This window comes from Hippoglossus hippoglossus, chromosome 22 (genome assembly GCF_009819705.1).
Source record: "Hippoglossus hippoglossus isolate fHipHip1 chromosome 22, fHipHip1.pri, whole genome shotgun sequence".
NCBI lineage: Eukaryota > Metazoa > Chordata > Actinopteri > Pleuronectiformes > Pleuronectidae > Hippoglossus > Hippoglossus hippoglossus.
Genome location: NC_047172.1, coordinates 1265284 through 1409462, shown reverse-complemented (window position 1 = coordinate 1409462; position 144179 = coordinate 1265284). Strand labels below are relative to the sequence as shown.

The window sequence follows — 144179 nt, the reverse complement described above, 5'->3', positions numbered from 1 at the left end:
TGTAATTGAACTAATGTATACAGTGTAAAGACAGTAAAGATATGTGCAGTGTGAGAATATGTACAGTGAATGTATTGCACATGAACCGTTGATATTGCACAGGCAGATGAATCAGGCACAGTTAAGAGTTAAAGTGTTAGAGTGCAGTCCATAAGGGGGGGGGGGGGGCATAGTTGTTACTGGCAGCAGAGCTGCTTGTATATTTGTTTCAGGTTTTACAAGTTTTATCATCCAGCATCTCAAGCTCCACCCTCTCCTGACTCACCTGAGAAACCAGGAAACATCTGTTCCTCCCTGAAGAGACGCAGGCTGAAAACCAGACGATCACATTCACCTTCCAAACCAAACTAAACCAAACTAAACCAAACTAAACCAGACGTCCTGAGTGAGTCCAGCTACAGGAGAGAAGAGTCAAACTACAACCTGCCGACGCTCCACACACTGACCGTGAGTTTAACAAACACCTCGACTCAGACAGGAAGTAAACCTCAGTGAAGTTCGTGGAGCTGTGACTGACTGACTGTCTGTTTTCAGCTTCACCTGGAGACTCAATGGCTTCCAGATTAGAAGAGGATCTCTGCTGTCCCATCTGCCATGATGTCTTCAGAGATCCTGTCCTTCTGTCATGTAGCCACAGCTTCTGTAAAGACTGTGTGAAGAGCTGGTGGAAAGACAAAGAAGTAAAAGAGTGTCCAGTTTGTAAGAGAAGATCTTCAAAGTCAGAATCACCTTGTAACCTGGCGTTAAAGAACCTGTGTGAGACCTTCTTACAGGAGAGAGATCAGAGCTCTTCACATGCTCTCTGCAGTCTGCACTCAAAGAAACTCAGACTCTTCTGTCTGGACCATCAGCAGCCAGTGTGTCTCGTCTGCAGAGATTCAGAAAAACACAGAGACCACAGATTCAGCCCCATCGATGAAGCTGCACCACAACACAAGAAGCAGCTTCAGGAAACTCTGGAGCCCTTGAAGAAGAAGTTACAGTGTTTTGAACGTGTTAAAGTAAAGTGTGAACAAACAGCAGAACACATTAAGGTCCAGGCCGGACTCACAGAGACGCAGATCAAGGAGCAGTTTAAAAAGCTTCATCAGTTTCTGGAGGAGGAAGAGGAGGCCAGGATGGCTGCACTGAGGGAGGAAGAGGAGCAGAAGAGTCGGATGATGAAGGAGAAGATTGAGTCTCTGAGCAGAGACATAACGGCTCTTTCAGACACAATCAGAACCACAGAGGACGAGCTGAGAGCTGAAGACGTCTCGTTCCTGCTCAACTACAAGGCTGCAGTGGAACGAGTCCAGCAGCGCCCCCTGCTGGATGATCCACAGCTGGCCTCAGGAGCTCTGATAGACAAGGCCAAACATCTGGGCAACCTGAGCTTCAACATCTGGAACAAGATGAAGGACGTGGTCTCCTACAGTCCTGTGGTTCTGGACCCAAACTCTGCTCATCCAGTACTCGTCCTGTCTGAAGATCTGACCAGTTTGAGACGAGGAGAGAAACAGAAGCTTCCTGACAATCCAGAGAGGTTTGATGAATACCTCTCAGTCCTGGGATCTGAGGGTTTTAACTCAGGGACTCACAGCTGGGACGTCCTGGTTGGAGACAGTACACTCTGGTTACTGGGTGTGTCAGCACAGTCTGTCCAGAGGAAGGGAGACAAACTGTCTGGAACATGGAGAATAAGGTTCTATGAAGGTAAATACTCAGCAGTGTCACCATCAGCATCATCTGTTCTCTCTGTGCAGAAGATCCAGAGGATCAGAGTGAAACTGGACTGGAACAGAGGAGAACTGTCGTTCTCTGATCCTGATACTAACAAACACATTCACACCTTCACACACACTTTCACTCAGAAGATGTTTCCATGCTTTATCACTAGAGATCACTTGAAGCTGTTACCTGTGAATGTCTCTGTGACGCTGGATCAGAGCAGTTAGAGAGAAAGATTTTATTCATCATGTTTATTTCTTCAAGAGAAATATAAACACATCTTTATATATTAAGTACACCTTTAGTAATTTGTGTTTTTATTCTTTATTATCCTCAAAATAAATGTTTTTCTTTCACAAATGTTCTTTCATTAATGTTGCATAAGTGAATTTTGCCAACCTCTACACTGTCAAGAACTCTATATCCTTCAACTTAGCTAACTATCTATATGGTAATTTTGGTTATAGTTCTGAATTTAATTGTTAATCAGAGTTCCAAAGTTGTAGTTACTATTTTTACGAGACTTAATCAATAAATTGGCTCTTATAAAGATTGTATTCATCATGTTTATTTCTTCAAGAGAAATCTGCTGAATTTAAATGTTACACTCGTTATTCTAAAGCTTTGTTTATTTCTCCTTTTACTTCTCACTCATTTTTATTTCTCCTGTCGACTTTTCCACGTGTGTAAAAAGATTTCATTATTTTCTGATCTTTATCTTTGGTTTGTTTTTTACTTTCATGGAAAATGTTTTCTATCATTTAGATTTTGTGTGGATCCATGAAGTCGAGCAAACTGATGAAGATCCACATAAAAACACATTTATCAATAACAGCTGATCATTGTTCACATTCAACAAACTTTATTAAAACTCACACATGAGACATGATTCATGTTTAATCACATAAAGTCTGTTCACATATGAAATAATCCAACATATATGAACATTTGTCTGTTTGATGTGATGAAGCCAAAATGATTCTGTCTGTAAAAGTGTTTATTCAACAGCAGCCTAGTGATGTGATGTTAATATTGTGATCAAAATAATAAAAACTATGAAACAGAGTTTTGACCTTTTTTAAGTTGAGATGTAAATATAAAGCCAAAATGCTGCTGTCACAAACTCTGGTCTGGAGCTGGAGATCTACATTCAGGGTAAATTCAGTCAAACAATGTGATGACATCATGACTCTGTGGTGGAGTCTCAGTTAACTGTGATTACATTTCACACTTTTACCTCATTGTAATGTTTCTTGTCTCACATCGTTTGGTTAAAGAGCAAACTTAGCATCCGCTTGCTAGTTAGCATTAGCCGCACTAGCATTAGCTACGTTAGCATTAACCTTGTTAGCTAACATTAACCACTAGCCACCATTCTTTACATAACATTACATTTCATTTTGCTGACGCTTTCATCCAAAGCGACTCACAATAAGTGCATCAACCATGAGGAACAAACCCAGAACAACAAGAATCAAGAAAGTTGCTCTGGGTCAAGAAAGCCAAACTACAAAGTGCTATCAGTAAGTGTCATTGAAGTGCTACTAAATTGTTAGTTTAAACTTATATTCAAGGTATAGTCGGAAGAGGTGTGTTTTTAGTTTGCGGCGGAAGATGTGTAGACTTTCTGTCCTGATGTCAATGGGGAGCTCATTCCACCGTTTAGGAGCCAGGACAGAAAACAGTTTTGATTTTGTTGAGTGTTCAGCTCGCAGTGAGGGAGCAACAAGCCGATTGGCAGATGCAGAGCAGAGTGAATGGGCTGGGGTGTAAGGTTTGACCATGTCCTGGATGTAGACCGGACCCGATCCGTTCGCAGCACGGTACGCAAGTACTAGTGTTTTGAAACGGATGCGAGCAGCTACTGGTAACCAGTGAAGGGAGCGGAGGAGCGGAGTAGTGTGGAGACTGTAAACCGTGGCATACAATACACTGTACTTAAACTTGTTCTCATACCTAACCTTTATATATATTACAGTATTCCCTTAGCTTTATTCAACATCACACATACATGAATGCACTGTGCTCATAAAAAACTGTGACCTATGCCTTAGAAAGAATTCAAGCAGCTGCCCCAGGTTCTGAAGGGCAGATAGGAAAGGCGTTGTCTTGTCTGATGAATACGCATGCTTACGCACACAGAACATACAGCCGATAAAGCAGGAACACAATGTTCCTCACTCCAATGAACAACAACACCGTATCTGCAAAACTACTGAAGACCCACGAGGCTTCAGCCGGGTCAAGGCTTGTTTGTAAAACACAAAACCAAACACTGTCAGAATGTGAAGATTTGCCCAGCAAACTGTCAAGGAGGGGCGAACCTGGGAGAGGCTCCTCACTATTCGCGGATTCCAGTGCCAAGAGGCTGGGACCACGCCTGCGCACCAGCAAGGGAGAGCCAGTTCTAAACCATGGTGACTCCCCCTCGTTATCGACCAATGAAGTTCTACCTACTATTATAAGTATTGCACCCGCCGTCCGTTCGGGGCGACTCTTGACTACCCCGTGCTACTAGATAGCCGAGGCTGTGCATTGAGTGCCCATAGCTATGTGCTCATAGCTATGCTGTACCTTTTCATTGCCTCTGAATAAATACTTGTTGAACCAAACCAAGACCGGCTCTTCTCATATCTCGGGACAAAAGAACACGACAAGGGACACGAGAGCCTGCCTAAGAACTTCAGCACAAGCAATTGGCCACGACACAAAGTCTGACCAGCAGATGCACAACAACAGGAGCCACCACCAGCAAGACCAGTTCACTGGACTTTAAACAGCACCTCAAAAAGGACCTTTCCCCCGTTTCATGAACTGGTAACATAACTGGGCTAATTACACGAGGCCTATGCACAGGACTGTTGAATTCTCTTCATGTGATTGTGGGAATCTAGACGACTGGCTCCTGTGACGTGGTTCAAGGTCACATGACCAGCCGGTAGGCAGGAAACATGAAAAGTCTACCGGGTTCAGCAGAGGGTCCCTTGACTCTGCTGCATGCGGATTGCTGCGGTGGACATCTCCCTTTAATGCAGGTGTGTGAATTGATTGTGGCAGCGTTCGCTCTGGCAGCGTTTATAATGAGTGCAGCATGAGTTTGATTGTATGACTCTGATCCTACCAGGGTGATAGCCGGTTGCCAGCATCCCGTCCATAACCGAGGGAACGGGAGCAAACATAACTGATGGTAATGTTTATAGCACCATAAGCTTCTTTCTACAGCACTGAATAGCTGCGGCTTGTTCTATCCAGCTTGTGTCTCGCTACGTGACCGTTCGTTCGGCGCCTCGTGGACGCTTCACATGGTCACAGCATTTTTTAACCTGTGTTTATCAACACCAAAAAATGGGTATTGTGTAAAATCATATCTGTATGTTTCAGGTGACGTGACCACCGACAAGCTGCCGTGGCGATATAGAGACCCCGAAGTGTCGCAGTAACACTGGCATTCGCCCCGTCCTGCATTACTGTGCCACAGGTCTGTGTGTTTTCAAAGGAGGCTGATATTTGATTTCGTCTTTGAAGAATGTTTTTTTTTCCTGAACAAACCAATGCAACATGTGGGGCTGGCAACTAACGTGTTTTGTCTGTTTCCTTAAAAGGGACCGGGCCAGCCACTGTTTCCTGTTGTTAGTTTATGGTTTCATTTCTTTGTTCGAATTGTTTTATCTCTTAACAGCTGTCTGCTTGCTGGGTTATGTGGACGACCCGCATATAGATATGTTTTAATTTGCTAACCTCTAGTGAATCTGAATGTAGTTCATTCATTTTCTTTATTGGTGATTGGCTGTAACGAGTCTGTTCTCCTCCTCTCTGCAGAGGATTCTGTAAAAGGCCGGGTCCATACCGACACACTGTCTCCGTCCTGTGGTCAGGCTGCACTGGGTAATCTTGTAGTGGTGTGTATTTGTAAACCTCAATACTACATGAACTTTTTAGTATTTATTTGATGGTATAGTGCATGTTGCTGTCATAGGCTCGCTGTCTCCTCCTTTCTGTCTCTCACAGTTGTCGGTAGGACGCTGTGCCCGAGCAAACCCGACCTTATCACAAGGAAGAAAGCAAACTCCAATGTTTACAAATGTCTGTTGTTTTGTTATTGACCTCATGCCTCTGGTATTTTAAATCATTTTGATTCTGCTAGAATAAAGTTAATTAATCACAGTTCACCTCGTTACCAATCATTCCTGTTGTGGAAGCCACAGAGCATTGTCACATGATTAACTGATAAGGAGTAAGGGTTTGAGGGTTCCTCCTGCCCCTGAGCGGGAGGTGGCGTAGTCGGGACAGTTTCTCTTGCCCAAGGGCACCACATTTATTTTTATAAATTGGATTTGTGTTGTTGTGATATTTGGTAATACGTTATTTGAAAGCTAATGTTGGTTCTGTGATGTTCTTCATAGAATCTGACTCTTTCTTTACATGTAACTAACTACTTCCTCTGACCCGGCACCAACACCTCACACACTCCTCTCCCCAAACACACACATGTGATCTCAGCCCCTTGATCCCAACACTCCAGGGGGTCTTTTGTCTTCATAGTGGCCAGCCGCCATTTTGAAACCACACTTTGTCACTCACTCACTCAAACACAGACACACACACACACACAGACACACACACACACACACACACACACACGCTCACACACGTATACTCACATTCACATGTATATAGTAAGTTCACTTGGTTAGTTTGTGTTTATATTTTTATTATTTTCAAAATAAATGTTTTTCTGAAACACAAATGTTGTCTTCATTAATGTTGCATAAGTGTGAAGTTTTCCAACCTCTGAACTCCATATCCTTCATCTTTGCAAACTACTGACGTGGTCATTTTGGTTAAAGTTAATTATTAAATTATTAATCAAAGTTCCAAATTTGTAGTTAATACTTTCATGAGACTTAATCAATAAATGTTCTCTTTTCCTTCCTTTGAAGGCTGGTGCCCCGAGGTAGCTTTAATGTAAACTAAAGTTATTATTTAATATTAATATTAAATATGTTTCTGACAGACACATTTATTGAAAGCCCAAAGTCACACCATATAATGCTGTCACACTTAAGGTATAATAATCACAACAAAATGTACAATCATCTGATGATGTCATACTTTTTACTGCACTCACACACAAATTAATAAACAAACTTGAGCTGATTTGAATTTTATAAAACCCTCTTTTCATTTTCTGAACTTGTGTCCATTTGTTTGCACTTTGCTTCTGTCTCTTTAATGTGACTTCAGCTCTGCAGTTATGTCACAGACTCCCCCCCCCCTGCACTTCCTGTTAATATTTAATTTTCACACTAGAACGACCTCTGAACATTTAACACTCAGCAGATCACAAACATATTCAAGCAGCTATTTTACACCAAGTCTCTTGTCTGTGTGAGCTTGTTGCTGCCAAATGACTTTTGACCAGTTATCAAATCCAAGGCTTGAATTACTTTTTACAATCGTGTCCTGACACAAATAGAAACCAGGAAACATCTGTTCCTCCCTGAAGAGACGCAGGCGGAAAACCAGACGATCACATTCACCTTCCAAACCAAACTAAACCAAACCAGACCAACGTCCTGAGTGAGTCCAGCTACAGGAGAGAAGAGTCAAACTACAACCTGCCGACGCTCCACACACTGACCGTGAGTTTAACAACACCTCGACTCAGAGAGGAAGTAAACCCTCAGTGAAGTTCGTGGAGCTGTGACGACTGACTGTCTGTTTTCAGCTTCACCTGGAGACTCAATGGCTTCCAGATCAGAAGAGGATCTCTGCTGTCCCGTCTGCCATGATGTCTTCAGAGATCCTGTCCTTCTGTCATGTAGCCACAGCTTCTGTAAAGACTGTGTGAAGAGCTGGTGGAAAGACAAAGAAGTAAAAGAGTGTCCATTTTGTAAGAGAAGATCTTCAATGTTCGAACCACCTTGTAACCTGGCGTTAAAGAACCTGTGTGAGACCTTCTTACAGAGAGAGAGATCAGAGCTCTTCACATGCTCTCTGCAGTCTGCACTCAGAGAAACTCACACTCTTCTGTCTGGACCATCAGCAGCCAGTGTGTGTCATCTGCAGAGATTCAGAAAAACACACCGAGCACAGATTCAGACCCATCGATGAAGCTGCACAACAACAGAAGAAGCAGCTTCAGGAAACTCTGGAGCCCTTGAAGAAGAAGTTACAGTGTTTTGAACATGTTAAAGTAGAGTGTGAACAAACAGCAGAACACATTAAGGTCCAGGCCGGACTCACAGAGACGCAGATCAAGGAGCAGTTTAAAAAGCTTCATCAGTTTCTGGAGGAGGAAGAGGAGGCCAGGATGGCTGCACTGAGGGAGGAAGAGGAGCAGAAGAGTCGGATGATGAAGGAGAAGATTGAGTCTCTGAGCAGAGACATAACGGCTCTTTCAGACACAATCAGAACCACAGAGGACGAGCTGAGAGCTGAAGACGTCTCGTTCCTGCTCAACTACAAGGCTGCAGTGGAACGAGTCCAGCAGCGCCCCCTGCTGGATGATCCACAGCTGGCTTCAGGAGCTCTGATAGACAAGGCCAAACATCTGGGCAACCTGAGCTTCAACATCTGGAACAAGATGAAGGACATAGTCTCCTACAGTCCTGTCGTTCTGGACCCAAACTCTGCTCATCCAGTACTCGTCCTGTCTGAAGATCTGACCAGTTTGAGACGAGGAGAGAGACAGAAGCTTCCTGACAATCCAGAGAGGTTTGATGAATACCTCTCAGTCCTGGGATCTGAGGGTTTTAACTCAGGGACTCACAGCTGGGACGTCCTGGTTGGAGACAGTACTTACTGGGCACTGGGTGTGTCAGCAGAGTCTGTCCAGAGGAAAACAAACAAACAGTCTGGATCATGGAGAATATGGTTCCGTGAAGGTAAATACACAGCATGGTCTTCATCAGCATCATCTGTTCTCTCTGTGCAGAAGATCCAGAGGATCAGAGTGAAACTGGACTGGAACAGAGGACAACTGTCGTTCTCTGATCCTGATACTAACAAACACATTCACACCTTCACACACACTTTCACTCAGAAGATGTTTCCATACTTTAACATTAGAGATCACTTGAAGCTGTTACCTGTGAATGTCTCTGTGACGCTGGATCAGAGCAGTTAGAGAGAAAGATTGTATCCATTATTTTCTGATCTTTATCTTTGGTTTGTTTTTTATTTTCATGGAAAATGTTTTCTATCATTTAGATTTTGTGTGGATCCATGAAGTCGAGCAAACTGATGAAGATCCACATAAAAACACATTCATCAATAACAGCTGATCATTGTTCACATTCAACAAACTTTATTAAAACTCACACATGAGACATGATTCATGTTTAATCACATAAAGTCTGTTCACATATGAAATAATCCAACATATATGAACATTTGTCTGTTTGATGTGATGAAGCCAAAATGATTGTGTCTGTCAAAGTGTTTTCATTCATTCCTCAACAACAAAACAACAGAGGTTTAGTTCAGCTTCAACATTTAAATTCCTCCTAAATGCTGAAGGTGCATCGACTCCTGTTTGTGAGCAACATCATAAAAACATGTTCTGCTTCATGTTGAACCGTCTCCTGCTGCTGTGACACACACACGTTCAGCAGTAAAGTGTCTGCAGGCCCTCTTGTTTCTGACCGCTCCGTCCTCATGGGGTCGTCCCCAGTGTGTGACTGCACATCGATCTACTGACTGAATGTTTCATCAAAGTGTTCCAACACAGACGCAGATTCACAGTAGAAATGTTTCGCATCCCAAACGCAGCAGCACGGAATACACACGTGTGAATGAGCTGCAAACAAAGATGGAGGAACTCGGAGTTTGGTTTCAAAGAAACGACGGAGCTTCAACGTGACCTCGTGTCTTCCTCCAACATCACAGGTTGATTATCTGCTGGTGGAAGTGATGGCTGCCTCTGTGACACACGAGGAGCTGATGTGTCCCGAGCCGAGCCGGGGGGGGGGGGGGGGGGGGGGTGGGTCAGTAGAAATGCTGCTGTCACAAACTCGGTCTGGAGCTGGAGATCTACATCAGGGTAAATTCAGTCCAACAATGTGATGACATCATGACTCTGTGGGGGAGTCTCAGTTAACTGTGATTACATTTCACACAGAATCACACTTTTACCTCATTGTCATGTTTCTTGTCTCACATCGTTTGGTTAAAGAGCAAACTAAGCATCCGCTTGATAGGTAGCATTAGCCGCGCTAGCATTAGCTACGTTAGCATTAGCCTTGTTAGCTAACATTACCCACTAGCCACCATTCTTGAGGCCGTTAAAGTGAAGGTCATGGCCGACACACAATTCAACAAATTATAAAGTACATGCTGAATTAGTGACGTTCTCCATGTTTCATCTACAAACATTAATTAAACACAATCACAAGTATCACTGATATTATTTTCTATATATTTAGTGTTAAAGGTTTAACGTATGTCTGACCTGCAGTTAACATGGGAGGGTAAGTAATCTTTTGAAAAACAATTATATATATATATATGAATTAACTATTGATAACTACAGTGAGATGTGGAGATGGAAGATTTCATTCTTGTAGTTTCCTTATCCTCACCAATGATGATAATACAAAAAAAAATAGAAATTTGAACTCTACCATGTTCCATGCTGTGTGTTACTGATTCTCTCACCTTTGTCTCTACGACGTCTTTTGAACATAGAATTACTGTTTATTTTGTCTTTGTTATCTTTAATTGATGAAATACAAAGTTCATCTTTGGTGTCTGTTCGCTGCAGCGGTTGGATTAACTTCACTTCAGCAGCTTCACCCACACAAACTGCTGCATGTTCGTATTTATGCATTTAAAAAGGAAAATGCACATTAATTAACAAGTGTAGTGGAGTCCATCATATAATGGGTCAGATCTAATGATGCAGGCTCATTTTCATCTGCAGGTTGATGGTAGAAAAACATACAAATACATGTATAACACCACAAGTACACACAGTACATTAGAATCAACATAATACTGTCATGTTCTTATTCATCATCCTCAATGTAGCCCAGAGACTGTGGAGCTTTTCTTTACTGAAGCTAAATGTGACGATGTGAAATAAAAACACAGTCAAATAAAAGTGTACGAGGTGAATTTATAGAACGAGAGTGAAAATAAATGATTATTCACAAATAACAAAGATCTACAGATGTAACACTGGTTGTTTGTGGAAACAGATAGATTTAAGTGAAGTGACCTCGACCGAGAGCATCGATTCAAAACACAAGAAACTAGCTTCACTGGTTTTATCGGATTCAAACAACGTGTAAGTGAGAAAACGTCCATGAAGCTACTTTAAGTTCGGCTCCGTTCAGCTCATGTTCCTCTGGCTCTCGATGGTTTCATTCATTTCTGTTTTACACCATCGAGTTTTAAATTTCCCTCTTTCAAAACACAACTGCCGAGACTCCAGCTGACTGCTGTAGCGCCCCCTCTCTGCGGTGACGGGATAACACATCTTCTGCATTGTAACTCAAACAGAAGTGAAGGAAACACCAGGGTCCTTGAATCATGAAGAAGAAAATGGACACTTGAATTTTAATAAACTTCCAATCTGCAGAACCAACTGTTTACAGATGTTATTCCAACAACCTGTGTCCAGGAGGACGTGCATGTCCAGTGCGTGTGAGTGGTCACATGATCTCTGAAGGCGTGTGAGACGTGTTGGACGGAGATTAAAACTGATGCAGAGACAAAACACCTGTGAGCACAGAGAGCGTTTTAGTTTGGAAACGCCTTAGTGGTATTAATGTAACTCTAAAGCAAGAACAGAGTGTGGGAATGGAAGAGGAAACATTCTCAGTGTAGAGGTTGGCAAACTTCACTTATGCAACATTAATGAAAAAACATTTGTTAAAGGAAAACATTTATTATGAATATAATAAAGTATAAAAACACAAATTACTAACGGTGTACTTACTAAACAAAGACAGGTATGTGAGTATGCATGTGTGTGTGTCTGTGTGAGTCAGCGTGCTTTCAAAATGGCGGCTGGCCAAAGAGATAACACCCTTCTCCCCCTATTGGAATCTTTGCGACATGTAGCGGGGGTCCGAGCTAAGTAGGTGAAGGGATATGCATGTGTCTGTGTGTGTGTGTGCCAAATTAGACAAAGTTACTAGATTGGATGCAACGAAAGACTGAAGAGCATAACAGACTAACATTACTTTCTCAATAACTTGTACCCAAAATATCACAACACCACAAATCAAACTTATAAACATCACACAGAATTGAATAAACAGTCTTGCTTAGCCTAGTATAATTATTAAGCCCAGTTGTGTTACCCGTCCGTAGAAAGGGGAAAAAGGAAGTTGCTGTGCAGTTCGAAGTTCTGTGAAGTCTTCTGGCTGGTTGTGTGGCTCCTGCCTTAGTGATTCTGTTGAGCTGTGTAGCTCAGTTGCTGGTTGAAGTTGTCAAGCAGGACATCGAGTCGCTGCTAGGACGTTGGTAGAGCTTGGAGGGCGAGGAGGTTTCCTTGGTGAGATGAGCTGGAAGCTGCACCTTTGTGCTCCTCTCGAAGAGTTGGATGGGAAGAGAAGATGTGAGCTGGAGAAGAGGCTCGACAGCCTTCCCTTCTGTGGAAGGATTGTAGGAAGAGGGCAGAAGAGACAGAAGAGGGGGAGAACAGGCCTTATATTGGCCCGGTGACTTCACAGGTCATGGGGTCCAGAGTGACCAATGGGAGTTGAAACCTGTGTCCCTGGGGGGGTTTTCACACCTCTGTGTGACGTTGATGCCCTCTGGGAGACTGAGTTCCTTGCTCTGGTTTTTGATGGTCCCTGGGAGACTGAGTCCTGGGGGAACATGCGGCTTCAGGCTTTTGACTGAACATGTGATACCGAAGTGTTGTCTCACAAAAACCAGGTCCCAACAAGGGGGTCCGCGGAGGTACTGCATGGGTGGTCGCAACATTTTTGGTTGATTAGACAATTTTTTATATAATTTTTGTAATTTTTTTTAAAATTTAAATGTCTTTAAATACACATTAACATGAATCCAACATATTGTAGCGAACGGTTAAATGGAGGCAGAAGACGTTATCTTTCAGCAATGCACACGTTCAGCGACACACAGGAGCTCTCTCAAGCTGGGCACCGGTTCACTCACAGCAGGAGACGAGCCTGGACCTGTCCCTCCACGCCTCCTGGACACAAACAGGAGGACCCGCCCCTCGCTGCTGTGCCAATCACAAGGCCGCATGTTACACGCTGGCTCTGTCAGGTTCCCCGTGATTGGCTGAGAGCCTATTCAGTCCCCAGCTGACTAAGATCCCAGACACAAGGACGCACGCTGCAATATTATTAAAAAGAAGATACCTTTGTAAAAAAAAAATAGAACAAATAACAAATAAAAAAACGACGACATTTAGTTCACCCACGAATCCTTTTGCAATCATTTTTGCAAGATATTCCTGCTTCTTAGTGTTGTGCAGTAGTAGGTAGACTGGATGTTGGCTAATTTTCAATAATCATAAAATATGATTATTAAAATAATAAAAATTATTTAATTAAAATAATAAAGTTATCAATTAAGAATAATGAAATAATTAATGAAAAACAATAAAATTATCAATTAAGAATAATAAAAGTTGTAATTATAATTTATCAAAGACGGGGCACCACCCTGGTATCAGGGACCAACAATCAGTCGATAAAGATCAGTCTCATAGTCTGAAAAGTTCAATTAGAAATCTCAATATTTGCTATTAATGATTATATAATGAACAGTGAAGGTTTTAAGTTCGAGCACAGGCAGTCATAATCCAGCTGTATTCACATACATATGCACCAAGAATCACAAAAATACCGGTACTTTAATTATAAAAGGGGATTTATTTAAGATAATGACTTCAACGTCAATCAATGACTATTATCACAGCAAAACCCACTATATCAAAGATAAAACACCACAAGCATCTATCACAATCGTAACACATATGTAATGCCTCCACTGTGTATACCCGGAGGCGAGTATGTGTGTGTGTGTGTGTGTGTGTGTGTGTGTGTGTGTGTGTGTGTGTGTGTGTGTCTGTGTGTGTGTGGGTGGGTGTGTGTGTGTATGTGTACGGGGAAGACGGAGACAAGATGGCGTCTGACGCCGTGCGAGTGGTGTCATGTTACGAAATCAAAAATGGCGTACGAAGTCGTACACGAGGTGTTACTAAATACAAAATGGCGGTGCAACCATGTGGTTTGACCAAAAGGAAATGGAGAACAAAGGGTACTTTGATCTATCTCGTGGTTCAAAGCGCCGAATGGCGTCGAGATGCGATCGCACTATCTAGATTCTAGAATGTATATAAGACATGATGTGTGTGGATGCAGTTCGGACGTGTCTGCAGGCGGGTTTAGGAGAGAAAAGAGAGAGGAAGGAAAAGATATGCAATAAGTGATCAGAGGAGATCTCAAACACCGCCAGAGACAACTTTGCGGGGACTCTACCACTCGGTGCCCAAGCGGACGAACTAAGATCCGTCCCGCTGTGTACCGATCTTTTAATGGGTTAAAATCTCCGCAAAATCAGTCTGATGGTAACACAATACGGTGACGTGGCCGGAAATGCCGATACGTCACGACGCGCTGGCACAATGTGGACAAAAGTGGACACGGCGGTCCCAAGCAAATATACACTCAAATAATAACACACTAATGATTAAACTAGTCTCTGCCCAGACATAAGCCTCTTACTTGTCGATGTTCCGTGGTTGGTTCGTGCGCGAGCGGCGCGTTCCGGGAAGACGAGTGGATTGGGTTCTTGGCCGTTAGAAACAGTGATCAGCTGCTTCGTGCGATTGCAGCCTGAAAGGAGCTGCGGGCCGAAAAGTCTCAATGCCCTTCTGCAGGGATGAATAGCGGAGGAGCAGCTATGATTGTGGGCCAGAGGAAAGTCTGGGGATAACTCGGCCGGCGAGTATAAGACTTTTGCTGCGCTCCTTTCAGAATAAAGTTCAGGTAAAAAGGGGAGTTCACAAAAAGGGAAAGAATAAACTTCAGTTAAAAATAAAAATACAAACGTTTGGTGGTTGCTCCCTTAAGTGTCTGGATCATCTGGAGGAACCTGGAGAGGTTCTGGTCCTATCTTCAGTGCACGGGAAATAAGCAATGATTTGGGGGAGCTCTCTGTATTTATTACCTGAGAGGTGTCCGGCCTCCCTCCTGGGGGGGCCGGACCTGGGGGGCCTGTTGGCTCTCAGCCAATAGAAGGCCCGAGTTTGACCTCGGGCGGCGGTCAAAAAAACATGGATGCTCTGACGAAACTCCGGGGTTTTGTCTCCTGGCAGAGAACAACTCTAGGCAGGCTTTGAAAAGCCCCTACAGGCCTCGTTTATGGCCCCTTTGTCTGAGCTCGATCCCCAACATTAGTATTGAATGCACAATAACAGCGTAGCTATGTTTATACATGGCACTAGGCCTAGTTTAATATAAAACACAATTTTATACAATATACACTACCGTTCAAAAGTTTGGGGTCACTTAGAAATTTCCTTATTTTCAAAGAAAGCACTGGTTTTTTCAATGAAGATAACATTAAATTAATCAGAAATACACTCTATACATTGTTAATGTGGTAAATGACTATTCTAGGTGGAAACGTCTGGTTTTTAATGAAATATCTACATAGGTGTATAGAGGTCCATTTCCAGCAACTATCACTCCAGTGTTCTAATGGTACATTGTGTTTGCTAATCGCCTTAGAAGACTAATGGATGATTAGAAAACCCTTGAAAACCCTTGTGCAATTATGTTAGCACAGCTGAAAACTGTTTTGCTGGTGAGAGAAGCTATAGAACTGGCCTTCCTTTGAGCTAGTTGAGTATCTGGAGCATCACATGTGTGGGTTCGATTATACTCTCAAAATGGCCAGAAAAAGAGAACTTTCATGTGAAACTCGCCAGTCTGTTCTTGTTCTTAGAAATGAAGCCTATTCCATGCGAGAAATTGCGAAGAAACTGAAAATTTCCTACAACAGTGTGTACTACTCCCTTCAGAGAACAGCACAAACGGGCTCTAACCAGAGTAGAAAGAGAAGTGGGAGGCCCCGGTGCACAACTCAGCAAGAAGACAAGTATATTAGAGTCTCTAGTTTGAGAAATAGACGCCTCACAGGTCCTCAACTGGCAGCTTCTTTAAATGGTACCCGCAAAACGCCAGTGTCAACGTCTACAGTGAAGAGGCGACTCCGGGATGCTGGCCTTCTAGGCAGAGTGGCAAAGAAAGAGCCATATCTGAGACTGGCCAATAAAAAGAAAAGATTGATATGGGCAAAAGAACACAGACATTGGACAGAGGAAGATTGGAAAAAAAGTGTTATGGACAGACGAATCAAAGTTTGAGGTGTTAAGATCACACAGAAGAACATTTGTGAGACGCAGAACAGGTGAAAAGATGCTGGAAGAGTGCCTGGCGCCATCTGTCAAGCACGGTGGAGGTAATGTGATGGTCTGGGGCTGCTTTGGTGCTGGTAAAGTGGGAGATTTGTACAAGGTAAAATGGATTTTAAATAAGGAAGGCTATCACTCCATTTGCAACGCCATGCCATACCCTGTGGACAGCGCTTGATTGGAGCCAATTTCCTCCTACAACAGGACAATGACCCAAAGCACACCTCCAAATTATGCAAGAACTATTTAGGGAAGAAGCAGGCAGCTGGTATGCTGTCTGTAATGGAGTGGCCAGCGCAGTCACCAGATCTCAACCCCATTGAGCTGTTGTGGGAGCAGCTTGACCGTATGGTACGCAAGAAGTGCCCATCAAGCCAATCCAACTTGTGGGAGGTGCTTCAGGAAGCGTGGGGTGAAATTTCTACAGATTACCTCAACACATTAACAGCTAGAATGCTAAAGGTCTGCAATGCTGTAATTGCTGCAAATGGAGCATTCTTTGACGAAAGCAAAGTTTGAAGAACAAAATTAATATTTCAAATAAAAATCATTATTTCTAACCTTGTCAATGTCTTGACTATATTTTCTATTCATTTTGCAACTCATTTGATAAATAAAAGTGTGAGTTTTCATGGAAAACACGAAATTGTCTGGGTGACCCCAAACTTTTAAACGGTAGTGTATATAATAAGGGGTCCCTGCTCCATCTCTATCAGTTTGGGGGTCCTTGGCCAGAAAAACGTTGAAGACCCCTGCACTAGACGATCTGGCAAAGAACAGAGGAAATGGGCCGTTTATATATACTGGGTGACTGATGACTGATGGAAAGCAGGTGAGTCTGGGGGTGGGGCAGGTAATGGGATCCGTGGGAAGGGGTGATGCAGAGCAGGGGGGAGTGGCTGAATTCTGAAACGACATGAGAATTAGTACATGAAAAACCAGATAACAGAAAATGAAAATGCTATGAGCTGACTGAAGTTGTGACAATTTGTAGTATTACAGCAGCAAGAGTCGAAGAGACATCAGTAGGTAATAAGAAACATGTAATACTTAAGTTGTGAGGAATATAGAAATATGGAAATATATGAATGTAATTAAACTAATGTATACAGTGTAAAGACAGTAAGACATATTGTGAGAATATGTACAGTACTGCACATGAACCGTTGATATTGCACAGGCAGATGAATCTGGCACAGTTAAGAGTTAAAGTGTTAGAGTGCAGTCCAGAAGGGGGGTGCATAGTTTGTACTGGCAGCAGAGCTGCTTGTACATTTGTTTCAGGTTTTACAAGTTTTATCATCCAGCATCTCAAGCTCCACCCTCTCCTGACTCACCTGAGAAACCAGGAAACATCTGTTCCTCCCTGAAGAGACGCAGGCTGAAAACCAGACGATCACATTCACCTTCCAGACCAAACTAAACCAAACCAGACCAAACGTCCTGAGTGAGTCCAGCTACAGGAGAGAAGAGTCAAACTACAACCTGCCGACGCTCCACACACTGACCGTGAGTTTAACAATCACCTCGACTCAGAGAGGAAGTAAACCTCAGTGAAGTTCGTGGAGCTGTGACTGACTGACTGTCTGTTTTCAGCTTCACCTGGAGACTCAATGGCTTCCAGATTAGAAGAGGATCTCTGCTGTCCCGTCTGCCATGATGTCTTCAGAGATCCTGTCCTTCTGTCATGTAGCCACAGCTTCTGTAAAGACTGTGTGAAGAGCTGGTGGAAAGACAAAGAAGTAAAAGTGTGTCCACTTTGTAAGAGAAGATCTTTAAAGCGTAAACCACCTTGTAACCTGGTGTTGAAGAACCTGTGTGAGACCTTCTTACAGGAGAGAGATCAGAGCTCTTCACATGCTCTCTGCAGTCTGCACTCAAAGAAACTCAGACTCTTCTGTCTGGACCATCAGCAGCCAGTGTGTCTCGTCTGCAGAGATTCAGAGAAACACACCGACCACAGATTCAGACCCATCGATGAAGCTGCACAACAACACAGGAAGCAGCTTCAGGAAACTCTGGAGGCCTTGAAGAAGAAGTTACAGTGTTTTGAACGTGTTAAAGTAAAGTTTGAACAAACAGCAGAACACATTAAGGTCCAGGCTGGACTCACAGAGACGCAGATCAAGGAGCAGTTTAAAAAAGCTTCATCAGTTTCTGGAGGAGGAAGAGGAGGCCAGGATGGCTGCACTGAGGGAGGAAGAGGAGCAGAAGAGTCGGATGATGAAGGAGAAGATCGAGTCTCTGAGCAGAGACATAACGGCTCTTTCAGACACAATCAGAACCACAGAGGACGAGCTGAGAGCTGAAGACGTCTCGTTCCTGCTCAACTACAAGGCTGCAGTGGAACGAGTCCAGCAGCGCCCCCTGCTGGATGATCCACAGCTGGCCTCAGGAGCTCTGATAGACAAGGCCAAACATCTGGGCAACCTGAGCTTCAACATCTGGAACAAGATGAAGGACGTGGTCTCCTACAGTCCTGTGGTTCTGGACCCAAACTCTGCTCATCCAGAACTCGTCCTGTCTGAAGATCTGACCAGTTTGAGACGAGGAGAGAAACAGAAGCTTCCTGACAATCCAGAGAGGTTTGATTATTACTTCTCAGTCCTGGGATCTGAGGGTTTTAACTCAGGGACTCACAGCTGGGACGTCCTGGTTGAAGACAGTACATGCTGGTTACTGGGTGTGTCAGAAGAGTCTGTCCAGAGGAAGGGAGACAAACTGTCTGGATACTGGGGAATAAGGTTCTATGAAGGTAAATACAAAGCAGTGTCACCATCAGCATCATCTGTTCTCTCTGTGCAGAAGATCCAGAGGATCAGAGTGAAACTGGACTGGAACAGAGGAGAACTGTCGTTCTCTGATCCTGATACTAACAAACACATTCACACCTTCACACACACTTTCACTCAGAAGATGTTTCCATACTTTAACACTGGAGATCACTTGAAGCTGTTACCTGTGAATGTCTCTGTGACGCTGGATCAGAGCAGTTAGAGAGAAAGATTTTATTCATCATGTTTATTTCTTCAAGAGAAATCTGCTGAATTTAAATGTTAAACTCGTTATTCTAAAGCTTTGTTTATTTCTCCTTTTACTTCTCACTCATTTTTATTTCTCCTGTCGACTTTTCCACGTGTGTAAAAAGATTTAATTATTTTCTGATCTTTATCTTTGGTTTGTTTTTTACTTTCATGGAAAATGTTTTCTATCATTTAGATTTTGTGTGGATCCATGAAGTCGAGCAAACTGATGAAGATCCACATAAAAACACATTCATCAATAACAGCTGATCATTGTTCACATTCAACAAACTTTATTAAAACTCACACATGAGACATGATTCATGTTTAATCACATAAAGTCTGTTCACATATGAAATAATCCAACATATATGAACATTTGTCTGTTTGATGTGATGAAGCCAAAATGATTCTGTCTGTAAAAGTGTTTATTCAACAGCAGCCTAGTGATGTGATTTTAATATTGTGATCAAAATAATAAAAACTATGAAACAGAGTTTTGACCTTTTTTAAGTTGAGATGTAAATATAAAGCCAAAATGCTGCTGTCACAAACTCTGGTCTGGAGCTGGAGATCTACATTCAGGGTAAATTCATTTAAACAATGTGATGACATCATGACTCTGTGGTGGAGTCTCAGTTAACTGTGATTACATTTCACACTTTTACCTCATTGTAATGTTTCTTGTCTCACATCGTTTGGTTAAAGAGCAAACTTAGCATCCGCTTGCTAGTTAGCATTAGCCGCACTAGCATTACCTACGTTAGCATTAACCTTGTTAGCTAACATTACCCACTAGCCACCATTCTTTACATAACATTACATTTCATTTTGCTGACGCTTTCATCCAAAGCCACTCACAATAAGTGCATCAACCATGAGGAACAAACCCAGAACAACAAGAATCAAGAAAGTTGCTCTGGGTCAAGAAAGCCAAACTACAAAGTGCTATAAGTAAGTGCCATTGAAGTGCTACTAAATTGTTAGTTTAAACTTATATTCAAGGTATAGTCGGAAGAGGGGTGTTTTTAGTTTGCGGCGGAAGATGTGTAGACTTTCTGTCCTGATGTCAATGTGGAGCTCATTCCACCGTTTAGGAGCCAGGACAGAAAACAGTTTTGATTTTGTTGAGTGTTCAGCTCGCAGTGAGGGAGCAACAAGCCGATTGGCAGATGCAGAGCAGAGTGAATGGGCTGGGGTGTAAGGTTTGACCATGTCCTGGATGTAGACCGGACCCGATCCGTTCGCAGCACGGTACGCAAGTACTAGTGTTTTGAAACGGATGCGAGCAGCTACTGGTAACCAGTGAAGGGAGCAGAGGAGCGGAGTAGTGTGGAGACTGTAAACCGTGGCATACAATGCACTGTACTTAAACTTGTTCTCATACCTAACCTTTATATATATTACAGTATTCCCTTAGCTTTATTCAACATCACACATACATGAATGCACTGTGCTCATAAAAAACTGTGACCTATGCCTTAGAAAGAATTCAAGCAGCTGCCCCAGGTTCTGAAGGGCAGATAGGAAAGGCGTTGTCTTGTCTGATGAATACGCATGCTTACGCACACAGAACATACAGCCGATAAAGCAGGAACACAATGTTCCTCACTCCAATGAACAACAACACCGTATCTGCAAAACTACTGAAGACCCACGAGGCTTCAGCCGGGTCAAGGCTTGTTTGTAAAACACAAAACCAAACACTGTCAGAATGTGAAGATTTGCCCAGCAAACTGTCAAGGAGGGGCGAACCTGGGAGAGGCTCCTCACTATTCGCGGATTCCAGTGCCAAGAGGCTGGGACCACGCCTGCGCACCAGCAAGGGAGAGCCAGGTCTAAACCATGGTGACTCCCCCTCGTTATCGACCAATGAAGTTCTACCTACTATTATAAGTATTGCACCCGCCGTCCGTTCGGGGCGACTCTTGACTACCCCGTGCTACTAGATAGCCGAGGCTGTGCATTGAGTGCCCATAGCTATGTGCTCATAGCTATGCTGTACCTTTTCATTGCCTCTGAATAAATACTTGTTGAACCAAACCAAGACCGGCTCTTCTCATATCTCGGGACAAAAGAACACGACAAGGGACACGAGAGCCTGCCTAAGAACTTCAGCACAAGCAATTGGCCACGACACAAAGTCTGACCAGCAGATGCACAACAACAGGAGCCACCACCAGCAAGACCAGTTCACTGGACTTTAAACAGCACCTCAAAAAGGACCTTTCCCCCTTTTCATGAACTGGTAACATAACTGGGCTAATTACACGAGGCCTATGCACAGGACTGTTGAATTCTCTTCATGTGATTGTGGGAATCTAGACGACTGGCTCCTGTGACGTGGTTCAAGGTCACATGACCAGCCGGTAGGCAGGAAACATGAAAAGTCTACCGGGTTCAGCAGAGGGTCCCTTGACTCTGCTGCATGCGGATTGCTGCGGTGGACATCTCCCTTTAATGCAGGTGTGTGAATTGATTGTGGCAGCGTTCGCTCTGGCAGCGTTTATAATGAGTGCAGCATGAGTTTGATTGTATGACTCTGATCCTACCAGGGTGATAGCCGGTTGCCAGCATCCCGTCCATAACCGAGGGAACGGGAGCAAACATAACTGATGGTAATTTTTATAGCACCGTAAGCTTCTTTCTACAGCACTGAATAGCTGCGGCTTGTTCTATCCAGCTTGTGTCTCGCTACGTGACCGTTCGTTCGGCGCCTCGTGGACGCTTCACATGGTCACAGCATTTTTTAACCTGTGTTTATCAACACCAAAAAATGGGTATTGTGTAAAATCATATCTGTATGTTTCAGTGACGTGACCACCGACAAGCTGCCGTGGCGATATAGAGACCCCGAAGTGTCGCAGTAACACTGGCATTCGGCCCCGTCCTGCATTACTGTGCCACAGGTCTGTGTGTTTTCAAAGGAGGCTGATATTTGATTTCGTCTTTGAAGAATGTTTTTTTTTTCCTGAACAAACCAATGCAACATGTGGGGCTGGCAACTAACGTGTTTTGTCTGTTTCCTTAAAAGGGACCGGGCCAGCCACTGTTTCCTGTTGTTAGTTTATGGTTTCATTTCTTTGTTCGAATTGTTTTATCTCTTAACAGCTGTCTGCTTGCTGGGTTATGTGGACGACCCGCATATAGATATGTTTTAATTTGCTAACCTCTAGTGAATCTGAATGTAGTTCATTCATTTTCTTTATTGGTGATTGGCTGTAACGAGTCTGTTCTCCTCCTCTCTGCAGAGGATTCTGTAAAAGGCCGGGTCCATACCGACACACTGTCTCCGTCCTGTGGTCAGGCTGCACTGGGTAATCTTGTAGTGGTGTGTATTTGTAAACCTCAATACTACATGAACTTTTTAGTATTTATTTGATGGTATAGTGCATGTTGCTGTCAGTAGGCTCGCTGTCTCCTCCTTTCTGTCTCTCACAGTTGTCGGTAGGACGCTGTGCCCGAGCAAACCCGACCTTATCACAAGGAAGAAAGCAAACTCCAATGTTTACAAATGTCTGTTGTTTTGTTATTGACCTCATGCCTCTGGTATTTTAAATCATTTTGATTCTGCTAGAATAAAGTTAATTAATCACAGTTCACCTCGTTACCAATCATTCCTGTTGTGGAAGCCACAGAGCATTGTCACATGATTAACTGATAAGGAGTAAGGGTTTGAGGGTTCCTCCTGCCCTTGAGCAGGAGGTGGCGTAGTCGGGACAGTTTCTCTTGCCCAAGGGCACCACATTTATTTTTATAAATTGGATTTGTGTTGTTGTGATATTTGGTAATACGTTATTTGAAAGCTAATGTTGGTTCTGTGATGTTCTTCATAGAATCTGACTCTTTCTTTACATGTAACTAACTACTTCCTCTGACCCGGCACCAACACCTCACACACTCCTCTCCCCAAACACACACATGTGATCTCAGCCCCTTGATCCCAACACTCCAGGGGGTCTTTTGTCTTCATAGTGGCCAGCCGCCATTTTGAAACCACACTTTGTCACTCACTCACTCACTCAAACACACACACACACACACACACACACACACACACACACACACACACACACACACACACACACACACACGTATACTCACATTCACATGTATATAGTAAGTTCACTTGGTTAGTTTGTGTTTATATTTTTATTATTTTCAAAATAAATGTTTTTCTGAAACACAAATGTTGTCTTCATTAATGTTGCATAAGTGTGAAGTTTTCCAACCTCTGAACTCCATATCCTTCATCTTTGCAAACTACTGACGTGGTCATTTTGGTTAAAGTTAATTATTAAATTATTCATCAAAGTTCCAAATTTGTAGTTAATACTTTCATGAGACTTAATCAATAAATGTTCTCTTTTCCTTCCTTTGAAGGCTGGTGCCCCGAGGTAGCTTTAATGTAAACTAAAGTTATTATTTAATATTAATATTAAATATGTTTCTGACAGACACATTTATTGAAAGCCCAAAGTCACATCATATAATGCTGTCACACTTAAGGTATAATAATCCCAATAAAATGTACAATCATCTGATGATGTCATACTTTTTACTTCACTCACACACAAATTAATGAGCAAACTTAAGCTGATTTGAATTTTATAAAACCCTCTTTTCATTTTCTGAACTTGTGTCCATTTGTTTGCACTTTGCTTCTGTCTCTTTAATGTGACTTCAGCTCTGCAGTTACGTCACAGACTCCCCCCCCCTGCACTTCCTGTTGATATTTAACTTTCACTTTCACTCGAGCAGAACTTCCTCTGAATTTTGAACACACAGCAGATCACAAACATATTCAAGCAGCTATTTTACAACAAGTCTCTTGTCTGTGTGAGCTTGTTGCTGCCAAATGACTTTTGACCAGTTTTCAAATCCAAGGCTTGAATTACTTTTTACAATCGTGTCCTGACACACCTGAGAAACCAGGAAGCATCTGTTCCTCCCTGAAGAGACGCAGGCTGAAAACCAGACGATCACATTCACCTTCCAGACCAAACTAAACCAAACCAGACCAAACGTCCTGAGTGAGTCCAGCTACAGGAGAGAAGAGTCAAACTACAACCTGCCGACGCTCCACACACTGACCGTGAGTTTAACAAACACCTTGACTCAGAGAGGAAGTAAACCTCAGTGAAGTTCGTGGAGCTGTGACTGACTGACTGTCTGTTTTCAGCTTCACCTGGAGACTCAATGGCTTCCAGATTAGAAGAGGATCTCTGCTGTCCCGTCTGCAAAGATGTCTTCAGAGATCCTGTTCTTCTGTCATGTAGCCACAGCTTCTGTAAAGACTGTGTGAAGAGCTGGTGGAAAGACAAAGAAGTAAAAGAGTGTCCACTTTGTAAGAGAAGATCTTCAAGGTCAGAACCACCTTGTAACCTGGTGTTGAAGAACCTGTGTGAGACCTTCTTACAGGAGAGAGATCAGAGCTCTTCACATGCTCTCTGCAGTCTGCACTCAGAGAAACTCAGACTCTTCTGTCTGGACCATCAGCAGCCAGTGTGTCTCGTCTGCAGAGATTCAGAAAAACACAGCGACCACAGATTCAACCCCATCGATGAAGCTGCACAACAACACAAGAAGCAGCTTCAGGAAACTCTGGAGCCCTTGAAGAAGAAGTTACAGTGTTTTGAACGTGTTAAAGTAAAGTTTGAACAAACAGCAAAACACATTAAGGTCCAGGCCGGACTCACAGAGACGCAGATCAAGGAGCAGTTTAATAAGCTTCATCAGTTTCTGGAGGAGGAAGAGGAGGCCAGGATGGCTGCACTGTGGGAGGAAGAGGAGCAGAAGAGTCGGAGGATGAAGAAGAAGATTGAGTCTCTGAGCAGAGACATAACGGCTCTTTCAGAGACAATCAGAACCACAGAGGACGAGCTGAGAGCTGAAGACGTCTCGTTCCTGCACAACTACAAGGCTGCAGTGGAACGAGTCCAGCAGCGCCCCCTGCTGGATGATCCACAGCTGGCCTCAGGAGCTCTGATAGACGAGGCCAAACATCTGGGCAACCTGAGCTTCAACATCTGGAACAAGATGAAGGACATGGTCTCCTACAGTCCTGTGGTTCTGGACCCAAACTCTGCTCATCCAGTACTCGTCCTGTCTGAAGATCTGACCAGTTTGAGACGAGGAGAGAGACAGAAGCTTCCTGACAATCCAGAGAGGTTTGATTATTACTCCTTAGTCCTGGGATCTGAGGGTTTTAACTCAGGGACTCACAGCTGGGACGTCCTGGTTGGAGACAGTACTTACTGGACACTGGGTGTGTCAGCAGAGCCTGTCCAGAGGAAGGGAAACAAACAGTCTGGATCATGGAGAATAAGGTTCCGTGAAGGTAAATACACAGCAGTGTCACCATCAGCATCATCTGTTCTCTCTGTGCAGAAGATCCAGAGGATCAGAGTGAAACTGGACTGGAACAGAGGAGAACTGTCGTTCTCTGATCCTGATACTAACAAACACATTCACACCGTCACACACACTTTCACTCAGAAGATGTTTCCATACTTTAGCATTATAGATCACTTGAAGCTGTTACCTGTGAATGTCTCTGTGATGCTGGATCAGAGCAGTTAGAGAGAAAGATTTTATTCATTATTTTCTGATCTTTATCTTTGGTTTGTTTTTTACTTTCATGGAAAATGTTTTCTATCATTTAGATTTTGTGTGGATCCATGAAGTCGAGCAAACTGATGAAGATCCACATAAAAACACATTTATCAATAACAGCTGATCATTGTTCACATTCAACAAACTTTATTAAAACTCACACATGAGACATGATTCATGTTTAATCACATAAAGTCTGTTCACATATGAAATAATCCAACATATATGAACATTTGTCTGTTTGATGTGATGAAGCCAAAATGATTCTGTCTGTAAAAGTGTTTATTCAACAGCAGCCTAGTGATGTGATTTTAATATTGTGATCAAAATAATAAAAACTATGAAACAGAGTTTTGACCTTTTTTAAGTTGAGATGTAAATATGAAGCCAAAATGCTGCTGTCACAAACTCTGGTCTGGAGCTGGAGATCTACATTCAGGGTAAATTCAGTCAAACAATGTGATGACATCATTACTCTGTGGGGGAGTCTCAGTTAACTGTGATTACATTTCACACTTTTACCTCATTGTAATGTTTCTTGTCTCACATCGTTTGGTTAAAGAGCAAACTTAGCATCCGCTTGCTAGTTACCATTAGCCGCGCTAGCATTAGCTACGTTAGCATTAGCCTTGTTAGCTAACATTACCCACTAGCCACCATTCTTTACATAACATTACATTTCATTTTGCTGACGCTTTTATCCAAAGCGACTCACAATAAGTGCATCAACCATGAGGAACAAACCCAGAACAACAAGAATCAAGAAAGTTGCTCTGGGTCAAGAAAGCCAAACTACAAAGTGCTATAAGTAAGTGCCATTGAAGTGCTACTAAATTGTTAGTTTAAACTTATATTCAAGGTATAGTTGGAAGAGGTGTGTTTTTAGTTTGCGGCGGAAGATGTGTAGACTTTCTGTCCTGATGTCAATGGGGAACTCATTCCACCGTTTAGGAGCCAGGACAGAAAACAGTTTTGATTTTGTTGAGTGTTCAGCTCGCAGTGAGGGAGCAACAAGCCGATTGGCAGATGCAGAGCAGAGTGAATGGGCTGGGGTGTAAGGTTTGACCATGTCCTGGATGTAGACTGGACCCGATCCGTTCGCAGCACGGTACGCAAGTACTAGTGTTTTGAAACGGATGCGAGCAGCTACTGGTAACCAGTGAAGGGAGCGGAGGAGCGGAGTAGTGTGGAGACTGTAATCCGTGGCATACAATACACTGTACTTAAACTTGTTCTCATACCTAACCTTTATATATATTACAGTATTCCCTTAGCTTTATTCAACATCACACATACATGAATGCACTGTGCTCATAAAAAACTGTGACCTATGCCTTAGAAAGAATTCAAGCAGCTGCCCCAGGTTCTGAAGGGCAGATAGGAAAGGCGTTGTCTTGTCTGATGAATACGCATGCTTACGCACACAGAACATACAGCCGATAAAGCAGGAACACAATGTTTCTCACTCCAATGAACAACAACACCGTATCTGCAAAACTACTGAAGACCCACGAGGCTTCAGCCGGGTCAAGGCTTGTTTGTAAAACACAAAACCAAACACTGTCAGAATGTGAAGATTTGCCCAGCAAACTGTCAAGGAGGGGCGAACCTGGGAGAGGCTCCTCACTATTCGCGGATTCCAGTGCCAAGAGGCTGGGACCACGCCTGCGCACCAGCAAGGGAGAGCCAGTTCTAAACCATGGTGACTCCCCCTCGTTATCGACCAATGAAGTTCTACCTACTATTATAAGTATTGCACCCGCCGTCCGTTCGGGGCGACTCTTGACTACCCCGTGCTACTAGATAGCCGAGGCTGTGCATTGAGTGCCCATAGCTATGTGCTCATAGCTATGCTGTACCTTTTCATTGCCTCTGAATAAATACTTGTTGAACCAAACCAAGACTGGCTCTTCTCATATCTCGGGACAAAAGAACACGACAAGGGACACGAGAGCCTGCCTAAGAACTTCAGCACAAGCAATTGGCCACGACACAAAGTCTGACCAGCAGATGCACAACAACAGGAGCCACCACCAGCAAGACCAGTTCACTGGACTTTAAACAGCACCTCAAAAGGACCTTTCCCCCTTTTCATGAACTGGTAACATAACTGGGCTAATTACACGAGGCCTATGCACAGGACTGTTGAATTCTCTTCATGTGATTGTGGGAATCTAGACGACTGGCTCCTGTGACGTGGTTCAAGGTCACATGACCAGCCGGTAGGCAGGAAACATGAAAAGTCTACCGGGTTCAGCAGAGGGTCCCTTGACTCTGCTGCATGCGGATTGCTGCGGTGGACATCTCCCTTTAATGCAGGTGTGTGAATTGATTGTGGCAGCGTTCGCTCTGGCAGCGTTTATAATGAGTGCAGCATGAGTTTGATTGTATGACTCTGATCCTACCAGGGTGATAGCCGGTTGCCAGCATCCCGTCCATAACCGAGGGAACGGGAGCAAACATAACTGATGGTAATTTTTATAGCACCGTAAGCTTCTTTCTACAGCACTGAATAGCTGCGGCTTGTTCTATCCAGCTTGTGTCTCGCTACGTGACCGTTCGTTCGGCGCCTCGTGGACGCTTCACATGGTCACAGCATTTTTTAACCTGTGTTTATCAACACCAAAAAATGGGTATTGTGTAAAATCATATCTGTATGTTTCAGTGACATGACCACCGACAAGCTGCCGTGGCGATATAGAGACCCCGAAGTGTCGCAGTAACACTGGCATTCGGCCCCGTCCTGCATTACTGTGCCACAGGTCTGTGTGTTTTCAAAGGAGGCTGATATTTGATTTCGTCTTTGAAGAATGTTTTTTTTTTCCTGAACAAACCAATGCAACATGTGGGGCTGGCAACTAACGTGTTTTGTCTGTTTCCTTAAAAGGGACCGGGCCAGCCACTGTTTCCTGTTGTTAATTTATGGTTTCATTTCTTTGTTCGAATTGTTTTATCTCTTAACAGCTGTCTGCTTGCTGGGTTATGTGGACGACCCGCATATAGATATGTTTTAATTTGCTAACCTCTAGTGAATCTGAATGTAGTTCATTCATTTTCTTTATTGGTGATTGGCTGTAACGAGTCTGTTCTCCTCCTCTCTGCAGAGGATTCTGTAAAAGGCCGGGTCCATACCGACACACTGTCTCCGTCCTGTGGTCAGGCTGCACTGGGTAATCTTGTAGTGGTGTGTATTTGTAAACCTCAATACTACATGAACTTTTTAGTATTTATTTGATGGTATAGTGCATGTTGCTGTCGTAGGCTCGCTGTCTCCTCCTTTCTGTCTCTCACAGTTGTCGGTAGGACGCTGTGCCCGAGCAAACCCGACCTTATCACAAGGAAGAAAGCAAACTCCAATGTTTACAAATGTCTGTTGTTTTGTTATTGACCTCATGCCTCTGGTATTTTAAATCATTTTGATTCTGCTAGAATAAAGTTAATTAATCACAGTTCACCTCGTTACCAATCATTCCTGTTGTGGAAGCCACAGAGCATTGTCACATGATTAACTGATAAGGAGTAAGGGTTTGAGGGTTCCTCCTGCCCTTGAGCGGGAGGTGGCGTAGTCGGGACAGTTTCTCTTGCCCAAGGGCACCACATTTATTTTTATAAATTGGATTTGTGTTGTTGTGATATTTGGTAATACGTTATTTGAAAGCTAATGTTGGTTCTGTGATGTTCTTCATAGAATCTGACTCTTTCTTTACATGTAACTAACTACTTCCTCTGACCCGGCACCAACACCTCACACACTCCTCTCCCCAAACACACACATGTGATCTCAGCCCCATGATCCCAACACTCCAGGGGGTCTTTTGTCTTCATAGTGGCCAGCCGCCATTTTGAAACCACACTTTGTCACTCACTCACTCACTCAAACACACACACACACACACACACACACACACACACACACACACACACACACACGTATACTCACATTCACATGTATATAGTAAGTTCACTTGGTTAGTTTGTGTTTATATTTTTATTATTTTCAAAATAAATGTTTTTCTGAAACACAAATGTTGTCTTCATTAATGTTGCATAAGTGTGAAGTTTTCCAACCTCTGAACTCCATATCCTTCATCTTTGCAAACTACTGACGTGGTCATTTTGGTTAAAGTTAATTATTAAATTATTCATCAAAGTTCCAAATTTGTAGTTAATACTTTCATGAGACTTAATCAATAAATGTTCTCTTTTCCTTCCTTTGAAGGCTGGTGCCCCGAGGTAGCTTTAATGTAAACTAAAGTTATTATTTAATATTAATATTAAATATGTTTCTGACAGACACATTTATTGAAAGCCCAAAGTCACATCATATAATGCTGTCACACTTAAGGTATAATAATCCCAATAAAATGTACAATCATCTGATGATGTCATACTTTTTACTTCACTCACACACAAATTAATGAGCAAACTTAAGCTGATTTGAATTTTATAAAACCCTCTTTTCATTTTCTGAACTTGTGTCCATTTGTTTGCACTTTGCTTCTGTCTCTTTAATGTGACTTCAGCTCTGCAGTTACGTCACAGACTCCCCCCCCCTGCACTTCCTGTTGATATTTAACTTTCACTTTCACTCGAGCAGAACTTCCTCTGAATTTTGAACACACAGCAGATCACAAACATATTCAAGCAGCTATTTTACAACAAGTCTCTTGTCTGTGTGAGCTTGTTGCTGCCAAATGACTTTTGACCAGTTTTCAAATCCAAGGCTTGAATTACTTTTTACAATCGTGTCCTGACACACCTGAGAAACCAGGAAGCATCTGTTCCTCCCTGAAGAGACGCAGGCTGAAAACCAGACGATCACATTCACCTTCCAGACCAAACTAAACCAAACCAGACCAAACGTCCTGAGTGAGTCCAGCTACAGGAGAGAAGAGTCAAACTACAACCTGCCGACGCTCCACACACTGACCGTGAGTTTAACAAACACCTTGACTCAGAGAGGAAGTAAACCTCAGTGAAGTTCGTGGAGCTGTGACTGACTGACTGTCTGTTTTCAGCTTCACCTGGAGACTCAATGGCTTCCAGATTAGAAGAGGATCTCTGCTGTCCCGTCTGCAAAGATGTCTTCAGAGATCCTGTTCTTCTGTCATGTAGCCACAGCTTCTGTAAAGACTGTGTGAAGAGCTGGTGGAAAGACAAAGAAGTAAAAGAGTGTCCACTTTGTAAGAGAAGATCTTCAAGGTCAGAACCACCTTGTAACCTGGTGTTGAAGAACCTGTGTGAGACCTTCTTACAGGAGAGAGATCAGAGCTCTTCACATGCTCTCTGCAGTCTGCACTCAGAGAAACTCAGACTCTTCTGTCTGGACCATCAGCAGCCAGTGTGTCTCGTCTGCAGAGATTCAGAAAAACACAGCGACCACAGATTCAACCCCATCGATGAAGCTGCACAACAACACAAGAAGCAGCTTCAGGAAACTCTGGAGCCCTTGAAGAAGAAGTTACAGTGTTTTGAACGTGTTAAAGTAAAGTTTGAACAAACAGCAAAACACATTAAGGTCCAGGCCGGACTCACAGAGACGCAGATCAAGGAGCAGTTTAATAAGCTTCATCAGTTTCTGGAGGAGGAAGAGGAGGCCAGGATGGCTGCACTGTGGGAGGAAGAGGAGCAGAAGAGTCGGAGGATGAAGAAGAAGATTGAGTCTCTGAGCAGAGACATAACGACTCTTTCAGACACAATCAGAACCACAGAGGACGAGCTGAGAGCTGAAGACGTCTCGTTCCTGCTCAACTACAAGGCTGCAGTGGAACGAGTCCAGCAGCGCCCCCTGCTGGATGATCCACAGCTGGCCTCAGGAGCTCTGATAGACGAGGCCAAACATCTGGGCAACCTGAGCTTCAACATCTGGAACAAGATGAAGGACATGGTCTCCTACAGTCCTGTGGTTCTGGACCCAAACTCTGCTCATCCAGTACTCGTCCTGTCTGAAGATCTGACCAGTTTGAGACGAGGAGAGAGACAGAAGCTTCCTGACAATCCAGAGAGGTTTGATTATTACTCCTTAGTCCTGGGATCTGAGGGTTTTAACTCAGGGACTCACAGCTGGGACGTCCTGGTTGGAGACAGTACTTACTGGACACTGGGTGTGTCAGCAGAGCCTGTCCAGAGGAAGGGAAACAAACAGTCTGGATCATGGAGAATAAGGTTCCGTGAAGGTAAATACACAGCAGTGTCACCATCAGCATCATCTGTTCTCTCTGTGCAGAAGATCCAGAGGATCAGAGTGAAACTGGACTGGAACAGAGGAGAACTGTCGTTCTCTGATCCTGATACTAACAAACACATTCACACCGTCACACACACTTTCACTCAGAAGATGTTTCCATACTTTAGCATTATAGATCACTTGAAGCTGTTACCTGTGAATGTCTCTGTGACGCTGGATCAGAGCAGTTAGAGATAAAGATTTTATTCATTATTTTCTGATCTTTATCTTTGGTTTGTTTTTTACTTTCATGGAAAATGTTTTCTATCATTTAGATTTTGTGTGGATCCATGAAGTCGAGCAAACTGATGAAGATCCACATAAAAACACATTTATCAATAACAGCTGATCATTGTTCACATTCAACAAACTTTATTAAAACTCACACATGAGACATGATTCATGTTTAATCACATAAAGTCTGTTCACATATGAAATAATCCAACATATATGAACATTTGTCTGTTTGATGTGATGAAGCCAAAATGATTCTGTCTGTAAAAGTGTTTATTCAACAGCAGCCTAGTGATGTGATTTTAATATTGTGATCAAAATAATAAAAACTATGAAACAGAGTTTTGACCTTTTTTAAGTTGAGATGTAAATATAAAGCCAAAATGCTGCTGTCACAAACTCTGGTCTGGAGCTGGAGATCTACATTCAGGGTAAATTCAGTCAAACAATGTGATGACATCATTACTCTGTGGGGGAGTCTCAGTTAACTGTGATTACATTTCACACTTTTACCTCATTGTAATGTTTCTTGTCTCACATCGTTTGGTTAAAGAGCAAACTTAGCATCCGCTTGCTAGTTAGCATTAGCCGCACTAGCATTAGCTACGTTAGCATTAACCTTGTTAGCTAACATTACCCACTAGCCACCATTCTTTACATAACATTACATTTCATTTTGCTGACGCTTTTATCCAAAGCGACTCACAATAAGTGCATCAACCATGAGGAACAAACCCAGAACAACAAGAATCAAGAAAGTTGCTCTGGGTCAAGAAAGCCAAACTACAAAGTGCTATAAGTAAGTGCCATTGAAGTGCTACTAAATTGTTAGTTTAAACTTATATTCAAGGTATAGTTGGAAGAGGTGTGTTTTTAGTTTGCGGCGGAAGATGTGTAGACTTTCTGTCCTGATGTCAATGGGGAACTCATTCCACCGTTTAGGAGCCAGGACAGAAAACAGTTTTGATTTTGTTGAGTGTTCAGCTCGCAGTGAGGGAGCAACAAGCCGATTGGCAGATGCAGAGCAGAGTGAATGGGCTGGGGTGTAAGGTTTGACCATGTCCTGGATGTAGACTGGACCCGATCCGTTCGCAGCACGGTACGCAAGTACTAGTGTTTTGAAACGGATGCGGGCAGCTACTGGTAACCAGTGAAGGGAGCGGAGGAGCGGAGTAGTGTGGAGACTGTAATCCATGGCATACAATACACTGTACTTAAACTTGTTCTCATACCTAACCTTTATATATATTACAGTATTCCCTTAGCTTTATTCAACATCACACATACATGAATGCACTGTGCTCATAAAAAACTGTGACCTATGCCTTAGAAAGAATTCAAGCAGCTGCCCCAGGTTCTGAAGGGCAGATAGGAAAGGCGTTGTCTTGTCTGATGAATACGCATGCTTACGCACACAGAACATACAGCCGATAAAGCAGGAACACAATGTTTCTCACTCCAATGAACAACAACACCGTATCTGCAAAACTACTGAAGACCCACGAGGCTTCAGCCGGGTCAAGGCTTGTTTGTAAAACACAAAACCAAACACTGTCAGAATGTGAAGATTTGCCCAGCAAACTGTCAAGGAGGGGCGAACCTGGGAGAGGCTCCTCACTATTCGCGGATTCCAGTGCCAAGAGGCTGGGACCACGCCTGCGCACCAGCAAGGGAGAGCCAGGTCTAAACCATGGTGACTCCCCCTCGTTATCGACCAATGAAGTTCTACCTACTATTATAAGTATTGCACCCGCCGTCCGTTCGGGGCGACTCTTGACTACCCCGTGCTACTAGATAGCCGAGGCTGTGCATTGAGTGCCCATAGCTATGTGCTCATAGCTATGCTGTACCTTTTCATTGCCTCTGAATAAATACTTGTTGAACCAAACCAAGACTGGCTCTTCTCATATCTCGGGACAAAAGAACACGACAAGGGACACGAGAGCCTGCCTAAGAACTTCAGCACAAGCAATTGGCCACGACACAAAGTCTGACCAGCAGATGCACAACAACAGGAGCCACCACCAGCAAGACCAGTTCACTGGACTTTAAACAGCACCTCAAAAAGGACCTTTCCCCCGTTTCATGAACTGGTAACATAACTGGGCTAATTACACGAGGCCTATGCACAGGACTGTTGAATTCTCTTCATGTGATTGTGGGAATCTAGACGACTGGCTCCTGTGACGTGGCTCAAGGTCACATGACCAGCCGGTCGGCAGGAAACATGAAAAGTCTACCGGGTTCAGCAGAGGGTCCCTTGACTCTGCTGCATGCGGATTGCTGCGGTGGACATCTCCCTTTAATGCAGGTGTGTGAATTGATTGTGGCAGCGTTCGCTCTGGCAGCGTTTATAATGAGTGCAGCATGAGTTTGATTGTATGACTCTGATCCTACCAGGGTGATAGCCGGTTGCCAGCATCCCGTCCATAACCGAGGGAACGGGAGCAAACATAACTGATGGTAATGTTTATAGCACCGTAAGCTTCTTTCTACAGCACTGAATAGCTGCGGCTTGTTCGATCCAGCTTGTGTCTCGCTACGTGACCGTTCGTTCGGCGCCTCGTGGACGCTTCACATGGTCACAGCATTTTTTAACCTGTGTTTATCAACACCAAAAAATGGGTATTGTGTAAAATCATATCTGTATGTTTCAGTGACGTGACCACCGACAAGCTGCCGTGGCGATATAGAGACCCCGAAGTGTCGCAGTAACACTGGCATTCGGCCCCGTCCTGCATTACTGTGCCACAGGTCTGTGTGTTTTCAAAGGAGGCTGATATTTGATTTTGTCTTTGAAGAATGTTTTTTTTTTCCTGAACAAACCAATGCAACATGTGGGGCTGGCAACTAATGTGTTTTGTCTGTTTCCTTAAAAGGGACCGGGCCAGCCACTGTTTCCTGTTGTTAGTTTATGGTTTCATTTCTTTGTTCGAATTGTTTTATCTCTTAACAGCTGTCTGCTTGCTGGGTTATGTGGACGACCCGCATATAGATATGTTTTAATTTGCTAACCTCTAGTGAATCTGAATGTAGTTCATTCATTTTCTTTATTGGTGATTGGCTGTAACGAGTCTGTTCTCCTCCTCTCTGCAGAGGATTCTGTAAAAGGCCGGGTCCATACCGACACACTGTCTCCGTCCTGTGGTCAGGCTGCACTGGGTAATCTTGTAGTGGTGTGTATTTGTAAACCTCAGTACTACATGAACTTTTTAGTATTTATTTGATGGTATAGTGCATGTTGCTGTCGTAGGCTCGCTGTCTCCTCCTTTCTGTCTCTCACAGTTGTCGGTAGGACGCTGTGCCCGAGCAAACCCGACCTTATCACAAGGAAGAAAGCAAACTCCAATGTTTACAAATGTCTGTTGTTTTGTTATTGACCTCATGCCTCTGGTATTTTAAATCATTTTGATTCTGCTAGAATAAAGTTAATTAATCACAGTTCACCTCGTTACCAATCATTCCTGTTGTGGAAGCCACAGAGCATTGTCACATGATTAACTGATAAGGAGTAAGGGTTTGAGGGTTCCTCCTGCCCTTGAGCGGGAGGTGGCGTAGTTGGGACAGTTTCTCTTGCCCAAGGGCACCACATTTATTTTTATAAATTGGATTTGTGTTGTTGTGATATTTGGTAATACGTTATTTGTAAGCTAATGTTGGTTCTGTGATGTTCTTCATAGAATCAGACTCTTTCTTTACATGTAACTAACTACTTCCTCTGACCCGGCACCAACACCTCACACACTCCTCTCCCCAAACACACACATGTGATCTCAGCCCCTTGATCCCAACACTCCAGGGGGTCTTTTGTCTTCATAGTGGCCAGCCGCCATTTTGAAACCACACTTTGTCACTCACTCACTCAAACACACACACACACACACACACACACACACACACACACACACACACACACACACACACACACACACACGCTCACACACGTATACTCACATTCACATGTATATAGTAAGTTCACTTGGTTAGTTTGTGTTTATATTTTTATTATTTTCAAAATAAATGTTTTTCTGAAACACAAATGTTGTCTTCATTAATGTTGCATAAGTGTGAAGTTTTCCAACCTCTGAACTCCATATCCTTCATCTTTGCAAACTACTGACGTGGTCATTTTGGTTAAAGTTAATTATTAAATTATTAATCAAAGTTCCAAATTTGTAGTTAATACTTTCATGAGACTTAATCAATAAATGTTCTCTTTTCCTTCCTTTGAAGGCTGGTGCCCCGAGGTAGCTTTAATGTAAACTAAAGTTATTATTTAATATTAATATTAAATATGTTTCTGACAGACACATTTATTGAAAGCCCAAAGTCACACCATATAATGCTGTCACACTTAAGGTATAATAATCACAACAAAATGTACAATCATCTGATGATGTCATACTTTTTACTGCACTCACACACAAATTAATAAACAAACTTGAGCTGATTTGAATTTTATAAAACCCTCTTTTCATTTTCTGAACTTGTGTCCATTTGTTTGCACTTTGCTTCTGTCTCTTTAATGTGACTTCAGCTCTGCAGTTACGTCACAGACCCCCCCCCCCCCCTGCACTTCCTGTTGATATTTAACTTTCACTTTCACTCTGTAGCAGAACTTCCTCTGAACATTTAACACTCGGCAGATCACGATCATATTCAAGCAGCTATTTTACAACAAGTCTCTTGTCTGTGTGAGCTTGTTGCTGCCAAATGACTTTTGACCAGTTTTCAAATCCAAGGCTTGAATTACTTTTTACAATCGTGTCCTGACACACCAGAGAAACCAGGAAACATCTGTTCCTCCCTGAAGAGACGCAGGCTGAAAACCAGACGATCACATTCACCTTCCAAACCAAACTGAACCAAACCAGACCAGACGTCCTGAGTGAGTCCAGCTACAGGAGAGAAGAGTCAAACTACAACCTGCCGACGCTCCACACACTGACCGTGAGTTTAACAAACACCTCGACTCAGAGAGGAAGTAAACCTCAGTGAAGTTCGTGGAGCTGTGACTGACTGACTGTCTGTTTTCAGCTTCACCTGGAGACTCAATGGCTTCCAGATCAGAAGAGGATCTCTGCTGTCCCATCTGCCATGATGTCTTCAGAGATCCTGTTCTTCTGTCATGTAGCCACAGCTTCTGTAAAGACTGTGTGAAGAGCTGGTGGAAAGACAAAGAAGTAAAAGAGTGTCCACTTTGTAAGAGAAGATCTTCAAGGTCAGAACCACCTTGTAACCTGGTGTTGAAGAACCTGTGTGAGACCTTCTTACAGGAGAGAGATCATGCTCCCTGCAGTCTGCACTCAGAGAAACTCACACTCTTCTGTCTGGACCATCAGCAGCCAGTGTGTCTCGTCTGCAGAGATTCAGAAAAACACAGCGAGCACAGATTCAGACCCATCGATGAAGCTGCACAACAACACAAGAAGCAGCTTCAGGAAACTCTGGAGCCCTTGAAGAAGAAGTTACAGTGTTTTGAACGTGTTAAAGTAGAGTGTGAACAAACAGCAGAACACATTAAGGTCCAGGCCGGACTCACAGAGACGCAGATCAAGGAGCAGTTTAAAAAGCTTCATCAGTTTCTGGAGGAGGAAGAGGAGGCCAGGATGGCTGCACTGAGGGAGGAAGAGGAGCAGAAGAGTCGGAGGATGAAGAAGAAGATTGAGTCTCTGAGCAGAGACATAACGGCTCTTTCAGACACAATCAGAACCACAGAGGACGAGCTGAGAGCTGAAGACGTCTCGTTCCTGCTCAACTACAAGGCTGCAGTGGAACGAGTCCAGCAGCACCCCCTGCTGGATGATCCACAGCTGGCCTCAGGAGCTCTGATAGACGAGGCCAAACATCTGGGCAACCTGAGCTTCAACATCTGGAACAAGATGAAGGACGTGGTCTCCTACAGTCCTGTGGTTCTGGACCCAAACTCTGCTCATCCAGAGTTCGTCCTGTCTGAAGATCTGACCAGTTTGAGACGAGGAGAGAAACAGAAGCTTCCTGACAATCCAGAGAGGTTTGATTATTACTTCTCAGTCCTGGGATCTGAGGGTTTTAACTCAGGGACTCACATCTGGGACGTCCTGGTTGGAGACAGTACTTACTGGTTACTGGGTGTGTCAGCAGAGTCTGTCCAGAGGAAGTGAGACGAACTGTCTGGATCATGGAGAATAAGGTTATATGAAGGTAAATACTCAGCAGAGTCACCATATGCATCATCTGTTCTCTCTGTGCAGAAGATCCAGAGGATCAGAGTGAAACTGGACTGGAACAGAGGAGAACTGTCGTTCTCTGATCCTGATACTAACAAACACATTCACACCTTCACACACACTTTCACTCAGAAGATGTTTCCATACTTTAGCATTATAGATCCCTTGAAGCTGTTACCTGTGAATGTCTCTGTGATGCTGGATCAGAGCAGATTTTATTCATCATGTTTATTTCTTCAAAAGAAATCTGCTGAATTTAAATGTTACACTCGTTATTCTAAAGCTTTGTTTATTTCTCCTTTTACTTCTCACTCATTTTTATTTCTCCTGTCGACTTTTCCACGTGTGTAAAAAGATTTCATTATTTTCTGATCTTTATCTTTGGTTTGTTTTTTACTTTCATGGAAAATGTTTTCTATCATTTAGATTTTGTGTGGATCCATGAAGTCGAGCAAACTGATGAAGATCCACATAAAAACACATTTATCAATAACAGCTGATCATTGTTCACATTCAACAAACTTTATTAAAACTCACACATGAGACATGATTCATGTTTAATCACATAAAGTCTGTTCACATATGAAATAATCCAACATATATGAACATTTGTCTGTTTGATGTGATGAAGCCAAAATGATTCTGTCTGTAAAAGTGTTTATTCAACAGCAGCCTAGTGATGTGATGTTAATATTGTGATCAAAATAATAAAAACTATGAAACAGAAACTGAGTTCTGACCTTTTTTAAGTTGAAATGTAAATATAACATTATCTGTCATTAAGTATGATTTAACACTCAGATAGTTTCAGGTTTTTAAATTGAGTTATATATACGTTTATTCATGAATTATTACTTTTTAATGTCATACTTTTTACTTCACACACACACAAATTATTAAGCAAACCTGAGCAGATTTGGAAACACTGAATACACAACCTGTCATACACTCAAAAAAATGAATCCGGGTTGTTGTTGACTTTATATATATTTTGTATGTTCAGTTTAATTAAAAAACATGAATTTGTTAAGTTAAAATACTTTTTTTTAATCAAGTCAATGTAATTGTGCCTCTAGTTATCTTTACAAAATAATAATGTTTTGGACAAGCTCGAAAAAATGATGTCAAGCCAATTAGGGTCGAGATACTTTTTACATCCAGATGGTGGCAGTAATGCAATGCCAGGTGCAGTAAACCCCCGAAGAAGAAGAACTCTACACTGCGCATGCGTAGAAGGATCTGACCGGAGTTCAAAAATTACTTTTTGGCGGCAGGCAAGTGGAAAGAGGTAAGAGAAATTTCTTTTAACTTTTGTAACCTGCAGTATTATTTATATTGTAAATATGTGTCTCATACCACATACTTGCTTGTTTAATTTTAGAGAGCAGGTGCATATTTAACATGTAGCTAACTAGCTAGGTTAGCTAAACTAGCTAAGTGAGCTACATGTCCCTGGGCGGAGCCCGCCATCCCTTAACAATTTACCACTGTGACACACCATTGTTCACCTGTCCATTATCTATAACAGCTCCGCTTTAGACCGCCCCGTGTCTGTAACGTTAGTGATCCCAGCTGCCATTGAGTCCGTGGCAGAATACGACCTGGCTCATCGCAGGCAATTTATGGTAAAGGCAGAGTCTGCCTGTGCAACCTGTATTTAGCAATGACTTGGCTGCATTTGAAGTTGTGTATCTGTTTTTTACGGAGTTGTACTATAGTGTGCCTCGCTAGGTTTCTATAATTGTGTCTGTCTGAATTCAAGTTAATGATTACGTTATTACTAAAACCCATCATCTTCCTGTTGCTACTTCATTAAAAAAAAAAAGTACCTATGCGAATCAGCGGGAAGCTTTTATTGTGAAGCAATGTAGAAAGGAAATGCTATGTATGTGCGGGTAACTGATACATTTGAGCTAGCGCACCAGCACGTAATTTATTGAAATAAAGCACCGCGTTTGCAGTGTTATGGACTTGAATGAAAAGCTAATAGCCGAAAGTTGTGCTAGCTAACCGCTGTATACTAACGCAACTCGTGTTGCCAACCGTCCCGTAAAATACGGAATCGTTCCGTTATTGGACACCAGTTAAATACGGAACACGTCTTCGTGTAGTATTCTCTCACGGCCGGTTTGTGTGACGAAGATGTGGGAAACCCTCCTGCTCTGCCCCCCCTTTCGTGTTTCACCCAACGGAGGGGGGTGGGGGGTCTAGAATTGGGCATTGTACTCTGCCCACCCAACAGTTCAACTTTATTCTGTTCCATTTGAATCTGCCAATCACGGTTATTTAATTCGCCCCGTCAGAATTTCCTGATTTCTGAATTGCTGGTTAGACACAGTTGGCGAATCATGTCGCATCTCTCCTCTCCTGGAGCGAGGCGGAGTGATCTCGCACACACACGCACACACTCAGGGGAAATAAGTTTCGTTTTTGTTGCTGCCTTCAGATGCTGTCGAAAAACAAAACACTTCACAGGGGACAACCAAGCCAAAGTCTCCAGGTGTTCACAGATTGTAAAGCAAACCAGTTTGTTAAACGTTTATAAACACGTTTTAATTAAATGAATGACACATGTGTCATTAAATATAATATAAATATAATGTTGTGTTTAGTTGAAACGTCTTCCATTCACAGGTACCTCACTGGAACGCATCACCTGCATGTGTGCTTCCGCGAAGGCACAAAAACGTTCGGTGGCACTAGTCTGTGTGTGGCAGGCTGCACCCCTATTTTAATATTTTTGAATTCTAATGAAAATGACAGACATATTCTTAAGAATTCAAAGTTTATTGTTTTTTGTAAGGGTTCTTATTATCATGCTATAATATTATATCAGTGGTATGAAATGCTTTCAAAATGATGACAATAATATAATTTATCACAATCATTTCAGGGAAAACTATTTTTCAAAAACTAATGGCACTCTCCCTCCTTTTGCAGGTGAACATTTATCATCAACCATATGTGTTTTTTTAACACGACTTCCCACAACTTTATATGTAAGTATGTTATATGTAAACTATCCGTTTTTTATTTTATGTGAAAATGTATATGCAAAATGATTTTTTACAATGCTTAATGTTGGATTAAAGGGGGCTTATTTTATGCATTAAAGAGATAATTCACAGAAAAATGAATTGAATTTCATTTAGTTGATGGCTCCTTTTTTATGTTGAATTTCAGATTGTAGCTGTGACAACCTGTATCTTCTCCCTCCTTCATTGAGCTGGCACTGCTGAGCCTTCATGTGGTATGTTAACAGTTAGACTTTTCTAAGAAAACTGTTATATAATGGGGCATTATTATAGCAAAAATATTTACAAATGTCCAACCATTCACACTCCTCACTCCCTCTGGCTCCGCTCAGGTGCTCTGGTGTTTAATCATTCACATTTGTTTAGTCTTTTTTTCTTAATTTACAGGTCTATTTACACATATACTAATTTGCATACACATTCATAAATATCAATACCCTGTTTTTTTCTGGGTTTTTTTTCTGATTTTGCACACCGAATCCGAATAACTATTTGCAAAAGGTTAGTATAACCCTATTTGTAAAAAAAATCTGCAGCGTCACACTACCGCTGCCCTCTGTTTGTATCCCTGTATGATCAGTTTTTTGTTATGTATTCATCTTGAATTCAGCTTGTCAATTTGTACAGATGACACTGAAAGTTACACTCTGTGATTTCATAGTTTGTTTTTTGTCCTTTCTTTCTCATTTATGTAAGGATACTGACGCTGTTGAGAGGGAGCTTCAACACATTATTCTCGGCATCTACAGCATCAATGTTGAGGGAGGTGATGCCACCACTTCTCCAGCCGATGTTGGAATAGTGATCGAGGGTGTTGAAGTTCTGCATGACTTGAGAGACATTGCCTCTGCATCTGCACTCTTGATGGGAGTTATATATGCACTGAACCTCAGTTATCCTCAGGAACTGAAAGCCTTCTTTGAAGTGCTTCAGAAGGTCTTCCTTCAACTTGATTCTTCCAGACTTTCAAGCAAGGTCCAGATGCTCAAGAACAAACTCTATGAATAAGCCAACCATTTATATCGATGCTGAATGTTCTGTGGAATAGCCAGCAAAGCTATATTTTGCGCTGTAAATAAAATGATAAGCTAAAAACTACAATTCAGTTAAAAAAAACAACAGTGATTTAACAATTTTTTTAGAAATGTTATAGTCTAGTGGTACTATTTAGTAAAGTTTCAGAGTCAAATCTAAGTACAGTATTGACATTACTGATAGCAGTTTGTCTTTCAGTTGTGCCGCTCTGCTCGGCAGATTAAACCATCTGCTGGACAATTGTGCGATGATTCCATTTATATCTTTCCCTAAACATTTTTGTATGGTGTGTTAAATATAACAAAGTTATTGTATATGTATTGGTTAACACAGATATATCTGTGATAGGCCATTGTCAGCCGATTATATATATATATATTCTGCAGCATTAATTAACATGTTATGTTATTTTCTCCACAATGCTAAAATGAATGCGCGTTAACGTTTTGTTAGATGTTACAAAACATAGGAAAGTGGAATTGTTGTATTGTTGGACCATGTTTTAAAAATTGTTGGATGTTTTTTGCTGTTGGACCATGTTGCAATGTTTTAATAAAAAGTTAAAAAAATAATTTGGTTGTACACAATTCATTTGTGTGGAACCAGTTGACAAAATAGGATTATGTTAAAGTAATTCATAAAAAATACATTGGATGAACACCGTTGAGTTAAGTTAATTGAACTTAAATTTATTATATTACTACTATAAATAAGATATATGTAAGCTGTAAATATATTATTTAAGTCCATACAACATAACTTAAATTGGGTGAACGTAAATTATTTAAATTGGGTGAACGTAAATTACTTAAATTGGGTGAACGTAAATATATCCTGTTGATCTGAAGTTATTCTTTTGAGTTGGAACGACTCATTATTATTTCATTACTGTAATTCAAGTTAATTCATTTGGATGAAACTAATAATTTAGCTTTCAACTAACCTAATACAATTTCGTGGAACCAGTTGACAAGATAAATTTAATTAAAGTCAACGAATCATTTTTTTGAGTGTACTATGGTCATGACAGGTTGTGAGCATCTCCATCATTATTTCCTAACATCTGCGTTTCTGGACCAGCAGCAATTCAAAACTTTTCACATGAAAATGTAGCAAAACAGTCGAAGTGAAGCATCATCATCATCAGTTTAGCGACGCACAAGAACAACAGAAGAGTGTAACCAGGACAAAAAGGTCAAAGTTCAAACAGTTTAAAGTGGCTTTTTAAAAGTAACGTCACAGTTTTAGGACGTTTCCCTTAGTGGCTTCATACTGAAGGACACATTCGTCTTCTTAGAAAGAGTCTCTCCCACACTCCCACACTCTCACACACACACACACACACACACACACACACACACACACACTCTTCGTTGACCTTGCCGCCTGCAGCCCCTGAGCGTTGCCTCGCTGCCATGACGACGCAGCTGTACCGCTTGTGGTCGGATAAACAGCAGCAGCTGGTTCCAATTGTGCTGTGTCATCAGTGTGTGTGTGTGTGTGTGTGTGTGTGTGTCTTCTCATTAAGGCAGCACACCCACACTCTTCCAGTCTTCCGTCTCACAAGGTGAAACCTCCTCCTCCTCTTCTTCTTCCCGCTCTCCTCCTACTCTCAACTCCCCCTCTCTTCCTTCTCTTCCTTCTCTTCCTTCCTTTTCCATTAACTCTCTGAATCATAAACTTCACTTTTTAAGTCTCAGGTTGATTGACTGTAGTTTCGGGGGAAACCCCTCCCCCACCCGTCTTATTTCCCATGATGCTCTGCGCTCCACTGGTTTGAAACAGAACAAAGATGGAGTACAACACCCTGCTCACTTCTCCTGTCAAGATGGTGCCTCCCTTTGTCTTGTTAAAGGTGTGTGTGTGTGTGTGTGTGTGTGTGTGTGTGTGTGTGTGTGTGTGTGTGTGTGTGTGTGTGTGTGTGTGTGTGTGTTAATAACCTCTGTGGTTCACCTGAGTCTCTCGAGCCTCAGGACAGACGGACAGACGTGTGTGTGTGAATAATTTATAACTCTGCAAAAAGCAGTTCCATTTCTTTCTCTTCATAATTTCAGTTTCTGAACAGCTCTGCTTCACGAATCAGTTTCACAGAGCGATGCAAACACAGTAAAGGATTAACGAGCTGGAACTACTTCCGTTGAACTATAGAACCGTCAGGACTTTGCCTCCTGATTAAGGAGAGTTTGGATTATCGCTTCTTTGTTTGTATTTGACCTTTACCTGCGTTTCCCTGGTTCCACTCTGTGTCCCACTCTGTGTCCCACTTTGTGTCCCACTCTGTGTCCCTCTCTGTGTCCCACTTTGTGTCCCACTCTGTGTCCCACTCTGTGTCCCACTTTGTGTCCCACTCTGTGTCCCACTCTGTGTCCCTCTCTGTGTCCCACTTTGTGTCCCACTCTGTGTCCCACTCTGTGTCCCTCTCTGTGTCCCACTCTGTGTCCCACTCTGTGTTCCACTCTGTTTCCTGTTTTATTTTGAAAGTCTGATCTCCCTTCTTCCTTTCTTTGGTTTGTGGATTTTTGCTTTATTAAAGGAATAAGATGAAGATAAATATTAGATAAATAAAGATGTAAGATGTTCATCAGAGAGATTGAGGCTATGTCCACACGTATTGCTTTTTTCTATAATATTAATAATGTCTTTACTCACATGAACGTTCTCAAAGCAAAGTTACAAATAAAATAAATAAGACATTAAATAGATAAAACAATAAACGTAAAAGTAAAACATACAAAAAAATGACATAACAATAAATATAAGAATAAGAACACTAACCAGTTTGTTTTGATTCAAAGGAAGTTAGTGACTCAGCTGCTGTGATCCTCCGAGTTCAGAGCTGTGATTTCTATAGAAACTTCAAATCTTAGATTAAGAGCATTTTCACACCTGGGTTGTTTGGTTCGGCGTTTCAGACTTTTCAGTTGGAACCAAAACATCAGGTGTGAAATGTTCCTCGGAAAAAACAACGGGACCAAAATGTAGTGGTGGTCTGGATCAAACTGAACCGTGGTTAAGTTCGTTTCGGACCAATCACAGGAAGTGGAGACGGCATTAAACAATAGAAGAAGAAGAGGAAGCAGCTGCAGGGTTGCTGCGGACCCTAACCTCCTCATTACCCCCGACCTCCTGAGTCCAAACACACTTTAGCCGTGTCTCAATTCAGACGCTGCATTTTAACACCGACTGCATCACATTGGTGCGACTAGACTGTCCCATTTCTAACCTGGTCAACAAAAGCATCCTTCCATCCCCGAGCAACCAAGGCCCCAACAGGTGGATCCTTATCGGGGCCAATCTATCCCAGGATTCATTGCTCTCCGGCGACAAACTGTGTGTCAAAGAGATAAATGAGACCAAAACGTCTGATACGGACACTGGCAGTAAAACGTACTCGTGTCCAACTGCTGCTTTTGTTGCTAGGCGACGGGAATAAGGACAAGTTAGTAAAGCCGATCACAGAAATCCTCCGTGGACAAGTTTTCACTTCGCAGTCCTCTAAGCCCATTAGGTCCCTGGGCGAGGACGCAGCTTTTGTCGCAACACCACAACAACGTGACCTCACTTCCTCCTTTGCTCCCATCAAAGCTATTACAGCCACTAGAGGGCGTTGTCACTTGCAGGTTAACATGTCGTTCTGGGACATTTGGTGAGAAGACGGAAGCTAATAACATTTTATACAAGTAAACCTCAACAGGGAAGAGCAGATGTTACATTTTTACGTACTAACCTCTCCCCAAAACTCTTTGAAATGGAACGACTCTGGCTCGATTCAGCTTCCTGCACAAACGAGCACGTCCTTGTACGGTTACAGAAAATTCCACTTGCGTTTTTCGGAGATACGACATTGTTATAAAGATCCAATTTCTTTTCCTGGACCCAACCCGAGTTTTGTCGTTGAATATTTTTGACCTAGAAAAGTGTTTTGCGTTTGACTGTGAGCGTATTGAAGGTGCAACAGAGACGACGCTGCTGCGCCCGTGAACCAGATTTGAACCTGCAACATCAACCGTTACGACTGACACCACATCGCTCCGTCCCGCTGGGAGACGCCGCCTCGGAGCAGAGAGTGTGTGTTTGTGTGAGAAAAGTGCATCTGTGTGTGTGTGTGTGTGTGGGGGGGGGGGGGGGGGGGGGGATGAAAGGGATGCAGACTGGCCTCAGGCTCCAATTAAAAAAGGCTGAGGTTGCTATGGCGATACAGGTGAACTGAAGTACTTTATGAAATATTACTGGCGGACGGACTGGTTTACACCCCCAGCTGGGAACAAACTCTACTCTGGATGTTTTCTTGTGTTCGGGTTAATGTTTGAACGTCACTGTGTTTGTTGTGAGTCTGAGCTTTTCTGTTGGTTTCTATTGTGGTTCTGTGACGATGCACAGAAATGCGAAATGTAATAATTAATACTAATAACTTTATTGATGTGGAAAGAATAAAACAAATCCTCCGTTCTGTTTGTTCTGCATGTTAGAAACGTAAATGGAAAAGATTGAATTAGAAACGTCATGAAACCTGAACTCACTACATCAAATGCATGACACATTATGCAAATTGTGCAGAGATATACAAAAATAGAAAAACGACACAATAACACTTTTATTTTGAAAAAGTGAGTGACGCACGTACGCACAGTTAATGAAGCTCGCGCAGAGGGAGGTCGTTGTACCTGCTGCCACTCCTGATCTCCTGATCTGTATCTGATGTCTGTTGTTTTGTAGTTTCAGGAAGGAGTTAGCCTAGCTTAGCATAAAGACTGGCGGCGGGGGGGGAAACAGTTAGCATTTCCTCTCTGGGCTTCACGTCTGTCAGTTCAAACCTTTTATCGGGTTCATGTCGTGTGGTCTGATCCCGGTAACAAGCTGTGTATCTGGAGTGTTCATCACGTGATGCTAGTCTCTCATCTGATTAGACGAAGGGGAAGATTTGGACGGTTTTTAAATCTTCTTCTATTGTCAGTGACACTCGGCACAGAAGGTGAGGATTGTGGGAAAATTGATGCAGTGCCAACGATACAGAAATTACTTTAATTTTGCAACTGCTGCAACACACACACACATACACTCACACACACACACACACACACACACACACACACACACACACACAATTAAACACAATTAAACATGCCTCCTCCGTCCTCTGCTATTTTTAAATGTCACCTCTCTCCCTCTCCGTGTCTCTCTCTCTCTGGGTCTCTCTCTCTCTCTCTCTCTCTCTCTCTCTGACTGTCACCTTCTTCTCTTCTTTCACTTTCACTCTCTTTGTTACTTTCACACTCTATTCTCTCTCTTCTCTAACTTGACCACAAGTACTTTGACAGATTTTTACACTCGTGTTTTCTACGTCTGTGTGGTCCATGCTCCTTGCTGGATTGACAGCTAGCAGCGTCCAATGGGTGCAGGCGGCAGGTGGAGGTGGGCGTGCAGTGTCTTCGAGCTCTCTGGCTCCAAATATGGTTACTTCTGGTTTCAAAAAACCAAGATGGCCCTGGACAAAACTCAAACTTGAGCCTGTTTGTCTGTATCTGATTGCATAAGCTGCTACATGAGGAAACGGTCATTTGACTCAGACCCCCGACCTCCTCGCCGTCCGACCTCCTCGCCGTCCGACCTCCTCGCCGTCCGACCTCCTCGCCGTCCGACTCCTCTGGGATGAGCTGCAGTGCCTCACTAATGCTGTTGTGTCTGAATGGGAGCAAATCCCTGCAGCCAGACCCAACATCCTCTGGTGAAAAGGTTAAAACAGCTCAGGACGACCTCGCAGGGATCGAACGTTCATGTTCAGCTGTCGAATGTGGGCGGATTTGGCCGTCCACATACTTTTGGCCATGTCGTGTACTCCATTATTAAAGTGGAGCTGTTTCTTGCCTCACACGCCCATAACTCACTTATTTAAAATATTTTTATTACCGCACATGCACATGCACACACACACACACACACACACACACACACTTCTGTTAATAGTATCAGAGCCAGCCAGCTGCTCTCCGCTGCAGCAGAGACCCCCTGTGGAGGCCTGTTAAACCTCTGTGTGTGCGTGTGTGTGTGTGTGTGTGTGTGTGTGTGTGTGTGTGTGTGTGTGTGTGTGTGCGTGTGTTGTCTCCACCCTCATTCTAAGCAGATAAAGTCGACATATCCTGATGAAAATAACCAAATAGGTCACGAAAAATTATTCTTCTCTTTCCTCTATCCTCTCAAACTGCTTTGTGTGTGTGTGTGTGTGTGTGTGTGTGTGTGTGTGTGTGTGTGTGTGTGTGTGTGTGTGTGTGTGTGTGTGTGTGTTAACACAGCACAAAATAATGAATAATAATGAAAGGAAGCAGACTCACGCTGTATCAGGGACCAGTGTTTCTTTATGATTGTTAGCTCATAGCAGCAGCAGCGTATTAAAAATCCATGGCAGACTGAGGCTGTGAGGATCCGTCAGAGTGAACTTCAGAGCTGCTGCTGCTGTTTCCTCTCAGCATTAACACCAGCATCATCCCACTGTCATCGCTGGCTCCTCTGCACTGTGTGAGGATGATTAGTCAACACGCTGCAGCCTAGTGGAGCAAATTATAACTCAGAAGGCCAAGACAGATGTGGACCTACAAGAAAGGTTGACAGTTTGATTGCAGTTGTAATTGTGAGTAAAATGTCACTAAAACAAAAAATGAAATGCACTAAAACATTGCACTAAGACTCTGCCTCTGGAACTGCAGCTGTAGCCTCGAGGTTGTTTCTGAAATGTTTGCAGCTCCTTAGATTAATAAAAACCCTTCTGGATCATTTCAGGACAATGTCCATACTTCAGTACAGATTTGAAAACGATACAAAGGTTTTTATTATTATCTTATGTCCTGAAATCATGGACAGTAAATAAAGATGGCCGACACGACAGCTCCCCAAAAGTGAAGCCAAAGCGTCCTGATCGCCCCCTCGTATAGGAATAGGTCATAAACCCCGCCTCCTCCGTGTTAGCAGATGGGACAAGTAGTTTCTCAAAGATGGTTTCTGTCATTTTATGTATATCTTATCTCAGTGTTTGTTCCCGTGTTCATGTTTCTGATTAAGTTAGGTTTTAATTTGTTAAATGATGATATAATAACAGGCTGAGATGTCATGATTGACAGCTGAGACTTTATTTACAGACGATGGTCTTTCTCTGTTGCTCCCTTTGTAATATTGTCTAGATATGTTCAAACCCTTCCAGCTGATGCCTCTTTATCGGAACTTCAGCAGAAGAGAATGAGGAACATGCTATAAGTCCTACATATCAGGAAATGAGTTTAGTTGCTGGACTGAAACTGTGCCTCATGTGAAGGGAGTGGCAGACAGGTTGTTATCTCACTGTATAATTTACAGCTCTGGTGTGTCAGTGGGAAGCTGCTGGCAGACTTTAACCTCTGAAAATGAGACACAGTCTACTCCACTCTTTGCTCGGTGTACGTGCGATCGCTCCCAGCACGGCGGCGTCTTCCCAGCCTGCTTTGCATATGACTGCAGGGTTCGGGATCAAAGAGAGGAAGTCATGAGGCGTGCAGCGGTAGACTCGGTCTGATGAAACGCTCGCTGCTGCTATCAGGAGGCCTGGGAGAGGTTTTACTGTACAGCCGCACGCTTTGCCTTCATCCTTGAGACGCTGGGCTGCTGCGCTGGTTCAGGGCCGCGTGCTGGCAGCGCAGGTGGGGGGGGTCGCTGTGTCACTCAAGGACTCGTTGACAGAAGTCGATGAAGCTGACGGACTCACGCTGGCTGCAACTGATGACCTTTGAGCTTCAGGGAGGATTCTTCAAAGCTGCAATAAAACAAACAATCGCACATTAAAATATTACTGAATGAATATAATCTTGGTTTTTAATGATGAACCTAAGACTCTACAGGATAAAATCACTTTTTAATGAGCTTAAATAAAAAACAGGGTCATCTGTTTGACTGCAGTTTGATGGGTGGATCTCTTCAGGAAAAAGCTGCAGTTTAAAGCATCGTTCCAGTTTTTAACAGCTAAGTTTTCAAAGTTTTGGGCCAAAGTTCTCATCCGCGAGGCTGTGAGCAGAACCACAGGTTAGTCCAACTTACTAAAGCTGCAGTCAGACACCGAACTCTGCAGATCCTCTGGAGGCGCATGTGTGAACGCAAAAGTCAGAGTGAGAGTCTCCAGATCATTTGTGGACTTTCTCCTCCTGGCCTCCTCGTCCTGAAGTCCGTAGAAAAGGTCTGTACAAATGTTTGCGTCTGCCGCGTGCAAAAAAACAAACAAAAATCTCCCGGTAGAAAAGTGGCGACACTCCTAAAAGCACAGACGAAGATGTCAAGTGAGTTTGTGGTTTGTTGCCATTGTCTTGAATGTGTAGTTGTCGTAATTGACAATGTCACTAACGTTGATGAGTCCCAGCCACAGAGCGTTTATTCAAATTTCATTAATATTGAACATATTGTTTGTATAAATCGAATCAAATTCAACACTGCACTTCCTTGGGCCCTTAACAACACACATTTAGAATATAGGTCGATATTTGGCAGAGACGTCGTCTTTATGAAGTTTATGAAACACATGTTCACAAGTTAGCTTTTGTTTCCATGTCAAGGCGAAAATTTCAAATCCCAGCATTTTATCAAGTGTATGAAAATATAACATCTTCCACTGACATGAAATGATCCGTATTTCTCTACACTTCTAAATGTTGGAGTTTTTATATCATAATGAGGTTTAAATGATAAATCACAGCAGAGTCTTGTGATGACGGTTTGTGGTGAGTCAGTGTGAAACCCTGCTGGACTTGGCTCGCTCGCGGCTCCGTGTTGTTGCAGAGGACGCAGATATAAATACTCAGACAGCTTCCTGCTTCTCCCTGCTGGGGTTCAGCATCACAGCCGTCCCAGCTGAGCACACACCCAGACACAATAGACCGGACCAGACCCGCTTCACAGAGCCCAGTGGACTGAAAGAGGCCCTTCATGAAGGATTATCACACAGGTCTCCTCCTTAGCTTTATTCAGAGCGTGACAGAGAGATGTGGAGGTTATGTTTGAAAAAGACACGAGGTAATGAAGTCATGTTTAATCTGAGTTATTTCTCAGACTCCTCCCAAAGAGAGGAGACAGAGATATATATATACTGTATTTTATTTTGAAAACCTGTGAGTACTGCTGCTGCTGTGACTGCTGGTGATACTACAGATACTACAGATACTGTTTTACTAAGAATATTAGTGGTGCTTTAGTCCCAATACTACCATTACTACTCCTGCTTCTCACGTGTGTTTATAATTGGAGGAACATTTTGAGGTGACAGCAGCTGATTTGACAGCATTACACAATTTTACAATTCTACATCATGTTTATTCCCCATTGTAGAGCAGATACTGTATATTTATCTCATTCTGTCCGTCACTGTCCATCTTCCTGCTGCATTCTCTCCTCATTCTCGTGACAAGATAACCAGGACACTGACCCCCAACCAGGAGGAGCTGCTCCACTGTTTCTCTGTTGTTATTATTGTTCGACCTCACCAGTGGTTTGGTTTCTAATAAAGTCCTGCAGTGAAGAAACGCTTGATTCTGAAAACAAAACAAAAAGACGATTCCATCCACCGCTTTCTTCAATATTCTGAAATCAAGATAAAATGCAGCAGCGACTCACATTTCGTTGATGACAAAAATTGAATCTGTGTTTCTCAGTTAATTAAAATCACAACCAGCAGGTGGGAACTTGCACCAACTGAACCAGTTCCTACATTAACCTCAGATTAGTCAAGCAAATTAAATATATGTTTAACCACTGCTAATGATGCTAATTCAATTAGCACTGCTACATCAGTTGCTGTTACTGCTGTTTGGTGGTGATAGAACTGAAATAATTACATTAGGGCTGCTTTCGGACAGGCAGTGAACTCTGGACGTTCTCCGCAGGGTCCGTATGTGTGAGATGACGGAGTCTGATAACACTGATGGATCAGATATTGACGTCATTTATCAGCTTGAAACAAAACGTGTAAACTAATCTAAAGCTGTGGACGTTACATCACAACACGAGGGGAAATCCTGCCTGTGAATGAGCAGCTGGCCTAAAATACGCCTGCAGTTTATAAAACCCTGTCGGGCCCGGAGCCGCCGCTGCAGAGCGCTCAGAGCCGGAGGGGAGGACAGGATGTCATCTCAGCCAATCTGATGTCTTTTTCAAAGCTCTGTCACCCTCAGGGCTTTACTTTCAGAGTGGGTTTTGAGGAGATTTGCCAAAGAGAGAGATAAAATAACTGTTTCGTAAGTGCTGGTGTGTTAGTTTGAATGACGTGCGTGTGTGTGAGAGAATAAGAGGCTGGAAGAGTCGCTCTCAGTCATCAGTGCTGTTTCCGAGCTGTCGTTGGTTTTATAATCCTCCAGAAACAGACACACTGCAGGGTTCAAGCTGAGGAGAGAGGCCAGATATCAGCTGACTCATCTTTAAATCCAAGGAGGAGGCACTGCTGATAACAGAAAGACAAATGGCCGAACATTTATTGGACAAAAATGTAGGGGTGTACCGTAGCCAGCCACCAGGGGGTGATCCAAATGTTTTGGGAACTGTCGTGTCGTTGATGCTGGACATTTTTGGAAATATTCTGGATGGGCTGTATGTGAAAACGTAAATTTCTGAGGCAGTTGCTGTGAATATTTTGAAGAAATTTTGCTAATGTCATAATGAGTCCATGTGAGAATACAGCAGGTGATTGTCCGGCGGATTCGCTGTGAGCAAGTGGACGTGTTGATGAGGTTTCTAACACGTGACGGACGTGAAACTGGAAGAACACAAATATCTCAGGATGAAGAAGAGGAGCCGTACACGTAGAAGACGAAGACGTCAACTTGGAAACACGAGGAGGTTCCAGATCTTTTGGTGATGAGGGCCGACGCCGGTGTGGATGAGCTGTAAACAACAACACTGATCTTTCCACAGCAGAGTTTATACGTCATGTCCGGCCTCCTGCTGCTCTACAGGCTCCGCCCCTCGCCTGGATGTTCCCCACATGTTCCTGTTGGTGTGAACGAGTCGGACCCGGAACAATCTGCTGCTGCCGCTGCACATGTGACAAATGTCCAGTCCCAATTTTCCACAGTTCATGTCTGAAAACAGCTTTTAACAATTATAAATAATGACCACCAATGACTGTGCCGCTCCTAGCAACAGGACCCAGCCGGCCTTCCTTACGAACCACCATCCCACCCCCGCTGACCCAAACCTGCACCAAAACACACCAGCACCATCATGTCATTAAATCTGCTGATGACGTCATGGCAGGTTTGATGCAGCTCGTCACTAACGAGGATGAGTCAGGCAGCAGAGATGAAGCAAGGACATCGATGTGTCTCCCTCTCAGTCAACGAGACGCACACACTCACAGGAGATGGTTCTTGACTTCATGAGGACCTCTCAACACCAGCGGAGGCGGCGCTCCGCCACATATTCCTCAGTGAGACGCCACTAATGGAGCTGGAACTGGATACTGACGAGGGTGTGATCAGACGTCCTGAGCAGCTGTTACAGATGTGATGCAGAAAGAATCCTGCTCCACCTCTCACCTGAATAATGCGGAGGATTTGTTGCTGTTGTGAACGTGTTTGTGCAGAAAACCTCCTGCTGTGTTGTGCATGTGTGAAAGGAACTCTGGGTAAACTCCGTAGCCAATTCTCATACCAACAGGAAATGTCTCTGTGACTTACATTAATTAACTTTTACCTAAACCTGAGCTTAACCTGACCTTAACCGAAACCTACACATTACCTTAGCCTTAACCTAAACGGAAACCTTACCTTAACTTTAAAACATATCTTCACCTTGAGATTTAATGATTTACATTATGGGGACCTGCTTTATGTTCCATAATTTAACTGTGTGAATCGATTAAGGTCCCTACAAGGTGAGTAATACCTGGACCACACACACAGAGCCTCAGAGAAGACGTTCCTCCTCAGCTTCAGTTATTGCACCTGTCAGTTTGCTCTGCACCTCAGCAGAGAGCGTGACATTTGCAATGCTAATGACTGTTAATGTGCTGGAGTCATTACGTATAGCTTATGTTTTGCATGATATGATTTACATTCTGATCGGCACAGGAGCAAAGTAGCTCATTGAGGTTTTTTAAAGCGTTGTTTGCAGCACGTTATAAAGTCAGTGGTCCTGCTCACATACTGTTCTGTGAGTTACCACAGCTTGTGCTTTGAGAGGAACTACATTTTCTTCCTCTTGTATCAGTAAATGATGAATTAAAACACCTTTTTCCTTTGCTGCTTCTTCTGGTGACACTGCTGCTTCACCCTGCCTTGCTCAGAGGCACGTGCAAACGAGAGAGAGGGCAAGAGCAGCACCCACTCTTTCTTTCTAGCCAATCACGGCGCTACGCTGCTGCAGCCGGACCTCCTGCTGAGTTTGACAGAGCTGTGTTACAGCACCACAAACTTTGAAACTGAGAACTGAAGGATGTGGATGCACGCTGAGGCAAGAAGAAAAAAAACGTCCCGTCAGGATTTTAGAAACCAGAAAAGGAGTGAAACATGAAAGGCTGACAGAAAGTGAAAAATCTGCATTTTCCATTTGGAGGTGCTGATGGTGCAGCGCCTGCAGCAGGGGTCGCCTGTGGCTGCCACTGACTGTGCTGCACACACACACACCCACACACACACACACACACCCACACCCACACCCACACACACACACACACCCACACCCACACACACACAGTCACACAAGTCAACCTCCTCAGCAAATTCTGCCTCTGTGTTGATTTACTACATTTCCCAAAATGCCCTTCAACAATCAAGCACTTGACATAGCAGCGTGGCTTCTTGACCTCCAAGGTCTTTACACACTGGGGGGGGGCATTTTCAAACATGCCCACTGACAACCTCAAATAAATAAGCTGTGAGGACAGATTGTGACGCAGCAGCGACACTGTCCCATTTCAAAGGCTCCTCCAAATGCGTCCTTCATCCCAGACAAATGGGTGGATCCTTCCCGGCCCGACTTATCACGGGATTTGGTTTTTCAAAGAGGTAATGAGACGTCTGATGCTTGAGTATTTTGCTTCACCTCAACCAAACAGCAAACAGTGCACACGTTAGAAACTGAGGGGCGTTAAAACGATCTTGTCAACCCCAGAAATCCTCTCTCTCAGTTTGTTTCGTCCCCCTCAGCCTACCCGGCCCACGAAGACCGCCTCCCTCGTGGTAGAGCGCGTCCTCAGAAGGACGCAGCAGCTGAACTGGGACACAGCTTTATTTTCTCTTTCTTGTACGTCGGGAAATCTCTACTTCTGTCCAATGAAAAGAAGGAGGAGGACAAGATCAATCACAAGAGGAAACTGAAGTCTTAAAATATTCAGGATCTTGGTCTTGAGGTATTAATACCTTCAAGCACTTGGTGATATTCTAGTTTTATCTTTACTGTAGGTATTTTCGTACACAGACACTCGATCCAAACCTCCTCGCTGCGTTTTTCATCTCCATCTCACAAAGTGCTCTGTGTTTCCTGTTGTCTGATGGATTCGTCCCTGTGGGATTGTTACATCACTGGAGCGAAATTGTGGCTCTCGAAAGAAGCCTCCTGTTTTAATTGTGATGGACTGAACCCAAAGCCAGATGCTAATCATCAGTGTTTAGATTACAGCTGGATGTGTTTACATCACCTTGTTTACAACACATAAAACTACTGGCTGAAGACAGAATGTGTACAATATGTTTTTTTGCTGTATATTTGAAATTTCATGAGGAAATTTGTGTTTTAAAAACATTAAATGTCACATGTGTCTTTTGATGTTGTCTTGCACGGGGTCAATTTGACATTTGTGACCCTGTCCCCGATGAGTCTGTCCACTCGTCTGTCCACTCGTCTGTCCACTCGTCTGTGGGTGAGCGGAGTCGAGCTCTGAGGCTCATTACCGCAGCATTGCACCCGAGGGAATCCACTGGAACCAGCAGCCCATATTGATCCCAACCCAGAACAACTGAAATATAAATGAAGGATTTTCACTGTGGACTCCTTTGTGCAGCCACACCATTATCTAACAGTGTCTGCAGCGTTTCTTTTCATTACTGTCAATATTGTGTCTGCAAACATCGCAGCAGAAATGTTGCTTTAACCGTCTTATTAAGGAAAAGGTGTTTTTACAAGTGTGAGCTGAAGATCACAGGTAAATACCCAAGGCACTAAAACATATAATGGGAAAACATTTATACTTCATATTATGATCGTGATTATAAAATCAAGGTACATTTAAAAAAATGATCCTGAAAATGACATCACAGAGACAACAATAGAGCGAGAGTGACATTTTAATTTTTGTTTGGATGCTTCTTTGGCAACGTGGTTCATCTGACATTCATGCCAATGAAGAAGATTATTGAAACAAATCAGAAAACAGAAAGAGGGAGAGAAACAACATCATAACACAATCTTTAAATCCTCATTTAGTTTCCTCACTTCATCACATTATATAATATGAATAAAGTAATAAGTGTGTAATATGAAAACAAAATAAGTTAATAAGATTATATTTTTGAATGCCTGTGTTGTATTTTTCAGTTCCAATACTGTTTCAATGCCAACACAACTTTTTAAGTTGCAGTATTTCAATGCCAATGTTTTATTTGTCAGTTCAGGTTTAGTCTCCAATGCCAATATTGAGTAATATGATAATTTTTTCCTCATTAAAAAACGGCTTTATTCCAGTAATAACATACCTTTTCCTGAATTCCGACTTTATCCTTCTAATTTCCCAACTCAATTAACATAACATTGACTTTTTTCTCATTAAATAACGACTTTATTCAAGTAATAATACAACTTTCTCCTCATTTCTAACTTTATCCTGGTAATTTTACAACTTTTTCATTGTAATATTGTGACATTTTTCAAATAGTAATTTCTATTCTTATTAAATAACGATTTTATTCCAGTAATAACATGACTTTTTCCTGAATTCTGGCTTTGTCCTTGTAATTACTGCTTTATTCTCATAATCCCATGACTTTCTAATAACATTACGACTTCATACTCAAAATCTTTTCCCCTTCTGTATAACCCTCATACTTTATCGTAGGGGGCCCAACAACCCCCCCCCCCCCGGGGGCCCGTGGAGGAGCTTTATCCGGCCATGTGTATCTCACATTTTTAATATTTGATTTCCTCTGGAGATGATGAAGTTGAAACTGAAGCTGTGTCGCACGTCTCCTCTCTGTGTGATGCACATGTCAATATACTGGAGTTTACATACAATGAATATATAACATGAATATGACCTGAGGGGGGGGGGAGAGAGGGAGAGAGAGGGAGGCTGAATGGAAAGGTAGAGCGACATAGAGGGAGAGCAGGGAGAGAGGAGAGAGAGGGAGTCGCCATTGCTGCCTGGCGGTGGTGAGAGGGGAGGGAGCAGGTTTCGGTTTACAGCACATTCCTCACCCAACAACACCGACGTACACCCGAACGCAGGCTGGGACCGCTCGGGACCTCGGCCCCCTCTTCGCCCGGCTGTGGACGGTGTCGCAGGGCCCCCACCCCACCCCCCCCACCTCGCCGCACACTCAGGACGGCGGACGGGACTTTAAATGCGGGGACGCGTCCTCCTCCTGTCCGTGGTATGTGGAGCAGGGAGCGACCATGCTAATAGGTGGGTAAGGGAATGCATTCTGGGATTCATTAGCTAGGCTAGCTCTGTGTGTGTGTGTGTGGGGGGGGGCGACGACCCGGTAGCAGAGTCGCGTTATCCCGGTTTAAATCTAACCCGAGTGTGGATACGAGTCCAGGCTGTGGATTTAACCCGGGTTGGGAGTCTTTCCCAACCCGTGCTTTGCTAACGCTAGCTAGCTAACTCTCCGTCACCCTCTCGGCATGCTAGGCTAACGCTAGCTAATCGGAATGAGAAAGGTGGGTTTTTCTCTCCCTCCTCCTCCCCCTCCTCGCTCTGTCACGCTCCAGGAGGATCAGGGCCGAGCCAGACCGAGCCGGGCTACACGTCCTGGTCCCGGGAGGAGCGTCATCTTCCGCCGTACCCGAGCCGCGTTGGCCGCGGCGCTTTGACGCATTAACACCGCGTCTTGTGTGTCGTTTCAATCCGATGCGAACTAACTCATTAACTCGCCCAACTCGCCCCCGGTAACATCACCCGGGGGGGGGGGGGTTCCTCCACCACATCCACCATTTTAATCACATTCTACCTCAACGCGTTCACGCTCCCAACCTTCACTTTCCTCCGCGGTGCGACCGCAGCTTCACTCCACAGTGTCCCTGCCCTCACACAGCCGGACTTCATTTTGAAGTTGCTGCAGGTTTCAGCCGCTGCTGTCCCGCTAATCGCTCCCACTTGCACCGGGGGGGTGATGGAGGGGCGGGGGGGGCGGATGGTGGAAGTTTAGCGACATTAACGAGGCTGATTTGAGGCGTGAGGAGGAGCTGAAGTCACACACGACACCAGCTGCTGTTGAACTTTGTTTGTCACATCTGAGAGCAGCGGGTCGGTGGGTTTGTCCTGGTGCTGCTGCAGATCCCGGTTCTCCTCGAGCTAGGGTCTTTGTTGTTCCCACTCGGCCGTGATCTTGTTTTAGTGTCCTTAAATCCACAAGGACTCTCTGAGTCTGTGTGTCCAATATTATTATTATAGTCGGTCGGGGTTGAATTAAATAAAAACCTCTATGCTTGATCCAGAAATCGGACCTCCAGCTGTGACTCGCATATCTCAAGATGTCTTCATCTTATCAGCTGTACACTTGTCATGTGTATTATTAAGGGCCCATGGAAGTGCAGTGTCAAATTTGGTGGAATTTGTACATGCAATATGTTCAATGTTATTAAAATTTGAATTAACATGTGACCAGCAGCTGGGACACATCCACATAAGTGATGTTGTTGATGATGACAACAGCACGTTCATGACAATGGACACGTTCACATGAACTGGTTCTCTGGTTCGGGGGTTCTGTGGATTGAGTCGTGCTTTACTGAACTTTGAATAAACAGGTGAACAGCTCTTTGTGCAGCATCAGTGGCTTCTGGGTTCTGTGGAGTCCAGCAGCAGGTCTGTGAAATGAGTCCAGCAGCAGGTCTGTGGACTGAGTCCGTCAGCAGGTCTGTGGACTGAGTCCAGCAGCAGGTCTGTGGACTGAGTCCAGCAGCAGGTCTGGGGACTGAGTACAGCAGCAGGTCTGTGGACTGAGTCCAGCAGCAGGTCTGTGGACTGAGTCTAGCAGCAGGTCTGGGGACTGAGTCTGTCAGCAGGTCTGTGGACTGAGTCCAGCAGCAGGTCTGTGGACTGAGTCCAGCAGCAGGTCATATTTTGCTGCAGCTCAATAATTGCAGGTCAGTTTTACAATTTCAGAAAACAAGCTTCAACCAGATTACTGCTGGCCAAGCAAATAGCCCATTTTAAACAGACACATTTAGAACTGGGCAAGTCTCTTAAATGGAGCAAAGTTACTGAAGATACAGGAATGAGAATAACAAGCCGCTGTCCAGCTTCTGAAGGTGAACTGGTTCTTACATAGAGGAAGCAGATGAGATTTTGTTTAGTAAATAGTTTGCCAAGCAGAGATGCTCTGATAGATCAGAGTTGATGAGCTGAAACAAAAAGCTTTTCATCTGTGTCTACGTTAAGACCAGAACAGAAATGCATATTGACTTTGACTTAATACTAAAATGATGGGAAATCCTCAACGTTTGTCAGCTTCTACAAACCACACGAGGGCATCGGCACCGATGAAGCCTGCGAGCGGTGGGAGGGTCGATCGTGTCAGTCAGGCGACGAACTGTTGTTCTTACATCATCGACACTTCGGGGAGGTCAGATGAGTGATGCTTGGTTTCAGATCTGGATGAAAAACAAAAAGAAATCGTTCTCCTTTTTAATACAGTAATGTAGTTTGAATGAAGGTTAAATGGTGTAATTTAAGTCGGGCAAAGAGAGGACACTGGTTTTACTTTCTGTGCTATATTTTGTTGGTATACAGAATTTTAGCAGTTGCAGGAGGGCTGACTTACATTTTAAAGACGATGTGCCAAATTTGTAGATTTGTTATAGGACAGTTTCTTGTGGTAACATCAATAATAGCTATTTTTAAAACCAACCTCAAAACTACAGCGATTAAGATCTGATTAAGACGTTTACTTTGGTCAAAGCCGTGTTAAGCTTCGAAACATTCAGATCAGTCCTGAGTCAAAGATTTATTTTAATTCTTCACGGGAAACAGAGATTATCTATTATGCAATTTCATCATAAATACATAAGTATAGTTCCTGTGTACAATCGATGGATTGAGAGAAACCTAATTAAGACAGAATTATTCATAAGTTTGTTATAATAGGTCATTAAGTAAAGATTATCCTGATTACACACCCAAAGGTGACTGACTCTTTTCTGGTTTGTGACTTCGTATTACAACCGCAGTTATTCTGACGATGACATAGTGGCAGGTAATGGCTGAAAAATCTGAAACCCAGTACCAAGAAATCCAGTGGGGTTTGGTCTGCATGCTGCAAGAAAGTCCCTGCCTTGTCGGACATGATTTATTCTAAGAGTGGAAAAGAAAAGATCTAATGTTTTTGGGGGAGTCTATTTTTCTGTTGGCTCACTCGCTACTTTTTTTTTGCAGGTTGGATTTTGCTCATACATTTTGATTAATATCTGGTGATTGTACGAGATCAGTATTTGTTTTGGGGAAAGGTAATGAGTCATTTGACGTAGAAGCGATGCTCTTCTCTCCCGGAGCCCCGCTTTGTTTTAAGCTTTATTTTTCTTAACCTAAAAATCCAGCTGGGTGCAGCTTTGAAAGGTTTCGCAGGCTTGGCAGTGTGTTCTGCTGTGTTTTATGGCTTAACAGCATTTAGTCATCTCTAAAACCAGCTTGCCAAGTGATACCTTAATCCCCCCCGCAGCCCCACAGTCAATAGACTAATTATGATGCAAACGGCTACTTTTAGCGGATGCAACAGAAATGAAATTTGGCCTTAAGCGTCATCACCGGCTCTGTGCAGGCTGCTGCAGTTAACATATCAGCGCTGCTACCATTCATCTCTTCATGCACATTAACGTTTAGTCATCTCACCGAGTCTCATATTGACCCTGTGTGCTGACAGCAGGGTGAATGTAGACTTTGATATCGGCTGATTAAAAATGTAAAACAGATGTTTTGAGTTGGGAGACTGCTCCTCTCAAATGCTGTGGGTTGGGGTTAGGAATGTCGGGCTGTAATAATCAGTTGGTTAGTCGATCAACAGGGAATTAATTGACTCCAGGTTTTGTAATTGATGGTTTAAGGCAGGTCGCCAAGGAAAGATTCCACATGTTTCCTGGTTGCAGTGTCACAGATATGAGCATTCGCTGACTTTGGCTTTTGCTGTTTATCATTCAATATTAATGGTTGTTTCTAGTGTTGGATGGATTAATTACACAATGTGAACACATCACTTGGACGTTGCTAATTTGTCTTGTAATTTTACAGTAATTTTACAGTAATTTTACAGTCTTTAGTTTTACTTTGCTAGCGAGCAGAGCATTCGTGTCATCTCTAATTGTATGAGCACATGTGTGGTGCTTCTTCTGTTTGAAGTTCAGATGTTATTCTCCCTGCCTGCTGGACTCAGGCGTGTCACAGCTAACAGCACAGGAGCTGTTGCAGGGGCTAGTGGTTTATAAACCTGAAAGACCTGCTGGTCTGTTTGTTCCCTGACATCATCTAATTTCCTAGGTGTGTCTGAGGGGCAAGGTGCACCTGATTAAGGCTGGTCAGGCTGTCAGGTGTTACATGTTATAGGGCATTGTCTGTATGTAACTGAACACAAGTCTTTTGTGTGTTTGTTGTCCTGTGAGTATGAAAATTGGTTTTATAATGACTTTTACACATCAAATGATTGAATTCAGTGAGTAAAATCCATGTATCCTTCTTGTTTTGGACTGAATCTGTCTCCTGTTGTGTTTCTTTTCTAAGACTGCTGTAGATGCGCTGAACTAAAAACAACTCAGGTGACATCATCACCTTGGCCTCTATAAACAATCAGGGGAAACCTCATTGCTCCGACTCAGTGGACTGGATTCCTGCTGAGGTGCAGTTTCTCAGGCTCAGCATGCCGTTGTGCTGCAGCTAGCAGCTCCAGCTCAGGCAGGCGTAGTGGCTGATTGCCATCGTTCTGTGAAACACAACAATGACTGCAATACTCTCTGCTTTTATCAGTTATCAGCCTCTAGATAGGTCATGGTAAGATTCAGGCTTATTTGACTGTGACAGTCTCAGATAATACTGACTGAAAGGTCGCACAGTCAATCACATGCAGCTATTTGCTGCATACATTTTTTTTTTACAATCTGCTATTGATGGAAATTGTTGTTGTTAGGAGGGAAACATTTAACTTCACCTGGCTGTTAATGTTGGATAGACAAGGTGCAAACAGCAAAGTAATTTTTTTCCTCAAATGATCAAGAGCACTAATCAGGATTAATCCTCATCACCAGAATGTCAGGCAAAAAATTCATTCTGAGAACAACAGTCAAACTAATCAGGATTATACGTTCAGGCCTGATCACATAGCCCTAGGTTGTGCTGATTATGATAACAAATCTGTGAACTGATTTATTTTCACTGTTTCATTCTCACAGCGAAGCAAATCATTTCTAGGTCAGTGGCTGTCAAAGGGCTGGAGTTGCATGCCATTTTTATCCTGCCTCGGCACAAATTGGTTGAAAGCTCTTCTTTTTCTCTGCGAGGGGAAAAGTGACATTGCCGAGCATTGTTCCTGATTGAATTACTTTCTGTTATATAAGTTTCAGCATCGCACTTAAGTTTTCGTTTTGAGAGTCAGGGTTAACCCTAACCCAGACTATTTTATATTTGTATGTATATATGTTTTTTTAATAAATGAAGGAGGCCTTTTCATCAGTTTCCCATTAAAACCTACTATTGTAGTGGTTTATCTGTGCATTTTAATTATAGTACATGTCAAGACAATCAAAAACATTTACTAAGCTTTCAAATTGATTATTTTGTCCTGCACAAGTATGATAATGTTTTCTTTTGGCTAATTTTCCAATAACTCTATCCAATGCCTGATTAACATGTCTGATTTGTTGTTTTGAATCACTATACTGCATGCATGTGTACGCACTCGTGTCCCTGGGGGATATGCAGAGAAACAAAAACCTAATTACATGTGATAAGGAGACGGAGGTTCTCTGAGGACAAATCAATGCAAGTATGTATTTGTTGGTTTTTGCCTTTATCCCTTCCTAATTGTGAATTCCATGTCTTGCAGGCAGGTGATAAAAGGAGAAGCCGGCTGCTCTGTCCCAGCTTAAAGAAGATCCAGGATAGACACTGAGAGAGACACAGAGTTGGAGAAGAATTCACAGCTAATAAGGGAAAATCGGAATGACAGTGCGTCTGTGACAGTGACGAGCAGAACTGGAATGATATCTTGACCTTTTTCCTGGAAGTGACCAAGTTAGCGATGACCGGGGGGATATAATGGCCAAGCACAAGGATGCGCGCCCCCCGATATTCGCCGTCAGTGTGGTTGGCCTCTCGGGGACGGAGAAAGATAAGGGAAATTGTGGCGTGGGCAAGTCTTGCCTGTGCAATCGGTATGTGCGTCCTGATGCCGACAACTACTACTCGGAGCACACCTCAGTGCTGAGCACAATAGACTTTGGTGGACGTGTGGTTAACAATGACCACTTTCTGTTCTGGGGGGATGTGTCCCATCGAGGGGACGACGGGTTGGACTGTAAAATCCACCTCATTGAGCAAACAGAGTTCATTGATGACCAGACGTTTCTTCCGCATCGGAGCACAAACCTGCAGCCGTACACCAAACGGGCGGCAGCAACCAAGCTTCAGTCAGCAGAGAAGCTTATGTACATCTGCACGGACCAGCTGGGCTTGGAGCAGGACTTTGACCAGAAGCAGATGCCAGACGGGAAGCTGAACATCGACGCCTTCATGCTCTGTATCGATGTAAGCAAGGGTTGCAATAGGAAGTTTGATGACCAAATAAAGTTTGTGAACAGTCTCTACTCTCACATTGTTAAGTCAAAGAAGCCTATTGTTGTTGCCGCCACAAAATGTGATGAGTGCGTGGACCAGCACCTGAGGGACCTGCAGAACTTTGTTGCCAGCAAGAAAAACCTGACGCTAATTGAGACATCAGCTCGCTTCAACGTCAACGTGGAACTCTGCTTCAATACCCTCATCCAGCAGCTGGATAAAGCCAGGGGGAAACCAAAAACTGTGCCATATCTGGATGCCTATAAAGTCCAACGGCAGCTTGTTGCCTCAGGAACAGATAGATTTGACAAATTGATGGTGCACACGGTGAGAGATTACCATACCACGTGGAAAACGGTGATCAATAATATGAAGGGCCAACCCGACTATGATGATTTCATCACTTTGGAGGGCTCGAGGAAAGCACGCAACATATTCACAAAGCACATTGCACAACTGAAACAGGAGCACATTAAGAGAAGGAGGGAAGAGTACCTGACAACACTACCGAAAACCCTTAATAACCTCCTCCATAACCTGGAGGAGGTTGAACACCTCACATGGCCGGAGGCACAGAGTGTGATCCGGAACCGGCCTGATTTCCAGTACTGGTTTGTGGTTCTGGAACATACACCGTGGGATGAGACGGACCACATCGACATCAGTGACCGCAGGATACCCTTTGACCTCCTCGATACACCCGAGGGTGAGAGAATTTACCGAAACCACGTCCAACACCTGCTGTCCGAGAAGAGAAGGGTGGAGATGAAAGAGAGGTTCAAGAAGACACTCGACAGGGTTCATTTTATCAGTCCAGGACAGTCTTGGGAGGAGGTAATGTGCTTTGTCATGGAGGACGAAGCATACAAGTACATCACAGAATCAGATAGGAGGGATGTTTACTGTAGACACCAGCAGGAAATAGTTGAGAGGGCCAAAGAGGATTTTCAGGAAATGCTTTTTGAGCATGCTGAGCTATTCTATGACTTGGATCTGAATGCCACCCCCAGCTGCGACAAGATGAGTGAAATTCACAGTGTCCTGAATGAGGAGCCCAGATACAGAGCGCTGCAGAAGCTTGCCCCAGATAGAGAGTCGCTCCTTCTCAAACACATTGGGTTTGTTTACCATCCCACTAAGGAGACGTGCCTGAGCGGGCAGAATTGTGTTGATCTGAAAGTAGAGCAGGTTTTGGCAAACAGGCTGGTGCAGCTCGACCATGGACGCTCTAATCTCTACTATAACAGTGCCAACATCGATAAGATCAACCTCTGCCTCCTGGGAAGGGAGGGTCTCTCACAGGAACTGGCCAATGAGATCCGAGCTCAGTCCACAGATGATGAGTACACACTTGATGGTAAAATTTACGAATTGAAGCTTCTTCCTGTGGATGTCAACTCCACTCTGCTCTTCAGCCATACGTGGGTCACCACCTTCAAGCCACATGGTTGCTTTTGTGTGTTCAACTCCATAGAGTCTCTCAACTGTATTGGAGATTGCATAGGCAGGATCAGAGCAGAGATAGCACAGAGTAGGAGAGATAGATTTGCTCAGCCGCTACCGTTCATTCTCATCCTGGCAAATCAGAGGGACAGTGTTTGCAAAAACATACCAATCCTGAGGCACCAGGGCCAACAGCTGGCAAACAAGCTGCAGTGCACCTTTGTCGACATCCCCTCTGTGGCCTTTCCACGCAAATTCACTGAGTTCCAAGTTAAGCAGGGTCTCCGAGCAGTGCTGGAGGGGCTAAAGCATAACTTTGATGTCTTGGCTCCACTGCCCTCCATCAAAGACATGTCAGAGACGGACCTTAGGATAGTGATGTGCGCTATGTGCTGGGATCCTTTCAGCGTTGACCTCATCCTCTCGCCTTTCCTCGACTCGCATTGCTGTAGTGCAGGGCAGCCAGGCCAGAGCAACACGCTGATACTGGACAAGATCATCGGTGACAGCAGGAGGAGGATCCAGGTCACTGTCCTCTCTTATCACACTGCTATTGGTGTCCGCAAAGATGAACTGGTCCACGGCTACATTTTGGTCTATTCTGCCAAACGCAAGGCTTCTATGGCGACCCTGCGGGCGTTCTTGGCTGAAGTCCAGGATGTGATCCCCGTCCAGATGGTGGCGATCACAGACAGCCAGGCAGACTTCTTTGAGAATGACGCCATCAAGGAGTTGATGACGGAGGGGGAGCACATTGCCACAGAGATTGCTGCCAAGTTTACAGCGCTCTACTCGCTGTCACAGTATCATCGACAGACAGAGGTTTTCACTCCCTTCTTCAATGAAGTGCTGGAGAAGAAGCCGGGCATCGAGAGTTCTTTCCTGTTTGACAGCTCCTCACGTGAGTGCACCACTGGTGCCAGTGAAGATGTCTTCCCCACCTCGCCACATAGCCATTCCCCAGCCTACAACACCTATTACCCAGAATCTGATGATGATAACGAAGCCCCCCCACCGTATAGTCCAATAGGCGATGATGTTCAGCTTCTCCCCACACCCAGTGAGCGGGCCAAGTACCGGATCGACCTCGAGGGCAACGAGTATCCAGTCCATAGCACGCCTGTGGGAGACCATGACCGCAACCACAAAGTGCCTCCACCTGTCCGGCCCAAACCAGTGCTCCCCAAGCCTAATGTCAAAAAGCTGGACCCCAACTTGCTTAAAACCATTGAAGCCGGCATGCGAAGTAACCGTAGGACGACTCGCGGCCCAATGACACACTCTGAGGATGTTGAGACATCAGACAACTATGCAGACCCTGTGGACACCTTGTTACGGTCCAGGGGGTTCCACAATGACGACATATATGCCGTGCCTGATGACACACACAGCCGCCTGGTCAAAATAAGAAACTCCTTTGGTGTGGTACATGGTCTCCATGGAGGGGGAGAGGAAGAGAATGGATTCGACCGGAAATCTCAGGCCAGACAACGGCCGTTGAAATACAAACATCGTTCTAAAATCCTGTTTAGTAAGACAAAGGCCTACCAAAGACGATTCCAATCTGACAGCGATGGTGAGGAGTCTGGCCCTGCCACGCAGAAAAAGAAAAAGGGAAGAGCCCACCGGGGCAGCGAAGAGGACCCACTGCTCTCACCTGCTGACCCCTGGAAGGGCGGGATAGACAACCCTGCTATCACCTCTGACCCCGAGCAGGAGGACAAGAAGATGAAGAAGAAGAAGCCCAAAACACCAAAGGAACCAAAGAAGGTGAGTCTTACTAGTCCTGAATCATCTACTTTGGAGTTTTCAAGAGGACTGTTTGAAAGTTCTTTGTAAAGCAGCATTACATAGAACGAAGCAAGACTGCAAAGATATAATCGTCTCCAAGACACTGAGCCAAAGCATTTTTTGAGTGACTGAAAGCGAGCTTCGGTGCATTGAAAATGAGTAGTGATATGAGCAGATTTCTGTTTTTAAAAGCCTCAGGACTTGTGGGCGAGAGCAAATTAATCGGAAAATTGATTGGTCGAGCCCTCTGCTGAAATAGTTAAGGATCCTCCGCACCTGATAGGCCCCATTTATTAAATTCTTAATAAAAGATGCACTGTTGAAGACAGTAGTTCTCTTGTATAATCTCGGATCAGAATCTGCATCTGTGATAAGATGTCTTCTTATCCTCTGTAAACGCTTGTCTGAGTGCTGAGCTGCATAAATAATTCTGTTTGTTTAACCACCATCATCCACATGTAGACTCCAAGACAAACTGTGCACATACACAATTGGCAATTAAACACCTATTCTGTAAACAGACACGTGTACAGCTAAAGAAACATGTTTGGCAAGTTTGAAATGCCGGTAAACATTACCACACAGTGCATGTACACACCCACATTACAATCAAGCACCTGTGTAGTAATACATCAAAATTTATTTCAGGCACATCCACATTAGAATAGACTGAAATCTGAAATGGCGATATGGAAATACCTAAAGAGTGGATCCTCTATATTTTCCTTTCTTGCCATTTTCTAAAATCAAATTGAGAATTGCGTAGACAAACTTGTATGATATTATTACGCTGCATCTAAAGCAGCAACACCTGCTTTTGATGAAAAATGAATTTAGCCACTTGACAAAATATAGCAGGCTGTCGGCAGCAGCAGTAGCAGTGTTGAGGAAAATAGTCAAAGCATGACGATTAGTCCGTTTCCTGCAGCCCGAGCACAAACACAATTGGACTTTGACAAACGGAGACGTGCATGCGAGCGAGCACGCTGGCACGCATCAGATAATAGTGTGCAAATCAGTAGAGAAACAGCCTCTGGTGCTACATGAATGCAGGGCATTGTTGGAACATTCAAACTGTCTTTGATAATCAGAGAGGAGAGTGAAAGGAGAACCAGAAGGTACAAAATGGAAGGTGTTTAGTCGCTGTCCCGGCCAATTAGATGAGCCCGAACCGCTGTAGGCATAACAACACTTTGAAGAGCAGAGGAGTGGGAAATCAAAGCCGCTTCATCACCTCGTTACTCGTCCCAGCTTCATTCTTGAATAACGGTTTTGTCTGGTGTTGTCGTCTTTGCTTCTCGTCTTCCTCCACATGAACCACCCTTTGCTTTTTTTCCTCTCTCTTCCATCATCCCACTAACTTTCTTTCTGATCTATTCCCCGATTGTCCTCCTCCTCCTCTTCTTCTCCTCCGATATGATCTGCCTCTTCATCACCCTCTCTCCTCCTACACCTCTGCTCTCCCTTGTGTCTTTTTCTCAATTCCCTCTTCTTTCATTCCTTTCCCCTTTTCCTTTTCTACCATTCTCTCTGCCTTTCTTTCTCTTCCTTTTCTCTTTTAAACGTATTTTTCCTGGAATTCACCCTGTCACCCTCATCCCTTATTATCATCCTACCTACTCTTCTCCCCTCCATCATGTCATTTGGCTTCTTTTCTCTTTTCCCTTTGCTCAATCTTTACTTTAAATTTGCTATTTGCTGTTTTTATTTTTACTTCCCTTTAACTGTTTAACCTTCAATCCTTCTATACCTCTCTTATGTCATTATCTCATCCCTATTTTTATTCTCTCATCGTCACCTTGCAGCCGAAATCCTCCAAGCCCCCCAAGCCTCTGTACCCCCCCACCCGCAGAACCTGGGAGAGCAACTACTTTGGCGTTCCGCTGCAGAGCCTGGTGACCCTGGAGCGACCCATCCCAGTCTTTATCGAGAAGTGTGTCGACTACATCGAACGCACAGGTGAGTCATTCGCTTTCACGCATTTCTTCCTTTGTCTTCTGTGGTTGTTGTTCCTTTTTCGTTCCTTTCTTTCCTCTGCCTCGGTGTTCAGGTGCAGCCAGGCACTCTCTGGTGTTTTGTAACTCTCTCAAGGTACAGCTGGTTTGTTTTGACATGCAAACGCTTTGTGGTTGTTCGCTGTCGATACGCCTCTCATGTCGTTCCAAATTAGTTATTGAGTGTAGAGAGGAAAGGATGGATGGATGGATGGAGGGGGCGTGTGGTTGAAGAAGCACATTAATATAGATTGGAAGGAGATTTACTTCTCGACTCTGATGTCACCCACCAAACGTGTGTCGTCGGGCCTCTTAGCCTGTCTGCCAGACTGCCAGTCAGAACTAGTCCATTTCAAATTGATGAGTTCTACTGGCATTGGCATTTGATGTGTTGCCAAAGCACTGCTGGAATGACGACAAAAAAAAGATGGGGAAAGATGACCAAGATCCAAAAACTAATTAAGGAATGAAAGTGGAGAGATTCACACGAGTGCGTGCGATCAATTGACAAAAAAGGAGAAAGGAAATTTAGTTGATACCTGTCGGATAGCGGAAGAAACAATTGCAGATGTGAAAATGTCGCCTGGACAGAATCTGCTGAGAGCTACTAAATCAAAATTAATTAAAAAAATTATGTACCTCCTTTCTGTGTCGAGCGACTTCCTGCCAAGTGCTGGGGTTTGTTTATGTGCATGACTGTGCAACACAAGGCGGTAAATATTCATAGACTGCTATTTATAGCTAATGATTTATGGTTAGCTATTGTTAGCTGTAGGTGCTGTTAGTGTTCAATGCAAGAGTGAAACTGTGGCCTGCTGTGATTACATAACGTTTGTGTCTACATGTAGAATAACATATGAAACAATTGCTAAAAAACAACCAATATCCCAAATCTTCTCCGGTACCAGCTTCTCAAATAAGAGGATTTGCAGCTTTTAGTTGTTTTATATCATTTTAAACTGAATATGGTTTTGTTTTAGAGTGTTAATTTGACAAAAGGAGGTAATTTCATCATTTCACTTTGGCCTCTTAGTTATTATTACCTTTCATCTGCGTTTGGCTGTGTGGTTTGTTCTTCTGTCAGGATTACACAACAACTACTGAACTCATTTCCATTACATTTTGTGGAGGGGGGGGGGCAAGACCCAATGAAGAATGCATTACAATTTGGACCAGATCTGGATAAACCGGCAGATGCAGGATTCTTTTTTCTTTCACACTCTTTGAAAAATTCGAAATCCAGCAGTTTTTTGGACATGTGAATCAAGGATACTTTACTCTACACAAAGAAAGTACTGTTTAAGTGCCTTTTAAGCAAGGCACCATCACCCCCATCAACTCCCTTTGACATCAGTGCTTGTGTCAGGGGCGCAGACCTGCTCAGAGGACTACTTCTGGACGAATAAAGGTTTATAATAAGATGTGTGGCCTGTCTGGACCTGTGTAGTAGGGACACAGGCCTCCAGTGCATGCTGGGTATGTGTTTGGCTTCCTGCCCAGCTGTTGTGACGACGGCCTCTCCCAGAGTTTTGAGAGATTCCTGTGTAAAGTCATGGATTAGTGTGATAGATATTTATACACTGTCTCATCCACACTTGTTCCAAAGTGTCTCTGAGCCTTTTTAAAGTTGTTTATTTTCTTGGGTGACGGCAGTGAGATTCAAACCCTCACCCTGTACCGTTATTAATGTTTGGCTCTACAGCCACACGAGATCTCCTTGTGCTACTTATAAAATTCCCAAACTAGTCAGCCAAAGTGTTACTTTTTTCCTTCTAACCACTGAAATAAATATTTTAAACGGATTCAATATTTCATGAGTTTGTTGCATAATGTATTCACACATGGTCCAATGCTCTTTTTCCGTGTTTAGTACTTTTGAATGAGCTCTAAGAAGCGAAAGTGTCTCCTGCTGAATGACCTCAAAGCAACTTCTCTGCGAGTCAGATTCTTTTAAATATCTGAAGTTCAGCCCTCGTGACTGTGGATGTTAGACTCTCTAAGGTTGTTAGATCTTGTTTTGAGGGCAGTTGTTCTGTAATTGTGCCGACTGTGGTTAAATGAACGTAAGAACCCGGCAGCTGTAGAACTTAACATCACTGGAAACACATGTCTTAGAAGATTACCCCTCCTCCTCCTCCATCTGAAGCCATATGTGCAGTGAACATATAGTTTGTACGTCATATATTCATGTATTTCCTGTCTTCTCAGTTCACTATGAGTGCGTGTGCCCGGTTCTGTTCCGAAGGTAGAGTTTGTGTATGAGCTCTTCTTTTCGTTTGGGGGCCGTTAATTCCTGTCCTGAAAATCCCTTCCGAATATGTTTTGATATTCAGCTGAATCTACATGAGCCTGTTGGTGACTGCCAACCAAATTTAAGATTAATCCCAGCGTTGTGTGTGTGTGTGTGTGTGTGTGTGTGTGTGTGTGTGTGTGTGTGTGTGTGTGTGTGTGTGTGTGTGTGTGTGTGTGTGTGTGTGTGTGTGTGTGTGTGTGTGTGTGTGTGTGTGTGTGTGTGTGTGTGTGTGTGTGTGTGTGTGTGTGCGTGCGTGCGTGCGCGCCTGACAGCAGTGTATGCGAGATTTCATGGCCAGTGCTGTGAAGCCCTCTAAGTCCAGACGGCCTGTTGGGTGGATTTTAACAGCTTTTTCCCTCCCTTCTTTTTCTGGAATATCATTTCCCCCCAGACGCAGCACGACTATCTTTGTGGCTGTTTTTTTGAAAGCCTGCTGTTGTATAAGGGGTTTCGTATCCAGACAGCTGAGGAGTTTTTACAACTTGATGAGACCTTTCAGGTTGTTTCCTTGTTACACATAAGCCTCTCTGCTTTTGTCTGCGTTTAATCCGTGCGTTACAACATATTTTGTTTTATGGCTGGGAGGGTGGGTTTGTCTTGTGAGTGTCGAGAGTTGTAAGTGATGGTGGGTGTTGTCGTGATAGCTCAGTCGTTACAGAGGCGCTTCTTTTTGGGCTCAAACCCCCTGACATTCATCCCGCTAATGTCTCTTAAATGAAGAGACTGAACCAGACACAGATCCACTGCTGTGGCTGACCTTTGACCTCTGAGCAGAGGAGGAGGAGGAGGAAAGAGACGCTCCCAGTGGGAACCATTAAAACCTCCCTATTATATTGTGTTATTGTTGTTTACCCACACTTGTCACTTCAATGGGGGTGAAAGTCAAAATGTTTCTGCTTATTGATCTGGTGCTTTAATGGTACACACATCAGTTGTTATTATAGAAAAAAATTACATTTTATAGACTAATTAATTAATTGCACAAATACGGCAGATACGAGGACACAGAAAATATTCCCATTTGAGAATTTCTAACCCCTGCATTTACATCAGTTTAGCTTAAACCAAAACTTTGAACAATTAACCTTTGCCAGACCGAGACATTAATCAACGATACACAATAAGAATTACCATAGTACCACAGCTACCGGTCCCGTCTTTGGTTGGAGGGCCAGACTGCTGTTTGGGTGAGTTTAACCACATGTAATAAGCTGCCAGCCGAGAGGAACAGAGGCGGAGGGGTGAGGATAGCTGTTTGTGGTGTCTGTGGTTTCAGACCAGAAAGTGTGAGAGAGGAAAAACTGTGTGTGTGTGTGTGTGTGTGTGTGTGTGTGTGTGTGTGTGTGTGTGTGTGTGTGTGTGTGTGTGTGTGTGTGTGTGTGTGTGTGTGTGTGTGTGTGTGTGTGTGTGATGGAGCACTGCTGTGAATGTGAGAGAAAATCGTGGAGCTGTGATTCTCTGTGTGACCTTTTATTCGCTGGGTTTGTGTAAGTGATAAGACGTGTGTGTGTGTGTGATTTGTCCAACAACTCCTTCCAGTCTGGTCGCTTCAATGCACATCTCAGATTTTTCTGTGGTTTTATGGTGAAAACCCAACACAACATTTTCCAGGAATCTTTTTTTTTTAATTAAGTTTGAAACTGGGAAGAGAGTTTTTATTTTGCAGCGTCAAAAGAAGAGTTAGAGAGACTGAGATAAAACGACGCTGTTAAATATAGACAATGTTAGTTCTGTGCTCACGGCCTCCCTGTTTCCTGTTAGCAGAAATCTGCTTGTCATTTTTACTGCATTCCAGGCACCACATTCTAATAATAACACAATTAAGAGACTCCCCGAGGGCTTTGGAACCCTTAAAGGTTTATGGATTCAAGGAAAATGAACCAGAGCCTTCAAGGTCTCAGAAAAAGAATGGGTGGCCTTGAAAACATTCTTGTAAATGAAAACTCAGCACCTGAAATTCGCCAACACACCTCAGCTCTGAGCTGGAAGTCGCTGGGTGTTTTTGTCTTGACCTTTTTTGGCCGAACATGATTCCAAATTAATCTTAGACATTAATAATGATCTCTGTTGTCTTATCCCAGCAAGTGACAGTTTGGAGTCTTCATTATAAGAAAGACTTATAAAACACTGACCTTGAATTTTGAGGCCAAGGTGAGGCTAACTTTATAAGCACGACCTTGTGGAGTGTTAAGTCACGTCTCGTGTTTTTGTGGCTGAATCTCTGGACTGCAGAACACAGGCCACATTTAACACATCGTTTTTGATTCTTCTTCAGTTGATGCACAAACCTTTGGGATCTTTTTATCATTCAACCTTATAGTCACAGATTCATGGCTGGCGATTGTGGAATGTTGAAGAAGGCATGCAAGTACATATTCAGACAATTTAGCGTTTTAAACATGACAGCAGCTGATTCTTGTCGGGAGGAATGTGCTGAAGGTTATTTTCTACATTTTGTTGTTGTTAGAGTATGAATGTGTGATCTAAAAGTCTGTTCAACGTAGGACAATCCAGACTGAGTTAAGGTGCCGTGTGTTATGATGAAGCCGGTTTGGCTTATTTGAGTCTGATCCTTTCCAGTTGTTAAAAAGTGATTTGTACTCAAAATAAACGACTGGTTCACTGGAAACGCTGGTTATTCCAACCGTAAATTATTGTGCTACAAAATTCACAGAATCAAAAATCAAGTTCTATATCTTTTACAATAAAGTGTTTTACATCATAATGAGCTTAACATTTTAAATTTGACTAAGTGGTCAATTTTATTTTGACAATTCGGTCGTATGTTTTTACTGTTTTATTTCTTAAGTCCGTCCCTTCTCTCTTCTGATAGTGACGCATTCAGGGTCAAGACGCCACCGATGATCGGAATGTTCATGATCAAAAGATGTCAAAAATGAATCCAAACTAGACTCCTCAGCTGGTTGTCAGTCTCAGATACCTGCAAATATATTTGTTTGTATTTTTGCAGGGAAACGCACTTGAAGTTATTGCATTTGAAGGAGTTTGTTTGTCTCTGAAAGACTAAACCTGTCTCTGGCTTGGACTGTGTGTCTGTGTGGCCTTTACAGCACATTGATGGGTCCTGACCTTACATTTCCCTTCAAAATGCAGCAGTCAGGGGATCAGGCTTTCAGACGATCAGGGTTCTACAAGGTCGAGCGCGAATTTCTGTATCGCATCTTCAACATTAAGCTCTCAGAGTTATCCGTAACGACGTACAGGGAGCTCAGCGGCAGGAAAAAAATCCAGTCGCAAGAAGGTGAAGGGTCAGAGCTGCAGAGACCTGATAAGTCTCCTGAGAGAGGAGTGATGTGGAAAAGAAGCGAAAGCCAAGAAAAGCCGAAGAAGGAAGTAAAGGGATTTTTGTTGTTGTTGAAGAAATGGGAATGAATAGTAGGTGGAGAGAATGTGACATGAGGTACTGCTTTAAAGTTTTCCACCCACACTCTGCAACCTTTCGATGCAAGAAAAGCAAACTCACACAAATATTCCGACAGCATCTGTGGCTTTTGGTTAATAACACCTTTAGTTTGGGGGGGGGGGGGCAGCACGTTTGGTTCCCTCCGGCAGAGTCTCGGGTGGTGGAGCAGCTCAGTGGTTACAGGAGATGTACCTGTGCACAGAAATAACACTTTCCTAGAGGAAGACACAGGGACATCCTGCTTGCTCTTGCAGTATTTTTTATTTTACTGCAAGTGCTGTGAAACATAAAACATCAGCGTTTCCAGATCTTCTAAATGCTCATTTCAGATGATAATGAAGGAAAAATTAAAGCAGAAACATTGATTTCCATCATTTTGGCATTAAAATGGTAAAATATAAAGAGAGTGAAAATCCATAATTTTAACCTCTGACTTTCCTGGTCCTCATAAAACCATTTTATGAATATACAGCACCGGAGTGAATAATTAACCAAGTGCTCAACGATGCTGTTTACTGTTTTTTTATGGCAGCTCTGTAAAACATGTTTTTAGATAAACAGTCAAATAGAAAATGGTTCTTCTCTTTGATGGTCAAATTAGAGCAGCGTATAGTGATGCACCGGCTCGCTTGTTTTTTTCTCCCAAAATCCCTTTTATTCACCCAAACCGATGACATCCTGGTATTTTAAACTGGATAAACACACGCCCCTCAGGCTCCAGTCTGCACCAGCTCCAGCTGCATATATTTGAATCTACCGTCAGTGAACTCCTGCTTAAATAGTTGCTTAAATACCACGTTGTTATACCTTGCAGTGAATTAAATATCAGTCAAATTTAACGATCAGACTGTTGAGCTGCTCGAAGTCCCTGAAACTTTTTGGCCACATTTGGGCCTGAAGACAATCAAGTAAAAGGCACAATGGGGTATATTTGAGTCAGGCTTGCTTACATAAAAGCCCTCAAAGCATCAGTTTGGCCTCGGAGAACAAAAGCTTTTGACGAACTGGGTCCCCGAGAAGGAGCGGAGCATTCTGCGTGACTAGCAGGCGGCGGCGACTGCGTGAGCAAGGCTGCACAGCTCTCTGCCGCCGAACTCGATTAGAGAAGTTTTATTAAATGTTTCCTGCTCCCCAGAGACATGAAATGGTATTTGGCACGAAGGCTGGCGGAAGAGGGGGGAGGGGGGGGGGGTTAGAGAAATGATTAAATGGCTTTTTGATGTTGATGCATTCGGATGTCCCATTGGTTGTTATCTTCCTCAGCACTTAGTATAATGTGAGGAGGGAGGAGAGGAGGAGAGCAGAGTTTGTCCTCCCTTTCATCAGCTATTTGATAAATCAAACAAGTCTTAAACAAAGTTTGCTTGTGGAGGAAGTTTACATTTTAAAGCCTTTAAATATTTTTGATGGCATTTTGTGTCCGTTTGTGCAATTCATCGTTTTCAGTTTTTAATTATTCCCCAATTTACTGGTTGTGTAACAATTTCTAAATCAAAACCCACGAGACGAAGCTGAATTTTATACTAATACTAATCTCTAATCCATCTAATACTAATTAGAGATGCTCTGACAACGATTCCAATACTTGGACTTTGCTAATTGGCCGATACTGAGTACCAACCCTCCCAGTATAAGTGCCCGCTCCGGTATTTTCAGCCGTATCGGAGACATTTCCAAGGCTGGTATCAGAACACCTCTAATTCTAATGTAACAGGGGAAGTGTTGTTTTATTTTGGAGATGTTTTACTGTCATTTAATATCAAATAAAAGGTAAAGAACCAATCTCATTTCGATGGATTCAAAATAAAAAGTCAAATCAAGTTCACATAATTTAATATATGCAAACCAGGCCTTCATATTTGTGACTAAGCCTCCCAACATTTTCTTTTCTTTTAATTAAGAAAAATGTTAATTTACTGATACATATACATGACATAATAAAGAACATATTGCTAAAAGTAAACAGAACCGATTGAGAGAAAACGCTCCAGTGAACGTAACGTGTTAATCAAGGTACATATTCATGACCAAGCTTTCATACTGCAATATTTTCATGCTTTTAATTTCCCTGAAGTGTGAAAATTTGCAGTTTTTACACTTGAAGATATCGTGTTTCACGTCGGGAATATATTTCCCAATAAACCTTTTTAAAAAATGAGATTATTTTTAGTGTGGTTCATCGACATTGATTCGTCAGTCCATCGTAACGATGCCTAACTGGTTTGGTTCTGGAAAAGGCAGGAAAACCCTGATGGAACGTTTTCTTTACTCAAACCACTTTGAGTTTTTTCCTGCGGAATTATTCAGCCGCCATGTCAACCACGCTTCATACAAAGCTGATTATTGGCTATTTTTCGCCTGCTTTGAAGTCAGATCACAACCCCCGACTTCATAGTGGAGTGCGTTAGAGCAGTGCCGAGCGATTTTCACTGGAGTGAAAATAGATTCCACAAAAAAATAATTCATGGATTTTTGAGCATGCACTTGAAAAATGGAGCCATTCATTGTGGCCCAGAGATTGGACGGAGCAAGTCCAGGATGATTTGATTGGCTACAAAAGCTGACAGGGGATGAGAAATAAATTGAATGCACTGTGTTCTGTACTCTCTCCTGTCAATCACCCTGCTCTTTGTTATCTATCTGCCTCCAGCTCTCTGCTCCAATAGGAATAGAGAAATCAGCCAAAGTGTGAGTTCAAGTTGAAAATTGATTGGTGCCTGCCTACACTCGCCATTTCTCATAGTGTGTGTGTTTGTGTTGCGATTATGTGTGAGCTGTTTTCCTGCTGCCGGCTGCGCTGACGTCATGTTCAATGGAAACACAGACTGGGCTTCCTGTTCAATGGTCGGAGAAGCCAGTGCTCCCAGTGATGAGTGGGACTGGTCTCAATGTCTGACCTGTGACCTCCTGATGTTACTGTCCGTCTGGGAGGAAAAATAACTTGTTTGAGAGAAAATGACATGTTTTGCATTTGAAAATGTGAACAACAGATGCACTCGTTGTCAGTCAGACATTTATGTGCGAGCATGTTGAACTAGAGCAACAAGCTGAAAACCTCTCAGCTGTGACTGCGACTTCAGATTTTTCTGTATTTCTTTTTTTCTGCCATCAAACTTTTAAATATTTGTGCCACTGGTCAAAGCACAGGACTCATTTAGATTCTGTTTATTCTGGTGACATGAACGCTGCACATTTACACACACACACACAACCAATATCAGGTGTGTCCAGTGATCTGTGCTTATTTTTAAATGGACAGTGATGTTAATCCTGCGTGAATCACTCATGTGTGTCGTTTGTTAAGAAAAGCCAAACTGTTTATTTAAGCTACAAGTTGCTTTCGTTAACTTATTTTCCTTTTATCTTTCACACACACTGTTATTTTGAGTTTTTCTCCACTGAACTGGGAAGTGAAGCCGCTGAGAGCGAAATCTCGACCTTTTGCAATTACATGCGGGTCACCGGTGAATTTCATTTTCTCACTTGAATGCCTTCAGTGAAACTCTGGGCTTTGTGGTATTTCAGCGCCGGCAGGTGTTTTGCGCAGCTCAGTCTGCAGCGGTGAACTGATCGACTTCCTCCTGATCTCGGGGGAATCATTTTTTCCTGATAAGCCCGCCTCTGTAACCTCTGACCTTCTTACAGCTGTGATCTATATTTCTCAATACGTCCAAATGTATGAGTCACTAAAGCCGTTTTCATACAGGACCTGCAGGTGAAATCTGGAATATTGGCTACGGAGTTTACCCAGTTTCCTTTTACACATGCACATGCCAGGCGGAGACATTTTGCAGAAACTGTGAAGCGTCTCACTCGGACATTTGCGTTCACACATGCACCTCCTCCTGATACAATACAGAGGAACTGCGGAGTTCAGTGCATGTCTGAAAGCAGCTCAAGTGGTGGTTGAAATTTCCCCAGTTAGGACTAGGGAAATGGAAGCTCGGTGGTGAGTGGTTGGTTGAGTTTTAACCACATGTAATAAACCAGCAGCTGAGAGGCAGAGGTGACAGGAGCTTTTTGTGTTGCCTGTGGTTTCTGAGCTGTGTGTGTGCTTGTGTGTGCTTGTGTGTGTTGGTGAGAGCATGTGTGACGGGATGTATTTGTGGTAAGTGTGGTTGCACTGAGGTGAGAATGATTCTCGGTTGTTGCCGGCAGTTCCAGACGCTGTGAGCGCTTCAGACGCGTACACATTACACACACGTGCAGCAGTGCAGTGCTGCGACGAAGGATTATTTTCTTTATCGCTCAATCTGACGATTAATTTCTCTATTAATACGTTTAATGAAACGCTGATGGTGCCTGTGATGTCTTCAGCACCAGGACGATGTCATCAAAGGTCTTATTTTGTCCAACCAACCAGGCTTAGACTGAATGTTTGTCCACCCACAGCTGTTCAGGCCAATCACAGCCATGTGTCTAAAGTCTGGCTGCTTTTATCGTACGATTGTTTTGCCTGTGGAACGGATGATGCTGACGAAGAAAATGGGTTTATATTGCGTGATGGATAAGAATCTAAAGTGTCTCTTTAGTTGTTGTGTTGCAGTACTTTGTAGTGTGTGTTGTGTGTACATGTATTTGTGTGTCTGTCTCTAACATGTTAATCAAATTTTCCCTTTCAAAATATAGCTGCACTCACTGTTTTCAATTTTCCTTTGATTATCGCTCTTTTTCTCGCTCTTTCTCTTTGTCTCTGTGTGTCTCTCTGTCTCTCTCTCTCTCTCTCTCGCTCGCTCTCTCTCTCTCTGTGTGTCTCTCTGTCTCTCGCTCTCGCTCTCTCTCTCTCTCTCTCTCTCTCTCTCTCTCTCTCTCTCTCTCTCACTTAAACTCCCCGTGGACTTCCTGGTCATCAACCCTCAGACACCAAGAGATCAGAAAATGTGTATGTGGAGCCTGTGGCTGAATATCCGAGCAACCACTCCTCCATTAGACATTAGAACCCCCCCCCCCCCCCCCCCCCTCACTCTCCCTGTATCTCTCTCCCTCTCTTCTTTCCTGGTAAATGGGTGAAGCAGGAACTGGAACATCTTTCATCCGGGCCGGCCCCTCCCCCCGGACAAACCCTGCTCTTTCGCTCGCCCTCTGTTTTGCTCTTGGTTTGTTTGTTCTCTCTGTTTGCCGATCGTCTCCTGAGGAGAGAGAGAGAGAGAGAGAGAGAGTAAAGTGGCCACAGTGCTGCGTCTGTAATTAAATTCATTTAACGTGATGCCTGTTTTTGGCTTCAGCCTGTTTTTGACCTTCTCGCTCCAGCTGGACCTTCACTGAAAACAGAGGAGTCAGTTTCAGTTTCCAGCCCCCTTGTAAAATGTGAGTGGGTCCATGTGAGAACGCAGCGGGGATATTTATTTTATATTTCTTTCCCAAACGAATGTTGTCACTGGGCGGAGGGAACATGATAAAGCTTGTCCTGGAGAATAAACACAACATCTGAGTAACGCCTGCATCATGAGTCTCCTCAGATGCGGGTCTGAATTCAACGGGTTGACTCGGTCTTCAGCTGCTGTCATTGACCCGTGTTCATGTTCAACTTGTCAAACTAGTTTTTTGACCATAAAGATGGATTTGATTGATTTGATTGTAAATTTCCAGTCATCTGTAAAACAGGCAGCGTCCACGTGTAACTGTCAAATCATCATTTGTTCGGTTCTGAAACAGAAAAATAATTAAATGTGACCAACTGAATGTATCTGTGATGAGTTAATTTACAGAAAAGGTTTTGATAGTTTAGTTATTATATAAAAAAACGATTTCACTGAGAATCAACAGTGTTTATCTCACATCTGACAGAATGTTGGCTCTGATTCTTGTTCTTTACTGCGGATGGATGTTGAAGAAAATAATATTTGTGTGCTCTCCTGTTGTCTATGAATGATATGAACGTAGATCTTCATTATAAAACCTAAAGATCTCTGGTGTGTGTCCAGCCTTCAGATTTATTTGATGTTTTGTTGGGCATAGTCTCTCTTTCCTTCTCTCTTGATACTGCTTACAGTGAGAGAGCCAAGTATTAGATTAAGGCGATTGGTTATGCCCCCCAGAGTGTGTGTGTGTGTGTGTGTGTGTGTGTGTGTGTGTGTGTGTGTGTGTGTGTGTGTGTGTGTGTGTGTGTGTGTGTGTGTGTGTGTGTGTGTGTGTGTGTGTGTGTGTGTGTGTGTGTGTGTGTGTGTGTGTGTGTGTGTGTGTGTGTGTGTATTAGGGCCCTGTCCAATCGCAACTAACCTGAAGGCGAGGGACAGACGAGGCCAGTTTGGGCCGGGGGCTACAATGCTCTTGGGATGGATTGTGTGTGAGAGATGAATTAGCATGCTGCAAACTCTGGGAGTGTGTCTTGGGGCAGGTTCTGCAAAGAGCAGGAGGAAAAAGGGTGAGAGAGAGGCTAGTGCTACCTGGCTCCAAGGCAGTCATCTGGTCTAATGGGACGTGTGTGTTGGACACGGAGTGTGTCCTGTGGCTGTATTTGAGCAGTCCAGTCTTCCATGCGTTTGCCTTGAAAAGCCCTTATGTTGCCCTTCTCCCTGCCTCTTTTTTTCTGTTTATCTCCAGTTTTCTGACGAGACGCCGCCAGCCAACACGTGCGTTTGTGTGTTGAAACCTAACCAGCAGGCGAGCAGCAAACTGAATATCAAGCAAGGAACAGAGAAAGTCACTGCAATTGGATTCCACTTTGACATCCAGCAGAAATTAATGTAGAAAAAGAAGAAAGTCTTAAACGCTACAATTTCTCCTTTTTTTTGTTGTTGCTGTTAACGAGACGGCGGTGAAACCGGCCTGGATCGCTGGTGCCGTCAGCCTCGTCTCAGCCAATCAGGGGTGAAATGTCACCTTGTTTTCAGCAGCGACTGCAGGTCTCATCGATCAGTGTCGTTTTGAATGCTCTGAGCGATCGTTTCCCCCGAGCTCGGTCTAAATGGGATCAGCTCTGGGTGAGATTATGTCTTTTTCTTTTGACTGGAGTTTCTGCTCATTCCCTGATTGTTGCGTGAGGATACATTCTTATTATCTCACATCCTTGATCAAGAGAAAGTTAATCACAGACTATATTGACAAATTGATTGTTTCATTTATTATTTAAGTAGAAAAACAAATGAGCAAGAAAAGTGAAATAGTCCTTAAAGAGCTGAAGGGAAGATGAAAATGTCGAGTCCTGCTGTGACGGACAGCCCGTCTGTCGTCCTTCTGACCACTGACCTCACTGAGCACCTTGCTGCAGGCTGCACACACACGTGCACACACACGTGCACACACACGTGCGCTGTAGTTGTGTGTGTGTCTCTGACGATGCTGAGTCTTTGATGAAGGTCTCTAGAGGACGTTTTGTCGGCCATGTTACAGAACATAAGGTACTAAATCTCTCCTCCTTCTCGACTTCTGTCCTTTTCTTTCTTTCTTTGTCCTCATCTTCTCCTCCTCACCCACCCCCATCCTCGTCCCACCTTTCCCCCCCTTCCTCCATCCTTGTCTCCACTTCCTCCTCATCTTCCATTCTCCCCTCCTCTGTCTCCCTCAGTCTTACCTCATGCTACCTCTATCCTTCGCTTCACCTCCTCTCTTCATCATCGTATCCTCTTTTTCCATTTCCCCCCCCCCTCATTCTCCAGCCTCTCATTCGTCCTTTCCCTCTCCTCCTCCTCTGTTCTTTCATCCTCATTTTCCATCTTCCTCCTTTCTCTCCTACAGTCTTACCTCATCTCTCTCCCTCCTCCACCCTTCCTGACTCTTCCTCTCTTCATCCTTCTATCCCTATGCTTTTTCATCCAGTCTTTTTCTTTCCTCTCCCTCCCCCCCGGCCTCTCATCTTTCTCCTTTTGTACCCCCCCCCCTTCCGTCTCGCTGCTCCTTTCATCCTGCCGTCCTCTCCATCTCATCATTATCTCCTCTCTCCATCCTCTTCTCCCCTGTGTTGTCACTTAGCCCGACCAAACACAAAATCTGTGTGTGTCTGTGTGTGTGTGTGTGTGTAGAACTGACTCGTTAATTTTTGAACTTGCAGTGAAGCTGAAGGTTGTCGCTCTCCTCGTCATAACTCAGGACATTAAAGGGATAATCCACCATGTGTAGTTAAATGTGCGATTTGTTTCTTTGCTGCTCTGCTGAGTCTGTTTCTGTTTTTAAGTTTTGACTCACCACTTATGTTTTTAGCCTAGTGACAAGAAACGCCATATAAACCAAATGCATCATTATCCAAAATCATTTTAGTATCTAAATTAAAACACGCTGCCATATTCATCTCCAGGACACTAATATTTATTGGTTTCGGTTGTTTCTGTTTTCCTGGTCTTTAAGAGCCTCCTTTAACTTATGTATTAAACATAAATCTAAATTATATATAACAGCATGGCAACATATCTTAGAAATACTGATATGTTGCCGTGATACAAAGTTACACCATGTGAGTCCTTTCAGTCCTGGCAAAACTTTCAGGTCTGACTCATTCATTGGTTGGCTGATTTAAATATTGTTAAATATTGGTATCATAAGCATCTATGCGTTTATGTTTGCCGAAATGAAAACTGTGTTTCCTCCGAACCACATCAATGGATAAAATGTAGAATTTTCAATACTAAGCAACACATTCTATACCATTTCTATTACAGTTTTCAAGATGTGTTGTATGGTTGTTGCTGTAGTTTGTGTTGTGGCTGCGCAGACAAAGAAAAAAGCTCCACTGACAGAGACTTGGCATTAGCTGTCGTCGTGATCCATCACATTAAGCAGCAGGACGGAGAAATGATTAGAGAAAACTCTGGAGTTAAAAAGGGCAAGACAGAAAGTGTGTCTGTGTGTGTGTGTGTGTGTAAATAGAGCAGTCGCTAGGTAGCTGCAGCTTGACGACTCTATTTATAACACTGGCCCATCTGTCTCTGTTACATTAGTAATTAGTGTATGTGCGGAGTGTGTGCGTGCAAACTGGACTTGGGGGAGGTCAGCTGTGTGTGTGTGTGTGTGTGTGTGTGTGTGTGTGTGTGTGTGTGTGTGTGTGTGTGTGTGTGTGTGTGTGTGTGTGTGTGTGTGTGTGTGTGTGTGTGTGTGTGTGTGTGTGTGTGTGTGTGTGTTCAAGTGGTTAATTTATTCAACACGATGTTGGAGATATACAGTTTAAAATGTGAAAGAAAACAATAGCTGTCGTTTCTGTCACTCGATATCTACAATTCCATTTATAGAAACTTAATTTAGTTTAATTTATCTTATATATCTGATTGTCAGCAGTATTACCCAGTCAGGACTAATTACCAGTAATAAAATATATATTTACCATAAAGCCTGAATGGATGGTGATGACCTTTAAAAGTTATCACCCTTATAAAACACGTGCCCCTGAATAAAGCAGTTTTAGCAAACATTTCCCCCATGAATCAGCTCGGAGGAAGAGAGGAGGAGATGTGAAAGAGAGAGAGAGAAGGCAAAGGAAGAAGCTCAGAGGGAGGTGAAGAAAGAGGAGGAAGAGGAGGAGGTGATTATGTTTATGTTGAGGTTTAGCCTTTCCTACTTCCTCCTTTGTTCTTCTCTCCCTGGTGATGACGCTCAGATCCACGTAGACAAGATGTAAATGAGACATTTACACAGCAGAAGGAAAAGCATGAAGAAACATTTTGTTCTGTGTATCAGTCGTCTTCATTTCTGTTGATTTATTAGAGAATGATTAATGGACCTTCTCTCAAATGCATCTGACATACTGTATATTGGACTGAAAGTTGATGAAGGTGTTTTAGTTTTATTCAACAGGAAAGACGAAGTGATTTATTGTTCCACCTCTGTAAAATTGAGATTTGCAAAGGACAAGTTATGAAGGATAGTTTGAATTCTGCTCATCTCCAGGTTGACCATTTTTTATTTGTGTTATTACGTGAAACGGTTTTCATTCTCTAATGTTCAGAAAACACTCTCCTCCTTCTGTCCAATGCTGCAGCTCCTCTCTCCAGGAAAGAAACACTGAGATCGATCACATGTCTCCTTTGACATGTTTTAGATCCTACAGTTCCCACAATGCAACTAGACAGCTTCACTTTTCAACGCCCTCCCCGGCTGATGAAGCCTCTTTTGTAAAGCAGGTTTTCTGTTCTCGTGTTCTCGTCTACGAGCCCCTGACTGACAATCATTTTTGACAAAGCTCCTCCAGAGACACAGCAGACATTATACGGCTGTTTTCACAGGCGGAGCGATCCTCCCTGTGACTCGTAAAGTGAACTTGATGTTCACATCGAGGGGAATTTCCCCCTCAGTTGCCGCCCCCGTCTCCCTGGGCGGTCTTGTTGTCTCTGTGTTTGAGCGAGCTCATTTTTCACTCTGGCTAATATCAAGACAAAAATGTAAAACCAGTAACATGAGATGGCATCTGCTGGAACGTGGCCGACTGTGCGCCCGCAGCCTCCTTGTTACGTTTTTGTTTCACCTTTTTCCAAGCGCGACGACACGGCTCCAGAGAAACTCCTGCTGTCGGCAGTGAAGAGAACCAGACACACGCTTCTCGTTTAGTACAGACGCACAGAGAAGCTGGACATGTGATGGACGTGCGATTTTTAAGCAGCAGAGATCTCAGTATTAACACACGGTGACTCGGCTGTAGACATCTCAGAGTGCAGGCTGCAGCTGTGGGCTGGTTGTCTGCTGGGACTGTGTGTATGGATCTCATTACACAAGGTGCCCAGATATTAAATCACACACACACACACACACACACACACACACACACACACACACACACACACACACACACACACACACACACACACACACACACACTCTCTCTCATTCCTCGTGGCCTTTGTATTGATTTATATTGACTCGTGGTTGTGTGGAGGGCTGGTCATTAAATTAACACACCCAACAGCGAAACTGATGACTCCACCAGACCACAACCGTGTGTGTGTGTGTGTGTGTGTGTGTGTGTGTGTGTGTGTGTGTGTGTGTGTGTGTGTGTGTGTGTGTGTGTGTGTGTGTGTGTGTGTGTGTGTGTGTGTGTGTGTGTGTGTTAAGAAGAAAGACAAAGAAAGTGCACACCGTTAGTTCCATACACATAAAGCTGTGGTCTTTCTCTCACGCACACACACACACACACACACACACACACACACACACACACACACACACACACACACACACACACACACACACTCTCTCTATATCGGTGGCAGAATGGCTTCCAGACCAGAAAGCTCAGCTTGTTTCTCAGCTTAGGGATTGTGGGAAAAGAAGCTGCATTTGGTTTCCTCGGGCAGGAGACGGGGGAAAAAGCGCTTTCACCTGCACATTCATCTTCCTTATACGGAGGAGGTTGTGCGTTTGCATATGTTTGCATGTCATATAACATGTATAATGAGCGAGCTAGGACCCGACTGTCCTGGATATGAGAAACTGGAACACGCGGGCTGGGATATGCTGATGTGAAGCCAAAGGAGCAGATTGTTTTTTTATTGCCTGGTTAAAGCAACATGGATCAGCTTGTGTGCTGCAGCTTGTGTGTTGTTCTTTTGTGTTGGTGGGTTCAGGATAATCAGAAGAACACAACGCTAATAAAGATAGAACAAAGTTATTGCCATATGTACAGGTAGACCAAAAAAATCGTATTCAAATCCTGAGCCTGACTTGAACTATTTTAAACATTAACACCAGATGATGGGGTCTTTTTATTTTATTTTTTTACATTTTGACTCATTTCCCAGGGAGTAATTCTTGGATTTTGATGAAAAATATTTTGGGATCTGATCTGAGTTTGTGAAATATGGTGCAGCTTGTTTGAATTTGAGGAAACTGGTATGAGCTCCACTGAGCGAAATTCTAGTTTTAAATGACATCCGTGTCACTATAGTAACAACTATGCATTTTCCTAAAACATCTGGTCAGTGTCGTTTTTGACAAAGAGGAGGTTGGTGCTGAGTCTAAATAAACTACAGTGTGTGTGTGTTCATGGTGATGGAGGATGTCATCCAGTTAAATTGTGATTTACTGATGTTTTTTAAAATGCAGGTGCATTCTGGTCAGTGAGAGAACTGTGGCCTGATTCACAGCCTCACAGCGCTCAGCAGAAAATAAGGCACGACACATTACAGAAACGACAAGTGGCAGGTTAATGTGGGGAGTTAAACACTGACTTTAAATTTGAAAACGACGATTCCTAGATGTCGTCGAGAGAAGTTTTCTCGTTTTGTGAAGACTCTCCTCTGAAGATAACTGTTCACATGTAGACTGTGTTTACGTGCTCCGCTTCTTTATCTTTAATCAGATTATCTCGGTTCTGTCGAGCTCGTCTCGTCAACACCTTAAAGTCATTATCCAAATTGGAATAGCGTGTTTCATGTCGAACATTTGTTCCCAATTTGTCTACTAGGACAAGTCAACACGTCACCCAGACGGGTCAGAGTTGAAGTGCTGGGGTCAGGGGTCAACAGCTCAGACACAAAAACCCTTTTCACAGTGTGTTTGTGTCTGTTCCTCGGGGCAGTAACTTAGTGGTATCACAACAGTCAGCCTCTTTGTGTGTTGAACAGTAAAAGATTAATTATTGTTATTATTATTGTTATAGAAACAAGTCACACTTTTTAACTGAATCACATTTCATGCTTGATTAGTTCAGTGGCTGTCAGCAAGTTGGAAATCCAGCCGTTATTTCAGTTTTACCAGTTGTTGGCTGCGAGAAAGTTGTTTAAAAGAAACAAAACGTTTTTACGCCTTCTCACTGATGACACGCTGCCGTTTGGTAAAAACATTCACTTGGACCCATGATGTTATTGGTCAAAGGTCAAGGTCGCTGTGACCTTTTATAAAACATTTTTAAAATTGAAAAATGCCTCCTATAGAAATGATCACACTCATGTTAGAGCTGATTGTGTGTGGGCTGCTGTTTCTTTATAAGGATGGTTTCCAGTTGTAAGACATCGTGGCGAGGACGTTTCTGCAGGACTGTTCCCACGGTGACGGTTCAGGTCGGGGTTAATACGTTATGTCAGCGGGCGTCACTCACTGTGTTTGTTGTCTCGTGTGTCCCTGACGGGTAAAGCAAGAGTTAAAAATAGCTGATGATTGACTTTCACTTATTGAACCGGCTTCCTGTCCTCTTTCACAGCAGATGGTTGCCACGGCGATAATATAGCTGCAGCGCTTGGCCTATGAGCCGAGCAACAGACAGGTAGAGGGGGTGAGACAGTGAATGGAGAGGAGATAGAGATGGGGATGGAGAGTGATGTGAGGATCAGGGATACAGAAAGTGTGTGTGTGTGTGTGTGTGTGTGTGTGTGTGTGTGTGTGTGTGTGTGTGTGTGTGTGTGTGTGTGTGTGTGTGTGTGTGTGTGTGTGTGTGTGTGTGTGTGTGTGTGTGTGTGTGTGTGTGTGTGTGTGTGTGTCAGGATATTAGATCATATCACAGCAGGATGAGTCTTATCAGATCCCAACATGCAAACATGAGCTCCACTGTTAACTTCCTTCCCCTCAGGTCTGCTCTGCTCTGTGTGTGTGTGTGTGTTAACTTCCTGTTGAGAATCAAATATCCTCACGAGGACAGGGGACAGGGTGGTGACATTTGGTAGGAGGGCGTTGGAGAGGCCACTTCAAGTTCAGAGGTGAACGAGTGAAACAAATATGAACCGTGTTGTCAGTTGAAGAGTTTCTCTTCTAATTCCTACGTTAGACTAGAGAGTTTGTGTGGCTCACGCAGGGCAGCTCTGTTTCTCAGAGTGAAAAATAACACAAGAAACATTCTAGTGGTGTGGCCGTAGCTGCGGGGGGGGGGGGAGCTATTTATTTATTTGCCGCTATGAGTGTGTAAAAACTAGAAATTGTGTTTATTATGGACTGTGGCAGGAGTCATTAAAGTATAGAAGCGCCCCACTGGCTGGGTAATTAACGGTAAACACTGATTTCATGTGCAGAAGAATATCTGAGCCGACGGCTGCGTTCAGTGACGGGTTCATGCTGCCTGGTGAAATATATTCTGTTGATATATGAAAGCTGATAATTAAACAGACAAAGGTCAAGAACTTGACACATTCTGCTCATGTTCAGGTTGATTTTAATTACTGTTATTACTGTAAAGTGTTTACATGCTCTAATGTTCAGAAAACTTTCCTCACACTGTCCGTGATACATTGATTAAAATGGCAACTTTTGTCTTGTTTAGTCTCTAAAACATTGATTGGAGAATGAATCTGTGATAAAAACTGTCCAGACATTTTGTGTCGATCAGCTAGTAATTGATTGCCTCAGTGCTCACGAGCCAAAGATTGATGTTTCATTCTTGGTTTGTATAATTTGAAGACGATTTCAAAGCCTAAAGTTGTGGATAAACCTTCCGATTTCATTTATTGCTTGGTGTTTAATTTAGTTCATCACTTATTGGACATTTATATTTAACATAATAATATGATAATAATATAGGTGTCATCATTATTAACACAACAGAAACCATACTTGTATAACCTCAGTTAATACTATAAGAAAAACAGTCCAGCTCTTCTGCATTTGAGGCATTTTCAGCTCATTTCACTTCAGGAATCAGCAGCTTGTCGTGTTCCTGGTTTTGTGGTTGACGTCTCAATGTTCAGTTTCCTGTTAAACACGATGTGTCATTGCCAAGTTCAGTGCGAAGAAGCAGAATCCGGAGCGAGTGGCGTCCGAAGACACGTTACACGACTGTGACCCAGAGGCGTTTCTTTGCGATGTCCTTTATCTGATGACCGCGAGTCGTCAGGCCGACGGTCAAAGCTTTGGGTCATTGAGTGTGAACATAGAAGTCCCCACAAATATAGATATCTGAACACACACACACACACACACACACACACACACACACACACACACACACACACACTGGGTTGAGTGGGTTGCTGCCTCCCTCAGATTTCTGGATTTCTGCTAATTTGAGAGTTTTGTCAACAAGCAAACACACTCGCACACACATGTTCAAACACACACATCCAGGCACAGATAAACACACAGATACCAGCGGACACACACACACACACTCTCTCGCCCACACTCGCTCACACACGATTTACTTGAATCCATTAAAGCAGAATTTACATAATACTGTCTCTGCTTAACTGCCTCTGCGCGTGCACACACACACACACACACACACACACACACACACACACACACACACACACACACAGCTTGTGTCAACAATTAACTGGTTTATAGCCTGAAATGTGTCTCTAATGCTAGCCTATGACGCACGCACGCACACACTGCAGTGTGAATGACCTTGTCCAGCCTGTTTGTATAGTTGTGTGTCGCTGTGTGTGTCTGTGTGTTCTATGTTCACCCCTGCAGTCAGAACACACATCATAGCTTTAATTAAGACTCTCTGTCTCCACATATAAACTGGTCCGAGATCAGCTGTCAGGCTCCAGCTGCTGTGATATTTTGCAGCCTGAGTCTCAAACAGATGCTGCTCTCAGACCTGCTGAGCACTAAACTAAATCACTGAGTTGTTGATTCACAGTTCATCTGTTGTTGATGACACGTTAGACTTTTCCTGTGTTTATATATTGTTGTGTTCGCCGACCTCTCAGATTGTTCTAGTAGCACCAGCATCAAGAAACAGCAAATATTTATTGTTGAATTATTAATAAATCTGAACACACGTGCTGGAGAAGCTGTTGCAGCAAACCTCTGAAAGGTTTTGGACCATATCCTGTTGAAATGTACCTCATTTGATGCAGTGATGCACTCGGGTGTCTCGAAGGGTTTATCGTACAGACTGTGAAGCTGTAGGCTGACGTGTGAAAGCTTATTACGCCTCCGTGTCGTAGAATTCAACACCTACGAGATTTATTAGCAAAAAAGAATATGAATAAACACACTTATCCAGACACGTATGTACAAAAAACATGATTTATTACTTAGGGGCAGCTAATTGTAAACCACGTTTCCTTGACAGGGCGATTCAAAAACATGTAAAACAAACACAAGGCTGTATACGACTTCATATATTCATATTTTAAAAGAAAAGAACAAATATTACACTTAAAATGGAAAGATAATACTTTACTTTACTTTAAAACTAAGATTATGAAAGGGTGGATAAATGGTTTATGTATTTATTATTTACTCTAGGAGCTGGTTTGCCTCCTCCACCCACTCCAGCTTTCCACTCCTTCTGCTTTCTGTCCTTTTATTTACCACTGGTGGATAATTACAAGCACATTATTTATGCAGAAGCCGTGTAAACATTTGATCTCTGCCTTTCAGTGATTGGGTATCAGATGCGTCGGTGCCTGGCAACGCTGGCTTTCTTTTTATTCCTCTGCTTTAAGTCAAATAACTTTTCAAAGCGTGGGGTTCATGTTTGGTTTTGTATTCACGTTTTCTTTGATCCAGTGGAACTCAAAATACACCGATAATCCCACATCTCCAATCGCTTTTCATGCTTTTACACAGGTTGATGTGAATAGGAAACTAGAAAAGAGAAACACAAAGTGATAAACACTGAATGCAGTTTGAGACCACGTTAGATGAAACCTCTTCCACTGCTCCTGTTGCCTCTGTTCAGGTTTTATGCTGAAATTCCTCTTGAATGAAGTCGGTCAGAGCCGTCACTGAAGCTGTGGGTTGTTTGTGTTCGCAGGTCTGACGTGTGAGGGCCTGTATCGCGTCAGCGGGAACAAGACGGACCAGGACAACATCCAGAAACAGTTTGATCAAGGTAAAACACTCAGACACACACACACACGCTCGCAGCAGAACCCCATAAATACAGCTTCATGGAAACATGAAGAACAAGCACATGTGTAACTGGAGTTTCAAAGCGCCACAGATCCTGGTTCTAAATTTCCCCCATGATCTTAAATCGTGCTGTGTAAGAACTCCTCTGAAAACATGTTACCAATCGAGCAGCGTCTGCGTGATGTCAGCAACAAAACTCACGTAGAAGAAAACTCTGAGCCGACCGAGTCCAGGTCAGAGCACGCAGCAGACGCCCTTAAAGGGAAACACATGCCCGGCGGAGCAGGAGCCCAACCTGCATGTGATGGTTGGTCAGCCGCCAAACCGGCTAATGGAATAAATAAAGTCACCACAGGCAGAAATCACCAGCACGTGGTCAGCGGCGTCTGAGATTCCACAGCCAGGGGATGAAATGTAGAGACTGGACTCAGAGTGTGTTTGTTTGTTTCTTACATGTATAATTGTTTCTTTCCAATGTGAAAACTCATCAACATGTTTTTTCTCTAATTTCCGTTTGAGATAGAAATGAATCCACATATATATTATATTTAAAAGCTTGGTAGTAAAGAATCTGATTCTTCCTCATTTCACAAGTTTTAATGCTGCATGTTTGACAAAAGCCTAAAAATCCCTGACTCCATGGTAACGTTATGTTTAGCATCAACATCACACAAAGAATAAAAGGAACTCCAGCAACACCGAAACAAGCAAAACTCATCAGAATGGGGAAATAGACTTTTTACTTATTAGATGCTTGAGTAGATTCAACCCAGTTCTTGTATCCTGCAGCACCGACACTCGCCTTGAGATCGTTCAACGCCAGAAATGAAGAGTCCACTTGTTTGCTAAGTTTCTCATCGTGCTCGTTTACTTATTCACGTTTCTGTGTGCAAGTACAGTTGTTGGCAGAAAAATTGGGCGAATTACAAACAGTATGTTGTTGACATCTTAAGCGAATAGTAGTAAATACATTCCCTGAAGTAAACAAGCTTGAAATGTTAATCCTCTACTTTATTTTGTAAGTGTAATATTAAATCATGATGTGTTTAAGAGTTGAAACACTCTTTACTTAAACCACAAGTTGTCCAAACATTCGTATTTGACTTTATAAAGTGGAAGTCAAAAGGCCAAAGTCCGTGTATTTATATACAGATATTTGTGGGGAAAAGACCAGTGGCGCTCAGTAGATCTCACATCTCCATCAAGGACCAACAGTCGCTTAGATTCTCCACCAAATCCGTCTTGTTTGTTTGGCTTTGGTTCTAGAACTGAAAGATTCATTTAAGCTGTGGATTCCCGACTGAGTCCTTCTGATCTCAGCGTCACTCACACACACATATATGGTGGTGGCAGGTTTGTCGCTCTGTTTACTGCACGTGGCCGAACAAATCCCATCCCTGCTGTAAATACGCTTCCATCGTTTGAAACCCTCTCATATAGCTCTGGTCTATATTTCCTCCTGTGGTTCCTCTTCAGGCTTTAGGGGCCTTTTCGATAAATGTCTAATGAGTCTTCCAAGAAAACACTCTATGCCACTGTAGCTGTGGAAGAGCGACTCTGACCCTTGAGCATCTCTGTTCTCCGGGTCAACGCACGGAGAGTAAACCTGCTGTTCTTACACATCTGGAGTAAACTCTGACTCATTCCCTGGAGGGTCCCCCCCCCGCGGGCAAACCTCGTCAGGCCACATGTTCCCGTTTGGACTCTGCAGGTCGCATCGTCTCTTCTCGCTGCAGCTCAGTGATACTCGTCTGTGGAAGACACACCATTACAGCCAATTAGCTCCTGTGTCAGCGAGCGGTGATCGAGGGCTGCCGGCTACTTCCACCTGATCAGCGGAATATCTTTTTAAGGAAATAGTCGAAGATTTAAATTAGATTTCTCTCTGGGGGGGGCGGTGGAGTTACGATGAGCGTCTGCTGGGACTCAGAGGTCGCTGTGGCTCGGCTCCGTTAACCGTTTGGAAAGAAGCGTTTATTGGTTTTTAATTAACCTCCTTTATTTAACAACAGCTCCTCCTCTCCTCCTTCACACTTCTTCCACCTCGATGATTCTCTCCCCTCACACATCTCTACTTAACTCATCTTTGTCCATCTGTCGTTTGCTATCTCCTTTCCTTCCTCGTTCTGTTCCCTTGTGTCGTCCTCTGCTTTCCTTGCTCCTCTGTCCTTTCCCCTCTTTCTTCTCTGTCCTCTTTTTTCACTGGTGCATTCCCTGTTGTTTCTGTCTCTCTCTTTCATCACTGCCCCCCCCCCCCCCCCCCCCCCTCCTATCTCTTCACTTCTCGAGAGTATTACTGGTCGAGTGTGTGTGTGTGTGTGTGTGTGTGTGTGTGTGTGTGTGTGTGTGTGTGTTGGCAGCCTTTCAGATTCAGTGTGACAGCTGTCGTGTTACCTCAGGGCTCTGTCCTCTTTCTCTTTTCTCCTCCCTCTGTCTCCTCCCTCTGTGTCCTCCCTCTGTCTCCTCCCTCTGTCTCCTCCCTCCTGTCGTCATTTGGCCATCGCACTGAGTCAAAACAGGAAGTGATGAATATTTATTTTTCATCCTCCATCTCTGGCTGGAAACATGTTTTTATAAGCCATAGTTTTTGCAGTATTTTAACGTGGGGGTGTTTATGAGAAGGCTGACACCAGTGTGATGTGTGTGTGTAACGATTTTCAGCTTCAAACTGAAGAGATGACCCCGGCTGCTGCAGTTTTTTTTTTCTGGATGAATAAATCTGTAACGCCCTTCAGCAAAACTGAAATATAAAAAAAGGGATGGAGCCGGAGCTCCCCTCGTCTCCCGACAGGAAGAACAGAGCTGAACTAGAATCTCAGTTCCTTAAATTCAATCAAGCTGCACCAAATTACACACTCATTAATATCAGTCATCTAAACGTGTGTGATTTATTTTTTAAATGACTCCAGAGATAACACAATATCTCACATACACCTTAAGAAAATCTGGTAAAAACGTTCAGATTAACTGTTTAGATCTAAGTGGTCAAAGGTCGAGTTGTTTGACCTCTTGAACATGTTATTTCAGGTCTTCCTCTTGAGAAGTTCTTCAAGTTTTGACCGGTCGTCACTTGAACTCAAAGATGAATTTATTTTGATAAATTCTAGTTCCATTAAGACGGATGAATTATTCCCTGGTAGATTTGTGAAAATGTTAAAAGAAAGAAACGCCTCCCAATGTCAAAGAAAGAGCTTAAAAACAATCCTAAATTCAATGGGTTCTTTCCAGGCCGAGGTCCAGTGGGTCGTTCTTTTGTAATCCTCTGTGTGCCCCCCCCCAGCTGACCACAGACAGACAGATGATAACCTCTGTTACTGGTTAACAGTGGTTAACAGTGTGTGTGTGTGTGTGTGTGTGTGTCGAAGACTGAGTTGCGTTATCAAGTAAAGACTGTAAATAAAGATGGACGACATGACCGCACCAGGGAGATGAAGCCAAATCATCTGGTTTGCACTCTGGTGACGGTATAGGTCATAAACCCGGCCTCCTCCATGTTAACAGACGAGTCATTAACCAAACTTGTAAAGTACGTGTCTAATAAATGTTTCTCTGCTGGGGATGAAACGAGTGTTGCAGCCGCAAACATGAAATATTCCTCAAGTCCAGTTACCTTGTGAATCTGCCGCTGACCCTCTTCCTCTTCTTCTCTCCCTGTAGATCACAGTATCGACTTTGTGGTGATGGACGTGGCGGTGAATGCAGCTGCAGGAGCGCTGAAGGCCTTCTTCGCCGACCTGCCTGACCCGCTGATCCCCTACAGCCTGCACCCGGAGCTGGTGGAGGCCGCAAGTAAGAATAGACACACACACACACACTCACGCTTTCTGTCACATCACACACCGTTCAAACCCAGGATACTGTCAGACATCTTGAATCTGCCCTCTGTGTGTGTGTGTGTGTGTGTGTGTGTGTGTGTGTGTGTGTGTGTGTGTGTGTGTGTGTGTGTGTGTGTGTGTGTGTGTGTGTGTGTGTGTGTGTGTGTGTGTTTCTGGGAATGTTGAAATAAAACCACCAGGCTGACGACAGCAGATTAATGAGCCAAAAATACGCACAATGAGACGTGTAAGAATACGTTGTACTGCACGTACACACACACACACAGAGCAACAGTAAAGTGGCGTTTGTTTTTCTTCTGGAAAATAAATCACATTCTCATACTTTCACTTTCTCTCTCCTTCCCTTCCCTTGGTCTCTCTCTCTCTCTCTCTCTCTCTTGGCACGTCTCCTCCTGCTGTTCTCTCTTTGCGCAGCTGTAAACTTTTAATCTCTCTCACTTCGTAACGAGCTGATGGAAAAAAACAGAAAGAATTCTCCCTTAATCTCATCCTTTGTAGTTTTACCACTTTATTGAACCTGCTGCATTGTGGGTACACGGCGTAGACAGCAGTGTGCTTTACCATTACTCTTAATGGTCCTGTGGTAAACTCCCACCTCCTTCTGATAGCTCTCGGTGATGTGGAGATGCGGCAGCGTGCATTAATGACCTCTGACCTCTTACAGCCGTTACAGCGTCTTAAGGCTTCCTCTGGCCTCTCGTTAAGATGATCGATGGCGTCCAGGATGAAGGAGCGTCGTGTCGTTATACGTGCACCGCTGTAAATTTGAGTCTAAAAATGTAAACCGCTTCCAGCTGCTCCTGGAATCTCTGGAATATCCTGGAGCGTTGTGTTGAAAGTGGCTTTGTTGTGACAATCCAAAGGTGGAAGCTCTCACTTCACAGCTACTCTTTAAATATTTGATAAGTCGAGTTTGAGTCGAGCGTTTCTGCTGCGATGAGCCGTCGCTGGAGGGAAAGTGATGGGTTCTCGGGAGAGGGTGAGGATTATCTCAGAGATGGTTTACTTTTCAGGAAAACAGACGGATGAGTTCAGAGTTGTTGCTTGTTTGTTCTTTTCTATCACTCCCAAAAAATATTTTGATCAGATTATCCCCATTTTGGCGGAATCTTTTGTGAAATTACTCTTTTGTTATTACATTAAATGTGTTTTCCTCTTGTTCTTTTTCCCTTGTACCAGTGTGAGGGTTTGTTGCTTTTCTCAGTATGATCATCACGGTTTGGTGACGTGACTCCTTTTGGTGTTTATTTAAAGAACAGGTTTTAGTTAAGTGACTCGACTGATCCCTGTCACATCTGCTTTAGTCAAACTGACAGTTACACACGTGTGTCAGATCGTCGCACATGAAAATACAACAAAAGGCAACAGGAAATGAAAAACACCTAAATATGACAAATCGCACCATCCCTGTTTATTAGCTTCATCTTTACAAACTAATGCAAACCAATATTTCTGCTTTTATGATGCTTATCAAGTTCATTTTTTGTTGCAGTAATAAACACAATTAAATGTCACTACAACTGAACATTACGAGCATTATAAAGTTTGAGTTTATGAACGGACAGTTGTGTTGAGTTGAAGTAAAAGAGCAGCCGCCGGGTGGATTTTACAATGAGCAGAAGTTCCTCCGGTTTTATTTCTTTTTACTCGTTAAATAATTACAGTTCGGTCTTTAATCAGCTGTTTTGTTGCAGCCGTGACTTTTTAAAATCTGTGTGTGTGTGTGTGTGTGTGGGGGGGGGGGGGGGGGGGGGGGGGGGGGGGGGGGCGTGGGAGATGCTCTTGGCAGCATCACAACCTTTTGTTTTCCACAGCGTATAATTTCCGTTCCCAAGAGAGATTGTGTGTAAAATGTAAAAACGCCTTTTTGTCTCGTCTGCGTGTGTCATCAGAAATCGTGGATTACATGGAGCGACTTCAGGTGTTGAGAGAAATCGTGAAGAAGTTTCCCTCCGTCAACTACCAGGTCTTCAAGTACATCATCACACACCTCAACAGGTAAAACACACACTGCAACTCTGGCTGCAAGTTTCCATCTCAGCACGACAAATGCAACCACAACTCGGCCGGTTGTTGTGTTTTTTGTGTCAGAACCTGATGTGACCGACAGGCTCGGCTCGGGTATCCACACACTACCAAACCCCCACATGATGAATTCACATACACATGTATTACACATGTTGAATACAGTAGTGAACTCGCAGCGTTAACCGTCCTGTCGTCTTCCCCTCAGAATCCAACCCCCCCCCCCCCCACCCTGAGCTGCACATTGTGACAGAATCAAAAGACAGCTGTCGTCAGTTGTTATGAAAAATTGATTTGTCTCTTCCCCAGTCGTGATGTCCCGCTTCATCAGATCATAATCAAATCAAAGCATCAGTTTGTTTCTGTGTCAACTGGCGGAGGCTTCGAGCTGAGCAGCCGCTGACGCTCGAATCCTTCAACCTCCTGCAGTCGCACGGTCACGTACAGACCAGGGATTTAAAATACGGTTTGTCCACATCCTGAGGCGGCTCGCTGAGACAGGAGATGAAAACCAGATCAGCTGACTCGTCAGATTTATTGATGCGTCCTGAGAAGGTCGGACAATAACTTTAATGTTTCTGACCAAAATCCCACTGCAATGACATGATCTCATCACGTTTATAACTCCTGTCATGATGCTCAGGTAACGGTAATCAAACTGAATTGTGTGACTGTTCTTTAATGTTGGTTTTAATATCACATTTATTACCAAATAATAACATCTCTATGAATGGGTTGAGCGTGGCCCATGACGCCACCTGGTGTTTCAAACTGTCCAGGATGGTTTTAAACACTACAGTCAAAATCATATTTATCTGAAACAGTTAACACCCTCTAATCAAAGGTGGGCGCCCCCCCCCCCCCCCCCCCCCCAACACCACCACCAGTGACATGTGACAGACGCCTGTACCAGGGGTTCAAAATGAAGCCACAGGTTTATATCACTTTGATTCCCAGCTGACCCTGAGACCTGCAGTCAGTTTGTTGACTTTTGATTTTGACCGTCTCTCTGCAGGGTGAGTCAGCACAGCAAGATGACGCTGATGACGCCCGACAACCTGTCAATCTGCTTCTGGCCCACGCTGATGCGGCCCGACTTTGAGAACAAGGACACGCTGTCCACCACCAAGCTGAACCAGGCCGTCATCGAGTCCTTCATCCTGCAGAGCGACTACTTCTTCCATGGTGGCGAGGTGGCAGAGAGCTCCAGCAGCGAGGGCACGCCGCCGCCGCACTGCCACAACATGGTGGAGGCCCTGCTGCCGCTGCAGCTGCCCCCGCCCCTGCAGCCACAGCAGATCCAACACACCCTGCACCCAGACCCGCTGATATAAGGAGCATGCTGGGAAATCAAGTACGGGGGTATTTGTCCGCGCTGCCAATCGCTTTTGGACATGAACGGCCTGGAGGTCGTCTTCTGCTCTACCGCTCGGCTGTTAACATCAGAGAAAACAAAAGCCGGTGATTTTTAGGGATTCAGCAGCTGCCGTTTGTCATCGACTTTGAGGTGGATGAGCTTTGGTGGTTTAGAGACACGTCGAGCGCTTGTCGGATCAGACCTAATCTGTGAGATCGGCTCATCCGGTGAAGTAAATCCTGGATTAGAGAATTACAATCGGATGTCACCTTTTGGAACTCGTATTGGATCTGACCGCCTCCTTTTTACGATACAGGGACTGAAAGTATTTGATGAATGAACTGATTTGATTTGGCACATAGAGACGACACTAATCGTTCGGCAGGGTTGGACTCAGACTCCGGATTCTGGGACACATTTGGGGCAAATAAAGATTAGCCTCCTACTTTACCCTGATGGAATAGCACACTTGGGTCCTGAGCGACTCCCCCTTAAGCCCCTCCTCCTTCTCCCTGCTCCGACACAAGAGAAAAGGGAAGTTAAAACCTAGAGTCCCCCACGACTGCAACTCGAACCTGGTTCTGACTCGTTTGACTCGCCGGTCACCTGATTCATTTGCAGGCTGTTTTGCGGGACTGAGTATTTCACGGAGTCTTCCTGCAGATCTTCAGCACAGGAAAACATCTCTTCTTCTTTTGTCGCCCTTTGACTTCGCTTCACCCGAGACACCGGACGTGAAACGAGCTCACAAACGGGGCGAGTTCCGTGCAGAGGTGTGAGACATGGTGGATTATTGTTTGATCCGGGGGGAGGTGGAGAAACTGGTTCTACTAAAAGATGAACTGACCCACTACGTGAACTTTGACAGCGCATGCACGATCTGCGTCAAAGGTCCCACAAGCCAACTTCACCCGTGTTTATGTTTTTATCATTTCGACAGATTTCTGTTTTTTTTATATATATTTTTTGTAACGTCTGATTGTTTGTGTGTATGAGGACAACGATGTGTGTGTGTGTGTTGTGTCTGTGTGAACTGACCTGTGGTCTGTATTGTAGCCAGTTTGTTCCTTCCAGAGGGAAGGAGGGATTCAGGAGGGAAAACAGATTTAAAAAGGACTCGTACAAGAGAACCCGACTTCACAGATTTGAATCTTCAGCTATAACCGCTTTGTCTCTTTTAGAGCCGCTAACTGTCAATGCAACGACTGATGACCCCTCCCCTCCCACCCCCCCTCCATGATGGCACATGAGTGAGGAAACCACTATGTCGCAATGCATTCTGGATCCTTTGGGTTCGAGGAGGCGTCTTCCGTGCGTCTTCGTGGACGACGCTTCCCGCTTTTTCATTTCTGCCATTTTGTTTTCGTTGGTTTGTTGGAAACGAAACTTGCATGTGTCTGTTTTTGCCACTTAGTGAAAAAACTATGAACTTTATAAAGTTAAAGAAGAAAAAAACCTGAAATGAAACGAAACACGTTGAAACTCTTTAGGAGTTTTTACAGATTTGCATCGTTTTTCTCTGAATCTTTTTTTTTCTTTGGTTTCATGGGAACATTTCTACAGAAAAATCTCCGAGTGGAGTTACACTCTTTATTTTCATTTGTTTTTCTCACGCAAGAAATCAACTCTTAATATCATATTTTTGGTTATATGTCAAATAGTTTTCCCTAAATAGAGGAAAGAATTATATATAAGTATATATATATATATATATATATATATATATATAAATAAATAAAATTTTATCAACAGCAGAGGCTGCTGATTTAGTGAAATACCACCGGGTACTGGACTATAATCTGTCAGAAGCTATAATCATATTTCTTTGTGGTTCTGATGGTGTAACTGAACCCATCGTTTTTATGATGGTGTGTGTGTGTGGGGGGGGTGGGGGGTGGATAACAGATTTGTAGGTTTTAATTCCTCTTCGGCTCGTCTGAAAGAAACAAAGAAAAATCCCTCGTCGCTTTCATCATCGATGACAGAACAAAGACGTTTACACACAAATACAATTTAATTTAAACTTCACTAATAATAATAATCTGTCTTTTTAAAGACTTAATACAAAAGCTGTTGTCTTCTGTCCCCGTATCGAGCTGAACCAGATTCTCCTCGGACTTCAGAGGGAAAACGATGTGAAATCAGACGTGAGATCCGTTTCCCGTGGTTTTCTTGTATTGATGAAGCCGAGCGACGGGGGAATCGAACCTGTTGAGTGAAATGTCCCGTTTCAGACGTGTCTTCTGTCCTCGACCCTCAGAACCATTCAGTGTTTCCTGAATTCAGACTCAAGCTTTTCCCCTTTTTTTTTTTATATCATATTCTGACGGCGTCGTTCATTTTATGTCCGATTATCTTCCAGCCGCCACAGAAACAATTCGACCCTCAGCTGAAAGTGTAAATAATTAATGTAAATAATTTATTAAGCGAATGTACCAGATGTTTCCTGGTTCTTGCTCCTCACTGAGGATTTACGTCTTTAGTTTTTGTAGCTTTATATCATTTTGAATTTAATATTTTGGGGGTTTTGGTACAAATGAGCCATTTTAAGATTTCACCCTGGATTCTGGAGAAAGAATTAGTTAAATCGAGGGAAAGATGATGGTTAAAAAACAGTTGGTTGTTGTTCTGTTCTTCTTAACTCTGACCTGGTTTGTTTTTAAAAGAAGAAAAACGTGAGCATGAAAAGACGGAGAAGGAACGATGATGATTTTCAGTTTTAATGTGACGAGGACGTCGCACTGAAGGGAATGAAGTTGTCCTTAAGGAGTCAGCGAACTTTGAAGGACACTTACAAGGGGACACGTCTGGAATGGGACGAGCTGCGGACGAACGAACTTTTCCTTTGAGATGTGAACGAGGGAGCAGGGGGGGGGGGGGGTGTTTAAAGGGATAAATATTCAGAATGGATCGTAGCCTATTCGAAGGTTTTTACGATGTTGGAGGAAGGAGGACGTTGAAGGACGAAGTGGAACAGAGCCAGGAGCTTCCTGACGTACGAGGTCTGTGGGGGTGGTGGGAGCGGGGGGGGGGGTTCAGCAGCTGCTAGATTAAAGACGAAACTGTTCTTTGTAGTTTTTCCATCTTTTTTAATTTCATCATATTGTTGATCTGTTCTCATCCAGTCGCTCCGGTGTACAAACCAACTGACTCTTAACGTCATCGCTCTGTATCATAGTAAATAAAAATGATTTTCAGAAATGAAAAACTCTAAAACAAGTTTCTTTTTCTTTTCTCTCCATAATGTTTCCAAATAAAAAAAATCTTCTTTTCCAAAACTGCTCCGAGTCTCTTTTTCTTCCTTTTAATTTTACTTTAACTGAAATGTTCCTGTGAGATGATGACGTCGTCGTCTGTTGGATTAATGAATCATTTCTCCGCGTCAAGAAACTTTGACAGGAAATAAGATCTGTAGTAAAATATATAAAAGTTTTAGTTGTAGCAGTCAGCTGGAGAGAGTTTATATATTTTGCTTAATTTCACACAATGATTTGTCTATGGTGTTAGAGTAACTACATGTACTTAGTTACTCCAGACTAAAGTAATCATCATCTGCTGAATCCTGCAGCTGCTCAGCTGGTGAGAAGGTGAAGGGCGCCACCTAGTGTTTAATGGAGGAAACAGCTGGAGGAATGAATATCTTCATATTATCATGATTATTAGAGTGTTCCCCCCTTTTTTCACATTTTTGTTTTGGACTAATTATCCGAGCACATATATATATGTATATATAGAACCTCTGTTATCCTCTGTTTTAAAAACTTAGATTGTGATTACTGAATTTGTTTTATTGCCCAGCTCCAGTTTGTACGATTATAAGTGTGAGACTGCTATAATAATAATAATAATAATAATAATAATAATAATAATAAACCAAAGTAACACGTGTCTCACAATATAAAAGTGTAAAGTGAGACAGACAAAGTAACAAGTAGGAATTTAATGTCATTAAATAAAATGAGGGGGGGGGGGCCGGGAGAAACGGCTCCGAACCACGGCCGCTAATCACGCATTACAGTCCACGCCATCACGTGCAGCGTGTCAGTGTCACTGCGCACAGACCGATCTGTTCAGGTCAAAAACAGAAACTCTTGTTTCGCTTCAGATCGTATAAATCTCTCATCTTTGCAACATCGAAGACATCAAAGGAATCTATGACCACCCCCACTGTGACGTCATACAGATGCGACAACCTCGTGTTTTGATGGCGCGTAATCAAACGCCACCTAGTTTGAATCTCCATGTTGTTGAGATGACGTCATTTAAAGTTGCTATGATCGAACATGTAACGTCAAAAATTGGCGACTTCCTGTTGCGTTTTTCCATAACGCTCCGCCATAACGCCTTTTTTGTTGTTGCACAAAAAAGCCGTACTGTTGTTGTACTGTTCCTAGAAAAAAAAAAAAAAACGTTTATTTTGATAATTGAATTCAAAAAGTGAAACTCATATTATATAGATTCATTACACACAGAGTGAAATATTTCAAGCGTTTATTTAGTTTAATTTTGATGATTATGGCTTACAGCTAATGAAAACCACAGGGGGACAGAGAGGAGGCACAGGGGACAGATAGGAGGCACAGGGGACGGAGAGGAGGCACAGGGGGACGGAGAGGAGGCACAGGGGACAGAGAGGAGGCACAGGGGGACAGAGAGGAGGCACAGGGGACAGAGAGGATGCACAGGGGACAGAGAGGAGGCACAGGGGACAGAGAGGAGGCACAGGGGGACAGAGAGGAGGCACAGGGGGACAGAGAGGAGGCAAAGGGGGCGGAGAGGATGCACAGGGGGACAGAGAGGAGGCAAAGGGGGCGGAGAGGAGGCACAGGGGACAGAGAGGAGGCACAGGGGACAGAGAGGAGGCACAGGGGACAGAGAGGAGGCACAGGAGGACAGAGAGGAGGCACAGGGGGACAGAGAGGAGGCACAGGGGGACAGAGAGGAGGCACAGGGGGCGGAGAGGAGGCACAGGGGGCACAGGGGACAGAGAGGAGGCACAGGGGACAGAGAGGAGGCATAGGGGACGGAGAGGAGGCACAGGGGACAGAGAGGAGGCTCAGGGGACAGAGAGGAGGCACAGGGGGCGGAGAGGAGGCACAGGGGACAGAGAGGAGGCACAGGGGACAGAGAGGAGGCAAAGGGGGACAGAGAGGAGGCACAGGGGACAGAGAGGAGGCACAGGGGGACAGAGAGGAGGCACAGGGGGACAGAGAGGAGGCACAGGGGGCACAGGGGACAGAGAGGAGGCACAGGGGACAGATAGGAGGCACAGGGGACAGAGAGGAGGCACAGGGGACAGAGAGGAGGCACAGGGGACAGATAGGAGGCACACGGGACAGAGAGGAGGCACAGGGGACAGAGAGGAGGCACAGGGGACAAAGAGGAGGCACAGGGGATGGAGAGGAGGCACAGGGGGACAGAGAGGAGGCACAGGGGACGGAGAGGAGGCACAGGGGGCACAGGGGACAGAGAGGAGGCACAGGGGCGGAGAGGAGGCACAATGGACGGAGAGGGCGCACAGGGGGCGGAGAGGAGGCACAGGGGACGGAGAGGAGGCACAGGGGACGGAGAGGAGGCACAGGGGACAGAGAGGAGGCACAGGGGACAGAGAGGAGGCACAGGGGGACAGAGAGGAGGCAAAGGGGGACAGAGAGGAGGCACAGGGGACAGAGAGGAGGCACAGGGGGACAGAGAGGAGGCACAGGGGGCACAGGGGACAGAGAGGAGGCACAGGGGACAGAGAGGAGGCACAGGGGACAGAGAGGAGGCACAGGGGGACAGAGAGGAGGCACAGGGGGCACAGGGGACAGAGAGGAGGCACAGGGGACAGAGAGGAGTCAAAGGGGGACAGAGAGGAGGCACAGGGGGCACAGGGGACAGAGAGGAGGCACAGGGGACAGAGAGGAGGCACAGGGGACAGAGAGGAGGCACTCCAGACTAAAGTAATAGTGCTGAAGCGTCATCTGCTGAATCCTGCAGCTGCTCAGCTGGTGAGAAGGTGAAGGTCGCCACCTAGTGTTTAATGGAGGAAACAGCTGGAGAAATGAATATCTTCATATTATGATTATTAGAGTGTTCCCCCCTTTTTTAACATTTACTAATTATCCGAGCATATATATATATGTATATATATATTATATATATACATATATATATAGAACCTCTGTTATCCTCTGTTTTAAAAACTTAGATTGTGATTACTGAATTTGTTTTATTGCCCAGCTCCAGTTTGTACGATTATAAGTGTGAGACTGCTATAATAATAATAATAATAATAATAATAATAATAATAATAATAATAATAATAATAATAATAATAATCCAAAGTAACACGTGTCTCACAATATAAAAGTGTAAAGTGAGACAGACAAAGTAACAAGTAGGAATTTAATGTCATTAAATAAAATGAGGGGGGGGGGGGGCCGGGAGAAACGGCTCCGAACCACGGCCGCTAATCACGCATTACAGTCCACGCCATCACGTGCAGCGTGTCAGTGTCACTGCGCACAGACTGATCAGGTGACGGAGAGGAGGCACAGGGGGAATTCCTCAGTGGGTGTAAACACAGACTCAGTGACTCAGTCTGTGACTCAATCTGTGTCGGTGACTAAATGCATCAGCTGGTCCAGGAAAGCTGAAGTGTGTTCGTCAGGTTCTCATCAGCCTGATCTCTGAAACAGTTCCTGATGTGTTGAACTCGAGGTGAAGCTCCTCTTTATTTACACCGTGTTCACTCACTTCTCTCATCCACTGTTCGTTTGTCTTCGTGACTTCAGCTTCGGTTATTAGGAGTTCACCAGGTTTCAGGTCTGTTCTTCAGGAGCAGACACGGAGGAGCGGAGACCCGGTGGGTCGGTGAGTAAACTCTTGTTTTCTTAACGACAGGTTTTATCTCCACATGTGTTCACTGTGTGTTTCTATGTGTTGTGAGCGGAGAAGAGGAAACTGTTAGAATGATAACAGACAGTCTGTGGTCCTGGAGAACCGACCCCAAATACACTGGAGGAAGGTAGTTTAGAAAGCTCTGAAGGAAGTTTGGAGAAGGGGAAGGAGAGTAACACTTTACAAACAGTCACACTTTCAGTTTCCATCACACAATGTTCACAATGGGACTCAGAGTCTGAGTCTTCAGTCTGAACTCTGCAGAGATCGTAGCTGCAGAGTCTGAACCTCCGCTGCTCTGACTCGGTGTCATGAGTCAAACCAGCTGTTAACTCGTCTCTTCTTCCATTGATCCACATTCAGTTCTCACAGAGTGAAAGAAAGATGTCTGCGTTCAAGTCTCTGGTTGTGTTGATCCTCAACATGTGGACTCTCACCACAGCAGGTACGTGAAGTCTGATCTTACTCAGAAATCACAGGTTCTGTTTGGACGTAGTACTTTGTACAGGCATGTTGGTTTCCATCAGACGAAGCAGGAAACAGGAGAAATGATTGTGAAGGTTTATAACAACATAGAGAAACACGTGTTCTCACTGAGCTGGAGGTGAAACAGTTCACACCAGATGTTGGGTTCTTTTATTCTTCATTGAAACTTGATCGTCAAAAGAACTGAGTTTTGGTTTTGAATCATTAACTTGAACTGATGCATATACGTTGTAGTGTGTGTGTGTGTGTGTGTGTGTGTGTGTGTGTGTGTGTGTGTGTGTGTGTGTGTGTGTGTGTGTGTGTGTAGAAACACTTGTGTCTCAATGTGGCCAGTGTGAGTCCATCTTTCTTTACGTCTAAATTTCCAGATCCTAAATTCTTCTCATCACAAAGAATGTTCAGATTTTGCTGAATCTCAAAGTCAATTTTCTAAATGAACATTTCTGTGATCAACACACAACTTTCCCAGCTTGGTGTGAATCTGAGCCTCTTTTAGTCCATATTGTTGGTTTGACAGTAAATGTACGTTACACATTCGAATGCCTCGTGTGGCAGGAGGTTGTTCTTGTGAAAGCAGCTCAGATAAAACTACTGCATGTTAACTGTCAACAGCCAAACAGACAGACAGTTCCATCAGGATATTTACATTCACAATCCGTCTGAGAGCAAATGCTCTAATTGCTCTTTTAAAGAAGCTTCTATTCACCACAGTTGATCCTGAACTGGTTGTTTTTTTACCCGGTGTCTCACAGATGTTGAGGTCTCCTGCATTTTAGCGGAGAGCTGCATCTTACCCTGCAGTTTCCAGCCTGGTACAGACCCAGTCATCCACTGGATGCAGAAGGCAGGAGAGACTCGTGTCCACACCTACTACAGAGCCAGAGACCAGTTTGATCACCAGAGCGAGCGCTTCAGAGGCCGGACATCGCTGTTCACAGAGCAGATCTCCAGAGGAAACGCCTCGATCAGGCTGACGGGGCTGCAGCTCCAGGACCAGGGCAGATACCAGTGCTACACCAGCATCATCAATGGAGACAAGGAGGATTCATTTATCAACCTGAGAGCAGATGGTAAAGAAACTCAGTGAAAACAGATCACAAATACTAGAAATGATATTTGTCTCTGATATAATTATAAAACAGATGAGGCTGGAGATGCACTTGCTGTTTAGTGTTCACATGACCAGATGCTTCAGGAGCGTAGCTGCACATTCTGGCTGTGTACTCTCAGCAGTGCCCTCTAGAGTATTTCACTAGATGGCACGACACAGAACTCAGATCAGATACAACTTCTGGATCTGCATTCTGGCAACACTGACATGTGACATGTTGAATATTAATCACAATATGTCAAATGAATGAAGAGCTCCAGACACGAGGAGGTAGAACTGCAGCAGGAAGACAGACACGCTGCAATGAGTCAGATAGAATTTCCGATTTTGATTGTTTCACTTTTGATTTCTTGGTTTATTCAAGGAGGTGAGAAGCCTGGTGGTGCTTTTTGTGACCTTTGACCCCACAGTGAAATGTTTGAGTGTCTGCACTGAAACAGACACTTGAACTTTCGTTTCAGGACAAATGTCAAAATGAAAGCAGGTAAACTCAGAGTATGTTTTTAAATTCCACTTGAACATACTTTGAAATGTGTTACAGTGTAAACGCATGGTGTGTGTTGAGCTCTCAGACGCAGCTCGCTGGCTTCCAGCTGATAAGATTTCATTCCCAGGAAGCCTGACATTCATGCAAGGTCGTTTGAACAAGGTCACAGAGTAGATTGAGTGCACGTGCACAAACAGACCTGGTTTCACAGCTGTGCCTCCTGCAAAATAAAATAAAACACTTTATAAAACCTTGTGACGACTTCAGAGAAAGTTGTGATTTTCTCTGGTGTTCATCACACGACTTCTTCTAAATTCACGTGCATCTTTCCTCAAAGTGAATCTCTGTTGTCTTGCAGCTCCGGTGCGTCACGTGGACATTGAGCAGGTGGAGAACAGCTTCACCTGCCGCTCAGAGGGGATCTACCCCGAGCCGCAGCTCACCTGGTCCACCAGGCCTCCGTCCACCGTGACCCTTCAGAACCAAACCTCAGTGAAGGAGACGGAGCAGCAGCTCTATGAGATCAGCAGCACACTGACACTGTCAGACAGAGACACTGTTCTGATCTGCAGCCTCAGCACTCGCAGTGGCAGGAGGAGCGCGGTGTGGTATCAACCCAGTACGTTTCATCTGCTCTATGGAACTGAACCTTTGCTTGTTTCACCGTACTGCTGCATATTTATATCTGCTCCTACAGATAACTGACATCTGATGATAGAAAATGTTCAGAAAGTCTCATCAGAGCCTGAAACCACATTCTGAGAACGATGATATTATTTGATCCCTTTTCTTCTCAGCTCCCGTCCATGTGTCACCGAGTGGAACAACAACAATCCACTGCACTGCTCCAAACACCAAACCCCCGACACACCTGGTGTGGAAGTTCAACCACAGTCAGATCATTGTGAACCAGACCGGGGTCGCCGGCCCCCCCAGGGTCTCAGAGCAGTGGAGGCAGCAGGTGGAGGATGTGTCAGCGTCAGGCAGCCTCACGCTGCACCACTTATCTTCAGATCACCAGGGAACGTTCACCTGTGAACTCAGTAGTGAAGAGGAGACGCATTTCATCAACAGCTACGTGACGATAGAGGAAGGTAAGATCCCATGAGACGAGAACTGATTGATGAAATCCTCAGAGCGACTGTCAGACCTTAGGCTAGTGCAGTGAGCCCTGGGTTCCTCCTGGTGGAGCAGATCCCCCAGGGCTCCGTCCTCCAGCTCATCAGGAGCATCATGTCCACATGTTGTCAGGAGAACATACAGGAACGAGGAGGCCACACACACACACACACTACACTTTACACTGAAGACACATCACTGCACTTTGTTGATGCTACAGTTCTACTCTCTGAATTACAGGTTTTTCAGGTTCAGTTGCAGGAATTGTGGTCTTAGTACTCGGTGGGTGTGTAATACGAGCTGGAGCAGGATTCTTCTACTTTGATAGACTAAAGGTAAATTTTAATATTTACAATAACTCTGCTGTTCATTTATTATGTGTTGTTTCTTCTAATGATTATTTCTTTTGAACTCAGAGAAAAAGAACAAACAAGAAATGGACAATCAACAATCAGATGCTACAGATGAAACCTTCACTGTAAGTTTACTGTATATTCTGTACTGAGAGTTACAATATTCTGCTCTAAAGAATAACCCTGTTGTCATGGAGATGCTGTAAACTACTTTATTCTTGTCACGTTGCTCTAACAGCTTCATCTCAGCTGCATCAGCAGACACATCCTAAAGCATCAGTTTCTGAGAGTTCGTTCAAAAACCATATCGATATTAGAGTGAAAGAAAATCTGATACCGATATATCGGCCAATAAATTTATGAAAAAGATTTGAGTGATTCCTAAGATGTCGTTATCAAACCCTTATGGCAAAGAAATGTAACTGAGACTTGATATTTTACAGTTTAACCATGAACTGCATTATTAATAACACAAATACAAAGAACTTTAATTAAAAAATGAGTATTTATGTAAAATGTAACATCTATTAGTATCGTTCATTCTGTAAAATGAAAGTTTCTATATCAGCAAACATGAAGCAGATGTGTCTGTGAACGTCTCAGATAATTTCATCTGTTATTTCTGTCATTTCCTGGAGGAGATGTTTGTCTCAGGTTTGTGGAGCAAAAGCAAAAGGACAAAGAAATGCATGATATGAAAAAAGAAGTTCAATGGATTCAATAAGATTAAGAGAGAAAGAAAATGTCCTGATGTTTGATAGTTTCACATCTTCTGCAGTTTGTGTTTATGACTAATGAAGAATAAAAATACAGGAGATTAAGATTTCAGCAGTCTGACCTATTTTGTTTACAGGTCAGACAATGAAGAAAATTGTGTTGGGCCATGGTTTTGTGTGAAACCACACTTCGGCCTACACAAAGACCAACAACTATCTCAGGATGAAGAAGAGGAGTCGAACACGTAGAAGATGAAGACGTCAACTTGGAAAGACGAGGAGGTCACAGAGCTTTAGGTGATGAGGCCGACGTCGGTTTCCATGTGAACGAGTCCGACCCGGAAAATATCCTGCTGCCTTCTTCTTCTGTGAAAGACCAAACGGCTTCAGTCACTGAACCATCAAACCCATTTGAATCCAGCTGCTGGTTTGAGGTGGAGACATAGTGCTGCTTTAGTCTGACACGTTCAGCAGACTCACACAACCTGAACCAGGTTAAAGCTGAATTCCTGTTTCTGCACTGGAAAGAATTTACACATTAGTATTTTATATCTGGTGTTGTTTTATATTTATTAAAATGTATTGATCTAAATCTGTGTGGTATCTTTCTGTATTTGACACATTTAGGATTAAAGCTTAAATACAGAACAGAGGAGGACTGCTCATGACTTTGGTGAACTTCTATCTTGTCCTCTAGCGCCACCTGCAGTTCCAAGCTTCCATTTATCCACTGAAATCTGTAAATGAATCTACAAATGTCTTCTCCTCTGGTTCCACCGTGTGGTCACTGATGGTTCCAACACTTCCTGAGATCTTCTGTTGTTCCTCAGGGGTCTTTAACTAAAATTGCAAAGAGGTCCAGATATCAACCCTCCTCCCCTTCTGGGGTCCGGATAATTAGAGACGTACAAATATGGGCTCTGACTAAATCAGTTTAATTAAAATTTTTTTTGCACATGGCTGCTTTTGTAACAACACAAAATCAAACACAAACTGGCCAAAACACAATGCCTATGCTGGACAAACATGAAACACAGTGCAATAAACATTCTGTCTTGGAATTTGCATATTGTCTACATTCCTTTTAACCATAAAGATGTAACTTCCTCAAAGACAAACATGTAAAGTGCTTTAGGTTGAACTGAGCTGAGGATTGGGCTCAGGGCCGTTCTCAAACAGGTGTGTAAATGTTCATTAGTCGTTCTTGAACCGTATTTGGTCTTAATAATGTTAAGTGTTGAGAATGATGATTCGCATCTGTATGTGGAGCCAGACATCGTCAAGGGGTGTTCTGCCACTGTAGTGAGACCAGGGGAAACTCTCTCAGGTACAGTCTGTAGCCAGGAGCTGGCAGCATCACTAACTCCACACTGCTGAGCAGTGTCACTAACATCAGTTGACTACGTGAACTTTGACAGCGCATGCACGATCTGCGTCAAAGGTCCCACAAGCCAACTTCACCCGTGTTTATGTTTTTATCATTTCGACAGATTTCTGTTTTTTTTATATATATTTTGTGTAACGTCTGATTGTTTGTGTGTATGAGGACAACGATGTGTGTGTGTGTGTTGTGTCTGTGTGAACTGACCTGTGGTCTGTATTGTAGCCAGTTTGTTCCTTCCAGAGGGAAGGAGGGATTCAGGAGGGAAAACAGATTTAAAAAGGACTCGTACAAGAGAACCCGACTTCACAGATTTGAATCTTCAGCTATAACCGCTTTGTCTCTTTTAGAGCCGCTAACTGTCAATGCAACGACTGATGACCCCTCCCCTCCCACCCCCCCTCCATGATGGCACATGAGTGAGGAAACCACTATGTCGCAATGCATTCTGGATCCTTTGGGTTCGAGGAGGCGTCTTCCGTGCGTCTTCGTGGACGACGCTTCCCGCTTTTTCATTTCTGCCATTTTGTTTTCGTTGGTTTGTTGGAAACGAAACTTGCATGTGTCTGTTTTTGCCACTTAGTGAAAAAACTATGAACTTTATAAAGTTAAAGAAGAAAAAAACCTGAAATGAAACGAAACACGTTGAAACTCTTTAGGAGTTTTTACAGATTTGCATCGTTTTTCTCTGAATCTTTTTTTTCTTTGGTTTCATGGGAACATTTCTACAGAAAAATCTCCGAGTGGAGTTACACTCTTTATTTTCATTTGTTTTTCTCACGCAAGAAATCAACTCTTAATATCATATTTTTGGTTATATGTCAAATAGTTTTCCCTAAATAGAGGAAAGAATTATATATAAGTATATATATATATATATATATATATATATATAAATAAATAAAATTTTATCAACAGCAGAGGCTGCTGATTTAGTGAAATACCACCGGGTACTGGACTATAATCTGTCAGAAGCTATAATCATATTTCTTTGTGGTTCTGATGGTGTAACTGAACCCATCGTTTTTATGATGGTGTGTGTGTGTGTGGGGGGTGGGGGGTGGATAACAGATTTGTAGGTTTTAATTCCTCTTCGGCTCGTCTGAAAGAAACAAAGAAAAATCCCTCGTCGCTTTCATCATCGATGACAGAACAAAGACGTTTACACACAAATACAATTTAATTTAAACTTCACTAATAATAATAATCTGTCTTTTTAAAGACTTAATACAAAAGCTGTTGTCTTCTGTCCCCGTATCGAGCTGAACCAGATTGTCCTCGGACTTCAGAGGGAAAACGATGTGAAATCAGACGTGAGATCCGTTTCCCGTGGTTTTCTTGTATTGATGAAGCCGAGCGACGGGGGAATCGAACCTGTTGAGTGAAATGTCCCGTTTCAGACGTGTCTTCTGTCCTCGACCCTCAGAACCATTCAGTGTTTCCTGAATTCAGACTCAAGCTTTTCCCCTTTTTTTTTTTATATCATATTCTGACGGCGTCGTTCATTTTATGTCCGATTATCTTCCAGCCGCCACAGAAACAATTCGACCCTCAGCTGAAAGTGTAAATAATTAATGTAAATAATTTATTAAGCGAATGTACCAGATGTTTCCTGGTTCTTGCTCCTCACTGAGGATTTACGTCTTTAGTTTTTGTAGCTTTATATCATTTTGAATTTAATATTTTGGGGGTTTTGGTACAAATGAGCCATTTTAAGATTTCACCCTGGATTCTGGAGAAAGAATTAGTTAAATCGAGGGAAAGATGATGGTTAAAAAACAGTTGGTTGTTGTTCTGTTCTTCTTAACTCTGACCTGGTTTGTTTTTAAAAGAAGAAAAACGTGAGCATGAAAAGACGGAGAAGGAACGATGATGATTTTCAGTTTTAATGTGACGAGGACGTCGCACTGAAGGGAATGAAGTTGTCCTTAAGGAGTCAGCGAACTTTGAAGGACACTTAGAAGGGGACACGTCTGGAATGGGACGAGCTGCGGACGAACGAGAGGTGACTTTTCCTTTGAGATGTGAACGAGGGAGCAGGGGGGGTGTTTAAAGGGATAAATATTCAGAATGGATCGTAGCCAGGAGCCTATTCGAAGGTTTTTACGATGTTGGAGGAAGGAGGACGTTGAAGGACGAAGTGGAACAGAGCCAGGAGCTTCCTGACGTACGAGGTCTGTGGGGGTTGTGGGAGCGGGGGGGGTTCAGCAGCTGCTAGATTAAAGACGAAACTGTTCTTTGTAGTTTTTCCATCTTTTTTAATTTCATCATATTGTTGATCTGTTCTCATCCAGTCGCTCCGGTGTACAAACCAACTGACTCTTAACGTCATCGCTCTGTATCATAGTAAATAAAAATGATTTTCAGAAATGAAAAACTCTAAAACAAGTTTCTTTTTCTTTTCTCTCCATAATGTTTCCAAATAAAAAAATCTTCTTTTCCAAAACTGCTCCGAGTCTCTTTTTCTTCCTTTTAATTTTACTTTAACTGAAATGTTCCTGTGAGATGATGACGTCGTCGTCTGTTGGATTAATGAATCATTTCTCCGCGTCAAGAAACTTTGACAGGAAATAAGATCTGTAGTAAAATATATAAAAGTTTTAGTTGTAGCAGTCAGCTGGAGAGAGTTTATATATTTTGCTTAATTTCACACAATGATTTGTCTATGGTGTTAGAGTAACTACATGTACTTAGTTACTCCAGACTAAAGTAATCATCATCTGCTGAATCCTGCAGCTGCTCAGCTGGTGAGAAGGTGAAGGGCGCCACCTAGTGTTTAATGGAGGAAACAGCTGGAGGAATGAATATCTTCATATTATCATGATTATTAGAGTGTTCCCCCCTTTTTTCACATTTTTGTTTTGGACTAATTATCCGAGCACATATATATATGTATATATAGAACCTCTGTTATCCTCTGTTTTAAAAACTTAGATTGTGATTACTGAATTTGTTTTATTGCCCAGCTCCAGTTTGTACGATTATAAGTGTGAGACTGCTATAATAATAATAATAATAATAATAATAATAATAAACCAAAGTAACACGTGTCTCACAATATAAAAGTGTAAAGTGAGACAGACAAAGTAACAAGTAGGAATTTAATGTCATTAAATAAAATGAGGGGGGGGGGGCCGGGAGAAACGGCTCCGAACCACGGCCGCTAATCACGCATTACAGTCCACGCCATCACGTGCAGCGTGTCAGTGTCACTGCGCACAGACCGATCTGTTCAGGTCAAAAACAGAAACTCTTGTTTCGCTTCAGATCGTATAAATCTCTCATCTTTGCAACATCGAAGACATCAAAGGAATCTATGACCACCCCCACTGTGACGTCATACAGATGCGACAACCTCGTGTTTTGATGGCGCGTAATCAAACGCCACCTAGTTTGAATCTCCATGTTGTTGAGATGACGTCATTTAAAGTTGCTATGATCGAACATGTAACGTCAAAAATTGGCGACTTCCTGTTGCGTTTTTCCATAACGCTCCGCCATAACGCCTTTTTTGTGCAACTGGTATATATATATTCATATATATATATATATATATATATATATATATATATATATATATTCATATATACCAGTACAAAAAAGCCGTACTGTTGTTGTACTGTTCCTAGAAAAAAAAAAAAAACGTTTATTTTGATAATTGAATTCAAAAAGTGAAACTCATATTATATAGATTCATTACACACAGAGTGAAATATTTCAAGCGTTTATTTATTTTAATTTTGATGATTATGGCTTACAGCTAATGAAAACCACAGGGGGACAGAGAGGAGGCACAGGGGACAGATAGGAGGCACAGGGGACGGAGAGGAGGCACAGGGGACAGAGAGGAGGCACAGGGGGACAGAGAGGAGGCACAGGGGGACAGAGAGGAGGCACAGGGGACAGAGAGGAGGCACAGGGGGACAGAGAGGAGGCACAGGGGGACAGAGAGGAGGCAAAGGGGGCGGAGAGGATGCACAGGGGGACAGAGAGGAGGCACAGGGGACGGAGAGGAGGCACAGGGGGACAGAGAGGAGGCAAAGGGGGCGGAGAGGAGGCACAGGGGACAGAGAGGAGGCACAGGGGACAGAGAGGAGGCACAGGAGGACAGAGAGGAGGCACAGGGGGACAGAGAGGAGGCACAGGGGGACAGAGAGGAGGCACAGGGGGCGGAGAGGAGGCACAGGGGGCGCAGGGGACAGAGAGGAGGCACAGGGGACGGAGAGGAGGCACAGGGGACAGAGAGGAGGCACAGGGGACAGAGAGGAGGCACAGGGGACAGAGAGGAGGCACAGGGGGCGGAGAGGAGGCACAGGGGACAGAGAGGAGGCACAGGGGACAGAGAGGAGGCACAGGGGGACAGAGAGGAGGCACAGGGGGACAGAGAGGAGGCACAGGGGGCACAGGGGACAGAGAGGAGGCACAGGGGACAGATAGGAGGCACAGGGGACAGAGAGGAGGCACAGGGGACAGAGAGGAGGCACAGGGGACAGATAGGAGGCACAGGGGACAGAGAGGAGGCACAGGGGACAGAGAGGAGGCACAGGGGACAGAGAGGAGGCACAGGGGATGGAGAGGAGGCACAGGGGGACAGAGAGGAGGCACAGGGGACGGAGAGGAGGCACAGGGGGCACAGGGGACAGAGAGGAGGCACAGGGGCGGAGAGGGCGCACAGGGGGCGGAGAGGAGGCACAGGGGACGGAGAGGAGGCACAGGGGACGGAGAGGAGGCACAGGGGACAGAGAGGACTGATCTGTTCAGGTCAAAAACAGAAACTCTTGTTTCGCTTCAGATCGTATAAATCTCTCATCTTTGCAACATCGAAGACATCAAAGGAATCTATGACCACCCCCACTGTGACGTCATACAGATGCGACAACCTCGTGTTTTGATGGCGCGTAATCAAACCCCACCTAGTTTGAATCTCCATGTTGTTGAGATGACGTCATTTAAAGTTGCTATGATCGAACATGTAACGTCAAAAATTGGCGACTTCCTGTTGCGTTTTTCCATAACGCTCCGCCATAACGCCTTTTTTGTTGTTGCACAAAAAAGCCGTACTGTTGTTGTACTGTTCCTAGAAAAAAAAAAAAAACGTTTATTTTGATAATTGAATTCAAAAAGTGAAACTCATATTATATAGATTCATTACACACAGAGTGAAATATTTCACGCGTTTATTTAGTTTAATTTTGATGATTATGGCTTACTGCTAATGAAAACCACAGGGGGACAGAGAGGAGGCACAGGGGACAGAGAGGAGGCACAGGGGACGGAGAGGAGGCACAGGGGGACGGAGAGGAGGCACAGGGGACAGAGAGGAGGCACAGGGGGACAGAGAGGGGGCACAGGGGGACAGAGAGGAGGCAAAGGGGGCGGAGAGGATGCACAGGGGGACAGAGAGGAGGCACAGGGGACGGAGAGGAGGCACAGGGGGACAGAGAGGAGGCAAAGGGGGCGGAGAGGAGGCACAGGGGACAGAGAGGAGGCACAGGGGACAGAGAGGAGGCACAGGGGACAGAGAGGAGGCACAGGAGGACAGAGAGGAGGCACAGGGGACGGAGAGGAGGCACAGGGGGACAGAGAGGAGGCAAAGGGGCGGAGAGGAGGCACAGGGGACAGAGAGGAGGCACAGGGGACAGAGAGGAGGCACAGGGGACAGAGAGGAGGCACAGGAGGACAGAGAGGAGGCACAGGGGGACAGAGAGGAGGCACAGGGGGACAGAGAGGAGGCACAGGGGGCGGAGAGGAGGCACAGGGGGCACAGGGGACAGAGAGGAGGCACAGGGGACAGAGAGGAGGCATAGGGGACGGAGAGGAGGCACAGGGGACAGAGAGGAGGCTCAGGGGACAGAGAGGAGGCACAGGGGACAGAGAGGAGGCACAGGGGGCGGAGAGGAGGCACAGGGGACAGAGAGGAGGCACAGGGGACAGAGAGGAGGCAAAGGGGGACAGAGAGGAGGCACAGGGGGACAGAGAGGAGGCACAGGGGGACAGAGAGGAGGCACAGGGGACAGATAGGAGGCACAGGGGACAGATAGGAGGCACAGGGGACAGAGAGGAGGCACAGGGGACAGATAGGAGGCACAGGGGACAGAGAGGAGGCACAGGGGACAGAGAGGAGGCACAGGGGACAGATAGGAGGCACACGGGACAGAGAGGAGGCACAGGGGACAGAGAGGAGGCACAGGGGACAGAGAGGAGGCACAGGGGATGGAGAGGAGGCACAGGGGGACAGAGAGGAGGCACAGGGGACGGAGAGGAGGCACAGGGGGCACAGGGGACAGAGAGGAGGCACAGGGGACGGAGAGGAGGCACAGGGGACGGAGAGGAGGCACAGGGGACGGAGAGGAGGCACAAAAAAGTTGTTGCTGCACAAAAAAGCCGTACTGTTGTTGTACTGTTCCTAGAAAAAAAAAAAAAACGTTTATTTTGATAATTGAATTCAAAAAGTGAAACTCATATTATATAGATTCATTACACACAGAGTGAAATATTTCACGCGTTTATTTAGTTTAATTTTGATGATTATGGCTTACTGCTAATGAAAACCACAGGGGGACAGAGAGGAGGCACAGGGGACAGATAGGAGGCACAGGGGACGGAGAGGAGGCACAGGGGGACGGAGAGGAGGCACAGGGGACAGAGAGGAGGCACAGGGGGACAGAGAGGGGGCACAGGGGGACAGAGAGGAGGCAAAGGGGGCGGAGAGGATGCACAGGGGGACAGAGAGGAGGCACAGGGGACAGAGAGGAGGCACAGGGGGACAGAGAGGAGGCAAAGGGGGCGGAGAGGAGGCACAGGGGACAGAGAGGAGGCACAGGGGACAGAGAGGAGGCACAGGGGACAGAGAGGAGGCACAGGAGGACAGAGAGGAGGCACAGGGGACGGAGAGGAGGCACAGGGGGACAGAGAGGAGGCAAAGGGGGCGGAGAGGAGGCACAGGGGACAGAGAGGAGGCACAGGGGACAGAGAGGAGGCACAGGGGACAGAGAGGAGGCACAGGAGGACAGAGAGGAGGCACAGGGGGACAGAGAGGAGGCACAGGGGGACAGAGAGGAGGCACAGGGGGCGGAGAGGAGGCACAGGGGGCACAGGGGACAGAGAGGAGGCACAGGGGACAGAGAGGAGGCATAGGGGACGGAGAGGAGGCACAGGGGACAGAGAGGAGGCACAGGGGACAGAGAGGAGGCACAGGGGACAGAGAGGAGGCACAGGGGGCGGAGAGGAGGCACAGGGGACAGAGAGGAGGCACAGGGGACAGAGAGGAGGCAAAGGGGGACAGAGAGGAGGCACAGGGGGACAGAGAGGAGGCACAGGGGGACAGAGAGGAGGCACAGGGGACAGAGAGGAGGCACAGGGGACAGATAGGAGGCACAGGGGACAGAGAGGAGGCACAGGGGACAGATAGGAGGCACAGGGGACAGAGAGGAGGCACAGGGGACAGAGAGGAGGCACAGGGGACAGATAGGAGGCACAGGGGACAGAGAGGAGGCACAGGGGACAGAGAGGAGGCACAGGGGACAGAGAGGAGGCACAGGGGATGGAGAGGAGGCACAGGGGGACAGAGAGGAGGCACAGGGGACGGAGAGGAGGCACAGGGGGCACAGGGGACAGAGAGGAGGCACAGGGGACGGAGAGGAGGCACAGGGGACGGAGAGGAGGCACAGGGGACGGAGAGGAGGCACAAAAAAGTTGTTGCTGCACAAAAAAGCCGTACTGTTGTTGTACTGTTCCTAGAAAAAAAAAAAAAAACGTTTATTTTGATAATTGAATTCAAAAAGTGAAACTCATATTATATAGATTCATTACACACAGAGTGAAATATTTCACGCGTTTATTTAGTTTAATTTTGATGATTATGGCTTACTGCTAATGAAAACCACAGGGGGACAGAGAGGAGGCACAGGGGACAGATAGGAGGCACAGGGGACGGAGAGGAGGCACAGGGGGACGGAGAGGAGGCACAGGGGACAGAGAGGAGGCACAGGGGGACAGAGAGGAGGCACAGGGGGACAGAGAGGAGGCACAGGGGGACAGAGAGGAGGCAAAGGGGGCGGAGAGGATGCACAGGGGGACAGAGAGGAGGCACAGGGGACGGAGAGGAGGCACAGGGGGACAGAGAGGAGGCAAAGGGGGCGGAGAGGAGGCACAGGGGACAGAGAGGAGGCACAGGGGACAGAGAGGAGGCACAGGGGACAGAGAGGAGGCACAGGAGGACAGAGAGGAGGCACAGGGGACGGAGAGGAGGCACAGGGGGACAGAGAGGAGGCAAAGGGGGCGGAGAGGAGGCACAGGGGACAGAGAGGAGGCACAGGGGACAGAGAGGAGGCACAGGGGACAGAGAGGAGGCACAGGAGGACAGAGAGGAGGCACAGGGGGACAGAGAGGAGGCACAGGGGGACAGAGAGGAGGCACAGGGGGCGGAGAGGAGGCACAGGGGGCACAGGGGACAGAGAGGAGGCACAGGGGACAGAGAGGAGGCATAGGGGACGGAGAGGAGGCACAGGGGACAGAGAGGAGGCTCAGGGGACAGAGAGGAGGCACAGGGGACAGAGAGGAGGCACAGGGGGGGGAGAGGAGGCACAGGGGACAGAGAGGAGGCAAAGGGGGACAGAGAGGAGGCACAGGGGGACAGAGAGGAGGCACAGGGGGACAGAGAGGAGGCACAGGGGACAGATAGGAGGCACAGGGGACAGATAGGAGGCACAGGGGACAGAGAGGAGGCACAGGGGACAGATAGGAGGCACAGGGGACAGAGAGGAGGCACAGGGGACAGAGAGGAGGCACAGGGGACAGATAGGAGGCACACGGGACAGAGAGGAGGCACAGGGGACAGAGAGGAGGCACAGGGGACAGAGAGGAGGCACAGGGGATGGAGAGGAGGCACAGGGGGACAGAGAGGAGGCACAGGGGACGGAGAGGAGGCACAGGGGGCACAGGGGACAGAGAGGAGGCACAGGGGACGGAGAGGAGGCACAGGGGACGGAGAGGAGGCACAGGGGACGGAGAGGAGGCACAGGGGACGGAGAGGAGGCACAGGGGACATAATCTGAAGTAATTAGTTACTTTAGTGGACTGAACATAAACATGATTCTCTGAGTGAAATGTGACGTTTAAAGTAAATCATCAGAATCTTACTTGTACTGTACTTGAGTAAATGTACTTAGTTACTCCAGACTAAAGTAATAGTGCTGAAGCGTCATCTGCTGAATCCTGCAGCTGCTCAGCTGGTGAGAAGGTGAAGGGCGCCACCTAGTGCTTAATGAAGGAAACAGCTGGAGGAATGAATATCTTCATATTATGATTATTAGAGTGTTCCCCCCTTTTTTCACATTTTTGTTTTGGACTAATTATCCGAGCACATATATATATACATATATATAGAACCTCTGTTATCCTCTGTTTTAAAAACTTAGATTGTGATTACTGAATTTGTTTTATTGCCCAGCTCCAGTTTGTACGATTATAAGTGTGAGACTGCTATAATAATAATAATAATAATAATAATAATAATAATAATAATAATCCAAAGTAACACGTGTCTCACAATATAAAAGTGTAAAGTGAGACAGACAAAGTAACAAGTAGGAATTTAATGTCATTAAATAAAATGAGGGGGGGGGGGGGCCGGGAGAAACGGCTCCGAACCACGGCCGCTAATCACGCATTACAGTCCACGCCATCACGTGCAGCGTGTCAGTGTCACTGCGCACAGACTGATCTGTTCAGGTGACGGAGAGGAGGCACAGGGGGAATTCATCAGTGGGTGTAAAAGAGGAAGGAGCCAGAGAGAGAAACCGAAACACAGACTCAGTGACTCAGTCTGTGACTCAGTCTGTGACTCACACTGTGTCGGTGACTAAATGCAGCCGCTGGTCCAGGAAAGCTGAAGTGTGTTCGTCAGGTTCTCATCAGCCTGATCTCTGAAACAGTTCCTGATGTGTTGAACTCGAGGTGAAGCTCCTCTTTATTTACACCGTGTTCACTCACTTCTCTCATCCACTGTTCGTTTGTCTTCGTGACTTCAGCTTCGGTTATTAGGAGTTCACCAGGTTTCAGGTCTGTTCTTCAGGAACAGACACGGAGGAGCGGAGACCCGGTGGGTCGGTGAGTAAACTCTTGTTTTCTTAACGACAGGTTTTATCTCCACATGTGTTCACTGTGTGTTTCTATGTGTTGTGAGCGGAGAAGAGGAAACTGTTAGAATGATAACAGACAGTCTGTGGTCCTGGAGAACCGACCCCAAATACACTGGAGGAAGGTAGTTTAGAAAGCTCTGAAGGAAGTTTGGAGAAGGGGAAGGAGAGTAACACTTTACAAACAGTCACACTTTCAGTTTCCATCACACAATGTTCACAATGGGACTCAGAGTCTGAGTCTTCAGTCTGAACTCTGCAGAGATCGTAGCTGCAGAGTCTGAACCTCCGCTGCTCTGACTCGGTGTCATGAGTCAAACCAGCTGTTAACTCGTCTCTTCTTCCATTGATCCACATCCAGTTCTCACAGAGTGAAAGAAAGATGTCTGGGTTCAAGTCTCTGGTTGTGTTGATCCTCAACATGTGGACTCTCACCACAGCAGGTACGTGAAGTCTGATCTTACTCAGAAATCACAGGTTCTGTTTGAACGTAGTACTTTGTACAGGCATGTTGGTTTCCATCAGACGAAGCAGGAAACAGGAGAAATGATTGTGAAGGTTTATAACAACATAGAGAAACACATGTTCTCACTGAGCTGGAGGTGAAACAGTTCACACCAGATGTTGGGTTCTTTTATTCTTCATTGAAACTTGATCGTCAAAAGAACTGAGTTTTGGTTTTGAATCATTAACTTGAACTGATGCATATACGTTGTAGTGTGTGTGTGTGTGTGTGTGTGTGTGTGTGTGTGTGTGTGTGTGTGTGTGGAAACACTTGTGTCTCAATGTGGCCAGTGTGAGTCCATCTTTCTTTACGTCTAAATTTCCAGATCCTAAATTCTTCTCATCACAAAGAATGTTCAGATTTTGCTGAATCTCAAAGTCAATTTTCTAAATGAACATTTCTGTGATCAACACACAACTTTTCCAGCTTGGTGTGAATCTGAGCCTCTTTTAGTCCATATTGTTGGTTTGACAGTAAATGTACGTTACATATTCGAATGCCTCGTGTGGCAGGAGGTTGTTTTTGTGAAAGCAGCTCAGATAAAACTACTGCATGTTAACTGTCAACAGCCAAACAGACAGACAGTTCCATCAGGATATTTACATTCACAATCCGTCTGAGAGCAAATGCTCTAATTGCACTTTTAAAGAAGCTTCTATTCACCACAGTTGATCCTGAACTGGTTGTTTTTTTACCCGGTGTCTCACAGATGTTGAGGTCTCCTGCGTTTTAGCGGAGAGCTGCATCTTACCCTGCAGTTTTCAGCCTGGTACAGACCCAGTCATCCACTGGATGCAGGAGGCAGGAGAGACTCGTGTCCACTCCTACTACAGAGACAGAGACCAGTTTGATCACCAGAGCGAGCGCTTCAGAGGCCGGACATCGCTGTTCACAGAGCAGATCTCCAGAGGAAACGCCTCGATCAGGCTGACGGGGCTGCAGCTCCAGGACCAGGGCAGATACCAGTGCTACACCAGCATCATCACTGGAGACAAGGAGGATTCATTTATCAACCTGAGAGCAGATGGTAAAGAAACTCAGTGAAAACAGATCACAAATACTAGAAATGATATTTGTCTCTGATATAATTATAAAACAGATGAGGCTGGAGATGCACTTGCTGTTTAGTGTTCACATGACCAGATGCTTCATGAGCGTAGCTGCACGTTCTGGCTGTGTACTCTCAGCAGTGCCCTCTAGAGTATTTCACTAGATGGCACGACACAGAACTCAGATCAGATACAACTTCTGGATCTGCATTCTGGCAACACTGACATGTGACATGTTGAATATTAATCACAATATGTCAAATGAATGAAGAGCTCCAGACACGAGGAGGTAGAACTGCAGCAGGAAGACAGACACGCTGCAATGAGTCAGATAGAATTTCCGATTTTGATTGTTTCACTTTTGATTTCTTGGTTTATTCAAGGAGGTGAGAAGCCTGGTGGTGCTTTTTGTGACCTTTGACCCCACAGTGAAATGTTTGAGTGTCTGCACTGAAACAGACACTTGAACTTTCGTTTCAGGACAAATGTCAAAATGAAAGCAGGTAAACTCAGAGTATGTTTTTAAATTCCACTTGAACATACTTTGAAATGTGTTACAGTGTAAACGCATGGTGTGTGTTGAGCTCTCAGACGCAGCTCGCTGGCTTCCAGCTGATAAGATTTCATTCCCAGGAAGCCTGACATTCATGCAAGGTCGTTTGAACAAGGTCACAGAGTAGATTGAGTGCACGTGCACAAACAGACCTGGTTTCACAGCTGTGCCTCCTTCAAAATAAAATAAAACACTTTATAAAACCTTGTGACGACTTCAGAGAAAGTTGTGATTTTCTCTGGTGTTCATCACACGACTTCTTCTAAATTCACGTGCATCTTTCCTCAAAGTGAATCTCTGTTGTCTTGCAGCTCCGGTGCGTCACGTGGACATTGAGCAGGTGGAGAACAGCTTCACCTGCCGCTCAGAGGGGATCTACCCCGAGCCGCAGCTCACCTGGTCCACCAGGCCTCCGTCCACCGTGACCCTTCAGAACCAAACCTCAGTGAAGGAGACGGAGCAGCAGCTCTATGAGATCAGCAGCACACTGACACTGTCAGACAGAGACACTGTTCTGATCTGCAGCCTCAGCACTCGCAGTGGCAGGAGGAGCGCGGTGTGGTATCAACCCAGTACGTTTAATCTGCTCTATGGAACTGAACCTTTGCTTGTTTCACCGTACTGCTGCATATTTATATCTGCTCCTACAGATAACTGACATCTGATGATAGAAAATGTTCAGAAAGTCTCATCAGAGCCTGAAACCACATTCTGACAACGATGATATTATTTGATCCCTTTTCTTCTCAGCTCCCGTCCATGTGTCACCGAGTGGAACAACAACAATCCACTGCACTGGTCCAAACACCAAACCCCCGACACACCTGCTGTGGAAGTTCAACCACAGTCAGATCATTGTGGACCAGACCGGGGTCGACGGCCCCCCCAGGGTCTCAGAGCAGTGGAGGCAGCAGGTGGAGGATGTGTCAGCGTCAGGCAGCCTCACGCTGCACCTCTTATCTTCAGATCACCAGGGAACGTTCACCTGTGAACTCAGTAGTGAAGAGGAGACGCATTTCATCAACAGCTACGTGACGATAGAGGAAGGTAAGATCCCATGAGACGAGAACTGATTGATGAAATCCTCAGAGCGACTGTCAGACCTTAGGCTAGTGCAGTGAGCCCTGGGTTCCTCCTGGTGGAGCAGATCCCCCAGGGCTCCGTCCTCCAGCTCATCAGGAGCATCATGTCCACATGTTGTCAGGAGAACATACAGGAACGAGGAGGCCACACACACACACACTACACTTTACACTGAAGACACATCACTGCACTTTGTTGATGCTACAGTTCTACTCTCTGAATTACAGGTTGTTCAGGTTCAGTTGCACTAATTGTGGTCGGAGTACTCGTGTGTGTATTAGGAGCTGGAGCAGGATTCTTCTACTTTGATAGACTAAAGGTAAATATTAATATTTACAATAATTCTGCTGTTCATTTATTATGTGTTGTTTCTTCTAATGATTATTTATTTTGAACAAACCCAAAACAGACCATCCACAAATCAGATTCTACAGAGATGAAACCTTCACTGTAAGTTTACTGTATATTCTGTACTGAGAGTTACAATATTCTGCTCTAAAGAATAACCCTGTTGTCATGGAGATGCTGTAAACTACTTTATTCTTGTCACGTTGCTCTAACAGCTTCATCTCAGCTGCATCAGCAGACACATCCTAAAGCATCAGTTTCTGAGAGTTCGTTCAAAAACCATATCGATATTAGAGTGAAAGAAAATCTGATACCGATATATCGGCCAATAAATTTATGAAAAAGATTTGAGTGATTCCTAAGATGTCGTTATCAAACCCTTACGGCAAAGAAATGTAACTGAGACTTGATATTTTACAGTTTAACCATGAACTGCATTATTAATAACACAAATACAAAGAACTTTAATTAAAAAATGTGTATTTATGTAAAATGTAACATCTATTAGTATCGTTCATTCTGTAAAATGAAAGTTTCTATATCAGCAAACATGAAGCAGATGTGTCTGTGAACGTCTCGGATAATTTCATCTGTTATTTCTGTCATTTCCTGGAGGAGATGTTTGTCTCAGGTTTGTGGAGCAAAAGCAAAAGGACAAAGAAATGCATGATATGAAAAAAGAAGTTCAATGGATTCAATAAGATTAAGAGAGAAAGAAAATGTCCTGATGTTTGATAGTTTCACATCTTCTGCAGTTTGTGTTTATGACTAATGAAGAATAAAAATACAGGAGATTAAGATTTCAGCAGTCTGACCTATTTTGTTTACAGGTCAGACAATGAAGAAAATTGTGTTGGGCCATGGTTTTGTGTGAAACCACACTTCGGCCTACACAAAGACCAACAACTATCTCAGGATGAAGAAGAGGAGTCGAACACGTAGAAGATGAAGACGTCAACTTGGAAAGACGAGGAGGTCACAGAGCTTTAGGTGATGAGGCCGACGTCGGTTTCCATGTGAACGAGTCCGACCCGGAAAATATCCTGCTGCCTTCTTCTTCTGTGAAAGACCAAACGGCTTCAGTCACTGAACCATCAAACCCATTTGAATCCAGCTGCTGGTTTGAGGTGGAGACATAGTGCTGCTTTAGTCTGACACGTTCAGCAGACTCACACAACCTGAACCAGGTTAAAGCTGAATTCCTGTTTCTGCACTGGAAAGAATTTACACATTAGTATTTTATATCTGGTGTTGTTTTATATTTATTAAAATGTATTGATCTAAATCTGTGTGGTATCTTTCTGTATTTGACACATTTAGGATTAAAGCTTAAATACAGAACAGAGGAGGACTGCTCATGACTTTGGTGAACTTCTATCTTGTCCTCTAGCGCCACCTGCAGTTCCAAGCTTCCATTTATCCACTGAAATCTGTAAATGAATCTACAAATGTCTTCTCCTCTGGTTCCACCGTGTGGTCACTGATGGTTCCAACACTTCCTGAGATCTTCTGTTGTTCCTCAGGGGTCTTTAACTAAAATTGCAAAGAGGTCCAGATATCAACCCTCCTCCCCTTCTGGGGTCCGGATAATTAGAGACGTACAAATATGGGCTCTGACTAAATCAGTTTAATTAAAATTTTTTTTGCACATGGCTGCTTTTGTAACAACACAAAATCAAACACAAACTGGCCAAAACACAATGCCTATGCTGGACAAACATGAAACACAGTGCAATAAACATTCTGTCTTGGAATTTGCATATTGTCTACATTCCTTTTAACCATAAAGATGTAACTTCCTCAAAGACAAACATGTAAAGTGCTTTAGAACTGAGCTGAGGATTGGGCTCAGGGCCGTTCTCAAACAGGTGTGTAAATGTTCATTAGTCGTTCTTGAACCGTATTTGGTCTTAATAATGTTAAGTGTTGAGAATGATGATTCGCATCTGTATGTGGAGCCAGACATCGTCAAGGGGTGTTCTGCCACTGTAGTGAGACCAGGGGAAACTCTCTCAGGTACAGTCTGTAGCCAGGAGCTGGCAGCATCACTAACTCCACACTGCTGAGCAGTGTCACTAACATCAGTTGACTACGTGAACTTTGACAGCGCATGCACGATCTGCGTCAAAGGTCCCACAAGCCAACTTCACCCGTGTTTATGTTTTTATCATTTCGACAGATTTCTGTTTTTTTTATATATATTTTGTGTAACGTCTGATTGTTTGTGTGTATGAGGACAACGATGTGTGTGTGTGTGTTGTGTCTGTGTGAACTGACCTGTGGTCTGTATTGTAGCCAGTTTGTTCCTTCCAGAGGGAAGGAGGGATTCAGGAGGGAAAACAGATTTAAAAAGGACTCGTACAAGAGAACCCGACTTCACAGATTTGAATCTTCAGCTATAACCGCTTTGTCTCTTTTAGAGCCGCTAACTGTCAATGCAACGACTGATGACCCCTCCCCTCCCACCCCCCCTCCATGATGGCACATGAGTGAGGAAACCACTATGTCGCAATGCATTCTGGATCCTTTGGGTTCGAGGAGGCGTCTTCCGTGCGTCTTCGTGGACGACGCTTCCCGCTTTTTCATTTCTGCCATTTTGTTTTCGTTGGTTTGTTGGAAACGAAACTTGCATGTGTCTGTTTTTGCCACTTAGTGAAAAAACTATGAACTTTATAAAGTTAAAGAAGAAAAAAACCTGAAATGAAACGAAACACGTTGAAACTCTTTAGGAGTTTTTACAGATTTGCATCGTTTTTCTCTGAATCTTTTTTTTCTTTGGTTTCATGGGAACATTTCTACAGAAAAATCTCCGAGTGGAGTTACACTCTTTATTTTCATTTGTTTTTCTCACGCAAGAAATCAACTCTTAATATCATATTTTTGGTTATATGTCAAATAGTTTTCCCTAAATAGAGGAAAGAATTATATATAAGTATATATATATATATATATATATATATATATAAATAAATAAAATTTTATCAACAGCAGAGGCTGCTGATTTAGTGAAATACCACCGGGTACTGGACTATAATCTGTCAGAAGCTATAATCATATTTCTTTGTGGTTCTGATGGTGTAACTGAACCCATCGTTTTTATGATGGTGTGTGTGTGTGTGGGGGGTGGGGGGTGGATAACAGATTTGTAGGTTTTAATTCCTCTTCGGCTCGTCTGAAAGAAACAAAGAAAAATCCCTCGTCGCTTTCATCATCGATGACAGAACAAAGACGTTTACACACAAATACAATTTAATTTAAACTTCACTAATAATAATAATCTGTCTTTTTAAAGACTTAATACAAAAGCTGTTGTCTTCTGTCCCCGTATCGAGCTGAACCAGATTGTCCTCGGACTTCAGAGGGAAAACGATGTGAAATCAGACGTGAGATCCGTTTCCCGTGGTTTTCTTGTATTGATGAAGCCGAGCGACGGGGGAATCGAACCTGTTGAGTGAAATGTCCCGTTTCAGACGTGTCTTCTGTCCTCGACCCTCAGAACCATTCAGTGTTTCCTGAATTCAGACTCAAGCTTTTCCCCTTTTTTTTTTTATATCATATTCTGACGGCGTCGTTCATTTTATGTCCGATTATCTTCCAGCCGCCACAGAAACAATTCGACCCTCAGCTGAAAGTGTAAATAATTAATGTAAATAATTTATTAAGCGAATGTACCAGATGTTTCCTGGTTCTTGCTCCTCACTGAGGATTTACGTCTTTAGTTTTTGTAGCTTTATATCATTTTGAATTTAATATTTTGGGGGTTTTGGTACAAATGAGCCATTTTAAGATTTCACCCTGGATTCTGGAGAAAGAATTAGTTAAATCGAGGGAAAGATGATGGTTAAAAAACAGTTGGTTGTTGTTCTGTTCTTCTTAACTCTGACCTGGTTTGTTTTTAAAAGAAGAAAAACGTGAGCATGAAAAGACGGAGAAGGAACGATGATGATTTTCAGTTTTAATGTGACGAGGACGTCGCACTGAAGGGAATGAAGTTGTCCTTAAGGAGTCAGCGAACTTTGAAGGACACTTAGAAGGGGACACGTCTGGAATGGGACGAGCTGCGGACGAACGAGAGGTGACTTTTCCTTTGAGATGTGAACGAGGGAGCAGGGGGGGTGTTTAAAGGGATAAATATTCAGAATGGATCGTAGCCAGGAGCCTATTCGAAGGTTTTTACGATGTTGGAGGAAGGAGGACGTTGAAGGACGAAGTGGAACAGAGCCAGGAGCTTCCTGACGTACGAGGTCTGTGGGGGTGGTGGGAGCGGGGGGGGTTCAGCAGCTGCTAGATTAAAGACGAAACTGTTCTTTGTAGTTTTTCCATCTTTTTTAATTTCATCATATTGTTGATCTGTTCTCATCCAGTCGCTCCGGTGTACAAACCAACTGACTCTTAACGTCATCGCTCTGTATCATAGTAAATAAAAATGATTTTCAGAAATGAAAAACTCTAAAACAAGTTTCTTTTTCTTTTCTCTCCATAATGTTTCCAAATAAAAAAAATCTTCTTTTCCAAAACTGCTCCGAGTCTCTTTTTCTTCCTTTTAATTTTACTTTAACTGAAATGTTCCTGTGAGATGATGACGTCGTCGTCTGTTGGATTAATGAATCATTTCTCCGCGTCAAGAAACTTTGACAGGAAATAAGATCTGTAGTAAAATATATAAAAGTTTTAGTTGTAGCAGTCAGCTGGAGAGAGTTTATATATTTTGCTTAATTTCACACAATGATTTGTCTATGGTGTTAGAGTAACTACATGTACTTAGTTACTCCAGACTAAAGTAATCATCATCTGCTGAATCCTGCAGCTGCTCAGCTGGTGAGAAGGTGAAGGGCGCCACCTAGTGTTTAATGGAGGAAACAGCTGGAGGAATGAATATCTTCATATTATCATGATTATTAGAGTGTTCCCCCCTTTTTTCACATTTTTGTTTTGGACTAATTATCCGAGCACATATATATATGTATATATAGAACCTCTGTTATCCTCTGTTTTAAAAACTTAGATTGTGATTACTGAATTTGTTTTATTGCCCAGCTCCAGTTTGTACGATTATAAGTGTGAGACTGCTATAATAATAATAATAATAATAATAATAATAATAAACCAAAGTAACACGTGTCTCACAATATAAAAGTGTAAAGTGAGACAGACAAAGTAACAAGTAGGAATTTAATGTCATTAAATAAAATGAGGGGGGGGGGGGCCGGGAGAAACGGCTCCGAACCACGGCCGCTAATCACGCATTACAGTCCACGCCATCACGTGCAGCGTGTCAGTGTCACTGCGCACAGACCGATCTGTTCAGGTCAAAACAGAAACTCTTGTTTCGCTTCAGATCGTATAAATCTCTCATCTTTGCAACATCGAAGACATCAAAGGAATCTATGACCACCCCCACTGTGACGTCATACAGATGCGACAACCTCGTGTTTTGATGGCGCGTAATCAAACGCCACCTAGTTTGAATCTCCATGTTGTTGAGATGACGTCATTTAAAGTTGCTATGATCGAACATGTAACGTCAAAAATTGGCGACTTCCTGTTGCGTTTTTCCATAACGCTCCGCCATAACGCCTTTTTTGTGCAACTGGTATATATATATTCATATATACCAGTACAAAAAAGCCGTACTGTTGTTGTACTGTTCCTAGAAAAAAAAAAAAAAACGTTTATTTTGATAATTGAATTCAAAAAGTGAAACTCATATTATATAGATTCATTACACACAGAGTGAAATATTTCAAGCGTTTATTTATTTTAATTTTGATGATTATGGCTTACAGCTAATGAAAACCACAGGGGGACAGAGAGGAGGCACAGGGGACAGATAGGAGGCACAGGGGACGGAGAGGAGGCACAGGGGACAGAGAGGAGGCACAGGGGGACAGAGAGGAGGCACAGGGGGACAGAGAGGAGGCACAGGGGACAGAGAGGAGGCACAGGGGGACAGAGAGGAGGCACAGGGGGACAGAGAGGAGGCAAAGGGGGCGGAGAGGATGCACAGGGGGACAGAGAGGAGGCACAGGGGACGGAGAGGAGGCACAGGGGGACAGAGAGGAGGCAAAGGGGGCGGAGAGGAGGCACAGGGGACAGAGAGGAGGCACAGGGGACAGAGAGGAGGCACAGGAGGACAGAGAGGAGGCACAGGGGGACAGAGAGGAGGCACAGGGGGACAGAGAGGAGGCACAGGGGGCGGAGAGGAGGCACAGGGGGCGCAGGGGACAGAGAGGAGGCACAGGGGACGGAGAGGAGGCACAGGGGACAGAGAGGAGGCACAGGGGACAGAGAGGAGGCACAGGGGACAGAGAGGAGGCACAGGGGGCGGAGAGGAGGCACAGGGGACAGAGAGGAGGCACAGGGGACAGAGAGGAGGCACAGGGGGACAGAGAGGAGGCACAGGGGGACAGAGAGGAGGCACAGGGGGCACAGGGGACAGAGAGGAGGCACAGGGGACAGAGAGGAGGCACAGGGGACAGAGAGGAGGCACAGGGGACAGAGAGGAGGCACAGGGGACAGATAGGAGGCACAGGGGACAGAGAGGAGGCACAGGGGACAGAGAGGAGGCACAGGGGACAGAGAGGAGGCACAGGGGACGGAGAGGAGGCACAGGGGGACAGAGAGGAGGCACAGGGGACGGAGAGGAGGCACAGGGGGCACAGGGGACAGAGAGGAGGCACAGGGGCGGAGAGGGCGCACAGGGGGCGGAGAGGAGGCACAGGGGACGGAGAGGAGGCACAGGGGACGGAGAGGAGGCACAGGGGACAGAGAGGACTGATCTGTTCAGGTCAAAAACAGAAACTCTTGTTTCGCTTCAGATCGTATAAATCTCTCATCTTTGCAACATCGAAGACATCAAAGGAATCTATGACCACCCCCACTGTGACGTCATACAGATGCGACAACCTCGTGTTTTGATGGCGCGTAATCAAACCCCACCTAGTTTGAATCTCCATGTTGTTGAGATGACGTCATTTAAAGTTGCTATGATCGAACATGTAACGTCAAAAATTGGCGACTTCCTGTTGCGTTTTTCCATAACGCTCCGCCATAACGCCTTTTTTGTTGTTGCACAAAAAAGCCGTACTGTTGTTGTACTGTTCCTAGAAAAAAAAAAAAAAACGTTTATTTTGATAATTGAATTCAAAAAGTGAAACTCATATTATATAGATTCATTACACACAGAGTGAAATATTTCACGCGTTTATTTAGTTTAATTTTGATGATTATGGCTTACTGCTAATGAAAACCACAGGGGGACAGAGAGGAGGCACAGGGGACAGATAGGAGGCACAGGGGACGGAGAGGAGGCACAGGGGGACGGAGAGGAGGCACAGGGGACAGAGAGGAGGCACAGGGGGACAGAGAGGGGGCACAGGGGGACAGAGAGGAGGCAAAGGGGGCGGAGAGGATGCACAGGGGGACAGAGAGGAGGCACAGGGGACGGAGAGGAGGCACAGGGGGACAGAGAGGAGGCAAAGGGGGCGGAGAGGAGGCACAGGGGACAGAGAGGAGGCACAGGGGACAGAGAGGAGGCACAGGGGACAGAGAGGAGGCACAGGAGGACAGAGAGGAGGCACAGGGGACGGAGAGGAGGCACAGGGGGACAGAGAGGAGGCAAAGGGGGCGGAGAGGAGGCACAGGGGACAGAGAGGAGGCACAGGGGACAGAGAGGAGGCACAGGGGACAGAGAGGAGGCACAGGAGGACAGAGAGGAGGCACAGGGGGACAGAGAGGAGGCACAGGGGGACAGAGAGGAGGCACAGGGGACAGAGAGGAGGCACAGGGGGCACAGGGGACAGAGAGGAGGCACAGGGGACAGAGAGGAGGCATAGGGGACGGAGAGGAGGCACAGGGGACAGAGAGGAGGCACAGGGGACAGAGAGGAGGCACAGGGGACAGAGAGGAGGCACAGGGGGCGGAGAGGAGGCACAGGGGACAGAGAGGAGGCACAGGGGACAGAGAGGAGGCAAAGGGGGACAGAGAGGAGGCACAGGGGGACAGAGAGGAGGCACAGGGGGACAGAGAGGAGGCACAGGGGACAGAGAGGAGGCACAGGGGACAGAGAGGAGGCACAGGGGACAGAGAGGAGGCACAGGGGACAGATAGGAGGCACAGGGGACAGAGAGGAGGCACAGGGGACAGAGAGGAGGCACAGGGGACAGATAGGAGGCACAGGGGACAGAGAGGAGGCACAGGGGACAGAGAGGAGGCACAGGGGACAGAGAGGAGGCACAGGGGACAGAGAGGAGGCACAGGGGGACAGAGAGGAGGCACAGGGGGCGGAGAGGAGGCACAGGGGGCACAGGGGACAGAGAGGAGGCACAGGGGACGGAGAGGAGGCACAGGGGACGGAGAGGAGGCACAGGGGACGGAGAGGAGGCACAAAAAAGTTGTTGCTGCACAAAAAAGCCGTACTGTTGTTGTACTGTTCCTAGAAAAAAAAAAAAAAACGTTTATTTTGATAATTGAATTCAAAAAGTGAAACTCATATTATATAGATTCATTACACACAGAGTGAAATATTTCACGCGTTTATTTAGTTTAATTTTGATGATTATGGCTTACTGCTAATGAAAACCACAGGGGGACAGAGAGGAGGCACAGGGGACAGATAGGAGGCACAGGGGACGGAGAGGAGGCACAGGGGGACGGAGAGGAGGCACAGGGGACAGAGAGGAGGCACAGGGGGACAGAGAGGAGGCACAGGGGGACAGAGAGGAGGCACAGGGGGACAGAGAGGAGGCAAAGGGGGCGGAGAGGATGCACAGGGGGACAGAGAGGAGGCACAGGGGACGGAGAGGAGGCACAGGGGGACAGAGAGGAGGCAAAGGGGGCGGAGAGGAGGCACAGGGGACAGAGAGGAGGCACAGGGGACAGAGAGGAGGCACAGGGGACAGAGAGGAGGCACAGGGGACAGAGAGGAGGCACAGGGGACGGAGAGGAGGCACAGGGGGACAGAGAGGAGGCAAAGGGGGCGGAGAGGAGGCACAGGGGACAGAGAGGAGGCACAGGGGACAGAGAGGAGGCACAGGGGACAGAGAGGAGGCACAGGAGGACAGAGAGGAGGCACAGGGGGACAGAGAGGAGGCACAGGGGGACAGAGAGGAGGCACAGGGGGCGGAGAGGAGGCACAGGGGGCACAGGGGACAGAGAGGAGGCACAGGGGACAGAGAGGAGGCATAGGGGACGGAGAGGAGGCACAGGGGACAGAGAGGAGGCTCAGGGGACAGAGAGGAGGCACAGGGGACAGAGAGGAGGCACAGGGGGCGGAGAGGAGGCACAGGGGACAGAGAGGAGGCAAAGGGGGACAGAGAGGAGGCACAGGGGGACAGAGAGGAGGCACAGGGGGACAGAGAGGAGGCACAGGGGACAGATAGGAGGCACAGGGGACAGATAGGAGGCACAGGGGACAGAGAGGAGGCACAGGGGACAGATAGGAGGCACAGGGGACAGAGAGGAGGCACAGGGGACAGAGAGGAGGCACAGGGGACAGATAGGAGGCACACGGGACAGAGAGGAGGCACAGGGGACAGAGAGGAGGCACAGGGGACAGAGAGGAGGCACAGGGGATGGAGAGGAGGCACAGGGGGACAGAGAGGAGGCACAGGGGACGGAGAGGAGGCACAGGGGGCACAGGGGACAGAGAGGAGGCACAGGGGACGGAGAGGAGGCACAGGGGACGGAGAGGAGGCACAGGGGACGGAGAGGAGGCACAGGGGACGGAGAGGAGGCACAGGGGACGGAGAGGAGGCACAGGGGACATAATCTGAAGTAATTAGTTACTTTAGTGGACTGAACATAAACATGATTCTCTGAGTGAAATGTGACGTTTAAAGTAAATCATCAGAATCTTACTTGTACTGTACTTGAGTAAATGTACTTAGTTACTCCAGACTAAAGTAATAGTGCTGAAGCGTCATCTGCTGAATCCTGCAGCTGCTCAGCTGGTGAGAAGGTGAAGGGCGCCACCTAGTGCTTAATGAAGGAAACAGCTGGAGGAATGAATATCTTCATATTATGATTATTAGAGTGTTCCCCCCTTTTTTCACATTTTTGTTTTGGACTAATTATCCGAGCACATATATATATACATATATATAGAACCTCTGTTATCCTCTGTTTTAAAAACTTAGATTGTGATTACTGAATTTGTTTTATTGCCCAGCTCCAGTTTGTACGATTATAAGTGTGAGACTGCTATAATAATAATAATAATAATAATAATAATAATAATAACTAGGGCTACGTTGTAGCACTGACGGGCCCGAGCACCCGCACGTTGAAGCCTGTTGCGGTCGGTGGAGAGAGCGATCAATGACCAAGCGCACGTCTCCGCGTTGCACGCGTTTTGCGCACTGCGGCAAGGACAAACGCTTCACTTCCTGCGTCCGTCGAGCGACGTCGATCCTTGCCTGCTAATTGCTCATTACGATCCACGCCGTCAATTGCACAACACACTGTGAACATTTTATGTAAATCGAATGATAGTTGTAAAACAAAGCTTACTTCCTGTTGCCAGTAGGTGGCGCCATCACTATTATTACCTACAGACTGATATATCTCTTCAAGTAGGGGCTCTGATGTAGCGTGAGCAATTTTGTGTCAATCGGACAATGTTACAACAACTTAATTTTCACACTGATCAGTAGGTGGCGCTATGACCCTGAACTAATATTAATATATGGATGTGTTCAGGTCAAGATTGTGATCATAGGTCAGCAGTTTGGAGCCGGTTGGATAATGCAGAGTCGATTTACAAAGTACTTCCTGTGTCATGGTGAATCAGTAGGTGGCGCTATGACACTGAGGAAATATTGACACGTGGAGCTGTTCAGGCTTGGACTATAATCATGTGACAGAAGTTTGGCGGTGATGGGACAATGCACACTGGAGTTATGACAACATCGTCTCCTTTGGCGAAGGATGATCCTTCGCCGCACCTCAATGTTTACACGGTTTGAGGAAATGTCACAATTCTGACCATGATCCATTGACTTCTCTCAGCTCATTTGAGCTGTATATTGTTAAGCAGCCAGGAGCAGTGCATCAAAGTATAAAACATGTCACTTCCTGTAGCCACCAGGGGGCGCTGTGATTTTAAGTCATAATTTCTGTGTAGATGTCATCAGGCCGGGACACTTGTCTTACATGTCTAGTTTGGACTCGATTGGTCCATGTATGTCCGAGATACAGAACCTCGTGTTTTGATGGCGTGTAATCAAACTTTGAGGCCACGCCACGGTCACACCGTGTGACGAAAAATCGATCTTTGAGTTAGTTTTGATCTCCGTCTTGTTGTGATGACACTCATCTCAATTTGAAGTTGATCAGATAAAAGCCCTGGGACAAGTATATCAAAGTATAAATGTGGAATATGGCCAAAATGGCCACTAAAGTCAAAATGGCGGGCTTCCTGTTTGGTCGAGCATATCTATCCAAGAGACTTATTTGTTTGTTATGAAAAGACACATGTCCCTGTCGATTTTTGTACATGTCGGCCAATCGTAGTGCCGGGGCTGCACTTTAGGTGGCGCTAGTCAGTTATTATGCCACGCCCATTTCTTAAAACCATCTTAATGTCTGCAGGGGGGGGCTGTTGCTACACAAATGTAGTTTGAGGGAGTTTGAACCTCCAACACCGAAGTTATAGTAATTTCGTGTGTCACGGCGAGGTGATGAAATTTGACGCCACGCCACTATTATGGCGTTTGACGAAAAGTCACAGTAATCTTATGCCTTCATTATCAATGTCTTGAGACCCATTTGACACAGGTTTGACGTGGCTGCGGGCAGTGGGTGAGGAGGAATACCTCCACGTGTAAGACATTCCAAAAACAAGACATTTCCTGTTGCCACCAGGGGGCGCTGTGATTTTAAGTCATGATTTCTGTGCAGATGTCATCAGGCCGGGACTCTTGTCTTACGTGTCTAGTTTGGACTCGATTGGACCATGTATGTCCGAGATACAGAACCTCGTGTTTTGATGGCGTGTAATCAAACTTTGACGCCACGCCACGGTCACACCGTGTGACGAAAAATCGATCTTTGAGTTAGTTTTGATCTCCGTCTTGTTGTGATGACACTCATCTCAATTTGAAGTTGATCAGATAAAAGCCCTGGGACAAGTATATCAAAGTATAAATGTGGAATATGGCCAAAATGGCCACTAAAGTCAAAATGGCGGGCTTCCTGTTTGGTCGAGCATATCTATCCAAGAGACTTATTTGTTTGTTATGAAAAGACACATGTCCCTGTCGATTTTTGGACATGTCGGCCAATCGTAGTGCCGGGGCTGCACTTTAGGTGGCGCTAGTCAGTTATTATGCCACGCCCATTTCTTAAAACCATCTGAATGTCTGCAGGGGGGGGCTGTTGCTACACAAATGTAGTTTGAGGGAGTTTGAACCTCCAATACCGAATTTATAGTAATTTCGTGTGTCACGGCGAGGTGATGAACTTTGACGCCACGCCACTATTATGGCGTTGGACGAAAAGTTACAGTAATCTTATGCCTTCATTATCAATGTCTTGAGACCCATTTGACACAGGTTTGACGTGGCTGCGGGCAGTGGGTGAGGAGGAATACCTCCACGTGTAAGAGGTTCCAAAAACAAGACATTTCCTGTTGCCACCAGGGGGCGCTGTGATTTTAAGTCATGATTTCTGTGTAGATGTCATCAGGCCGGGACTCTTGTCTTACATGTCTAGTTTGGACTCGATTGGACCATGTATGTCCGAGATACAGAACCTCGTGTTTTGATGGCGTGTAATCAAATTTTGACGCCACGCCACGGTCACACCGTGTGACGAAAAATCGATCTTTGAGTTAGTTTTGATCTCCGCCTTGTTGTGATGACACACATCTCAATTAGAAGTTGATCAGATAAAGGCCCTGGGACAAGTACATCAAAGTAAAAATGTGGAATATGGCCAAAATGGCCACTAAAACCAAAATGGCGGGCTTCCTGTTGCGTTTTTCATAATGCTCCTTGAGACTTTTTTTCATGATTGGTCACGATACACCTGGGCTACGATTTTTGTGAAGATCGGTCAAAGGGAAACCTAGGGGCTGCGTTCCAGGGGGCGCTGTTGAGCCATTTTGCCACGCCCATTTCAAATTACTCCAGAATAATAAAATATCCGTAGGCCTTGAATTTCCTGCAAAGTTTCATAACTTTTTGAGCATGTCTAGGCCCTGAAAAAGTCCCCCAAAGGGAAATAATAATAACTAGGGCTACGTTGTAGCACTGACGGGCCCGAGCACCCGCACGTTGAAGCCTGTTGCGGTCGGTGGAGAGAGCGATCAATGACCAAGCGCACGTCTCCGCGTTGCACGCGTTTTGCGCACTGCGGCAAGGACAAACGCTTCACTTCCTGCGTCCGTCGAGCGACGTCGATCCTTGCCTGCTAATTGCTCATTACGATCCACGCCGTCAATTGCACAACACACTGTGAACATTTTATGTAAATCGAATGATAGTTGTAAAACAAAGCTTACTTCCTGTTGCCAGTAGGTGGCGCCATCACTATTATTACCTGCAGACCAATATATCTCTTCAAGTAGGGGCTCTGATGTACCGTGAGCAATTTTGTGTCAATCGGACAATGTTACAACAACTTAATTTTCACACTGATCAGTAGGTGGCGCTATGACCCTGAACTAATATTAATACATGGATGTGTTCAGGTCAAGATTGTGATCATAGGTCAGCAGTTCGGAGCCGGTTGGATAATGCAGAGTGGATTTACAAAGTACTTCCTGTTTCATGGCGAATCAGTAGGTGGCGCTATGACACTGAGGAAATATTGACACATGGAGCTGTTCAGGCTTGGACTATAATCAAGTGACAGAAGTTTGGCGGTGATAGGACAATTCACACTGGAGTTATGACAACATCGTGTCCTTTGGCGAAGGATGATCCTTCGCCGCACCTCAACGTTTAAACGGTTTGAGGAAATGTCACAATTCTGACCATGGTCAAATGACTTGACTGAGCTCTTTTGAGCTGTATATTGTAAAGCAGCCAGGAGCAGTGCATCAAAGTATAAAACATGTCACTTCCTGTAGCCAGCAGGTGGCGCTGTGATTTTAAGTCATAATTTCTGTGTAGATGTCATCAGGCTGGGACACTTGTCTTACATGTCTAGTTTGGACTTGATTGGTCCATGTATGTCCGAGATACAGAACCTCGTGTTTTGATGGCGTGTAATCAAACTTTGAGGACACGCCACGGTCACACCGTGTGACGAAAAATCGATCTTTGAGTTAGTTTTGATCTCCGTCTTGTTGTGATGACACTCATCTCAATTTGAGGTTGATCAGATAAAAGCCCTGGGACAAGTATATCAAAGTATAAATGTGGAATATGGGCAAAATGGCCACTAAAGTCAAAATGGCGGGCTTCCTGTTTGGTCGAGCATATCTATCCAAGAGACTTATTTGTTTGTTATGAAAAGACACATGTCCCTGTCGATTTTTGTACATGTCGGCCAATCGTAGTGCCGGGACTGCACTTTAGGGGGCGCTAGTCAGTTATTATGCCACGCCCATTTCTTAAAACCATCTGAATGTCTGCAGGGGGGGGCTGTTGCTACACAAATGTAGTTTGAGGGAGTTTGAACCTCCAACACCGAAGTTATAGTAATTTCGTGTGTCATGGCGAGTTGATGAACTTTGATGCCACGCCACTATTATGGCGTTTGACGAAAAGTCACAGTAATCTTATGCCTTCATGAACAATGTCTTGAGACCCATTTGACACAGGTTTGACGTGGCTGCGGGCAGTGGGTGAGGAAGAATACCTCCACGTGTAAGAGGTTCCAAAAACACGACATTTCCTGTTGCCACCAGGGGGCGCTGTGATTTTAAGTCATGATTTCTGTGTAGATGTCATCAGGCCGGGACTCTTGTCTTACGTGTCTAGTTTGGACTCGATTGGACCACGTATGTCCGAGATACAGAACCTCGTGTTTTGATGGCGTGTAATCAAATTTTGACGCCACGCCACGGTCACACCGTGTGACGAAAAATCGATCTTTGAGTTAGTTTTGATCTCCGTCTTGTTGTGATGACACTCATCTCAATTAGAAGTTGATCAGATAAAAGCCCTGGGACAAGTACATCAAAGTAAAAATGTGGAATATGGCCAAAATGGCCACTAAAACCAAAATGGCGGACTTCCTGTTGCGTTTTTCATAATGCTCCTTGAGACTTTTTTTCATGATTGGTCACGATACACCTGGGCTACGATTTTTGTGAAGATCGGTCAAAGGGAAACCTAGGGGCTGTGTTCCAGGGGGCGCTGTTGAGCCATTTTGCCACGCCCATTTCAAATTACTCCAGAATACGTAAATTTTCACCACTTTCTAATTTTGTGCAAAGTTTGGTAAGAAGTTCAGCATGTTAAAGCCCTCAAAAAGCCAATTCACTTTAGTCACAATAATCCTTTCAATTTCAATAGGGCCTCTCACCATTCGGTGCTCGGGCCCTAATAATAAAAATCCTTTCAATTTCAATAGGGCCTCTCACCATTCGGTGCTCGGGCCCTAATAATAATCCAAAGTAACACGTGTCTCACAATATAAAAGTGTAAAGTGAGACAGACAAAGTAACAAGTAGGAATTTAATGTCATTAAATAAAATGAGGGGGGGGGGGGGCCGGGAGAAACGGCTCCGAACCACGGCCGCTAATCACGCATTACAGTCCACGCCATCACGTGCAGCGTGTCAGTGTCACTGCGCACAGACTGATCTGTTCAGGTGACGGAGAGGAGGCACAGGGGGAATTCATCAGTGGGTGTAAAAGAGGAAGGAGCCAGAGAGAGAAACCGAAACACAGACTCAGTGACTCAGTCTGTGACTCAGTCTGTGACTCACACTGTGTCGGTGACTAAATGCAGCCGCTGCTCCAGGAAAGCTGAAGTGTGTTCGTCAGGTTCTCATCAGCCTGATCTCTGAAACAGTTCCTGATGTGTTGAACTCGAGGTGAAGCTCCTCTTTATTTACACCGTGTTCACTCACTTCTCTCATCCACTGTTCGTTTGTCTTCGTGACTTCAGCTTCGGTTATTAGGAGTTCACCAGGTTTCAGGTCTGTTCTTCAGGAACAGACACGGAGGAGCGGAGACCCGGTGGGTCGGTGAGTAAACTCTTGTTTTCTTAACGACAGGTTTTATCTCCACATGTGTTCACTGTGTGTTTCTATGTGTTGTGAGCGGAGAAGAGGAAACTGTTAGAATGATAACAGACAGTCTGTGGTCCTGGAGAACCGACCCCAAATACACTGGAGGAAGGTAGTTTAGAAAGCTCTGAAGGAAGTTTGGAGAAGGGGAAGGAGAGTAACACTTTACAAACAGTCACACTTTCAGTTTCCATCACACAATGTTCACAATGGGACTCAGAGTCTGAGTCTTCAGTCTGAACTCTGCAGAGATCGTAGCTGCAGAGTCTGAACCTCCGCTGCTCTGACTCGGTGTCATGAGTCAAACCAGCTGTTAACTCGTCTCTTCTTCCATTGATCCACATTCAGTTCTCACAGAGTGAAAGAAAGATGTCTGGGTTCAAGTCTCTGGTTGTGTTGATCCTCAACATGTGGACTCTCACCACAGCAGGTACGTGAAGTCTGATCTTACTCAGAAATCACAGGTTCTGTTTGAACGTAGTACTTTGTACAGGCATGTTGGTTTCCATCAGACGAAGCAGGAAACAGGAGAAATGATTGTGAAGGTTTATAACAACATAGAGAAACACATGTTCTCACTGAGCTGGAGGTGAAACAGTTCACACCAGATGTTGGGTTCTTTTATTCTTCATTGAAACTTGATCGTCAAAAGAACTGAGTTTTGGTTTTGAATCATTAACTTGAACTGATGCATATACGTTGTAGTGTGTGTGTGTGTGTGTGTGTGTGTGTGTGTGTGTGTAGAAACACTTGTGTCTCAATGTGGCCAGTGTGAGTCCATCTTTCTTTACGTCTAAATTTCCAGATCCTAAATTCTTCTCATCACAAAGAATGTTCAGATTTTGCTGAATCTCAAAGTCAATTTTCTAAATGAACATTTCTGTGATCAACACACAACTTTCCCAGCTTGGTGTGAATCTGAGCCTCTTTTAGTCCATATTGTTGGTTTGACAGTAAATGTACGTTACACATTCGAATGCCTCGTGTGGCAGGAGGTTGTTCTTGTGAAAGCAGCTCAGATAAAACTACTGCATGTTAACTGTCAACAGCCAAACAGACAGACAGTTCCATCAGGATATTTACATTCACAATCCGTCTGAGAGCAAATGCTCTAATTGCACTTTTAAAGAAGCTTCTATTCACCACAGTTGATCCTGAACTGGTTGTTTTTTTACCCGGTGTCTCACAGATGTTGAGGTCTCCTGCGTTTTAGCGGAGAGCTGCATCTTACCCTGCAGTTTTCAGCCTGGTACAGACCCAGTCATCCACTGGATGCAGAAGGCAGGAGAGACTCGTGTCCACACCTACTACAGAGCCAGAGACCAGTTTGATCACCAGAGCGAGCGCTTCAGAGGCCGGACATCGCTGTTCACAGAGCAGATCTCCAGAGGAAACGCCTCGATCAGGCTGACGGGGCTGCAGCTCCAGGACCAGGGCAGATACCAGTGCTACACCAGCATCATCACTGGAGACAAGGAGGATTCATTTATCAACCTGAGAGCAGATGGTAAAGAAACTCAGTGAAAACAGATCACAAATACTAGAAATGATATTTGTCTCTGATATAATTATAAAACAGATGAGGCTGGAGATGCACTTGCTGTTTAGTGTTCACATGACCAGATGCTTCATGAGCGTAGCTGCACGTTCTGGCTGTGTACTCTCAGCAGTGCCCTCTAGAGTATTTCACTAGATGGCACGACACAGAACTCAGATCAGATACAACTTCTGGATCTGCATTCTGACAACACTGACATGTGACATGTTGAATATTAATCACAATATGTCAAATGAATGAAGAGCTCCAGACACGAGGAGGTAGAACTGCAGCAGGAAGACAGACACGCTGCAATGAGTCAGATAGAATTTCCGATTTTGATTGTTTCACTTTTGATTTCTTGGTTTATTCAAGGAGGTGAGAAGCCTGGTGGTGCTTTTTGTGACCTTTGACCCCACAGTGAAATGTTTGAGTGTCTGCACTGAAACAGACACTTGAACTTTCGTTTCAGGACAAATGTCAAAATGAAAGCAGGTAAACTCAGAGTATGTTTTTAAATTCCACTTGAACATACTTTGAAATGTGTTACAGTGTAAACGCATGGTGTGTGTTGAGCTCTCAGACGCAGCTCGCTGGCTTCCAGCTGATAAGATTTCATTCCCAGGAAGCCTGACATTCATGCAAGGTCGTTTGAACAAGGTCACAGAGTAGATTGAGTGCACGTGCACAAACAGACCTGGTTTCACAGCTGTGCCTCCTTCAAAATAAAATAAAACACTTTATAAAACCTTGTGACGACTTCAGAGAAAGTTGTGATTTTCTCTGGTGTTCATCACACGACTTCTTCTAAATTCACGTGCATCTTTCCTCAAAGTGAATCTCTGTTGTCTTGCAGCTCCGGTGCGTCACGTGGACATTGAGCAGGTGGAGAACAGCTTCACCTGCCGCTCAGAGGGGATCTACCCCGAGCCGCAGCTCACCTGGTCCACCAGGCCTC

General features: G+C 44.5%; 4 protein-coding genes, 1 long non-coding RNA gene and 1 pseudogene across 6 annotated transcripts; all 6 read left to right on the top strand.

Annotated features, from left to right (window-relative positions):
• The first annotated feature begins 551 nt into the window (after nt 1-551).
• LOC117756728 (zinc-binding protein A33-like) lies at nt 552-1934 on the top strand. The gene has a single exon (XM_034577492.1). The coding sequence runs from the start codon at nt 552-554 to the stop codon at nt 1932-1934; it is 1383 nt and encodes a 460-aa protein (XP_034433383.1).
• Nucleotides 1935-24336: 22402 nt separating this feature from the next.
• On the top strand, nt 24337-25719 carry LOC117756700 (zinc-binding protein A33-like). Its single transcript, XM_034577394.1, has one exon. The coding sequence runs from the start codon at nt 24337-24339 to the stop codon at nt 25717-25719; it is 1383 nt and encodes a 460-aa protein (XP_034433285.1).
• Nucleotides 25720-30787: 5068 nt separating this feature from the next.
• LOC117756572 (zinc-binding protein A33-like) lies at nt 30788-32170 on the top strand. Its single transcript, XM_034577114.1, has one exon. It carries the CDS (start codon nt 30788-30790, stop codon nt 32168-32170), a length of 1383 nt encoding a protein of 460 aa, XP_034433005.1.
• A 5096-nt stretch (nt 32171-37266) lies between these two features.
• LOC117756490 lies at nt 37267-39713 on the top strand (annotated as a pseudogene).
• A 17736-nt stretch (nt 39714-57449) lies between these two features.
• Nucleotides 57450-100065, top strand: arhgap5 (Rho GTPase activating protein 5). 2 transcript variants are annotated; one of them, XM_034577263.1, is made up of 7 exons: nt 57450-58110; nt 63737-67680; nt 69507-69660; nt 91974-92051; nt 95729-95860; nt 97800-97905; nt 98948-100065. In XM_034577263.1, exons 2-7 carry the CDS (start codon nt 63949-63951, stop codon nt 99264-99266), a joined length of 4521 nt encoding a protein of 1506 aa, XP_034433154.1. In that variant the 5' UTR covers nt 57450-58110; nt 63737-63948; the 3' UTR covers nt 99267-100065. The 2 variants fall into 2 exon arrangements, with proteins under 2 accessions (XP_034433154.1, XP_034433155.1); XM_034577264.1 differs by lacking the exon at nt 57450-58110 and adding an exon at nt 58235-58367.
• A 32-nt stretch (nt 100066-100097) lies between these two features.
• On the top strand, nt 100098-113890 carry LOC117756650. The gene is made up of 2 exons (XR_004612828.1): nt 100098-100180; nt 111885-113890. It is a non-coding gene; the product is annotated as an uncharacterized LOC117756650 (long non-coding RNA).
• Nucleotides 113891-144179: the final 30289 nt, after the last annotated feature.

What these genes read in the sequence shown, in the direction of transcription:
- LOC117756728 (XM_034577492.1), top strand. Translation starts at nt 552, where the DNA reads ATGGCTTCCAGATTAGAAGAGGATCTCTGCTGTCCCATCTGCCATGAT.
- LOC117756700 (XM_034577394.1), top strand. Translation starts at nt 24,337, where the DNA reads ATGGCTTCCAGATTAGAAGAGGATCTCTGCTGTCCCGTCTGCAAAGAT.
- LOC117756572 (XM_034577114.1), top strand. Translation starts at nt 30,788, where the DNA reads ATGGCTTCCAGATTAGAAGAGGATCTCTGCTGTCCCGTCTGCAAAGAT.
- arhgap5 (XM_034577263.1), top strand. Translation starts at nt 63,949, where the DNA reads ATGGCCAAGCACAAGGATGCGCGCCCCCCGATATTCGCCGTCAGTGTG. An exon ending in CACCAAAGGAACCAAAGAAG is followed by an intron (nt 67,681 to 69,506) that starts GTGAGTCTTACT and finishes GTCACCTTGCAG; the next exon opens with CCGAAATCCTCCAAGCCCCC. An exon ending in CCAGAAACAGTTTGATCAAG is followed by an intron (nt 92,052 to 95,728) that starts GTAAAACACTCA and finishes CTCTCCCTGTAG; the next exon opens with ATCACAGTATCGACTTTGTG.